The following is a 121,896-nucleotide window of genomic DNA, read 5'->3' as shown; positions in this document are numbered from 1 at the left end:
GGGTGGTCTCAGAATGTGGGCTTTGTGTAGTGACCAACATGAACAGAACAAGAGGCACAGTGAGCACAGTGCACCATCAAGATAGGGGACATGGGTTTCTGGGGCCCTCCTTTTCCCTCTCAAGAGGAAAAAAAGCTAAAGCCTAATGAGATGAAGTCTTAGCCCGGTGAGTTGGTTCATGCTGGACCCAGAGGGGACAGTCTTCTTCCAGGTCCTCACTCCAGTTGGAGGACAGGAGGACTAGGATGAGTCCAGGCAGGGCCCACGGGCCACGATCTTAGGAGACACATTCTTTATTTCTTAGTAGTTTATGAAACTCTTTCAGACTTTTCCAGCAGAGGTAATTCCGATTTGGCTGATTGGCTTAACAATGAGACCAGGATTTACCGATTGCATTGTTAGCAGACATTTTCTATAAATTAAGTGAGTTAAATATGCAGCTCTCCAAGGTGTGGGGAAAACGTATATAAAGCAAACAATAAAGGCATTTTTATTAAAAAGAACTGTAGGGGACCAGCTCATAGCTGAGTGGTTAAAGTTTTGCACACTCTGCTTTGGCAGCCTGGAGTTCACTGTTGGATCCTGGGCACAGACCTGCTCCACTCTTCAGCCTTGCTGTGGATGTGACCTACATACAAAGTAGAGGACGATGGGGCCACCCTGTGGCGCAGTGGTGGAGTGCACAGGTTCTGCTTCAGTGGCCCAGGGTTTGCCGGTTCAGATCCCGGGTGAGGACATGGCACCACTTGGCAAGCCGTGCTGTGGCAGGTGTCCCACATATAAAATAGATGAAGATGGGCACGGATGTTAGCTCAGGGCCAGTCTTCCTCAGCAAAAAGAGGAGGAATGGCAGCAGATGTTAGCTCAGGGCTAATCTTCCTAAAAAGAAAAAAGTAGAGGTAGATTGGCACAGATGTTAGCTCAGGACCAATCTTCCTCACAAAAACAAAAACAAAAACAAAAATGCAAAAAAAACTGTATCGACAGAAGTGCCTTGAAAGAGTAACTGATATAATTAATAGTGATTTAATGTATCTGGGTAAAGTTTTTCCCATAAACTTCCTAGAAACTGAGAAAGTGAATGATTCCAAGTGACTGGCTAGAAAATATTTTTGAATTTCAGGCAACTTCCCAGTCTTTGCTTTCAACAAAAATTGAAGAAAAGCCCAATCAGATTAATAGCTGATACAAATTAAATTTAAAAAATTGATGATAGATCAGTGTGTGGTTTTTGTATTTAACTAAAACATATTCAAGGAATTGAGTGACATTGCTATTAATTTTTTTTCATTTCTGTCTCCTTATTTGTGTGAACAAGTTTTCTGAGTATTTACATCTATAAACATGAAAAATCAGAATCAAATATTCATCCTTGGAAACATGAATTTATTGAAAAAATAGTGTTAACCATAGCATTGAGGTGTGTTTCAACAAAATTTTAGTTTTATATTTAGTAAGTACTTAAAATTTATGATTATTTATATGGTTTTGATCTATTTGTATCTCTAATAAATGTAAAAACATTTTCAATCCAGAGCATTGTGGTCATAAGATATTAAAAATACCAGTTTATATATTTATATATATATTTTGCTGGAGACATGATCTGCAATAACTGCATAACAAAAATTGATGTTACGGTTAGGACAGAATTACGTGGGAGTCACGGAATGGAAATATGAGTTCAAGAATTCCAGGTATCCAATTATTAAGAGTATTCAGATTTCGCTGGAAGTATATAAAGAGGGATGTCACAGTATTAAGAGTCAATCTTTACAATTATATCAAAGATTGAATCCGTGTCAGTCATTCAAGCCAATGATAAATTTACACGCCAGACAAAATGCCAGGATCCGAGCTCACGTGGAAGAGGCGGGGCCGCAGCGTGTGGGCGGAGCCCGAGCGTGTGGGCGGGGCGGGCGTGAGGGCGGGGCCCGAGTGCGGGAGGGGCGAGCCTCTCGCCCCCAAGCGGCTCCGCCCAGGAGTCCCCGGATCTCGCGAGAGCAGCGCGTGGTGACGCGCGGGCGGGCGGGCGCGCCGCGGGCGCCGGCGGGCGGGTTTGAATCTGGTCCGAGCGCGGGAAACGGCGGGTCCGGGGGACGAGGTGAGCGCCGTGGTGCCGGCCGACGGAGGGCTCGGGTTAGGGCGCCAAGAAACGGCGGGGGTCGGGCGCGTCGAGTCCCCAGCACCGCAGCCTCCGCGTGGGCCGCGATCCCGACTTGCGGCTCTGAGGCGGCCCCGGGAGAGGCGGGCGCCCGGGTCCTGGGCGCGCTGACGCCCCGTGACTTCCCTCCGGGACTGACCCCGGAGAGGACCCCTAGCCCTGGACCCGGGGACTGACCCCAGAGAGGACGCCCAGCCCTGGACCCTGGGTCTGACCCCAAAGAGGACCCCCAGCCCTGGACGCGGGGACTGGCCCCCAGAGAGGACGCCCAGCCCTGGACCCGGGGACTGACCATAGAGAGGAACCCCAGCCCTGGACGCGGGGACTGACCCCAGAGAGGACCCCTGCCCTGGACCCGAGGACTGACCTCAGAGAGGACCCCTGCCCTGGACCCGGGGACTGACCCCAGAGGGGACCCCTGCCCTGGACCTGAGGAGAGGATCTCAGAGAGGATCAGTTCCCTGAGCCCTTGTGTCCTGGGGGAACCTGTCGCCAAGCATCTCTCATCCTTTGTGGGAGGGCTGGAACACAGCCTGCAGGCGGTGACAAGGTGACAGGGATCTCCTTGTTAGTGCTCGTCTTACCTCAGTGCCAGACCTCCTGCGTGAAGAGCACCCTGCAGTGGGGACAGATAACTGCTGGTGAGATGATCCCTCTCCTTGGAAGTGGCATCTGGCTGGAGGGGGAGGGCTTGTGTGCGAATAGTACAGTAGTGCACTTTGAGAGAGAGACTGAGTTGAAAAGGGAGTACCCTAAAGAACTGTAGTCGCCAGTGTCAGAGAGGACAGGGCAGCGTGGTCACAGACGTGGTCTGGTGGAAGGAGATTAGTGTGAAGGCTAAAGTGCCAAGGGAAGTGCTTGGAAAGAGAGGCAACCGGAAAAGTTACGAGGGTTCCCGAAAGTGGGGAGGGTTCACAAACTTGCCACTTTAGGCTGTTTGGTTCCGTGTGCTTGGCTGCACCTTTTTGGAAGGTTGTTTGTTTTTAACTCGTGAGCTGGTACTAGCCATTGTTAGTTGTCCAGCTTGTTGCTGGCTGCCCTCCCCGCCCGCTCGGCCAGTAGGAAGCTCTGCTTCACAGCTCAGACATCTGAGTTGAGACGTGAGGCGGCCAGACTTCATGGTGTTGCTTGGGGAAGTTATTTTTTTGGTTTAATTTAGACACTAAGATCTGGGGTTCTGTATTTAGGATGACTCTCTATCCCTGTAATTATTGCCGTTGGTACCAATAATTTTCCATATTGCTCTTTTAAAGCGGTGCAGGAGGTTTTCAGTTATTTTTAAAGGGAGGGGTCCTGTTGTGTGCATGTTCCATCATTTTGCTATTACTTCATCTTTGGGTTGATGTCAAACAGGGCAGTGCTAGCACCAGGTGGTGTAATGGAAAATAGGATTTATTAGGGGAAACACAGGCAGGGAAGGAGGTTGCACACAATCCCCTGAGCTCTTGTTCCTCGCAGGGGTGGGGAGGAGCGTGCTGTGGTTGGGCGCACCCAGTGCAGGTGCTAACAAGCTCCCAGGGGACCCCAGTGCCACACTGCATAACGAGGTGCCTGACTGGGATTCTTGATGGAGAGATGGCGCTTTGGAAAGGGCGGCTCAGGGTTCAGTGGCTGGGCCAGCCCGCTCTTTGCTGAGCTGACTCGCACCTGCCTGAGCATCTTGCTAAGGTACTAACAGGGGAGGGGAGGCACGCCTCCTGGAGCCCCTCAGTCCTCTTTCCTTATTGGCAGCTTCATGAACAGTTGATAATAACACGATGTGATATTGATACTCGCCTCAGTAAAGAAAATGAGCACATTATTCTTTAGATATTGTAACTTGTTTTATGCCAGAGTATTGTTAGAAACTGTCTACCATAGGTGGTACAGGAATTTTCTTGCAGTTTTGAATGTTAGTAACAAATTACATTTTCTAGGAAGAGGTATATTTACAAATGTTGGTTTCAGTATGATTTTGTTTTCCACAGAGTAAATGCCTTATGAAGAACAGTTTCGTTTGTCATGGAAAAACGTGAGACATTTGTACAAGTGGTATCTAAGGAGCTGATTGAAGAATTTTTGCAATTCATTCAACTTGATGTAAGTATTGTGTTTAGCTTTATTGTGATTTTGACTGTTAATGTAAAACATTTTCTAAAATCATTATGTCTACAAATGAAATATAGTCAGTTCAGTGAATCCTTAGGAACCAAGCTTTATTTAAAAAAAAACTATACTCAAATAGACCTGGTGATGGGCAGCTATTCACAAATTGTGTTTCCTCCTTTCTTTTAAGAAGGATGTGGTAAGGATGCTGAGTGATGGACGTGAAGTCATTCTATTTACCTAACAACTGTTTATTGATCTCTTGCTGTGTGTGTGGCATAGTGAGGAAAACAGATACTTTTTTGTCCACAGTTATTTACAGTGTTGTGGTGGATCCAGGCATGTAAATACAGCAGAGTGTGGGCTTGGCTGGGGCGGGGATACAGGTGGGACCCCAAATCCAGCCATGGAATGGTTCCCATCCCAGTGGGAAGGCTCTGGGAGCTCAGAGCTACAAGGTACACAGAAGTCAGCCAGTCAAAGGGATGTGGGGAGGGGCCCCGTTAACCAAAGGGGTAACTTTACAGACTGAGGAAGGCAGGTTGTGTTTGAACCTGAAGATGTTCGTAGGGCTGGAGTGTAGAAATGTGAGGTGAGGACTGGGCAGGAGCTGAGCCCTGGGGATGAGACCTAGATTACATCAGGCCTGCTTTGCCGTTTTAAGAAGTTGAGACTTTATCCAGAGAGACTTTATCTCTGCTTTATCTTTAAGCAAAGAGTCCCCTGCATGCAAGAGAACAAAAGAGGGAGAGAAAACTAGTGGGCCAGAAGAGATAGACAGAAAAATAGGATTTGCCTTTTGGAAATATTGCTTCGGCTGCACATGAAGACGATTGAAGAGAGCCACAGGAGAAGCCAGAGCGTAGTGAAGAGTCTGCCCTTCATAGTGGTGGTCGAATTAGGACACGGAAGTGGGGAGACCTGGGTGCCTTTGTGAGCTGTCAGGTGGTGGGCTGCTGGCACTATTGATTGACTGGATGTGCGTCAGGGGAAGGGTCAAGGAGCATCCCAGGTTCTGACTTGTAGTGCCATTCAACGAGATCATGCACGTGGGAAGAAGACGGACTCAATTTGGAACGTGCTGAATGACTGCCCGAGGGACATGTCCAGGAGATATCTGATAGGCAGGGGTCAGGCCTGGGCTAGAGACAGAAATTTGGACATCGTCAGCTCCAGCTGGAAGCTTAAGTCATGGGGATGCATAGGATCATCTCTGTAGTGTAGTAGGAGAAAAGGGGTCTAGGACAGAGCTCTGAGGAACCCCAACATTTAAGGTACCAACTATAAAATACTTGTGACCTTGGGGCAGAGGATGCATCCCTCACTTGTTCTGATCACGCAGTGAAAATCAGATTAGTGATAATTAGCAATTAGAGAGTGATAACTAACAATTTGCAGTAGGAGTGTAGATGATTTGTATTGATGTGCAATACACACGTGGTTTAAAGTCTAAAAGATTGTTGTAAACTACATACTATAGTGTTAACTAAAATCACAAACTTAAGTTGCTGATGATGAAGCTAAGTTAATATTAATTTAAAATTTAAAGGCAAGAATACAGCACTTGGGTGGCCCAGTCAGCACAGGATCACACTGGTGCTGTGATGACAAAACGTCCTTCTAGGTGCATTCGCATGTGGGGTCCCAGGAGCTGGCAGCTGTTTGGGGTGTGCGTGTTTTGTGTGATCCTGCAGCTCCACTCAGTTTTCTGAATTCTCCTGGGGATGAAATCCCACATAAGCAAAGCAGAAATTTGCCTTTTGCTCAAATTGTTCCCTAATATATCTTTTGCATTGGAACAAATTGGCATTTCAAAACAAGTATTACAGAGCAGAGCCAACTGTGCCATACCCTGTCTTCCCTTTGTTTGAGGGTCAAGGATCAGTGTTGGGAGTAGAGGACTCAGGACTGAAGAGAGTCACCATTTAACTGACACGTCCTGAGTGCCTTCTCCTATGCCAGGCTCTGCTCTGAGGGGTGGGATACAGCATACAAAGCAAAATTTCTGCCCAAATGGAGTTTATGTTCTGTTGGTGGAGGGAGAGAAACAAGAAGACAGGTGTGTATGATAATCAAGCAGGGTAGAGGATGGGAGTGGCGGGTGGTTTTGATAGAGAGCTAGATGGGCCGTGTGGAGGTGGCGGAGAATTCTAGACAGAAGGGTTGGGAGGGCCAAGAGCCTGAGGCAGGCGCACTCGGGGACAGCTCAGGTGTGGACTTCCTGAGAGGAGGAGGCAGGAGTCAGGATGGAGACGTCCCCTTAGAGGGCCCTGGAGGGGCAGGCCTGCCCTCTCCTTTCCTGTTGGAATAATTACAGAGTTAAGGGAAAGTTGCAAGAGGAACACAAAGGAATCCTGAATGCCCTACTGAACTGTGCCGGTCGTTGCTACCCACATATTTTCCTTATCCTTCTGTGTACTCACACGTTCTTCTGAATCACCCAAGAGTCAGTGCAGGCACTGTGTCTCATTATCCCTAAAAATTTCAGTGTGTATTTTCCTAGAACCAAGGTATTAGATAATCACAATAAAATCCTCAAAGTCGGGAAGTTTGGCATTGGTACAATATTTTACCTGCAGTGCCTGCATTCAGTGGTCTTGACTTGTTAGTTTTCTTTAATCTGGAGAGTCTCTCAGCCTTACTTTATTTTTCATGATGTTGACAGTTTTGAAGAGTGCAGGCAGCTATTTTGTGGCATATCCTTCAATTTGCATTTATTTGATGGTCTGGTTATTGTTTTATGTGTTTTGGCAGGAACTACATGAGTGATGTTATGTCCTCAGTGGAGGGACGTGGTGTCAGTTTGTCCCATTATTGGTGGTGGTAGTTTTGATCAGTCTCTGAAGCTGCTCTTTACTCCTTAATTAGTAAGTCATCTGTGGGTGACGAAGGTGAGACTAGGTAAATACCCTGCTCCTCATCAAACTTCTACCCACTGGGTTTAGCATCCATTGATGATTCTTGCCTGAATCAATTATTATTATAATGGCTATAAAATTGTGATTTTTTCCACCTCATATTCCTTCTGTATTTAGTGATTGGCATTCTGTAGCATGCCACTACTATTAGCTAATTGTCTGTTATTTATTTACTCATTATCAGTATGATCTCATTGATTCTCATTTTGTTCAATGGGTTATAATCCTTTGCTGTCACTGTTTTGGTACTCATTGTCCCAGATTGGCTATAGGGAGTCCCTTTAAGCTGCATTCTCTACCCTTTTGATAATGGCCTCTGTTTAGTATATTAAAGAGTAGATGAGGTTGTCTGCTCAGAGTGAGAGGAAGTGGTGGATGGCTCAGAGGTTTTAAGGATAGTTAAGAGGATCTTGGCTAATGGGAGAGGAGGCTGTCTAGAGATGACTAGAGGGTGGGCTTTGAGGGCCCAAGTCAGATTGGGGACTGGAAACTTAAAATGCAGTCACGTGGCATGACCGCATTATTATTATTGTTGCTATTGTTATTTTAGCTCCAGCATACTTTTGTAACCTAGTTATAGGCCTGAAGTTGGTGGACATCTGGACAGATTGATCTTAGGGAGGATTTTGCTAAATTGATTAAATTTTAAGCTCTAAAGATGAGGATACTAGGGCTGAATAGTTGGAGGAAGAATCTGCTACTTTCTGTCTGATAATTCCTGTGCTTTTCCCTTTTAGGAGTGGATTTCAAAAACTGCAACCCAACTCTTGAACTTGTCACTAAGTTAGCTCTTAATCTTTTCTTTTGATGCCATTATAAAAAGGGTAGAACTAACTTTTTGTAGTTGAAATGTAATACTTGCTATTTATTTTACAGAAAGATGCTTCTGACCCTTTCAACTTAAATGAATTACTAGATGAATTATCAAGGAAACAGAAGGAAGAGCTATGGCAACGTCTCAAGAGTTTATTGACAGATGTGTTGTTAGAGAGCCCTGTGGATGGGTGGCAGGCAGAGGAAGCCCAGGGTGAAGATAATATGGAAACAGAGTGTCGTGCAAAAATGGTAGCATTGGTCTTTCAAAAATAAAAATTTTTCCCTTTTGTTTGTTAAAAAAATAATTGTTTATTGAGTATAGTTGGATTTTAAGTTAAGGAAAAATTTTAAATTAGAAGTCAAGAATATTAGAAGTGTATTTATTGTAGTTTCACGTTTTCCAGTCCCACCATTATTAAGATACTGTTCAACATTGCTCTTGTTTTCAGACAGCAAACTTGTATTCAACTTAATAAGCTAGAAATGTGGCTTGATTTTTATAAATTTAGTAATTTTTACATTTCTCTTAAAAATTGAGTTTTAAGTTGATTTTAATTTACTCATACTTTGATTTTTTTCATTTATAGAAAAAAAACATAGAAATAATCCATGCAATTACATCTGTGATTCTTGCTTCTGTGTCTGTAATAAATGAAAATGAGAACTATGAAGCCTTACTGGAATGTGCTGTCATATTAAATGGTAAGTTGACTTGTTATAATGCAGCCTATTTAGAAGTGGGGCATCTAAATGAGGCTCTGCAGAAGGGAGCCAGTGGTGAACTAGAGGCAGAAATGAGGCAGGACTAACCCTCAAGCTCTTTACTTCAGCTAGAAAAGGAGGAGGAGTATTTTATGAGCTATCCTGAGTAGTTAGTTTAAGCCACATATGAATGTTTTAGATGGTGAGAATGCTATTGTTTGCAGGTTTTTCAGGAGTGTCTTATTTGACCTACAGGACCAATGAAAAATAGGAAATAATCAGGAAAAATAGTCTGATTATAACTTTCTCCGCTGGTGGTTACTGCCAAGTAGTTTCAATTTAATCAAGCATTTATGACATTGAATTTTTTTCTTTAAATGTGTTTTGAACACGACCTGCGGAATAATTGATGACTCTTAGGAGAGCTTTACTGTACTGAAATTTATATCATGGTACTTTTCAAGTTTTAACTAAACTGTAAAACTGTAGTTATTAATTTAGGAGGAAAACTAGTCTGAGTTAATGAGATGATCTGATTATGAATATTTATATAAAATTATTTTATAGATATAAAAGATGTAAAAGTAATTTTAAGTAATGATTTTTAAGAAAAACCTCCCAAGTACCCTCACCTCTCACTATGTGAGTATAATCGGTTCCGTGTGACAAATTCTCTCATCGAGTTTTTCACTCTCAGCGTCACTTGGATTTATACATCTGTTTAGAATGCTGTTTTATTCAGAATTCTTAAATTGGAATACAGCGTTTTATTAAGAAGTCATCCCTAATCAATACAAAAAAGCTCCGAAATGTCTTGTGAGTGTTACTACCAGTTTGTTTATTTGCACAGTTGCCACATAACTTGCATAAAATGATTAGTGCTAATACTGTAGTTGCTCCCAACTTCCCATTAATTTGGGAATTTTACATTAGTATAATGGCATTCAGATATCTATGGATTATAATTATGAGCACATTATTAATAATTTAATTCTTGAGCTTTTCTGTTAATAAAAGCACTGCAGTTTTTGTATTCATTATAATAGTTGATTTTACTTGTTTTCACCAATGAGCCATACTTTGAGGCCAGCACACTGAGGGATAGTTGTAGTGGATTAGCCATCAGTAGACCTGACCTGGCTCTGGGGTTAAGTGTTCCCATGGGCGTCCTTGCGCTTACACTTGGGTGGCCTCGATGTCTGCCTCTCTTAAATTAAGGGTTTGGGCAATATGACCTCTTTTAGTCTTCCAGTTCTAAAATTCTCTATTCTACTGGATCTGCCTTTATAACAGTAGTAAAACAATTTTTTTAATTAACATCATTTGTATTCTATAAATAATGTATATAAATCTTTGGTGAGTTAAACTAATTTTTGCTTAATGGACCTTTGTAAGTCATAGCGCTCTACACTATTGAACCTGAACTAATACTGATTTACTTTACTAGTTGAACAGTCACTGTGCTCTGTTTCAGGTATTTTATATGCGTTACCTGAATCTGAACGGAAGCTGCAGAGTTCCATTCAGGATCTGTGTGTTATGTGGTGGGAGAAAGGCCTGCCTGCCAAAGAAGACATGGGGAAGACGGCTTTTATCATGCTGTTAAGGAAGAGTCTCGAGACTAAAACAGTACATTTACTTTTTAAAATATATACTTTACTAAAAAGTGCGTGTCTTTATATCAGTTAGGAGTTGTGCTTGCTTGTGAGTGGGCTGACTGCAGTGGCCTCCACAGCAGGGTTTTTGAACTGTAAGCAGTTTGGAGGTGGGCGCTGGGGTGGGCAGCAGCTCCACGTGGTGGTCGTATGCAGGCTGTCTCCTCTTCTCCCTCGGTGTGTGGGCCTTGTCCTCTCTTGTGTTGCTTCATGGTTGCAAGGCAGCTACTCTACCTCTCCCTTTTTTTTTTTTTTAAAGAGTTTATTTTTCCTTTTTCTCCTCAAAGCCCCCCGGTACATAGTTGTATATTTTTAGCTGTGGGTCCTTCTAGTTGAGGCATATGCGACGCCGCCTCAGCATGGCCTGACAAGCGGTGCCATGTCCGTGCCCAGGATCCAAACCGGCAAATCCCTGGGCTGTTGAAGCGTAGCACTCGAACTTAACCACTCAGCCACTTGGCCACGGGGCCAGCCCCAACCTCCGCCTTCTTGTGTGAGTTCCAGGCAGGGGAACAGCAAGGGCCAGACCTTCCCAGAAATTCTCTGCTTATATCCAAGGCCAGAGTCTGTCACCTGGCCACATCTGCAAATGGAGATTGAGCTTTTAAAGGGATACGTTGCCACTGTTAACAAAAGTGGGGATCTTTTTAGGAGCAAAGAAGGGATGAGACACTGAGATAGGCGATTGGGTGTAGCTGCCTGTGTTGGTGTGGTCTTCTGAGAGGCAGATCCCACGAGGGGATTGGACGGGATTGGATGTGCGTGGTGATGGACAGAGGGGGCAGGAGTCGTCTTGGAGAGCCTTCAGACCCAGATTCAGGTGCCACTCCGTGGGGGTGGGCAGAAAGGCAGGTGCGGTGGGACTGTTTCAGACCTCAGCCCAGATCTGAGGAAGTTCCCACCAGGCCAACAGAGAGCGTGTTTGACGATTGGATGTGACTTGGGCTGTTTCTCATCCTTTAATCTTTGGTGTACAGTTCAGAAATCCAGAAAAAGAACAGTTTTTCCCTGATCAAGACAGCAACAGATGCTTATGTTCATCCTAGAAAATTAGACAAATGAAAGAAAGGGAAAATGAGGAAGATAAAAATCATCCACAATTCCACCACCCAAGGTGGTCTTTGTTGTTTTAGGGATATTTAGGAATTTCTCTTTGACTTCCTCCCTTGTAATCTTTATTTCCTTGTGAGAGGTTCCTAGAAATGAAATTCGTAGTTTGAGGCTTGGAGGTTTGAGCTTGGAGCTCTTGAAACACATTGCCAACAACTTTCTAGAAAGCTCGTACCTATTCACATTGCCCCCATCCGTGGGAGGTCTGTCTCACTGTGGCCTCCAAGGAGGATTCGGGTTTATGCAGCCTCAGCTAGCTATCTCACTTTCCCTGCTGGCCATAGAGTGATGAAAAACTCTTGTTTGTGTAAGCCATCATTTGTTTGTCCTTTTTGTTCCCTCCCCAAAGACCCAGTGCACAGTTGTATATCCTAGTTGTGGGTCCTTCTAATTCTTCTGTGTGGGACGCTGCCTCAGCATGGCTTGATGAGTGGTGCTAGGTCTGCGCCCAGGATCCAAACTGGTGAACCCCAGGCCACTGAAGAGGAGTGTGCAAATTTAACCATTACACCACTGGACCAACCCTGTTTATCTTTTTAAAATCCATTTTCCCTGCCATTTTTGTTTAGCTTTTAAATCTAGACTTTATTTAATGTCTTTGTAGTATTCTACAGGTGTGCTCTTCAATACGGTAGCCACTAGCCACATGATGTTATTTAAATTTAAATTTAATTTAAAGTTAAGAAAATTAAGAATTCAGTTCTTCAGTTGCACCAGTCCCATTTCAGTTGCCCCATAGCCTGATGTGGCCAATGGCTACTGCACCAGTTTGTGCAGACTCAGACATCTTCATCATCACCCAGAACACTGCCTGGCAGTGCTGGGTGTCAGTATTTCTATCTGCTTTTGCCTGTGTTTTAAAAAAATGTTCTTGAGAGCTATAAGTGGTATTCACAACTTAAAATCTATTTTCTCTTGTCATTATTTCTTCCTTTTTGATGAATAATCTAGAGTTGTAATTATTTATGATATAAAATATTCTTATCGTTAATTTGAAATGTACCTTATTTAAAAACTCTGTTTTTCTTTTTTATGTCATTCCTAGGGTGTTAACATATGTCGGCTTTGGCATATTCATCAAGCTTTATATTGCTTTGATTATGATTTGGAGGAAAGTAGAGAAATTAAAGATATGCTACTTGAGTGCTTCATAAATGTTAATTATATCAAGAAAGAAGAGGTAAATAGGTTTTTCTTTTTTGGTGTGTTTGAACTGCTTTTGAGTGGATGTTCTCCTGAGCTCATGTGGTTGCTGTTTGTACCCTGCTCAGTGTTTTAATGTTAATGAGAGAGTCAACTTAGCTATCAAGAGCTATTTCGTTTATTATACGTCATTTTTACTGCATGGCAATATTAAGCAAACATTTTACAAGTCATTGCTTATTTCATCATTAAATCAGATGGTAACAGGTGGCATTGTGAATCCTGAAGGAACCATGATTGCATGTTAAATTAAGAAAGATTAAAAATAAGGCTGAGAAAGCACTTCCCCATGGATCAGATCTGACCCTCTACCCTAATTGCAGGTTAATTGGCATATGCTCAAAACCATCATCACACACCATTGTGTATTTCTTTTTTCTACCCATCACCCAAATCCAAAGAGAGGCCTCTGGCCACTGCTGCACTGTCCATTCTGGTGGTCACTCCCACATGTGGCTACTGAGCACAAGAAAGGTAGCCGGTCGAATTGTGACCTTAAGTGTAAAATACATATGGATTTGAAACTTAGGATGAAAAAAGAATGTAAAATATCTCAATACTTTTTATATATTTATTACATATTTAAGTGATGATATTTTGGATATACTGGCTTACATATATTATTAAAATTAATCTTTTACTTTTATTAATTTGGCTACTGGAGAATTAAAAATTAGAGTGGTTTGCATAGTTCCATTGGACGTGGCTGATCTGTGTCTTAGGATTCTTCTGTAGTCATTTACTGAACGTTGATGATATTCCCAGGCTAGGGGTGCAAAGAAGAATATTGTTTATATTGTAGAATATAGCCTTTGTTTTTGATTGCTTGTGGCCTAGCAGACACATATTTGAGGCAGAAGGAGGAAGTCATCCCTCCTCCCAGAGGAGCAGGATGAATACCAGTTCTGAGGCCCACGAATGAAGAAGTTGCTCAAGGTCTCACAGCTAATCAGTGGTAGAGACAGAATTTGACCGATCCACAGTGCACTGTTGCCAGCCAGCTAGGTTAAGGAGCCATATGTGATTACTGACCGTACTGACCAAGACCTTGGGCTCCCAGGGTGTGTTGAGATCCCTGTCCAGTCACTTTATGGGTGGTGACCTTGGTCAGACTAGTTTCAACCTCAGCATCTCCTGTAAAACAGGAGCGACAGTTGCTCTCTCTCAGGACTCCAGTGAGGAGCACATGTGGGCTGCGTGCAGAGCCTATCAAGTGGCGCCTGGCAGGTAATGAGCAGGCCGGAGGTGCTCTGATTGTGCTTATTGCTGTTGTTCCTCATCCTTGTTGGAGAAGGTGCAGATGCCTGACCTGTGCCCTATGCATCTCCAGGGATTGTTATGAAATTTGGGAAGAGTAAAGAAGTGAAGAGTGGATTCAGACAAACTTTGTTTGTATTGACTTAGACGTTGGCAGTTGATGAATTGCATTTGTTTAACTTATAGGTATGTGTCAGTACATAGCATAGACATAAATACACACGTGTGCATGTTACTACTTCCTTTTCTTAAGAATTGGTATGCTCTTTTGAATTTAAGATATCTAAACTTAGTTTCCTAATCAGTCATTAATTTAGTCAGGTCAGTTTCTGGTCATTCTGGGTAAACAATAAATATCTTGTACTCTACTGGCAAATTACTTCCAGTGAATACTTTTGTTTTTAACTTGGCTGTTTCAAGCATGGTTCCCCTGCCATTTGTACCAGTGTGTGGCATTTCTGTAGGACTCCAGAGACAGTAGTGGTGTGCTGGTGAGTGACGAAGAGAGAATGGTGCTGTTCACTGGGAGGATTCTTGGCAGATGTATTTCATGCACTCTCCAGAGTGTAAATACTGTATTTTTGCTTTTATGGTCATCTGTGTAATCTAGTAGCTTGCATATAAATTAACATTACATGATATATGTATGACATTTATAGCTTAGGGACTGCATGTATTTGAGAATTGTAGCTTGCAAACACTTAGCCTCTTAACTTTACAAGTCCTCAATTTTCTTATGTGTAAAAGATGACATGAACTGGTGTTCAATTCCATTCCCACCCCAAAATGCTGGATTTCAAGCATTCTTTGATTTTAGGTTATGTAGATATCCATGACAGAGCCAGAATGACAGGACCATTTAACTTAGCTGCTGGGCAGCATGGTAAATGTCTGTCTGTGTAATCCTGTGGTGGAGCAAGGGAGGAGCTCAAGGGTGTCTGCTGCTCGACCCTCAAGAGGGGAGGCCCAAGCCCTGCTGCCTGGCTGTCTCTCTGGGACTCCCACTGCTGTCCCCACACAGGAGCTGCCACCGGAGGTGCTTTTCCCAGCACAACTTCAGTGTGTAAATTCTAAGTTATAATTATGTACACTTCCTTTCTTAGGAATAGCAAACTTTAGCATTATTAAACATCCAAAAAGGATTCTTGGTTTGTTTTCTAGTTACTGGGAACTTTTTATTTGGTTGCAATTTTAACATTATATCCTATATCCTATTTTTTAATTTATAGGGGAGAAGATTTCTTAGTTCTCTCTTCAATTGGAATATAAGTTTTATTAAAATGATCCATGGGACCATTAAGAACCAGTTACAGGGATTACAAAAGTAAGTATTAAAAGTAATTAATATTTTGTGGTATCTTAATCTGGTTTTGAAAGATCCTATTTGACCTGACCTTCAAGTTATATTAATGTGTTAGAAGCTTTAGAAATTATCTCTTAATTATTTATTATGTAGTGTTGTATCACTGGATAGTTTTTTTCCTGCTATAGGAGATCATTCTTTTTCAGTAGTGACATTGAAATTAGGATTTTAATTGTGGTAGTTCTATAAATAGATTATCTACCAGTTAAATCTCAGCCTCAATCCCAATCAAGCCTGTGTCACTACACTTCTGATACCGTTTGAAGTGGTGCCTCCTGGCCGATTTGCCCGGAGTGTGGTGTGAAGAGCCCTGTGGGGAAGTCTCAGATGCACTCTGGCCGAGCTCCCAGCCTCCTGGACCCAACAGTGGTCAAGCTGTCATGGCCTGTTCACTGTTTGCCAGGGACAGGGCTGGGCGCTTAATCTGTTCTGGGCTGAGTGCTCAGTCTGCTTTTTAAATTGCATCCTCACACTCTCAAGGTGAGCTTGCTTCCTGGACCTCCCTCTGTCAGGCAGCTGTGTAAATACTGGCTTGGAATTTGGTTCTGGATTTCTACTTGCAAAGCTCCTGCTGTTTACTAGAATGCTTCCTCCTGTCTCTTTATTTGCAGAGTATTTGGATTGAACCGAGAGATTTCTAAACCATGATCCTGAAATCCATTCTGGTATTTTAGGGCTGTCCGAACCTGAGGGAATTAATAGCCTGGAAAACCCAAAATGACTCCAAGTCAAAAATTTATTTATATTTAAATGTTTTTTACCTAAGAGTTTGGTTCTGGGCTTGTATTCTCATAGTTTGACAGAAAATAAAAGTTCTGAGGAAGCCTTGACTGAGAAGGAAGAAAATAGTTTGATAATTCAGTTGTTCTTCTCAAAACTTTCTCCTTTTTCTACTTTCTGCTACTATAGATAGTTTGCAAAGCTCTAGTCTAAATCGAATCTCTTCTTCCCTAGGATAGAAGAGTAATCTGAAATGATATACGTTAAAAGTATAATTCTGTGAACTTGTATTAAAAGTTTTTAATTTTTATTTAAATAGATCTTTGATGGTACACATTGCAGAAATTTATTTCAGAGCTTGGAAAAAGGCTTCAGGGAAAATATTAGAGGTATGTTCATTTTGTTAAATGTTTACACATTATTATTATTTTCTAGTTAATAAATAATCATGGAAGGGTCTATGTTGGTGCTGTCTGTCAAAATAAAGCCAAATAATAAGAACCTGTGTCACAGAGATGTGACATCGTCTTCACTCTCCCTCATGTTCCTTTTCCTGCTTGAGTACAGCCCCAAGATACCTATGACTCGGTGAGATATGCACGCAGTTTGAGTGAAATCGGGATTTTACCCTTTATCATTTTGGTAGCTCTAGACCTCTACTGTCCGGCCACGTGTATTGGCTGTTTGAAATCTGGCCAGTCTGCATTGAGATGTGCTATAAATGTAAGAAACATACCAGACTTTTTTTTTTTTAAAGATTGGCACCTGAGCTAACAACTATTGCCAGTCTTGTTTTTTTTTTCCCTCCTGCTTTTTCTCCACAAACCCCCCAGTACCTAGTTGTATATTTTAGTTGTAGGTCCTTCTAGTTGTGATATGTGGGACACCACCTCAATATGGCCCAATGAGTGGTACCATGTCCGTGCCCAGGATCCGAACCAGCGAAACCCTGGGTCACCGAAGTGGAGTGCGCGAACTTAACCACTCGGCCACAGGGCTGGCCCCAGAAACATTCCAGATTTTGAAGATTGAGTGTGGAAAAGGAAGAATGTAGAATATCTCATGAATATTTCTTTAAAATATTGATTACAGGGGCTGACCCTGTGGCCTAGTGGTTAAGTTCGGTGTGCTCTGCTTTGGTGGCTGAGGTTTGGTTCCTGGGTGCAGACCTACACCACTTGTTGGCGGCGGTGCTGTGGCGGCAACCCACATATGAAATAGAGGAAGGTTGGCACAGATGTTAGCTCAGGGTGAACCTTCCTCAGAGGAAAAAAAAAAAAAGATATATACATAGAGAGAGAGAGATTGCATGTTGAAATGATAGTGTTTTGGATATATTGGGCTAAGCAAAATATATTATTGACGTAATTTTACCTGTTTCTTTTTTCTGCCTTTTTTTGGTGAGGAAGATTGTTCCTGAGCTAACATCTGTACCAGGCTTCCTCTATTTTGTATGTGGGACGCTGCCACAGCATGGCTGGATGAGCAGTGTGTAGGTCCATGCCCAGGATTCAGACTGGCAAACGGTGGGCCACTGAAGCAGAGCATGCAAACCTAACTGCTGTGCCATTGGGCGGCCCCTCTTTTCTCCGTTTTTAATGTAGCCACTGGTAAATTTAAAATTGCATTTGTGGCTCACATTCTGTTTCTGTTGGACAGTCCTACTTGGGAACCTCAAGCCACCTCTGCCGTTACATGATTTTTGAGAATTTAAAGACAGTCATTTTGAATATGGCTAACCTTTAATGACTGTGTAATATCTATATGATGAAGATATGACTATATAGTTCACAATCATAATGAAACATTCAAAGGCCCTTTTGGGAAAAAGATCAAAAGAAGGTATCTTTGATATCTCTTATATTTTTCTAATACTAGGTTCTCAAATGTTTTCTTTCCCTCTGAGAGTAAAATTTTTACTCTTTAAGTCAAAAAAGTGTCTTTCCTCTTTGGGAGCAGGCCCTGACCTGGGGGGAGTTGCTGTGCAGGCTGAGGGGGAGGTTACCTGATGCTTGAAGTTTGTTTCTGCTCTCCTGCCCAGTGTAAGCTTGGTTGATATTGCCAGGGTTTATCTGACCTCTACTTCTAGGAAACAAAAAATTATCTCTTGTACTCCCCTGCTGATAACTCATAGAATCGTTTTACAGTGTGTAATTTTTAAGCAAAAGCGTAAAACCAGGACATTGTTATGCACTTTTTGCATTGTTTTATTGCTGCATGAAACTTGTTCACATGAAGGAATATTTGTCCCCCTTTTTTCTGATAGTGATTTAAAAAAATGGGAGTTTGTAATTAAAAACTTAATTATTTGACTAGATACGTACCAAATTAGTACAGTAATTTGTACTTCTTAGTTTCACTCCCTTCCCTATTTCCTCTCTTGCTTCAAGTTTTTTTTTTTTTTTTTTTTAAAGATTTTATTTGTCCTTTTTCTCCCCAAAGCCCCCTGGTACATAGTTGTGTATTTTTAGTTGTGGGTCCTTCCAGTTGTGGCATGTGGGATGCCACCTCAGCATGGCTTGATGAGTGGTGCCATGTCCGCACCCAGTATTTGAACTGGCAAAGCCCCTGGCCGCTGAAGCAGAGGTTGCGAACTTAACCGCTCAGCCACGGGGCTGGCCCCCATGCTTCAAGTTTTTAAAGCAAATTCTAGACATGACATCTCATTTCCGTGTCCATAAGTATGCATCTCTAAAAAATATGGTTATGCAATGCCATTATCCTGCTTAACAAAATTAGCCGTAATTTGTGGGTATTTTTTAAAATAATCAGGCCCTGTTTAAATTTCTCTGCTTTGTTTCGAAAACATCTTTTTACAGTTTTTTTGGAATTGGGATTCAAGTCCCCCTGGTATTTGCTTGTTATATCATTTAAATCTCTTAGAGCATTCCTTGTTCCCTCCTTTTCTTTTTTTCAAAACCTATGCTACTGGTATGTTCAAGAAGCTGGGTCGTCGTCCAGTAGAATGTCCACATTCTGGTACTTAACTCTACAGCTTCGACTTTTGTGGCACAGACACTTGACAGGTGGTGTGAGTGTCTCATATTTCATGACAAGTCAGACAGTGTGTGGTTCCCCGTGTCGTGGTGCTGAGATTTATTGGTGGCTTCGGGTGAAGGAAATATTTTCAGAGATAAAGGAGAAGAGGTTGATATCAGTAGCAAGCCTTTCCTATGTCCTTCCCTAGCTCCATGCAACCCCGTCATGAGGGCAGGGTCCAGGGTGACAGAGCCTGTGGTCCGTGGGGCTTTGGGCTGCTCCTGGCAGTTGACCTGCCTCAGTGGCTGCACTCTGGAGGCCCCTCAGTGTTCTAGGTTAGCCAAGGAGTGCCCACACCTCACCCCATCCCGGCCCTCCCCTTGGCAGCCCTGAAGGGTCTTGTTTCAGTCGGTTTGGAGTCCTGGCCCCACCTCAGAGGTCATTCCGTGTCTGTTCTGGGGAGGCTCTTGGAACAGATCCAGTCTTCTGGGATTGTCAGTGACTTAGAGGGGGCTCCCTGGCCACACGCCCTCTCTGAGCTGTCTGGCTGGAACTAGCCTTGAGTGGTAGGGGTGAGCTTACCATGCTGCTTAGCACAAATTTGGTATTTCATCAAATTAGATAGAAGGAACTAAGCATTGTCTTTGGTATATGAGAACTAAAGGAATTCTAGGAGGTGGAGACTTAAAATAGAAAAGCTCTCATGAGAGGATCCAGTTTTTTCTCTCAAGGACTGGAAGGTGAATAGATCAGATTCTTCTTTTGTACTAAAGCTGCTGCACTGTGCTGTCGTGCCGGAACGCACACACACACCTGGTGCTTACCTGCGTTTGTCATTGCAGACAATTGAAAATGACTGCATCCAGGACTTCATGTACCATGGGATTCACCTTCCGAGGAGGTCCCCAGTGCACTCCAAAGTGCGCGAGGTGAGTGAGGCACTTTTCCGGAATTGACTGTGCGCTTCTTAAATAGTGTCTCATCTTTCTTGTGTTTTGATAATTGTTTTTGTTAAATTTAAAAATTAAGTTAAGCTTTCACAGGCATCAGTTAAAAGGACTTCTCAGAATTGTGATCTTTGGCATCTGGCAGTTTTATCTTGCCACGAAAGTCTTAATTAGGAGAGCAAAGACTGTTAAGGTGTCAGAACTTTATTCAAGCAATCTTTAATTAAATTCTTTGACATAAAAGTGTTCAGAATCATCACTTTCTGAGAGTATACTTTTTCCAAAAAAGAGGATATTTGAAATTATTTTTATTTACTTTCATACATTAAATTTCCATTTTGGTATTCTGCAAACCAAATGGAATAAATGTTTTGATAGCTCTCTTAGTGAAATTTTGTTTTTAAAAGGTAATCTCAGAATTTAGATGTACATTTTATCCCTATATTATTAGTAGTCTAACTAAATCAGGCTCTGCTATCAGTGTGATTATTACGCCGAGAGGTGTTTGATAGTCATAATGACCCTGGCAGGAGAAACTGGAGAAACTGGTCTGTTGTGTTGATCAGTTTCCTCACTCCAAGGTGATGCCTTCTCTGCTTGTGGTCAGTTTTGGCAACTATGTGTCAAGAAGCTAGGTGAACAAAGACTACCTCTTTACCTTTTTGTATGGTGAAATTGCTATTATTTGTAGAATATAAATATACTAAGTATATTAGTATATTTTAGTATATAGTATATAGTAGGATATTATATTATTTGAATGGATACAAAAACTTTTCTTTTAATGTTATTGATGATTTAGTTTGAGTTATCCAGAGATAAAGAACCCAGAGATAAATATATCCAGTTGCCCTCCCGGCCCCCAATTCCCAGTGTGGCTTGAGTAAGTTTTAGGTCCATTTGGGTCATTATTTCACATATATGATTTGATGTTTCAGAATCTATTTAGTCATAACGATGGCATCATGTTAAACTGTACAAATTTGTGACACACTTGCTTCACTCTTAGCAAATAATGAAAGCCTTTTTTTCATATCTGATTTTCTGCTGTGGCAGTCTAAGATATTATAAGTATAGATATCATTATTTGGTGAATTTATGGGAAAATGCACAGAAGGAATTAAAAAGAAGAATACTAAATTTCACTTTTCAAATGAAATGTATTCCTGAACTCCAAGTACTTGATATCACTGCTTATAACACTTTATGCCTTTTCCCTCAAATTCTTTTTTTTATAAACATCATATTTATACGGTAAATCATTTTATTGACATGAAATAAGCTTCAGGAATGCTTCGAGAGTCATTTGAAAGTACAAATCCCTGTATTGTTGATAAAAATCTTCTAAAATTAGATAGCAGTGATGGTTGCACAGCTCTGAACATCCTAAAACCCATGGAGTTGCAGACTTTAGAAGAGTGACTTTATGGTATGTGAGTTATATCTCAATCAAGCTGTTTATAAATCTTTCTATGAAGTGAGGATACCTTTGCTACCAAAACTTGATAATGTTGTACACACAAAGAACTATAGACTAATTCCACTTACCACCATCAATAAAAACTCCTAAGTAAAGAATTGACAATCAGAAAAAGAGTCCCCAGACTGTAGTTCTTTTAGGGTAAAGTTGATTCAAGTTCACGTCAAGTATAGGCTGTTGTTTTATAGTCTCTTTAACTTTTTATTTTCCATTTTTCACTAATATAATTTCAGCTTCAAGAGTTGTAGATTAAGGAAATAAGGGAAAATTGATTGTTGTTGGGGACAAGTCTGTGAAGAGAGGCAGGAAGATACTGGCTGGTAAAGAAGGGAGTAGAGGAGAACAGGAATGAAGGCTGAAAGAGTGGTCTGTTTTCTGCTTATTCATAGGTTTTGGGAGTTTCATATCTGAATTAAGCTTGTACTGTGAAGGATCACTAGGCAGTGAGACCCACTTTGAGACATAGGCCTCTTTTGGATGCCCGTTATAGATTCTTAGAACAAAAGAGATGGCAGCCAGCACGTTTTAGAACCAGAATGGGCTATAGAGACTGCCCAGCCTGGCTCCTTTACACTCTCCTATTCCATTTTACCCTGAAGGTCAGAGGTTTAAGTGATTTTTTTATGAGGTTACGTAGCTGTTGGTGGAAGAGTGGAAACTAGAACCCAGACCTTTTTATAGCACAGGGTCATTGATCTGTATTTCTCCCATAGGTTTCTTTCACATGATTAACCATGTTTAGTACTGTCAATATATCTATCCACTGTAGTCACTCTTAGGAAAGAGTTGTTGAGACTTGACTGCCTGTTTTGGTGGAGAGAACAGCCTGTTCTCCTTGTTGGTTTTTTCAAAGTAGGACCTTAAATGCTTTTTTTTAAAAACAGCATTATCTTTCTTTTCTTCTTGTTTTGGCTTTTAGGTGCTGAGTTATTTTCACCATCAAAAGAAAGTTCGGCAGGGAGTGGAAGAGATGCTTTATAGATTATATAAGCCCATCCTTTGGAGAGGATTAAAGGTATGCCTGTTAAGTAGTCTATCCATGTTTGGAATGTACTAATTATGCTTTTGAATTTAGCATACTCGAATTCAAAATTGTAATAAGTAGTAAAAATAAAACTAGAGACTTGGAACTTTGTGAAATTTGGGGATGAATGTTTTATTCATTTATTAAAAACATTTTTTAGGGGCTGGCTGGTGGCAGAGTGGTTAAGTTTGTGTGTGCTCTGCTTTGGCGGCCCAGAGTTTGCAGATTTGGATCCCAGGCATGGACCTACACACTGCTCATCAATCCATGCTGTGGTAGCATCCCACATACATAATAGAGGAAGGTTGGCACAGATGTTAGCTCAGGGACAATCTTCCTCAAGCAAAAAGAGGAAGGTTGGCAACAGATGTTAGTTCAGGGACAAGCTTCCTCACCAAAAAACAAAACAAAGAAAAAAACTCACTTTTTTTTTTTTGTGAGGAAGATTAGCCCTGAGCTAACATCCGCTGCCAATCCTCCTCTTTTTGCTGAGGAAGACTGGCCCTGAGCTAACATCAGTGCCCATCTTCCTCTACTTTATATGTGGGATGCCTATCACAGCGTGGCTTGTCAAGTGATGCCATGTCTGTACCTGGGATCTGAACCAGCAACCCCTGGGCTGCCGAAGTGGAACATGTGCACTTAACCACTGCGTCACCGGGCTGGCCCAAAAGCTCATGGTTTTTAGGCCCGTTAAACTAGGAATCTGAATTAGTCTAGTGCTGACTACACAGTTGGAAGGGGAGTAGTTGTGCTAAGTAAACCAGCAGAGGTGTTGGAAGGTCTGCAGAGCTAATTGGACTGTCCTGGTCCTCAGGACCTCCTGCTGGTGACGGGGGAACAGGGTGGTAATATTCTAAGAAGTGTTCAAATGAACACATGAGTAATTTTCACTGCAGGTAACTCTGGTGTCAGGCGTGGGATATGATGGTCACTGTTAATGCCACAAGGAGGGCTCTGAAGGAAGGAAACAGATCTTTTAATATCTCTCGACATTCGACATTAAATTGAGAGTTTGGTGTGACTTAAGGAAGATCTCACAAGTTTGGTCCATTTAAATGTTATGATTGTCTTTAATTTGTAAATAAGTCTATATTGAGATACTAGAAACGTTACTTTAGGAACTCTATACTGAAGCCCTTGAATGTCATCTCTTTCTATTCTGAAACACTCTTCTTTTATTATTCTAGGCCAGAAACTCTGAAGTCCGGTCAAATGCTGCACTGTTGTTCGTTGAAGCATTTCCTATTAGGGATCCTAACTTTAATGCTGTTGAAATGGATAGTGAAATTCAGAAGCAATTTGAAGAACTCTATGTACGTATTTCATGTGGTCGAGCTCCTACGGCTTTAGCTCTGTCTAGGCCTGATGTGCATCCTGGTCATCCCTCGTAACTGCCTGTGCACTGGCCCCCCAAGGGCAAGCTTTCCAGATATTGACCTTCTTCAAGGAAGTCCATTCTCTCCCTGGTAACTTCTGCAACAGCGTGGACCCGCGGTATCCTTTCTTCTTCCTCTTATCTCCTTTGGAACACCTAGTTGTTTATTACTTTATATAGTTTTAAATGTTTTATGTGTACTCTTGTTTCCTCGGCAGAGAGGCAGTATGACATAGTGGTTAAGACACATCCTGGGCTTGATTTCCTCTCTCATTTAAGCTGTGTAACTTAGGGCAGGTCACTAACTTTTCTGTGCCTTTTTCTGTGAATTACGGTTGGTGGTATTACCTACTATAAAGTTGTGGGTAGTATGAGTGAACAAACTCTGGTTGTATTTTAAGGTGAGACTACAAATAATGCTTGTCAAAATAGGTTTTTTCAGATGACTGATTTTTCAAATGAGATGTTAAGACATTAGAATGTGACATTTATCTCCAAGGGATATTGTGGATCTTTTTCATCTAGCTGGAGAGTGGTAGCCTCTGGTTGTTTCTCTCTGTTCCCTGACATTTGCAGGGTTTCCTAACACAAGCTAAAAAATATTATTTGTTGTCCTAGTTAGTAGAGCAAAATTTTAGGAAGCTGTAGCAAAAATACCATGATAATGATGGTTACCCATGGCACTCCTAAAATACTTCCTTTTGTTTGTTTGTTTTCTGATGTATTGTAAAAAAACTCAGACATGCAGAAAGTAGACATAAAAGTATAATGCATATGTGTATACTTACCTTTTCATACACACATGTACATACACACATATGCACCCACATACATGCATATGCATGCATTCACTTATATATATATATATATAAACACCCCCCACACAGACACGCACAGACCCCTGAAATGAACAGTCATTAGTGTTTTGCCATGAGTGCCTTACCTACGTGTATACGTATCTAAAATTCCTTGAGGATGATGGTTAATTTTGTGGAGCAAATGTTGCTTTGCAAACTAAAACTAGAGTTTGGTAGGTTTTAGTCAAAAAACTATAAGAAACTTGCACTTTTTATTTATTTACTTATTTATTTTTGGTGAGGAAGATTGTCCCTGAGCTAACATCTGTGCCAGTCTTCCTCTGTTTTGTATGTGGGTTGCTGCCACAGCATGGCTCGATGAGCGGTGTGTAGGTCTGCGCCTGGGATCCGCGCTTGCGAACACTGGGCCACCAACGTGGAGCGTTTGAACTTAACCACTGTGCCACCGGGCCAGCTGTAAATTATATTAATTGTAAATTAAAGGAATCTTACTGTGAGAACATCATAGTTGGTAGAAATATCATATGAATAAAAATGTTTCCAAGATATGAAGGCTAATGGCTTTTTAGCAATTGTGTAATATGTACATGCTAATAAGTTTAAGAGGCAGGACTTATGAAATAATTATTTTACGGTGGAAAAAAATTACACATAGGAATGGCAAATTCTTATTAGAGAAAACACCTGAAAGATATTCTAAATCCTTGCTAGAATCAAAGGAACTCAACCATATTAAGATTGGAACACAGAGTAATCTATATTTGGATTAATCATCCTGAGTTTTGTTTTAGTTTTATTAACCTTTTAAAAAATAAAAGTTATTAGGGGCTGGCCCCATGGCCAAGTGGTTCAGTTCGTGCACTCTGCTCAGTGGCCCAGGGTTTCACTGGTTCAGATCCTGGGCGCGGACATGGTACCGCTCATCAGGCCACTCTGAGGTGGCGTTCCACATGCCACAACTAGAAGGACCCACAACTAAAATATACAACTATGTACTGGAGGGATTTGGGGAGAAAAAGCAAAAAACAAAAGATTGGCAACAGTGGTTAGCTCAGGTGCCTATCTTTAAAAAAATAAATAGGTAAGAATTATTAAATGCTATTTTATTTGATTTTAAGGGAAGAGGAAAATTAAAAGAATTGTTCAAGTCAGTTAAATGTTTGTTCAGAACAAGAAATATTAAATTCTAATTAATTCCTGTAAATTTAAAAAATAGTAGATGTAGGTAGGGGCTGGCCCCGTGGCATAGTGGTTAAGTCCGGCATGCTCTGCTTTGGCAGCCCTGGTTTGCAGGTTTGGATCCTGGATGTGGGCCTACACCACTTATCAAGCCACACTGTGGCAGCAGCCCACATACAAAATAGAGGAAGATTGACACGGATGTTAGCTCAGGGCTAATCTTCCTCAAGCAAAAGGGAAGGAAGATTGGCAGCAGATGTTAGAGTAGTTGTATATTCTAGTTGTGGGTCGTTCTAGTTGCGGCTTGTGGGACGCCGCCTCAGCGTGGCTTGATGAGCAGTGCTATGTCTGTGCCCAGGATCCGAACCAGTGAAACCCTGGGCTGCTGAAGCAGAGTGCGTGAACTTAACCACTTGGCCACGGGGCTGGACCACACAAAGACAAGCACAGGCCGGACTTGGCCTGCGTGTTGGTTAAGAGTTGACCGCATTGGATGAGGTACTGAGTAAAAGGAAATCAGTCTTTTAAGAGGATTGATGAAGGAGATAATCCGATAAATAAGAGCAATGATTACTTTCTGGGACCCTCCATGTGCCTTGACTGTTCTTGCACGCTCTTTGCTCTGTTAGTGCTTCTCAATCCTGAGTAATATGGAGACTTGTTTTGAAGATAAGAAATTGAGGCCTCCCGTGAGTGTCTGTAGATGTCGAGATGCAGTGATTTCTCCCGTAGAAACAGCATTGCAAGTTAAGTGCCACCGTTTTGAGTGATTATCTGGTGACAGTGTGATTGGTTGGAAACAGATGTGGGCCCTGAGTTGTATGAGACTATGTGGTTATAAGGTGATTATCCAGAATATATTTTTGAAGAATAATATTGTAAGTAATTCATAGAAAACAAAATCTCTAAAACCTGTGAATTCCAAATTTAGATCCTCAGATTGCTAGAGTTTTCTTCTGTTTTTTTTCTTTTTTTTTCTTGCCATTTGTTTTCTCTCAAATGATTTGTCATCTTCACTTGTCCATTTTTATCTTTGAATAAAGGATTGGGTTGATTTGGTGGTTGGCGTGGGTTTTTTTCTGCTTGTAGAGCTGTGTCTTCAGTAGGCTTCCTCCTTGAGTGCTAAGTTGGTCGTGGTTTTGTGTGAGTGGGTAAGCGTGTCAGCAGATAGGATTCCCTGTAGGTTCTGTGGATGAGGGATGGGCAGGCTGGTGACCCCACCGTTAGCAGGTAGGGAGGAGCCTTCCCTCTGGTGGCATTCTCTCCTTTTGTGTTTCCCCTGTGGAGGTTTTGCAATTGTCACTACTCCTCTGTGCTCCTGTCCCGCAGTGTGTATTTTGGGAACTCTTCCTGGCCGGTTGTTTACCCTGGGAGCAGGTGCTCACTCCTGAACCACCACGCTGTGCTGGGAATTGTTTGCAGCCCTTGTATCATCTCTAGTCCTGACCCGGGGTTTGGGCCTGGCCTGAGTCTATGCAGGGCGTAGGAATGTCCAGCTCACAGCCTTTTCTGCTCCTTTCTCCATGAATCTATTCCTTATTTGCTTTCTTTCTTGTAGGAATCTTGCAGTCTTTTTGTTTCCAGCATTGTTGTCTCTATTTTCTTATTTGTCAGTCTGGTCAGATTTTGGGGAGGAGTGGAAGTAAGTGCTCATTCATCCTAATTTGAAGCTTTTCTTTTTTTCTAATTATGGAATGAAAATTATTTTATGTTTCTGTAAATAGAGCGCCTGGTGCATTGAACCTCTACCCCCTTACACCGTCTCATTGCTTGCCGACCCAAGCCTGACCTAGCTCCTCTTCCCCTGTTTGGAAGTAGATCTGAGGTGTCACACCATTTCAACTGTAAATACTTCAGGAGGTATTGTTAAAAGATAGGGACTTTGTTTTTTTAAGTATAATCATACCGTTGTCATAACTAAAGAAAGATGAATAATGATTCCTTAATGTCATCAAATATCTAGTCCTTTTTTTTTAGCAATATTTCAGTGACTTTTTTCCAGTTTTGTTTGAATCTATGTCTAAATAAAATCCATACGTTGTGATTGGCCGATGAATTGTTTAAATCTCTTGGACTGTCAGTTCCCTCTCCAGCAATCCCTTCCTCTTTCTCTCTTTGTTTTTGTTATTGTTATCTTGCTATTTTTGTTGTCGAAGAAACCAAATTATTCTTTTGTTTCCCATGGTCTGAGTTTTACAGAACCTATTCCTGCGGTGTTCCCTGCCCTTTGTATTTCCTGTAAATTTGTAGTGGGATATAGAGTTGATGAGAGTCACGTTTTTGTAGGGATTTTGTTTATTGTGTTAGATTCTTCATGACACTTGCATACTTCCCTTGGGGTGCATAATGTCTTGTCTCTTTTTGTCCCGTTAGCACCCACTGACGAGCGTGGCCTGGATTGACTCATTACAAGTAGAGTGACTTTATTCGGGGCTGAGTGCGTTACAGCACTTTGGAAATTCACGGGAGCGGTTTCCGTAGGCTGTGTGTGCTAAGATCAACTGAAGTCTGTATTTCCCACTGAAAGTGGAGCTGGTGTCAAGGCCCTGCTGTCAGCAGAGTCCTCTGGCTGGGACTGGCACATAAGGCACCACATGTGTCTGGACTGTCCTTAAATACTTGGCTATGGAGCTGATAGCTAATCGGAAATCCATGAGTCTACATGACCAGTCTTTGAAATGTCTGTGTTGTGAATGCCCTGAGTGCTAATGTGCAGAGCAAATATTGATGTAAAGGGAACAGATTTAAGATTTTTAAGCCTTTCTCCCCCTCCTACTTATAGAGCCTTTTAGAAGATCCTTATCCGATGGTCCGTTCCACAGGGATCCTTGGTGTTTGTAAAATAACTTCCAAATACTGGGAAATGATGCCTCCAACCATTCTTATTGATCTCCTCAAGAAAGTAACTGGGGAACTGGCATTTGATACGAGCTCAGCTGACGTACGCTGCTCTGTCTTTAAGGTAAGATTCAAAATTAGATAAGTAGTATTTATTTATTGTAGAATAGTGGAAAATACCGAGAAAGAAAAATGTAATGATCCCCCCAATCCTGCTCCGTAGATTAGCACTATTGACATTTTTGTTGTATATCAAAGTAATGTTCTTAAAAACCAAATTGAAAGTGATTTCTACAAAAACTGTCTACTTGAAATAATACTAGTTTTTAGTGGGGGGAGCACAGCATTTTAGAATAGTAACTATATGTACTTAAAAGTGGAAAAAATTATTATACATGAAAATTGACCTTTTTGCTATACTGTATGTACCTTTAATAAGAACCTACAAAAATATCCCTTCTCCAGTTATCCAGCTTCAACAGTTACCAGGACGTATCCAGTCTTCTTTTTTATCTGTAGCCCCATTCCTTGTCTGCCACATGGTTACTTTGAAGCAGATCGCAGACATTATATCAGCTCATCTGTAAATATTTCAGTACGATTTTTAGAGTATAAGGTCTCTTTAAAAATAAAACCCTTTCTCCTAATAACTGGGAAAAGAAGATGGTCGGGCGCATCCGAGCTTCAGACAAGTTGGTACTGGACTGCGCTCGGGCCGGCTGCTTGGCTGCCCACCTGAGGGGTGTGTGGGTGTAGCCGTGTCGGAGTCTGAGTCTGACAGTCCTGGGGCTCTATGCCCTCTGGTTTTCATGCAACATCAAGTCAGGAAACAGAATTTTGGGGCTGTTAAAAAATATGTAAAAGGCTTCTTGAACACCAACTTTAGACGCAAACTGGCTTTGGAGCCCACTCTACCAGCAACTGTTCTGGGTTTCTTTCAACTCTAAAAATCCTTTAAAATTTAGCTGAGAAAGCATTGAAAAATTATTTTATAACTGCTTTAATCTTATTTGAGTGAAACAATGGATGAACTGATTATCAGTCATTGAAACTATACTAATTCATTAAAAGTATGCTTTTTATATGAAACTTTTAGGAAAGTATTATTTTCTGTAGGTACGTTTATTTCTTTTACTAGTAGTTCTGGTAAAGATGGAACTGAATGTTTTCTTTTTTTTGTTTTAGATTGGCACCTGAGCTAACATCTGTTGTCAGTCTTTTTTTCCCTTCTTCTCCCCAAAGCCCCCCAGTACACAGTTGTATGTTCTAGTTGTGGGTCCTTCTGGTTCCTCAGCAGGGCCTGATGAGCAGGGCTAGGTCTGCACCCAGGATCCGAACCAGCAAAACCCTGGGCCGCTGACGCGGAGCACGTGAACTCAACCACTTGGCCACAGGGCTGGCCCCTGAATATTTTCTTAACTGAGTTTTTCTTTACTGAACTTTTTATTGTTTATGTTTTAATTCTGAACTATTTATGTTTCTCCTTTCTTGTAGTGTCTGCCGATAATTTTGGATAACAAATTAAGCCACCCATTATTAGAACAGCTTTTGCCAGCACTAAAATACAGTCTCCATGACAATTCAGAGAAAGTGAGAGTGGCTTTTGTTGATATGCTGCTGAAGATTAAAGCCGTGAGGGCTGCTAAGGTAGAGTGAACAGGGTTTCCCTTATTTAAGACATGAAATCAATAAGCGCATTTGTTTTCATCAGCAAAAACACAAAGCAGTTCTTATTCCAAGAGTTTTAGTAATAACATTTTAACTAATTGAAATCTGGTATATCCTACTAATTGTTTGTGTCATAAATTTTATTTAGTTTGTGATTTTCATTGAAGTTTCTAGGAATGTCATCACTGTGTATTTTCTTTTCGAAAGGTGTTAGTGTAAGCAGCCCCTGCCTTAAATTATATTTTTATCATTTGCATGAAAGTTTTTGTTGAAATATTTAAATACTTGGCACATAGTAAGCACTTAAATACTACTTTGAAAAATGTTGAATATGAAATGCCTCCTAGCCCCACGTTTTATAGAGGGAAGCGAGGAGATACTTGTTTTATCATAATGTACATTTTGGCGTGGTGTAAACTATTGAAGTGAGAATGTTCTTCTTTAACTCTAGTTCTGTTCCGCTTTTGGCTAAAAATGTTAGTTATGAAATTCTTCATTGTTATTTGGTATTATTATTTGTGAGCTTCCTTCCTCCACACAGGAGTTCTCTGAAATTACTTTAAAAGGCCGTTTTGTCACGGCACAGGATTTGCGAACAACCTGAGAGTCCATTAGCATCGGGTCAGCCACACAGACGTGTGGCGCGTTCATGCAGTGAAATAATGCTGTGTGGCCATGAAAGGGAACGAGCTTACATGGAAATACCACTAACATGTAAGAGTAAAAGCAAGTGTAGACGTGTGTAGTGTGCTGCCAGCTGCATAAAATGGGGAACATACAGAGATATTTTCTCAGATGCCCATAAAATATCCCTGGAAGCAAACAAGGCATCAGTAACAGTTGCCTGAGTGAGGGGGATGGGACACCCAGGGATGGGGCGCTGGGGAGGCCTGACCACTGCATGGGAGGTGCATTGTTTTATGCTTTTTGAATTTCAAACTGGGAATTTTTTTTATGTTTAAAAAAAACAACAAAGAATATTTTGTGTGACTTGTGTAGTAGGAATACCCCATGTCATACCTCGGTGCTTTTGTTGAAAGTCATTTGGCTGTGCGTGGTCTGTTCCGGACTCTGTTCTGTCTCATTGATCTGTTTGTTTGTCCTTAGCGAGGTGGCGCTGTCTTGATTGCTGCTGCTTTCCAGGAAGTGTCCAGTGAGTCCCCCAGCGCTGTTCTTTTGCAACCCTTTGGCTGGTTTAGGTCCTTTGCATTTACATATACATTTTAGAATTGGCATGTTAGTTTCAACAAAAAAGCCAGCTGCAATTTTGATTGCATTTGTTAGAACAGTCTGTTAAAACTATAGTTCTGAATCTGAAAGGGAAAATTTTGGCTTAGTATTGTGTTTAAAGTGTGAATCTGTTTGCAAAGGGTTATTGAAGTAACGGCTGGTGAGGAAATGGAGAGAGCAATTGTTTTCAGTTTATTAATGAGTCTACTCAAGAGAACGGGGCGGGGGGAGGGACCAGGTAAGACAGGAACAAAAGGTCTGGATTTGGGGGACTGGCAAGAGCAGAGAAAGAAAGCATAGTGCTTTAATGAAGTGCTTCTTTTCTCTTAATCCTTAGCTCTGCAAAATCAAGGCAGAGCGATTGAACTGTGAGATCTCTGGAAGGTTTGTGATGGGCACACAAGCTAATTCTCCTTGAAAATCAAGGTCAAGGTTGACAGGCACGTGGAGAGGCAACTAACGGGGGTGGCTGATCATCCAGCAGGTGGGAGTGACCTGGGCAGTGTGTGCTAGGCTATCAGGCACTGGTTGTGCTGTGTTACCCATGGACACATTTGCACAGTCATGGTCTCCTGCAGATAGCTTTAGAAGGAATGAGAGTTGCCCTTTCTTTTTATTTCCTTTGTAAGCCATGGAGGGCTGAGCTCAGAGGGGCCCAAAGCTGCGTCTTAGTCTCAGAGGCCCTGGGCCAAATGACTGATACATGTTAGATAATAAAATTAAATAAAATTATATTGTATGGTGAAGGAGCAGTTACCAACTTAGTTAGGCTTCTGTCTGTGTTTTTCATTGTCAGTGTTAGTAATTTCAAGTTGTTTACTGTTTATTTTGAAATTCTACATTTCTCGCTTGTCTATCTGAGATTTAGGCTGAATTAACAGTTACTGATATTGAAACCTCTTTATTAAAAAGAATCTTAGGTTTATTAATATACAGTTATTCTTAACATTAGAAGTGAAACACCAGTTACCCATTTGTTACGTTCTTGTCTGTTGTAGATCTCAACCTGTGGTTGATATGTTTGGGTAAAATGAAACCTCAAGGTAACTGAAACAAAACAAATGAGAATCCTGAAGTAATCAGAATTGTTCTGCTTTTTGTTTTAGAAAAGTGAATCAAAGCAAACAAGCTAATGTGCAGAGTTTCTGGAAAGGCAGACGTGCAGGGAATGTTAGTTGTGAGAATTGTTCCTGGAACCTCGGCATTTGGTGGTACAAGGTGGCTCGTGCCCATTCAGGATGGTGTGGTCTCCAGGAGCCATCTTTTTTTTTTTTTTTTTTAATACGCATTTGTGCATATTGGATCCTAGTTCTTTTTTTTTTTTTTTAAGATTTTATTTTTTTCCTTTTTCTCCCCAAAGCCCCCCAGTACATAGTTGTATATTCTTCGTTGTGGGTCCTTCTAGTTGTGGCATGTGGGACATTGCCTCAGCGTGGTTTGATGAGCAGTGCCATGTCCGCACCCAGGATTCGAACCAACGAAACACTGGGCCGCCTGCAGCGGAGCGCGCAAACTTAACCACTCGGCCACGGGGCCAGCCCCCAGGAGCCATCTTTTTAAAGTGAAAGGGGACAGACTGTGGAAAACCTCTCTTTGGGTACAGCCTCCCTGGTCGGGCCATTGTGCTGTGAGTTAAGGTGTTTCTCACGGGTAGTCATTCAGCCAGGTTGAACTCTGAGGTCTTGAGGCTTGAAAGGCTCCACTGAGTTCTCAAGCACAGGGCTTTCTCCTCTCTTCTTTTTCCCTCTGCGGATCTGTCTGTTGCTGTGCTTGCACGTTCTGGAGTTGACATTCAGCTAATGCCATGGTTATTGTGGCCCAACACAAGTTCTCACTGTGGCCCCCTGCTGCCAACCAGCACATGCTTGGGGAAGGAGTGATGCTACTGCTGAGGCACTGCCTCCCAGAGAGGCTGCATTCAAGGGCTCACAGTCTGGAGCTGTTGGCCCCTGCTGCCGACCAGCGCATGCTTGGGGAAGCAGTGATGATGCTGCTGAGGCACTGCCCCCCAGAGAGGCTGCGTTCTAGGGCTCGCAGTCTGGAGCTGTGGCCCCCTGCTGCTGACCAGCGCATGCTTGGAGAAGGAGTGATGAGGCTGCTGAGGCACTGCCTCCCAGAGAGGCTGCATTTGAGGGCTCGGCAATCTGGAGCTGTTGGCCCTGCCCCTTCACATATCTACTTCAGTGCTGGCCTGCATGCCTCTCTCATCTCCTTTCTGTGATGTTGCAGGCAGCACAGCAGAGTAGGTAAAGGGTGAATCTATTCGTTGGTTTGTGTTGAGTCACTCTGAGCCTTGGTTTCTTATCTATAAAGGGGATACTAATATCTACTTTGAGATTGTTGTGAAACTACAACAAATAGTTATGCAGAGCCCTGAAGTGTTTTGGGAAACATTTTTTGCTGGCATCATCGCCCACAAGTGTGCTAGTGTGCTGTTCAGAGTTATTCGTTGATGCACTCAGACGCAAAACTAACCGCCGATCTGGGCTGGCACCTGTGGGCAGACAGGGACCACGGCAGAGGAGAGAGGAAAGGTGAGAGAAGGTGTTAAAACTGTCAGAATGTGAATACTAGTATTTATCGTTCTTTTTCTTTTAAACCTTGAGAGCACTACCTCTAACTCGCGAATAAGTCTCTCATCGCTTCATTTCTAAGCCTCGCTCAGTGCTGGAGTTAGTTGGCAGCAGGTTCTTTTCCACGAAGCTGCCTGCCTCCCATGGGGTGAGGGCAGGAGCTGGGCCCTCTGCTCCCCTCTTCCCGTGGCTTGCTGTTGGAAGCACTGGCTCTTGTTTGCCTCCCCAGCAATAGAGTGTGAGTACGAGGGTTTGGTGTGGGATTTGGGGTTAGTTGTTGTCTTTACTCCAGTAACTTTTTCAGAAACCAAGAGGTGTCTTAGTGGAAGTGTCCTGGGAGCGTTTCAGGGGGTCATAATCAGTAGTGTCCAGTGCTCAGAGAGTTCCTCTAAGGAGAGGGCATGAATTTGTCCATCTGAATTTGCAATAAAAGGTCACTATGACCTTGGCAAGAATAACTTCAGTGAGGGTGGACTAGATCCGTGTGGATTGAGGTACAAGTGAGAGTGACAGTGAAGGTCTGGGTGTAGGCGGGTTGCTGAGAGGGGAGCAGCAAAGGTGGCAGCTGGAAGGAGATGGGAAACACTTCAGAATTTTGTGTGCGGGTATTTTGCTTTAAGGGTTGGAACGATATGAAAGTACATAAATGCTGGTGAGAAAGATCTGATTGAGAATATTGAAAAGACACAAGGATCATTAGAGCCAGGTCCTCAAGAAGAATACCTGTCAGTGGTATTGTACCCATTATATAGACGAGGAAACTATTTTGAGTGTATTTGCGCAGGATTACCAGCTGATAAGTGACTGGGACAGGATTTGGACACTCCAGCATTAAAATCTCTTTTTCTCTAATTCCGTGATATTTTTTCTTGTCTTGAATTTCTTGCTTAGAAGTTTGGCCCTAGCAGGCAGTGGAGAGCTTCCATGCTTTCCAGCAGAGGGGCACAGGACAGTCTGATCTTCAGTCACGTGGCAGCAGCTGTGAGCGGGGCTGGGGCCACGCTGGTCATCTAGGCAAGCTGGCCCCAGGGAGGGAGGGAGGGGCACTGCTACAGAGCGACATGCTGGGCAACCTGGGTGTTCCTGAGTGATGCCTTGTGTCTCTGAGGTCAGAAATGGGACATCCGTGAGCTTTCTGTGTCAAAACTGTTGTAAAGTTTTTCGCTTTTCACATTAATGGGCCGAAAGTCATGGTGTTGTAGGAAATACAGAAATTATTAGACTGATAATCATAGCTATCGTTTGAGAGTTTACTGTACGTCAAGAATGGTACTAATTGGGGCCGGCTCCGTGGCCGAGTGGTTAAGTTCATGCGCTCTGCTGCGGCGGCCCAGGGTTCGGATCCTGGACATGGACATGGCACTGCTCATCAGGCCACGTTGAGGCGGCGTCCCACATCCCACAACTAGAAGGACCGGCAACTAAGATATACAACTGTGTACAGGGCGGGTTTGGGGAGATAAAAAAAAAAAAGAATGGTACTAATTAATTATAACTCTCCCAACACTCTTATGCTTAGGTACCTTATCTGTCAGTGCCTTTTTTTTTTTGTTTTGAGGAAGATTAGCCCTGAGCTAACTGCTGAACTGCTGCCAATCCTCCTCTTTTTGCTGAGGAAGACTGGCCCTGAGTTAACATCCGTGCCCATCTTCCTCTACTTTATATGTGGGATGCCTACCACAGCATGGCTTGCCGAGCGGTGCCATGTCCACACCTGGGATCCAAACCGGTGAACCCCAGGCCGCTGAAGCAGAACATGTGCACTTAACTGCTGCGCCACCGGGCCGGCCCCAGTGCTTTTTAAATATGGATTTATTAGTTCTAATTTCTCTACAGAAGAGTCTCAGATTCTGGTATATAGTCATTTGAAATGAATTTTCTTGAATATGAAAATCAGTTCCTTTTTGATTACGCTCTGGATATGTTGCTTAAAATCTTTTCAAGATTACAGGAACAATTGATGTTTTCCTTCTGCATGTGTGCTTTATTTATAGTTTTGGAAAATATGCCCCATGGAGCATATTTTGGTTCGCCTGGAATCGGATTCCCAGCCTGTGTCTAGGCGCCTGGTGAGCCTCATCTTTAACTCGTTCCTGCCCGTGAACCAGCCCGAGGAGGTGTGGTGTGAGCGCTGCGTCACCCTGGTCCAGATGAACCATGGAGCCGCCAGGAAGTTCTACCAGCACGCCCACAGGCACACTGCCTGCACGAACATAGGTACTGAGCACGGCCGCTCTGGTGCTTACGAGTTCTCCCTAAAGCAGAGTGTTACGTGGGCTCAGGGTTTGTCATTTTAATAAACTTTATGCTTTAATGAATTTCTTAATGATTTCCCTTAATCTAATACTTTTATTTGGGATTATAATTTTACTATTAGAAAGATAATTTTGTTGAAGAAACACGTAAATTATTTTTATCTTAAACATTTTAGCAAAGCTGATTCATGTGATTCGCCATTGCTTAAATGCCTGCATACGGAGGGCGGTAAGAGAGCAGCAAGAGGACCATGCTGAGAGGGAGAAGGAGAAGGAGAATGCGAGTGTAAGTGGAACGCGCCGCGTCTGGGGGAACGCCGGACCGTGCTACCTGGTGGGGACAAGGCAGGCGCCTCTACCTCGTTGCTTGGAAGAGGGCAGAGCATTAATCGTTTCCACGGACTGTTTGTTAGGAATGTTTTTGTTTTCTGTTTGTTCCTTTAGTATTGATACTTCAATTCATTATTTTGGGGTATCACAAATCATGTTTTGAAAGAATTGCTGTATATTTTTTATAGTTCATTGTGAAGTTTGGGTAGGATTTAATTCAGAGGAAAGAGGAAAATTTATTATTGGTAGCACCCTGTCTCAAATTTTCTTTGCCTTAAGCCTCTCTGTATGTTTTAATTTGACCTGAGGGTAGCATATCTGCGTTGGATTTTGGACACTGTTGTATTTTACAGGGACACGAGTGGTGGCGCCCAAGGATTTACTCCTAGCCACTGCCGTAAGATTCTACTAGAAACATCTTGGGGTTGAATGTCTGGGAATGAGCTTTATTTAGAATTATCTTTTTTAAAAAAGTAATTTATCAAAGGAACTGTTGAGCTGTTATTCCTTCAGAGTCCAAAGTGACCAGTGATATAGTAAGAAAAGAATGTTTAAGCCTTAGACTTTTACTACTTAGAAGCAGTATCTTAAGCTTATAAGTAAACTCTCATGCGTATGTCCATTGAAAGTAAAATTTTTGAATAGTTTCGTAGTGCCCAACGAGGTTAGGAAATTGGCCTTTTAAAAAGAAAGTCACAAGACATTTTATCCTTTTGCTGAGCATGGTTCCTCATGTTGGCAACAAGGCAGGGTCCCTGCATGGTCTGATCTCGCCTCACTCCCCGTCCTGTGTGCTACCACCTCTGACAGAGGCTTGCTTCCTAGGCAAGGCTGGCAGGTTTGCTCAGAGCTGAAGTTTTGGCTTTGCTTGTTCATTGGTTTCACTCCAGCCTGCCTGCATTGTGAGGACAACAGTGCTGGTCACAGTTACTCCTACGCATGCTGCCATCACACATGTGCCCATGGACTCACACCTAGTGGGGCCACCACTCCATCAGCCCAGCCCCTGTTTAAACATTTCCTTTTCTGTTTGTCTCAGCAAGGGAAAACAGATGTGGAATTAGAAGAGAAAAGAGTGTAGAAGAGTGAGTCTGGCTTTTATCCTAACAGCTGACGCTGACTAGTGGTTTCATCAGCTCCAGGCCGTTTCAGCCTGGATTTGGGAAATCCTCATCCGAGGGCATTCAGAGTTGCTTCTGCTTTTGGTTTTGGTGGAATTTGAGTTCCTCTCTTCAGAGTTTTCCCCTCAGTATGTGGATTGCATGGGCAGAATTTTTCAGGGAAGTCATCCCATTGCTTATAATACATCTTCAGAACCTTCACTGGAGATGCCAGCATGGTGACCTCAGTCCAGGACACAGGGCATTTGGGGAGTCCCCGTGTGCAAAGTAGATGCAGCAGTGGGCAGTGAGCTAAAAGTGCCGTGTGAAGGACTGAGCACAGATCTCTCTGGGCCACCCTTGCAAACTCCTACTGATGGAAATGGTTTTGCAAAAGAGCAAGACATATTTTGTAACCTAACAGGTGAAAAACTATTACATTGTTTCATTATTGAAGGCACCCCCCACACCTCCATTGTTAAAACCCTAGCATTATTGAGAAACTTGTGGTTGTACAACATTTTATGTCAATATCTGTACCATTAGAAAAGGCAAGGGTTTAGAAATATGTAGCTCCATTGTAACCTATGCTAGAAAAGAAATACAATTTGTCATATAGATCTTCTAATTTTAAGACTATCTAAATGGCTGAAAGCAACAATTTTTGAAGGATTCTTTTACTTTTTCTCATTGCTATCTACTAAAATCAAAGATGTTATCTGCCAAAAATAAAAAGGTGGCTTCCTATTTAATGAAATCTTGCTTAGGAACTTGGCAAAATTTTTGTAAAGAAGTAGTGACTTTCTCATGAAACTTTAATGGTAGAGCTGCTATGCTTATCAGTGGAACAGTAAAAAGTAAAATTAAATACAGAATGAAATTTTGTCAATCTGTTATTTGTATCATTCTTATAGTAGTTTCTAAGACTTTGGTAGTTTCATTGCTTTTTAAATTTGACAAAAACTCATTCAAAGTATTAAATGCCTATTGAAAAATTCAACTTTCTATAGAAACTACCCTTACGTTTTCTGTGTACCCCCATTAAACAAGTTAATTTTCTCCCCGGTATCTTTTTCCATTAAATTTGAATAGATAGCATAAAAATACCAATGCCTGAAATGAATCATCCTTTGCATCTGAAGGTTGTCCCCTTTCAGGAAGTTGTCTGCATTGGTATTTGCAGGTTATCAGACTCTTTGTTACAGTCACACCACAGGGCTCGTTAGCAGAGCCCATCAGTGTGGATCTGAGCTGGTCACGTCCGAGCGCAGCCTGCGGTGGGCTGGAGGAGAAAGTCAGGAGGGGGTACTCCGGCTCTGAGTTTCACCAGTAGGCTTCAGAGAAACAGAACGTTGCTACTGTTGCCAAGGCCAGGAACTGTGGTAATCTGTCCCCTGGCAGTCACAGCTGCCACAGGCAAAGGTGAGAGATTTGCAGAGGTTGCTGCAAAACCTTCCTTTGACTAAAGCTCGCGCAGGCTCCTGCTCTGGCTGCCACGGCAGCCGGCTGAAGGACAAGCTTCTGCAGAGATGCCTTTTTAGAGACTGGAACTTTAGGACATCCCAAACACTCCCACTCAGGCAAATGTGGCCTCTGTCACCTTTTGATAAAGAAGCCCAGCATCTCCAAAGACCAGCATGCCTGGTCCGTCCCTGCCACCTGTGACTACAGGAATTTCTTTCTCAAGTTTTTGGATTGAAAAGCAGTGTGGGTCTCTGGCTCTGTGGAGGAGAAGAGGAGTTTGTGAGACGCACTTGTGGTTTAAACTGAACACGCAGAACATAGCAGTAGTTATTGCTCACTGCCACCATGAGTGCAGAAAATGTAAATCCGTGTATTATTTTAGAACAAACCAAAGAAGCCCATGATTGAGTGGGAGTTGATCATCGTCAGTCATTACACCAGAGTCTGGGGATCATACCCCACAAGCCCTGGAGGATGGCGGTGGCTGGCCAGAGGTACATCCAGTGTGGTCTGATGGGTGGAGTTGCAGCTGAGTCTCAGCAGTAATCACATTTAAATATATTAGGTTTTAGAGCCCTTCCCTTCCCCCACCAGTCTGTTCATATTGAGGTTTGTGGTGAGAAGTGACATCTTTTAACAAATCAGAAGCTGTATCTTGTGGTTTATACATGTTGATTTTTAGAGGATTTTTAATTCAGATAAACTGTTTATTGAAAGGATATAGGGTTAATTTAGAATTTATTTCTTGAGTGGGCTTTAAGAACAGGTTTACCTCTAATAGAGATTCTCAAATAGAGAATAAAGTCATTTTACGACTTGAAAAGAGACTTGATATCCTTTACATTTCTGCCTTAGGCCTGGAATTCTGGGATATGCTGTTATCTTAATACTTGTTATGGTTTGATTCTTTCACAATAAAATTATTTGTGTCTTAGGTTCTGGACAAAACACTGTCAGTAAGCGATGTTGCATCCATGGCAGGTTTATTAGAAATCGTTGTGATTCTATGGAAAAGCATTCACAGAAGTATGGAAAACAATAAAGAGGCCAGAGTTTACACCATTAACAAGTTTGCCTCTGTGCTCCCTGAGTACCTGGAAGTGTTCAAGGTAAGGCTGGCCGCGCTTGTCAGCAGGCTTGGTGAGATGGCACCATGCAGTTTGCAGAAGTACCCGCACTCTTTCCTCTCTGTGCCTGGCTCCTCGTCTGTGGCAGGAGAGGCTGAGCCGGCACTCGCCCTGCAGGCCAGCCAGCCTCGCCCTTCTCAAGGATCGGGGACATGGCTCTTTCAGGGTCCTGTCCCAGCACCCAGGGAAGTGTTGGGCGAGCTCTCAGGTTTTCTGTCTCTAATAGTCTGGGACACGATTTTAGAATCCAGTCTCACTTGCTGGGAATTGAGAAAGAGGAGTCTGTGGACATCGAGATACACTAGCACCGAAGTTTGGGGGCAGTTTTAGGCATTTGGCAACACACTGTAAGCTAACATGTTTCTGACATATCTGAGTTGTGTCTGCGTTCTTGGGACAGACAGACCCAGGTGTGTGACTTCTGTTTGGATGAAGGAAACCTTCTCATTCCTTGACTTCTTACTTCTGAAGGAAATTTATATTTCAAAAACAAAAATAAGACTGATAGCTAAAAATGCAAATTTGTTCCCAATTATGAAGAGAGCATGGTTTAAGTATAGAAAGATCATAGGTCTTATGAACCACCCTTCTTTCGGTAAATGTTACTCTTGGCTCTTCTACAACTGCTTATGTGTCCTGGGACCTCTTAGCTTTTCTGAGCTGTATTTCTGTGACTCTCGCATCTCTGAGCTTCATTCTGCCTCTAAAATACAAACGTGAGCTGCCCATGAAAGTAAATCTAGGTTGCCGAAGTTACTAGGGCATTTGAAAAGCTCAAAATAATTACACTGGGGTGAGAAACCAGCACTATCAGAAATCTCAGAAGATGCACACAGAAGCCCATAGGACACTGGATGAGATGGCAAATGAGCAGTGTGGCCTGGGGATGTCCAGGAAGCCCAGGAAGGCCGTTAATTAATTCAGTTAGTTCCAAATGATTCTGGCAGGAGAGCCTGTCTCCCCTCAGTAGCTGAGAATATTGTGGTCATCCAATAAGTGAATATACAATCTATAACCCGCACATAGAGTGGAATCAGCAGCAATTACCAGTGTAATTCTGTAACATTAAGAAAATATTTTCCTTTTTTGTTAGGAGTTAGGGGTAAGGGTGGGTTTATTCTAACTGAATGCATATTAATTACAGATCAGATTTTGATGTTGCTCCTATTTCTGTTTCATGTATATTTTCAGGGAAATTGTTATTTCTTTTTCTTTTAGAATTTACCATCCCTCATTCTCCCAACCAAACAAGGATATTGTTTTGCTTTGTTTTCTTTTTGTTTTTTTTTTTTTTTGCTGAGGAAGATTTGCCCTGAGCTAACACTTGTGCCAGTCTTCTTCTATTTTATATGTGGGTTACCGCCACAGCGTGGCTGACGAGTGGTGTAGGTCTGTGCCTGGGATCTGAGCCCATGAACCCAGGCCGCCAAAGTGGAGTGCGCCGAATCTAACCACTACACCATGGGGCCAGCCCCAAGGATATTTTTTTTTTTTTTAAGATTTTTAAAATTTTTTTTCCTTTTTCTCCCCAAAGCCCCCCAGTACATAGTTGTATATTCTTTGTTGTGGGTCCCTCCAGCAGTGGCATGTGGGACGCTGCCTCAGCGTGGTTTGATGAGCAGTGCCATGTCCGCGCCCAGGATTCGAACCAATGAAACACTGGGCCGCCGGCAGCGGAGCGCACGAACTCAACCACTCAGCCACGGGGCCAGCCCCAAGGATATTTTTTATTGAGTGTTCTTGATTGAGTCTGGTCTACTGTTTGCTTTATTGTTGTAATAATAATAATGTAGCTACAGTTTTTCAGCACTACCATGTACTAGGTACTGTCATTGGTTCTGATGTGGTTTACCTCACTCAGTTCTCCTAATAACTCTTTCCCGTTTTGCAGAGGAGGAAACTGAGACTCAGAGACTCCAACCTCTTTGCTCTGTGTTCCAGCTAGTTAGCTTGTGGAATCTGATTGGACTTGGATTTGGCAAAGTAGCTCCAAAGTCTGTACATTTTCCATTAAACTGCCGTCTTCCTGAAGATATTCTCATTATTTTATTTAAAATTTTTTCTTTGACTAGTTTCATTCTCTTGAGATTTATGTTCAGGATACCAAGTGTGTAGAGTTAATTTTTTTCCTTTCATCAGTATTTTTACAATAGACGTTAGTGCCTTGACACAAGGAATTTTGTCTATTCTGGGTACTGATGTATCCCCAGGATCTAGATTGGTGCCTGGTACACAGTAGGTGCTTAATAAATATCTGGAAAAATTAATGCATCACACAGAGTAGTGGAATGTCATATAAAACGTTGAGAATACGTCTCAAATGTGAAGTTTACCAATAGGTGTAAGTTTTCCTGTTGAGCATTGGGAGGATTACTCTAGTTCCTACTGAGTGACTTTGAAAATAGGTTATTGGGAAGCTTTATGAACAGGCTTTCAAAACATCATCGTGTTTAAATACCCTTTTGTTTTGTTTTCTTTTTATGCTTTTAGGATGATCGGTGTAAGATCCCTTTGTTCATGCTGATGTCCTTCATGCCTGCTTCTGCTGTGCCTGCATTCAGGTATTCTCTCTGCTTTTCAGGACAGCAGTGAGGTGGGAATCCTGCGTCATTGTGCTTAGGTGTCAGTCTGACATTCAGCAGACTGTCACACCTCAGTTCCAAGTCCACAGCCACTTCCTCCCTCCTCTCTCCCTCTCCCTGTGGCAGGGAAAATAGCCGGGTGCAATTTCTGGTGGCTCTGGAGTGCTAAGGAAGGTAGGAGGAGACTACGTGGCACTAAAACAGTCTCTGAGCTGTAACGTCTGGGCTATTTCTAAAGCCCGATGTGATGAGACTCTGAAGCTGTTATCCGCCATGGAGCCGTGGGCTGCATGTGGCTCTGACGGCTGGAACATGGCTCTCTGGGTTGAGAGGTACTGTGAGTGCAGAATGCACACACCGAGACTTGGTGTGAAAAGAAGAATGTAAAGTATCTCATTAGTAGTTTTCTATGTTGATTACATCTTAAAATGATGTTGTGGATAGATTGGGTTAAATAAGATATATTATTGAAATTAATTTTACCTGTTTCTCTTTGCTTTTTTAAATGTGGCTACTAGAAAATTAAAAATGACTTACATGGCCTGCTTTTGTGGCTTGCATTATATGTTTTGTTGGACGGTGTTGCTCGAGTGTTGGTTATTATCTCAGTAAAAATTACTTATTTTTATTCATATTATGAAAAATGGATGTTTTGATGCTAAACAAAAATTATTCCTCCAAAATTAGGGTTCTTTGCTCTAGAGTCTGACAGAGGTGACACAGACATGAAAGGCTGGGGGTTTTATGTGACTGATGTGTCCTTGATAACTTAATACCTATGTTGGTATGTCTGGACTGTGTTGAGTCTAATATTCCTAAAGCTTTCAAATTCAGTATTTTGTATTGAAACTTATCTCCTGTAGTAATTGTGAGAAAACAATATAATTATTCTGCAGCAGAGAATGTCCAAGAGTTCCTGTGATAGGAAGGGCTTAAGTACCCTCAATTTTTGGCTTCTTTATTTTCCTCACCTTTTAGAAAAGTGGGAAATTGTTATTGAAATATGAGATCTGATTTTGTGTATTTGACATTTTCAGCTGTGGTGTGATTTCCACGTTAAGAAACCAAGAGGAAGGAGCAGCAGACAAGAGCTACTGCACTTTGTTAGACTGTCTCTGCTCCTGGGGACAAGTGGGACACATTCTGGAACTCATCTGTGACTGGCTGCCAGATGAGCAGCCCCAGAGTAAGGTATATTTGTATCATGTTTCTTTAAATTTGCTGAATGAGGATAACTCTGTATTAGAAATCTGCATGGTTTCCCGGAAACATATGTTTTATTTATCAGTTTACTGCTCTCTGTTCTTTCAGAGTAACTCAGCGTCTAAACGTAAAGTGCAAATCTGTGATACACGCCCAGTCAAACCCGAATTGGCCTTGGTTTACATAGAGTATCTGCTGACCCATCCGAAGAATCGAGAGTGCCTGCTATCGGCTCCCCGAAAGAAGCTTAACCATCTTTTGAAAGCACTTGAAACGTCCAAGGTAACTTTCTAGAACAAATACAGGCCCTGTGAACGTTGAGTGATTCCATGAGTCATAGGAGTGATAAAGTAAGATTAAATTTTTCATATTTGTAGTATAAATTTTTCCAGCGGGAAAGGAGTTGTGTTATCTGGCCCCTTCCTCCAGTGTACAGGCGAGGACATCAAACTCAGGTGACTAACTGGGTGGCAAGATGGGGACTAGGTCACAATTTCTAGGCCTTTCAGCCAAGTGGTGTTCAGAGCCCAGTGTTTTGTCAAGGCTGACTCCTGCGAATAACCCTGTTTCTGTGAACACGGGTCTGCAGGAAGACTTTCTGTCACCCTCAAGCTCTGTTGCTCTGCTCCTGCCCATTGTCGTGGGAATCCTGATTTCCCCTCAGTCCTTGGCAGGCTTTTCTAGGAATCGGTGGAGCATTCCTGTGAATTCACCATTTTCCTCCTCTCCTTCCTGGCTCTCTGGCCATCTCCTCCAGGGCCAGGCCTCAGAAACAGCCTGTTAGTGCTGCTGAGCTTGGTTGTGCCAGTGGCAGAGCCTCCGGTGCACCAGCGCCAGGCACCAGGTGGGAGAGGAGGGAGGTCTGAAGGGGAGAGGTGCATAGCACTCAGGGGAGGAGGTGGCGGGGCTGATGGCAAGCCCAGTACCTGGCCATGCGCTCCCTCAAGCCTCTCCAGCGTTCATGTCCAGGTGGGGGTGGGCAGCGCTGGGATTTTGCCCATGGACTAAGCTGGGCACCGGCTGCACTGGTATAGAAAGTAGGGCTGCCTGTGGGTTCTGGGAAAAGGGTGGATGTATTTCCCATCAGGCTTTCCTAGCAGGGGCACAAATGGTATTGTCACCTATTCAATGCTGGTGGGACACCCACCCCTCCATTGTGACAGCCAAACCCACTCCCACACATTTCCAAACACTCACGCTGCTCCTGCTGGGTGCAAGATGAGGGAGTTGCAGGCAGGCGGGAGGGTCTCACCCTGCCTGAGTGGCGAGGGACTGTTCCTGGGAGGCACTGCCTCTCTCTCTGTGTTGTCGGTCTGTCCCAACAGCACCGTCTTTCTTTGCAGACCTGGCCTCTCACCCCCAGCAGGCCAGAACCTACCCCAGGGGCAAAGGCTTTAACATACTCGCTCCTGACAGCTCCTTAAGCAATAACTTAAAGTTACGTTCTTGAGGGGAGAGGAAGGGAAGACACTGCAGACTTCTCGGAAGGCTTTGCTGTGCTGCTGAATCACCTCTGTTGCTCCACGTGTCCCTCTTGAAGCGCAGCTTTGTCAGGTGCTTCCGATCATCCTGGCCATGACTTATCAGTCAGAACGCAGCCTACAGATTTTTTTATTTTACAGGTGGATCTGGAATCAATTTTGCAATTGCCAGGTGTGAAACCTCACAACTTTAATGAAGCAACTGCCCTGCGAGCCTTCAGCCTCTATTGTCGGTTGAGTATTCATCTTCAGCACAAGGTGCGTCCGTCCCTGGCTCTGTATCAGAATAAGAAGCGCATTGGCACGGCTGGCCCAGTACTAATTCATCTTTCTGTTGTTGGACAGTTCTGCTCAGAAGGAAAGGTTTACCTGTCCCCTTTGGAAGACACTGGGTTTTGGTTAGAAAGCAAAGTTTTATCTTTTATCCAAGATCAAGAAGAAGAATATCTGAAGCTTCATAGGGTCGTTTATCAGCAAATTATCCAGGTTAGAAGTCTTAAGACGCAGAAACCTTTTTATTTACGAAGTTTGTGATGTGTTTCAAGATTTTATTTTCTGTTTTAAAGTTGTAACTTTAGACGTAATGTTGCTCTTCTTAAATCCTTACAGCGGCATTTAAAGATCTGTAGTTTATCTTTTCTCAAAGTATAGACTGCATAATTTTAATGTAATTTTACACATTCCATGTAATAGTGTTCAGTAATGTTTATGGAATTACGTAAAATGTGTTTCTGGATTTCTTATCAAAACAGAAATTAGAATTAATGTGTCTGTGGGAATCCTTTATAAAAATATCTGCTTTGTAAGATAACTGGTAGGACATCAGATGTGAGAGGCTTTGCAAACCTGGATTTATTCCCTTTTTTCCCTTTCTGTGGCCTTTGTTGGTAAATCACATCAGCACATCTGTCTCTTACAGACCTACCTGACCGTGTGTAAAGATGTTGTTATGGTTGGCCTTGGCGATTGTAAGTTTCAGATACAGCTTTTACAGTGGAGTCTTGGAATCATGCAAACAGGTATACTTCGTTCATTAAAGGACTAGTTTAGAGCAATTAATAATCAAAACCACTTCCTCTCTCCCTCCCTTACTTTTCTGGTCAGCACTCTTGCTTTTTTTGTGTGTGTATGTGTGAGGTAGATTGGTCCTGAGCTAACATCTGTTGCCAGTCTTCCTCTTTGTGCTTGAGGAGGATTATCGCTGAGCTAAGATCTGTGCCAGTCTTCCTCTATTTTATATGGGATGCCACCACAGTGTGGCTTGATGAGCAGTTCTAGGTCCGTGCCCAGGATCTGAACCTGTGAACCCTGCAGCCAGGCAGTTCACAGGTGTTTCTGACATTGGATGTGATGAAGTCCGGTTTCTGACGGGGCCTTGGGCTTCTGCTCCTTGCAGTTTGCTTGATTGTCAGGGGACTTGCCGTGTGGGAGGCTAGCGCAGTGGCAGCCCCGAGCCTCTCTGCTGCTCCCCGCTGGCATCTGTATGGCAAAGCTCACAGAATAGTTCTCTTATCTGCTCTGGACACTGGGGATGGTAAGTCAGGGGATGTTCAATGCCCCCTAGAACCCCTGGGAAGTGTGTGTTACCCCACGGACAGGGGTGACAGGGTCAGCCCTGGGACTCATCCCATGGTGCTCATGCTGGCTGCATACTAGGTGCTAAGTGAAATGTGTTCAGTGAGGGAGTGAGAAGTCTGCCTCTTTATAGGTGGTCTGGGCAGGCTGGCCACTGGAGCTGGGCTGTGTGATGTTCTGGAGCATCCTACCCGTGGGTCCCCGGGCCAGCTTCTCACAGCCTATCACATGATGGCGGGAGGAGTTGGGGTATGATCCAGAGTGTCTCCTCCACCTCTGGTCACACTGGCTAAGAAGTATCCTGCTGGGCTGTGACCCACAACCCTGACCCTGCCGCCTCCCTGGGGTAGCTGAGTTGCTGTATGGAGCTGTTTCTAAATTTTCTGAGTTGTTCTTACTACACATCCCCACGCTATGTTTGGTTCTTTCTGAGATCTATGGAAACTTGAAAATTTGACATTTAAATTCCTTTAAGCCTACATATTTACTAGAAGAGATTGAAAATGATATAATCTAGCAAATTCAACATTAAGTTTTGAAAATTAGATTCAATGAGTCAATAGTTAAGTTCGCAGTTAGTCATCTGGAGTCTTCAGTTTCGTCATGCAGACCCCAGAGGATTCTTGTCAGCAACTTCCGCCGTGTTTTTCTCTCCGTGCTTCTGGCACTGAGGTTGATACTTGTGCTGTGCTGGAGCTGGGGTACTGGCCACTCTGTTCTGCTGTTTCGAGTATACATCCCCTTGAATTAATCTGTACTCACAAGCAAGATTATACATTATTTATTTAAAATATCCACAAAGACTAAGTATTAAATAAAACAAATATTTTGTTTTAAAGTCTAGCTTTCTTTTGTTTAACTCTTTATAACTCTTACTTTCTATTGTGAAAACAGCAGGTTAAACTTAAGCTTAATGATTGAAACATTAAAAATGATTTGCATCATTTAAATTTCATTTATCATTTAGGAATTATTTTCTCCTAAGAACTGAATCTATTTTTTGTATTTATAAAATTCATTTTCCAGGGAGCTAAATAGAATTTCGATCTCAGTGTAACTAGTTTCATTGTATAGAGGCGTCTCTTCCCCCAAAATGAGGCCCTAAGCTATTGACTTTATCTTTGACCAAACTGAAGCAATCTTTGTACTTATACTTTCCAATAATCAGCATTTCCCAGGAAAGAATCAACTGTGTGGTCATTTTTTATAGTCTTGTCACAAATAGGATTATACTTAGCAATTTAGCTAGGTAGACCCAGAGTCCACTGATCACTGGACTTTTTGCTCTACTTGAAAGAGTCCTAATAAAGCATTTTAATTAAAGCCAGTCGCATTTATATTAATATTTAAGTATGGCATTTTCTATGCTGAAGTGCATATTCCAGAAGAGAGGTCCTTGAATACAGCTGAGTCCCCACACATAACCCAAATGTAAAAATCTAAGCTCACAAAAATGCAGGTGTTTCTGCTCTAACACAGTGTGTGTGTTTCAAAAAACACCATGCATTCTGCAAAATCAGGCACTAAAAGTCAGAGGCTTTTGGGAAGGATGACTGTGCAGATACTCAGTGACACTTATTGACAGTGCTAGTACATGGTCATCTTAGCAAGAAGTAATGAGTACAATGAAAAAGGAAGGTTAAATTTCTAATAAATAAACCTTACAGTAAATATAGGACTTTGCCTTCAATGAAAAGGTAAAGGGAGATTGATGGAGACCGCGGCCACCTGGCAGAGCTGGAGAGAGCTGGGCAGGAGGGAGTCCCGGGGCAGAGCACGCGCCTGTCTGAGCCAGAAGGAGGATGCTCCACAGGCTCGTACGCTGAGCTAGTTCTCTGTGACTGCTGCCCTGGGCCGGGCTAGTGAGCTTCTGCTCATTTGCAGACACGTGATAGCCTGAGATATTAACTGCTGGGAAAATCCTAGCAGCCAGCACGCCATCAGTGTCAAACTGACATCTCTCCCAGCCCAGCAACTGTTTGTGAGCTGATTCACTCTCAAGAAGCAATAACTTCCAAAGTCAATGTCTTCTACTGTACATTCCTATGAATTCTGATACATCTTTAGTAATTTGTGCTGTTTTACTTAACCACTATCTCTCTCTATATTTGGTTATAAGGCACATACTGCTTGAACATAATGAAATAGCTTTGAATTAGAATTTTCAACTTTCCAGGTTTTTGTCAATAATTAAAAGTACTGACTAAGTGTGTGGTTCTCCCCCATGAACCATGACTGTGAGGATGGATGTAAGAAGACTGGCCCTCTTCTTTTCAGGGTCCTTTACGCTTCAGCACATCAGTCTCTGTGCTGCTCGTGTTTGATTTAGCCCAGCATTTCCTTGCTCACCCACATATGTGGAGAATGTGTGTCCCTTTGCCTTCTTTTATTATTATTATTATTTTTAATTTTTTAAAATTTTTTTATTATTTATTGAGTTAATGATAGGTTACAATCTTGTGAAATTTCAGTTGTACATTATTGTTTGTCAGTCGTGTTGTAGGTGCACCCCTTCACCCGTTGTGCCCACCCCCACCCCACCTTTCCCCGGTATCCACTGATCTGTTCTCTTAGTCCACATGTTTAAATTCCTCATATGAGTGGAGTCATACGAGATTGTCTTTCTCTATCTGACTTATTTCACTTAACATAATTCCCTCAAGGTCCATCCATGTTGTTGCAAATGGGACGATTTTGTTCTGTTTTACAGCTGAGTAGTGTTCCATTGTATATATGTACCACATCTTCTTTATCCAATCATCTGTTGATGGGCACTTAGGTTGCTGCCACGTCTTGGCTATTGTAAATAATGCTGCAGTGAACATGGAGGTGCATAGGACTTTTGGAATTGTTGACTTCAGGTTCTTTGGATAGATACCCAGTAGCGGGATAGCTGGATTGTATGGTAGTTCTATTTTTAATTTTTTGAGGAATCTCCATACTGTTTTCCATAGTGGCTGCACCAGTTTGCATTCCCACCAGCAGTGTATGAGGGTTCCTTTTTCTCCACAACCTCTCCAACATTTGTTACTATTAGTTTTAGATATTTTTGTCATTCTAATGGGTGTAAGGTGGTATCTTAGTGTAGTTTTGATTTGCATTTCCCTGATGATCAGCGATGATGAACACCTTTTCATGTGTCTATTGGCCATCTGTATCTCTCCTTTGGAGAAATGTCTGTTCATGTCTCCAACCCATTTTTTGATGGGGCTGATTGATTTTTTGTTGTTGAGTTGTGTGAGTTCTTTATATATTATGAATATTAAGCCTTTCTCAGATGTATTACTTGCAAATATTTTTTCTCAGTTAGTGGGTTGTTTTTTTGTTTTAATCCTGTTTTCCTTTGCCTTGAAGAAGCTCTTTAGTCTGATGAAGTACCATTTGTTTATTCTTTCTGTTGTTTCCCTTCTCTGAAAAGACATGGTGTCCGAAAAGATCCTTTTAATACTGATGTCACAGAGTGTACTGCCTACATTTTCTTCTAGAAACCTTATGGTTTCAGGTCTCAGCTTTAGGTCTTTGATCCATTTTGAGTTTATTTTGGTGAATGGTGAAAAAGAATGGTCAATTTTCATTCTTTTACATGTGGCTTTCCAGTTTTCCCAGCACCATTTGTTGAAAAGACTTTCTTTTCTCCATCGTATGCCCTCAGCTCCTTTGTCGAAGATTAGCTGTCCATAGATGTGTGGTTTTATTTCTGGGCTTTCAATTCTATTCCATTGATCTGTGCACCTGTTTCTGTACCAGTATCATGCTGTTTTGATTATTGTAGCTTCATAGTATGTTTTGAAGTCAGGGATTGTGATGTCTCCAGCTTTGTTCTTTTTTCTCAGGATTGCTTTAGCAATTCGGGGTCTTTTGTTGCCCCATATGAATTTTAGGATTCTTTGTTCAATTTCTGTAAAGAATGTCATTGGGATTCTGATTGGGATAGCATTGAATCTGTAGATTGCTTTAGGTAGTGTGGACATTTTAACTATGTTTATTCTTCCAATCCATGTACATTTGGAATATCTTTCCATCTCTTTATGTCATCATCCATTTCTTTCAGAAAAGCCTTGTAATTTTCATTGTATAAGTCTTTCACTTCCTTAGTTAAATTCACCCTGAGGTATTTTATTCTTTTTGTTGCGATTGTGAATGGTATTGTGTTCTTAAGTTCTTTTTCTGTTAGTTCGTTATTAGAGTATAGAAATGCTACTGATTTATGTAAATTGATTTTATACCTGCAACTTTGCTGTAGTTGCTGATTACTTCTAAAAGTTTTCCAATGGATTCTTTGGGGTTTTCTATATATAAGATCATGTCGTCTGCAAACAGCGAGAGTTTCACTTCTTCCCTCCCTATTTGGATTCCTTTTATTCCTTCTTCTTGCCTAATTGCTCTGGCCAGGACCTCCAGTACTGTGTTAAATAAGAGTGGTGATAGAGGGCATCCTTGTCTCGTTCCTGTTTTCAGGGGGATGGCACTCAGTTTTTGCCCATTGAGTATGATGTGGGCTGTGGGTTTGTCATATATGGCCTTTATGATGTTGAGGTAGTTCCCTTCTATCCCCATTTTGTTCGGAGTTTTTATCATAAATGGCTGTTGGGTCTTGTCAAATGCTTTCTCTGCATCTATTGAGATGATCATGTGGTTTTTATTCCTCAGTTTGTTGATGTTGGTGTATCACGTTGATTGATTGGCAGATGTTGAACCATCCCTGTGTCCCTGGTATGAATCCCACTTGATCATGATGTATGATCCTTTTGATGAATTGCTGAATTTGAGTTGCTGTAATTTTGTGGAGAATTTTTGCATCTATGTTCATCAGCGATATTGGCCTGTAGTTCTCCTTTTTTGTGCTGTCCTTGTCAGGCTTTGGTATCAGCATGATATTGGCCTCGTAGAATACGTTAGGAAGTGTTTCATCCTCCCTAATTTTTTGGAATAGCTTGAAAAGGATAGGTGTTAAATCCTCTCTGAAAGTTTGGTAGAATTCCCCAGGAAAGCCATCTGGTCCTGGGGTTTTATTCTTTGGGATGCTTTTTATTGCTGTTTCAATCTCTTTCCTTGTGATTGGTCTGTTTAAATTGTCTGCTTCTTCTTGACTAAGCTTTGGGAGATTGTAGGAGTCAAAGAATTTATCCATTTCCTCTAGGTTATCCATTTTGTTGGCATATAGTTTTTTGTAGTATTCTCTTATAATCTCTTGTATTTCTGCAGAGTCTGTTGTTATTTCTCCTCTTTCAATTCTGATTTTGTTTATTTGAGCTTTCTCTCTTTTTTTCTTTGTAAGTCTGGCTAGGAATTTGTCAATTTTATTTATCTTCTCAAAGAACCAGCTCTTTGTTTCATTGATCCTTTCTACTGCCTTTTTTGTTTCAATAGCATTTATTTCTGCTCTGATTTTTATTACTTCTCTCCTTCTGCTGACTTTGGGCTTTGTTCTTCTTTCTCTAATTCAGTTAGGTGTAGTTTAAGATTGCTTATTTGGGATTTTTCTTGTTTGTTAAGATGTGCCTGTTTTGTGATGAATTTTCCTCTTAATACATCTTTTGCTGCATCCCATGTGAGTTGGTATGGCATGTTATCATTTTCATTTGCCTCCAGGTATTTTTTGATTTCTTCTTTAATTTCTTCAATGATCCATTTCTTGTTCAATAGTGTATTATTTAGTCTCCAAATCCTTGTGCATTTCTCAGCTTTTTTCTTGTAATTAATTTCTAGCTTTACAGCATTATGATTGGAGAAGATGCTTGTTATTATTTCAATTTTTTTAAATTTGTAGAGGCTTGCCTTGTTTCCCAGCATATGGTCTATCCTTGTGAATGTTCCATGCGCGCTTGAGAAGAAAGTGTATTCTGCTGTTTTTGGATGAAGTGTTCTATATATGTCTATTAAGTCCAACTGTTTTAGCTTTTTGTTTAGCTCCACTGTTTCTTTGTTGATTTTCTGTCTGGATGATCTGTCCAATGATGTGAGTGGGGTGTTGAAGTCCCCTACTATTATTGCGTTATTTTTAATATCTTCTTTTAGTTTTGTTAATAGTTGCTTTATGAACTTTGGTGCTCCTGTCTTGGCCGCATAGATATTTATAAGCATTATTTCTTCTTGATGAAGTATCCATTTGATCATTATATATTGGCCCTCTGTGTCTCTCTATACCTGCCTTATCTTGAAGTCTGTTTTGTCTGATATAAGTATTGCAACACCTGCTTTCTTTTGTTTGCTATTAGCTTGGAGTATTGTCTTCCACCTCTTCACTCTGAGCCTGTGTTTGTCCTTGGAGCTGAGGTTTGTTTCCCGGAGGCAACAAATTGTTGTATCTTGCTCTTTAATCCATTTTGCCACTCTGTGTCTTTTTATTGGAGAGTTCAGTCCGTTTACATTGAGGGTGAGTGTTGATGCATGAGGGCTTAATGCTGTCATTCTGTTGCTCGTTATCCAGTTTTCCTGGGTTACCTTTGTTTCTCGTCCTGTGTCTTTTAGCCTGTCCATTGACTTCTGCAATTTCTTATGCTGGGTTTCTTAGATTTTTCCTTATTTATGTTTTGTGTCTCTGTTCTGTTTTTTAGTTTAGTGGCTACCCTGAGGTTTGTATTCAGAACCTCATGTATAACATAGTCCATTTTCTGGTGGTCTCTTACTTACTTAGCCTAGACTGTTTCAGTCCCTTTCCTCCTCCCCTCCTAAATTAGTATTTCCATGTCTTATTCCAACTTGTGCTGTCAGTTTGTGGTTTGAGTGATGATTGTCTTTGCTTTGGTGATTTCCTTCCCTTTATCCTAATGCTGTAGTTGCATATTTGCTCTCCTATTCCTATTCTATCTATTTGTCTCCCTACTCTGTGTTTTGTGACCACTCGTTCCCTTTTTTTCTTATTTCAGGTATAAGAACCTTCTTGAGGATTTCTTGTAGTGGAGGTCTTATGACTATGAAGTCCCTTCCTTTTGTTTGTCTGGAAAAGATTTAATTTCTCCCTCATATCTGAAGGATATTTTTGCTGGATAGAGTATTCCTGGCTGATGATTTTTATCCTTTAAAGTTTTGAATACGTCATTCCAATCTCTCCTAGCTTGTAAGGTTTCTGTAGAGAAATCCGCTGAAAGTCTGATAGGGGTTCCTTTGTACGTTATTTTCTTCTGCCTTGCTGCCCTGAGTATTCTTTCTTTGTCGTTCATTTTTGCCATTTTTACTACTATGTGCCTTGCAGTAGGTGTTTTTACATTGACAAATCTAGGAGATCTGAAATCTTCCTCCACACACCTTTCTCTCCCAATCCCTAGATTTGGGAAGTTCTCTTCTGTTATTTCATTGAGCACCCTTTCTGCTCCATTTTCCTTTTTGACGCACTCAGGAATTCCAATGATTCTTAAGTTGCATTTTCTCATTGAGTCAGCTATTTCTCGGAGATTTTTTTCAGTTTTTTAAATTCTTAGTTGTCTTTCTTCCTCAGTCTGGAGCCATTCATCGTGTCTATCTTTGATTATGCTAATTTTCTCCTCTATGGTGTCTACACGGGCATTCAGGGAGTCTGTATTCTGTTTTATCTGATCCATTGTGATTTTCATCTCTAGTATTTCTGATTGGTTCTTTTTTGTAGTTTCAATCTCTTGTGAAGTAACTCCAGAACTCATTGAGTTGTCTCCCCATATTTCCCTTTACCTCATTGAGTGTTTTGATGATAGCTATTTTGAACTCATCTTCACTTAGTTTACTTATTTCCATGCCCTCAGGACCTACTTCTGTGTTTTCATTGTTTTCGTTGTGGACTGGAGCTTTTATAAATTGCTGGATGGTAGAGGAGCGGTTTTTGCTCATGATGCTGTTATTCACTTGCAGTTACAGCCTGTCACCAGTAGATGGGGGTCGAGAGCCATGCTTTCTGGGCCTGCCGCTTTCAGCTGTGATGGTGGTGAGCGCGGTTTGGGGGAGGAGGGGCACTTTCTCTTGCGCACTGACCTGGTTTCGGATAAGCTCTTGCTGTCTCTTCTCCCAGGGCCCTGGCTTGCTGGGGCTCCCCCACACGAAACCTTTCCCCTGTTAGAAGGTTTCGCTGCACAGGTGGTGGGAGTCCTGGACGATCCCTGGATGTGCGGCCCCTTCCCCTGCTCTTTCACACACCCTCAGCAGCGATCCCAGTCTCTAGGGGAGGGAGCGAAGTTCTCTCTTACCCCTTCCAGCTCCTCCGAGGGCGGCTCCAGCCTCTCCGCCCTCCGTTGTGTGGCTGGTGTCTCTGATGATTTCAGTTATTAGGACCTTTTTTTTTTTTTTGGTTGGAAAGTAATTGTTCTTTTTGGTTGTAATCTGGAGGGGAGAGAGTCCCGGGTGAGCTCAGACCACCGTGTTGCTGACGTCACTCCCCTTTGCCTTCTTTTAGATTAAAGAAATTAGTTTTTACAAGATTCTAATCTGTTTGCAAAGATTTTACAAAATTGTGTTGACTCTGGCAGTGTCATTGACCTTTTGAGAGGTAATCTCCCCTGGAACATGTCTCTTTATTTTACTTAGTTTTAGCAGATAAATTTGGGTTTTTCTTTAGTTTCTTACCTCTTTCTGAAGCAGTGCTTACTGTATCTTATTGATCTGTTTTCTAAACTGAGGTGCTTTGCATACTTTCTCCAGGTCCATTTCCTATGTAAGGTGATTCCATTCTAAGTTCAAAGAGGTCATACCTCTTCATCACCCAGATAATAATCTTTTTCTTTTTCTTTTTGAGGAAGATTAGCCCTGAGTTAACATCTGTCATCAATCCTCCTCTTTTTTGCTGAGGAAGAGTGGCCCTGAGCTAACATCCATGCCCATCTTCCTCCACTTTATATGTGGGATGCCTGCCACAGCATGGCTTACCAAGTGGTGCGTAGGTTCGAACCTGGGATCCAAACTGGCGAATCTCGGGCCACCAAAGCGGAACATGTGAGCTTAACTGCTGCGCCACCAGGCTGGCCCTCTAGATAATGCTCTTTTAGTGAGGAACATTATTTCTGTGCTTTTTCATATGATGAATTTTAAAAATATACATGTGTATAGTTTATATAGTGCATATCTTATCACGTGTATAGGAAAGAGTCACGCAGCATGGCTCCTATGGGAGGGTCTGCCGTCTGAATGGGAGGCACTCATGTACACAGACCTAGAGGTTAGTCAGTGTGGTGCAGCCTGAGGGGCCAGGGATGAGAACTCAGGTGGGTGCTCATGAAGCTTACTGGGGGCCAAGACCATGCTTTCTGCTTTTAAAACCTAACTCACAAGCAAGCTTGGATAGAAACAAAGATGAAAATTCAGGATCTCCAAGATGGAACGTAGGATTATGCTCACACATGGAAGACATTTTACTGAATTAATGCAACACAGGAAAGGAGGTGATTTGGAAGAAAAAGACAACCAATAAACCGTAGAGTATCGGGAATTTAACAGAGTTGGCCTGAGGTTCTTCAGTCGTACTGTGCAAGCTCCTGGGCTGTCCCTCTCAGGCTGTAATAGTGGAGCTGGTGTGGTGGTCAACATTACGTAAGCAAACAGGGCATGCTCTCTAACCGGGGCTCAGGGACCACCCTGTCCGTGTGTGGTGAGTGCAGTGCCAGGGGCTGATCAGGCACGCTGTTACTGTTCTCGAAGGCATTGGTGTTCTGTTTCAACAGAGCAACATTGATTGGTTGATGTTAAAGTTTATATTAGTTTGACCAACCTGGTATTGGCTTACCGGTGACAGTCTCTTACATTACCATGATACATGTGTTAAGTGAAAAATGTATATTAATTTCAACTAAATTGTGTAATTAGTTAACTGATTTTTGCATTTTTTTTTTCTAGTGAAGGGATTCTTTTATGTTTCACTACTTCTTGGCATTCTGAAAGAGGTAACTGGAAGTTCCTTGATGCAGAAAACAGATTCAGACAAAGAAGTTGCAACCCTGTTTGATACGGTCCAGAAAGTATTTCAGAAGATGCTGGAATGCATGGCATGGAGCTTCAGGAAGCAACCGGAAGAAGGCCTGCGGGTACTCGCACCTTCATAGGACGGGGTCGTTAGACGTTAGATGGGCAGTGCTCCCTGAGGGACTAGGGTGTGTGGGATGTGTCCACTCACCTGCAGGCCCAGCCAACGCTTGCTTGTGCCATTGGCCTGCTGAGTGAGGTGCAGCGCAGTGCAGGAGAAAATTGCCGTGTGCCGTTCTTCAGGCGGCATGTGCAGCCTTCTGCATTGCGTGGCGCACTCAGAGAGAAGGGGTTACCTGCATGGGGCATGCGGCCAGGAAGGGTCGAGAGCCCACTTTCCACTGTCAGCCGTGGGGCAGGTGTTCACAAGTTCACGTAAACAGCCAGCGGTGAGAGAGCTTCTCCTCCTAGTAGGAGAGGAAGCAGAGAATGAATTGCATTGTCTTGTGAGTGCTCAATTGTTATTCCACAGAATTTTCCAAATAAAATATACTTTTTTTAAGATTTTTTTTTTTTTTTTCCTTTTTCTCCCCAAAGCCCCCTGGTACATAGTTGTATATTCTTAGTTGTGGGTCCTTCTAGTTGTGGTATGTGGGATGCCACCTCAGCATGGCTTGATGAACGGTGCCATGACTGCACGCAGGATTCAAACTAGCGAAACCCTGGGCCACTGTAGCGGAACGTGCGAACTTAACCACTTGGCCACGGGGCCGGCCCCTAAAATGTACTTTTGAGAAGGCTAAGTTTTTTTTTTTAAGGAAGATTAGCCCTGAGCTAACTGCTGCCAATCCTCCTCTTTTTTGCTGAGGAAGACTGGTCCTGAGCTAACATCTGTACCCATCTTCCTCTACTTTATATTTGGGACGCCTGCCACAGCATGGCTTGATGAGCGGTGCCCTGTCCACACCTGGGATCTGAACCGGGGGACCCCTGGCCACCGAAGCAGAATGTGCGAACTTAACCACTGTCCCACCAGGCCAGCCCCAAGAATGCTAATTTTGATTATTTGTAAATGACAAAGACTTTGCCCAGATGAGATGTTATTTTCTGTTGCAGGTTGCCCTCCCATCACGTGTTAACCTCCTGCTGTTTGGAAGTTTAGGGCAAGGACCCGCAAGGGCCTGTGGTTCCTTTGCTGATTGAAAGCTGACATGAAGTGGGGTATTGAGTAACCAAGTCATGTAAAAAGAGTTGACACGTGTGCCAGACTTGCTTTACTCATAAAATCATATTGTCATCAGAGAGGACCATTCTTTCTAAGTAGTAGTTTAAAAACATGAATGAGCTATTCTTTTTTAGTGAAGATATTTTTAAATGCTTAAATGGGAGAGTGTTTATGAAATATTGAAGACTTTCAATTTTATTCTGTTCTTCGCTGATAGAGATAATTGAAGTTTGTTGGCTGTATTTTCTGCAGTCTAGTTTACATTTGAGTTAATATGAAATGTTTCAGTTTTTGGATGAGTTGGTTCAAGCGTCTGTAATTTGTTTATGTAATGTAATTTGTGCCAAAATCTTTTATTTTCTCACCATTGGCTATGTAACTTCATTCAGAACACATGGCCTCATAGTTGATGTCTTCTCTTAATGTCAGTAATATTTCTTTATCTTTATCTTTATTTCTTTTTTCTTTATTAATATTACTGATACTTCTATTCTTAGGGATTTTCCTTTGCTTTTAAGAAAGAATGTTGGAAAGATAATTCCCAGTGGGCTTCAGTCCTCTTTGTTCTCTTCTACCCACGGTGTTTAAGAGATTTGAGTCGCCAACAGAAAAGAAGGGAGTGGACACTGATAATGGACAAATAAGATTAGTGACTCCTGAGGGAGGGCAGTAGGAATACTCATTCTTAAAGTGCTCTTTTTTTTTGTATATACAACCACTAAAAACGACTGATGTTTTTTCTTGTAGCTCCTTTATTCTGTTCAGACGCCTCTTCATGAGTTTATAACCACCGTTCAGTCTTGGCACGTGGGCTCGCCTGTTCACCGGGGTGTGCTTTCAACTCTGATTGCTGCCTCTGTGGTGGAGATAAGTCACCGACTACGAAAGGTGAATCTACTGATCCTGAAACTACTGTGTCTCTTGATTGTATAAGATGCTGTTTTCTACTAGTGGCACATTTTTATGTTTTTTCAGTATTTTTTTAAGAACTCAAAGTGATCTTTATGAGTGATCTGCCTCCTGGAGGCTGGACTTCACACATTCACAGCTAGTTTGCGTTTTAGAGTCATGTAATTGGGAAAATACATTAAGGGTGTTATTCTTGTTTTGTGTGTGTGAGAGGAAGATTGTCGCTGACCTAATGTTTGTGCCAATCGTCCTCTATTTTATGTGGGATGCCACCACAGGGTGGCTCAATGAGTGCTGCTAGGTCCACGCCCGGGTTCTTAACCTGTGAACCTCTGGCCGCCAAAGTGGGGCGCACAACTTAACCACTACACCACAGGCCAGCCTCTAGGATGTTGTCCTTCTTGATTAAAGCCAAACTAGTTCTCCTGTTGTGAATGTTTCTTTTTGCTATCTTTTAGAGGTTTAAGTGAGTTGATACATTTCTTAAGATTCCTCTCTCCTGACAAGGTGAAAGCACTTGTGGTCAGTGGTGAGCAGGATGAAGACTACCTGGGATTGCATTTGGGGATACAGTCAATTACGCCGTATAGTGACATTTTGGTCAGTGACTGCCACATATACGACAGTGGTCCCATAAGATTAGTACCATAGAGCCTAGCTGTGTAGTAGGCTATACCATCTAGGTTTGTGTAAGGACATGCTATGATATTTGCACGAGATGACATCGCCTAATGATGCATTTCTCAGAATGTGTCCCTGTCATTAAGGACGCATGGCTGTATTCATGTCTCTTTGACTACCTTCTACAGCATAACTCTTTGTTTTCATTTCTAAGCATGGGAATTTAAATTTCTGCTATGAATTTAAACAGATAATTTATTTATCCCTGCTCTATAAAGGACTAGCTCTTTCCCTACCAGTAGCCTACTTTATTTGGTTAAAGATCGACACAGTCATGAGGATAATTCAAGTCAAAACAAAAAGTGCTGTTTCCCCATATGGAATCCTCATGGTATTGAGTGAGGGTGTGGAATAGTGACTTAAGAAGATAGTAAAAGTAATGATGGGTTTTCTCAGAATGAAAAGATGGCATCTGACCTGGAATATCATTGAATTATACAAATGTGTATATATATATAAGTTATATAAATTTTCTATTATAAGATCATGAATATAAAAAAGTTAACTAAATTCTAAAACATTAATAGAATTTAGTTTTGGAAAGTAATCACTAGATTATACATAGAATAAGAACTAGAACTTATTTACTCCAGTGAGCTGCACAGCTAAGAACTATAAATAAATCAGTTAATGTCCTGTGGTCAAACCTGGCCTGCTATCAGTTTGTAAATGAAGTTCTGTTGGAGCACACCCACACTGTTCATTTACGTGTTTTCTGTAGTTGCTTTGTGTTACAACAGCACAGCCAACTCTTTGTGACAGACCGTTTTGCCCATAAAGCTGAATATATTTACTATTTTATTTAAATTTTTACTACTTTACAGAAAAAATTTGCTTGCCTCTGTTCTATATCCTTGCTTATTTTCTTTGTCTGCTTGTTCCATCAATAAAAAGTTAGCTCCGTGGAGGGTTTGTCTCTTTTGGTTAGGTCTGTCGATTTTCTTTCTGTGTGTCTGGGAGCTTTGTCACTAGGTGCGTGCGCACTGAAGATTGTCGTCTTGTTGCTGCCCCGCCCATCTTGTTCTTTTGAGAGGTCTCTTGGTCTCTCCAAAGGCTTCCATCATGCTGTCCTTTCTCTGGGGTGTGTCGTGTCTGCGTAGTGTATCTTTTTTTACCTTTTTGCTTTTAACCTATGTTTCTTATAAACACCACATAGGTGAGTCTTTCTTTTTGTCCAGTCCTATAATCTCTGCCTTCTAGTTGAGGTGCCTAATCCATTTGATTTTCATGAAATTATTGGTATCTTTGGGTTTGAGTTGACCATTTGGACGTTTGTTTTCTCTTAGTCCCTGACTTTTCTTCCTTTCCTGCCTTTTTGATGAATCAAGTGTTTGTACTGTTCTCTTATATCTTCTCTGTTGACTGTATGTTATCTGTTGTGTAATTTACTTAGTGGTTTCTCTAGGGGTGTTAGCGTGTGTTTCACTCACCACAGGCTCCCTGCAGAAATGCTGCTGTGCCCGTGCATCGTAAGACTCCTAGAACAATGTTCTTTCCATTAGCGTCTCCTACCCCTTATGCTCCTGTCATAGACTTTGCTTCTGCATATGCCAAAAATCTCAAGATACATTTTTATTTTAACTAGTCAATAATCATCTGTCTTGTTGTGTCAGAAAAGCATTTACAACATTTAAGATGTAAAGCATTTTAATGAGAAACAGTGCTATATCATAAATAATGATGGTTGACTTTAATATCCAAATTGGTGTTATGACTCTGGCAGAGGAAATACAGGAACGTTTAAGTGCTGGCTATAGTCATGCCTGAGTGAAATTTCCCAAGATAGCCAAGAAATAGGCAAAGATAGTGGTGGAAGGATATGAGGGTGTGGTGGGCATATTCACACCTCAGCTATTACAGTGGGGAAAAAAGCCCCTTCCTGGAGCAGGAGTTCTGGACTTAGACTTCACGGAGCCACTTGCACGTGGAGCTCGTTCACTAAGAACAGACGACTTTAAACTCACGAGGTTGGGGCCAACCTTGTGGCCAAGTGGTTAAGTTCATGCGCTCCTCTTCTGTGGCCCAGGGTTTCGCTGGTTTGGATCCTGGGTGCGGACTTGGCACTGCTCATCAGGCCATGTTGAGGCAGCATCCCACATAGCACAGCCAGAGGCACTCACACCCAGAATGTACAAGTACATACTAGGGGGCTTTGGGGAGAAGAAGAAGAAAAGAAGAAGAAGAAGATTGGCGACAGATGTTAGCACAGGTGCCAATCTTTAAAAAAAAAAACAAAAAACTCGTGAGGTTGATAATAAAGGGCATAGATCAAGTCAGACCCCTTTGTGGATCCAGACCAGCGGTACTGCACTATGGGCAATTCTGCTTCTCCAGAGGACATTGGCAACGTCTGGGAACATTACTGGTTCTCACTTCTGGGATCTGATGGATGGAGGTGAGGGGTGCTTCTCAACACCGCACAGTGCACAGGACACCCCACAACGAGGAATATCCAGTGTAAAATGTCAGTAATGCTGAGACTGAGAATACGTGATCTGGACTAATAAGAATAACTAGTTAAATTTGCTTAGTATAAAAACATTATTTACAGACGATGATATCAAGTTAAGGCTATTTGACAAAAGGCTTGTTGAGTGACAGGTCTTTCTTTTTTCTTCTGTCTAACTGAATAAGACACCCCAGTGTATAATAATAGATAAGTCATAATTATTATAGACATTTCACCAGTCAATAAAATTAACTTTCGAGTTTCTGGGAAGCCCTGCTCAAGTGTTGAAGAAAACACAAAGCAGTGTAAAATAAGTAATTAGCCCATTCTCATCCTTGATTTGCCTTTGTTTTCAGGTTTCTGATATAGAAGAGCTAACCCCATCAGAGTGTCTTTCAGACCTGCCACCATTTTCAAGGTGTTTAATAGGAATAATAATAAAATCTCCGAATGTGGTCAGGTAATCATTTTCTCTTTACTGTCCTGGTACTCTTATCGTGGATGTAAGCTCTCAGTAGCTTTTGCTCTATTCCTTTTACTCTCACAATTTTTCAAAGGTGCATTTTTTTCTATGAGAAAAACATTCCATAGAATTTTCTCTCATTTTATCAATGATTAAAAGTGTTTGCATTATACAAAGAGAAATTCTAACTTTCTATAAAATACATTCACCCAAATAGTGTCTGGTTATGCTTATCATACTAAGATTCCGTTAGAGGGAGACGTGTCAAATGTCAACGTGGAGCAGAATACTCCTTACTATGTATACTTTCCAAACACTTGACTAGTTTCATTCAGCGCACAGCTGTCACTCATTTCTCTTGTCCGTGTGTCACTTGAGTAAAATTCTAGAGTTTGTTGGGCGTGTGAAGGACTGATGGGTCACAGAAGGAATAGTGCTGCAGACATCCAATACCTGTGGAACGTCAATGGCAGACGTGCTCAGTGAAAGCTCTGAAAAGCAGCTGTGCATTATCTTTCAATAACATAGTAAATCTTTTTTGTGTGCCTTGTGGGTATAAAGATTAGCTTTTTTCAGTTGCCAGAGCGCCCTGTTCTCTTTCTAGCAACATCTGATTTTTTATGTTTCACCTTTAAGATTTGCAGACTCACAGTGAAAGGATGGGAAGAGTTTGTTTAGCCAACTTTCCATGTTACCTGAAAACTAGAATTTGTGGTGGCTGATGAATCTTTGCTATGTTTGTTTTTCTATAAAGTATTAGGATATACACTGTAGAGTAATTTCAGGTGTTTACTATTTCTGCAGGTCATTTTTAGATGAATTAAAGACATGTGTTACTTCGGATGACATTGAAGGCATTGTGTGTCTCACAGCTGTCACGTATATCATTTTGGTGATTAATAAAGGTTGGTTAAATTTCCTCTCATATTGTCTGGGATATTGCTGGATGTGTCTCGCCCAGAACTTTCATGGAATGTTTGGGACCTGAGCTCCTATGTTTGACAAGTCCCCTGCCAGTCAGGCTCTCCCAGTCTTTCCACACTGTGCTCTCCCAGGCTCTGAACACGTGCTGTCTGGCTGGCTTCCTCTCCCTAGCTGACCCTGTGCCCTTGTGTACCAGCTGGCTCACGCTTCTTAATCAGTTCGTGTCCACCTTTCCCCCTTCCCCATTGGACCCATTACACATCCCTCTCTGCCTCAGAATTGAATTTCTGGTGATTTGTCATGTATTAGTTATGTTTAAAAATCTGAATTTATTTTTGCTAATGATATGTTTTCTTGTTAATATTTAGTATGTCTGCTGTTTTGCATTAGCCTTACCCTTGCCTATTCTGAATATCCCAGCTAGGTGAAAAAGTCCTGGAAAATAATAGGGGAAATGTGTAAAATGCTTAAAAATATAGTAACGTCCTTTCAGGTGGACTACTGTTAATTTCTATTTTGTTTAGTTTTACTAATGTGGAAATTACTTTCTGATGTAACATATGATACATAGAGAGTGCTCCTGTTGAAACAAGCTCTCCTCATAAGGCTGTGTGTGCGTAGTATGTCTGTAGATTTATATGGCTACTTTGTAGCCAGTTTGACCCAGGCTTGGCATCAGAAGAGGCTTCCACTCTGTTCACTCAGAAAAGAGTGTCCCCTGAGTTGAGATCTGGAGAATGAGGGACATTCTCCACATGGAGGGTGTGAGCTGTCTCTGAGTTGAGATCTGCAGGATTAGAGGACATTCTCCACATGAAGGATGTGAGGATGGAGGTTGGGGTGCTGATGAGGACCTAGAACTTAATAGGTACTTAAATATTTGCCAAACAGATGATGACTCTGAAATGTAGTTGTCATTTCTGATGGAGGCACAGGTGGGCGTCTGATGCATGGACAGAGCTCATGGGATCCTGTCCATTAGAACTCCACCTCAAGCCTGATGAGTTGCTCTCATAAGCATTCGTTTGATCTTCCCACATCCCTGTAAAGGGATGATTACTATCCCACAGGTCGCTAGGGGGGTTAACTCAAAGGGAAGGGAGGGGAGGCTCAGTCCTTTGAAACTGCCCACATTGATAGCAGTGTGTGTTTGCTTTTGTGTGGTGGTAATAAATCTTTTTTCTATCTTTAATACAATTTTCTCATAGGTAAACATAAGAGTTCAAAAGTGAAGGATGTTGCAGCCACTGTTCACAGAAAACTGAAGACGTTTATGGAAATTACTTTGGAAGAGGATAGCATAGAAAGGTAAAGCATAGATACACTCCAGGTCTGAAGATCTGGAAACTTAGGTATACTTGAGGTCATGTTTTCGTTGCTGCTCCTACAGCCAGGGGATTGTGAGGACAGAAACGTTTCTGTTGGCAGAACTCCTGGAGCATATGTTTAATTTACTTTCCTAATTCTGTCTGCAAAGCAAAACTATCATTTGCAAAATTCTGGACTACAAAAGTAACAGCATACAAACTTATATGGCTTTAAAAGTAGATAGGTTAGTGGCTGGCCCCATGGCTGAGTGGTTAAGTTCGCGCGCTCCGCTGCAGGTGGCCCAGTGTTTCGTTGGTTCAAATCCTGGGCACGGACATGGCACTGCTCATCAAGCCACGCTGAGGCAGCATCCCACATGCCACAACTAGAAGGACCCACAATGAAGACTATGCAACTGTGTACCTGGGGGCTTTGGAGAGAAAAAGGAAAAAAATAAAATGTTTAAAAAAAAAAGTAGACAGGTTATCTTTGGTGGTTCCCTGGGCATTCCTAAGAGAAATTACCCAGTCCACAAGTGTCCACACTGGGGATGGGAAGGTCCTACAGAGACTGAAGAAACATGTATCATTTCTTCCTTTCTGGGCCATTGCTGCCACAGGGACTGCTGCTCAGGAATGTGTTCTTTGGGCTGCTTTCTAACCGAGTGTTTTTGCTGTTATATACTGTTTTTGACAGGCTGTACAGTTTTTTTTTCCTGCTTTTTCTCCCCAAATTCCCCTAGTACATAGTTGTATATTTTAGTTGTGGGTCCTTCTAGTTGTCACATGTGGGACACCGCCTCAGCATGGCCTGATGAGCGGTGCCATGTCTGTGCCCAGGATCTGAACTGGCGAAACCCCGGGCTGTCGAAGCAGAGCACACGAACTTAACCACTCGGCCATGGGGCTGGCCCCAGGCTGTACAATTTTATGTAGACTCTGTTATGAATTGTGTTTGACTCTCAGACCAGACACGAAAGCAGTGTTTTTTCCTGCTATTTTGTGAACGTCATAAGGTTAAGTGTTACAGAGCTCTGAACTAGGTCATCAGTGTTTTCTATGCCTGGGAAACTAGCTACTTTCCATAGCCACTCTCTCCTTTGGAGAAAGGCTTTCAAAATCCTAAATTGCTAACTTATGAATAAAGACAGTTTTGTCTCTTTCTTCTCAGTCTAGTACCTTTTCTTTCCTTTTCTTGTCTTACTGCATTAGCTAGTACTTCTAGTACTTTTCACGCTGAAAGGGAGCAGTGAGAGAGGACATCCTTGCCTTGTTCCTGATCTTAGTGGGAAAGCCTCTACTTTCTCATCAATAAGTATGACATTAGTTAGCTGTAGATTTTTTGTGGCTATTCTTTATCAAGTTGATGAGTTCTCCTCTATTCCTAGTTTAGTGGGAGTTTTCATTAGGAAAGGACACTGGATTTTATCAAAAGCTTTTTCTGAATCTATTATCATCATCATGTGATTTTTCTTTTATCGTCTGTTGATGTGATGGATTACCTTAATTGATTTCCAGATGTTAAACCAGCTTTGCAAACCTTTACATAGTTAACCCCACTTGATCTTGGTGTATTATTTTTTATACATTGTTGGATTTGATTTGCTAATATTTTGTTGAGTATTTTTGCATCTGTGCTCATGAGAGGGATTGGTCTGTAGTTTTCTTGTAACATCTTTGTCTGGCTTTAGTATTAGGGAAATGCTGGCATCATAGAATAAGTTTGGAAGTATTTCCTCTTGCTTCTGTCTTATGGAAGAGATTGTAGAGAATTGGTATCACTTCCTCCTTAAATATTTGGTAGAATTTACCAGTGAAACCATCTGGATCTACTGCTTTCTGCTTTGGAAGATTATTAGTTATTGATTCAATTTTTTAATAGATATAGGCTTATTCAGGTTGTCTGTTATTTCTTTTTCCATCAGTTTTGGCAGATTGTGCCTTTCAAGGATTTGGTCCATCTCATCTAGGTTATCAAATTTGGCATAGAGTTGTTCATAATATTCCTTGATTATCCTCTCTCTCTCTCTCTCTTTTTTTGCTGAGGAAGATTAGCCCTGAGCTAACATCCATGCCCATCTTCCTCTACTTTATATGTGGGACACATGCCACAGCATGGCTTGATAAGTGGTGCTTAGGTCCACACCCGGGATCTGACCCAGCAAACCCCGGGCCACTGAAGTGGAATGTGTGAACTTAACTGCTGCATCACCAGGCTGGAACCCCCTTCTTGAGTATCCTTTTAATGTCCCTGGAATCTGCAGTGATGTCCCTGTTCTCATTTTTCATATTAGTAATTTACGTCTTCTCTCTTTTTTCTTAGCCTGGCTAGAGGCTTATTGATTTTATGGATCTTTTCAAAGAACTAGCTTTTGGTTTCATTGATTTTCTATGTTGATTTCCTGTTTTCAATTTTCTTGATTTCTGCTCTGGTTTTTATTCTTTCTTGTTTTTTGCCTGCTTTGGATTTAACTTGCTCTTCTTTTTCTAGTTTCCTAAGGTGAAAGCTTAGATTATTGATTTTAGATCTTTCTTCTTTTCTAATATATTCATTCAGTGCTATAAATTATCCTCGTAGCACTGCTTTTGCTGTATTCCACAAGTTTTGGTAAGTTGTGTTTTCATTTTCATTTAGTTAAAAGTCTTTTAAAATTTTTCTTGAGATTTCTTCTTTGACCCATGTATTATTTAGAAGTGTTCTGTTTAATTTCCACTTACTTGAGGATTTTCTGGTTGTTTCTACTGTTGATTTCTAGTTCAATTCTGTTGTGGTCTGAAAACAGACATTGTATGATTTCTATTCTTTTAAACTTGTTAAGGTGTGTTTTATAGCCCAGAATGTGATCTGTCTTGGGGAATGTCCTATGTGAGCTTGAAAAGAATATGTATTTTACTGTTGTTGGGTGAAGTAGTCTATCCATGTCACAGGTGTCTAGTTGATTGATGGTGTTGTTGAGTTCAACGATGTTTTTACTGATTTTCCGCCTGCTGGATCTGTCCATTTCTGATAGAGAGGTTTTGCTTTACATACTTTTTGATCCTGATATTAGGTGCATGTGAATTTAGACCTGCTATATCTTCTTGATGAATTGACCCTCGTTTTTTTTTTTAAACATTGGCACCTGAGCTAACAACTGTTGCCAATCTTTTTTTTTTTTCCCTCTGCTTTTTCTCCTCCAAATCCCCCCAGTACATAGTTGTATATTCTAGTTGCAGGTCCTTCTAGTTGTGGCATGTGGGACTGCTGCCTCAGCGTGGCCTGACGAGCAGTGCCATGTCCACACCCAGGATCTGAACCAGTGAAACCCTGAGCCACCAAAGCAGAGTGCACGAACTTAACCACTCGGCCACAGGGCCGGCCCCTGACCCTCTTATTTTTATGAAGGATCCCTCTGTATCTCTAGCAATGCTCTTCCTCATGAAGTCCATTTTGTCAAGTGTTAAGAGAGATGCATCAGCCTCCTTTGGTGAGCATTTCCTGAGTGTTGGCAGCATTCTAGCCAGGAGGCAGCACCCACACAGTGAGTCGGACAGGGAAAGCTCAGTGTCAAGAAATCTTATCAGGGCATTAGTGTAACAGATTATTGGCTGGTGAGGGTTAAAGGGAACTCTAAAGCATAGAGGAGCCACAGACGTGAGGAGCAGCCCACACCAGGACTGAGATGTGGCTCCCAGGATGGAGAAGTCCTGAGGCCTTCTAGTGAGACTCACTGGATGTCTAGTTCCAGGGGGCAGGGATTCCTGTCCACGGGGAGGTGCTGGGGGAGCTGCCAGGACCAAAGCTGGAGCCCTCTCCCGGGTCCTGCAAGCTTCCTTGTGCTGCTCAGGTCAGAGCGGCTGGCTGAACAGCCGCCCCAGGGAGCCTGGTGCTCTGCAGGGCTGGAACTGAGAAGAGAAAGCCTCCCCCTTCCCCTGTGCCCTCCAGCGCCCCCTGCCTCCAGTGCTGTGCTTGGCGCCGTGCCTGGATGATGGCACTAGAGCAGGGGATTCTGGTGTCCTTGGTGGTAAGTAAAGGAAATGCATTCAATTATGTACTTTAGTCTAAAAACTATCGAATATTTACCATGTGGTTTTAGTAAGGTCAGGTTTGCACTTGTGTATTTGAAGGAAGACCCCAACAGACTCTAGGTTTTATGAACTTGTTTTATTTCTAGGTGTGTGGGGACGAGGGAAGTGGTCTTCTGATTTGGAGGAAGCTGAGGAGCATTTGTATATTTCAGAAAACACATGGCGTTTAAATATTTTTACCAGACACAAATATTAAATAAGGCAATCAGAATTACAAACTATATAAATGATCAGTTGTTTTCATAAGACGTGGTAACAATCTCAGAAGTCCAAGCATTTTACAAGACTTCTTTGTTAGAAATAACGTTGCAAGGACGATGTTTTGTGTGTAGAATGGTACTGTTCTGAAGATGTAAGGAAAGAGGAACGTTTGCTCCTGGCTAGAAATTTCTTTCATTTCCACTTGCACAGAGTTTTAAGTGAGTACTTGAATTCTGTTAGTTACATTGAGAGAAAAAAGGCCTTAGAAGTTCAAAACTTACACTATGGAGAAGAAAAGGATATTAACAGAATTAAACACAGGGCATGTAATATTTTGTTTCTTCGTTTTTTCTACAACTATATGTCATCTTCTCTGCTAAGCTTATGCACAGATAGTAAAAAGAGTTCTTCCCTTTACAGAGGAAATATCCTAAAAAAGTAGATAGGTGGGGGCTGTGAAACACTGGACATAGAAAAGCCAGTGTCAAAAAAAAAATCAGTCTACAAAATTGAAACTTAAAAAAGAATCAATCTAATGGAAGATAAACAATTAGGATTTAGGACTGTTTTAAAATATGATTGCTTTAATGTTGGAGTAGCGACATTAAGGCAAGTCAACATCTTTAAGACTCGGAGAGCCCCTTGGTCCAATTAACATTTTAGACAATGGGGCATTAATTTAGAAGTGAACGTTTTCTTAACATATACACTAGTTTTCTCTCCAGCAAGGTTAGTATTTTCTTAACTGGTCTGTTGGGAGCTAAGTAAAAAATGCTTCTCATGCACTTTAATTGTCTCGCCCAGTAGAGCATACTGTAAATTGGACATATTTTCTCAGAAGCAACAGTATGCATTTGCCAATGGACTGGTGCATTTAACCGTCAAGTAGGTTATATTTATTACTTTCATAAATAATTTGAAAAGAGCAATAAATTTGTAATTAGAGATTAGAGTAGCATAAGTATTCTTAAGGTTTGTGTTATATCATTAATTTTTCCCATTACGTAAATGAATTGTAATCATATTACAAGCCAATTACTTACCAATATTAATTATGCCTATATACTGTCAATTAGATGGTGTTATGTGCAGTCTCCAACATCAAACGTTGCTATCAGACCTTGAAGGAAAGAGTGCTCCCTGAAAAGTGACCTCTTTTTTGTTATGAAGTATTGATAAATAATATCATTTTATTCTGCTGTATAGAATTTTAATACTCTTTTTTAAAAAATAATTTGAGGCTGGATGCTTGTTATAGCTCATTTTGAAGCACACTTCTATCATCATCAACACTTAGCAGACCTTGATGTGGATAATTAAAAGCTATACATAAATAAAACCACTCTTTAATAAAAACATACATTGTTTATCTTACTGATTCTCAGAAAATTGATTTTGTCTGCCTCTCCCATGGCCATGGTTGTGTTGGATGTAAACACAGCTTCCTCAGGCAGTAGGGGCTGAGGATGGATAGGGTTGTGAAGACTCATGTGTGTTGAAAGACTTTTAGAGCTCAGGTGGGCAAACATGTCACCTGTTTCAGATGTCTTGTCACACACGAGGAGAACCCTGGCCCAGGGGATTTAATTTGTCTAAGGTTTGCCACTATCCCTTCAGCTCTAAAATTCTGCATTTCCTTCATTTCGTCCTTGAATAGTTCTTACTTCTCTGGTCTACATAGTGTATTCAACCCTTTCCCCGGGAAATGGGAGAATGAATAAAGTATGGTGGAATATGGTTTTAGTATCCAAGGCCTTTAGGGGAGTCAGAAGACGGGCAGCCTGGGTTTGAACCTAAACTCGGCCTTTATCACAGTGTGGTCTTGGGCAAGTTGCTTCACCACTCTCAGCCTTGGTTACCTTGCCTGTGAAAGGAGAACATACAGCGCCCAGTGCGCCAGCACGATGCTGGGTTCAGAGGTGACGATAAATAGTTATCATTGTAGTTAGTCTAGACTTAGGTCAGTGTGAGCAGCTGATTATTCTATAGTTAATAGGAACTTTTGTCAAGGTAACCTAACATTTTTCTCTTAAGTATTTTTAAATTCATGCTCACTGAAAGAGACAATATTTTTGAGTAATTAAAAATAAATTATAGATTCTGGAGTGTTGGTGACTTAATGTGTTCTGTGTGTGTCTCTCTCTCAACTCCTGGGGTTTGATAGAGAGCCCTTTCTTCCTTCTAGCCACCAGGGAGCTTGGGTCTGGCTGACACCTTGACCCACAGAGATCCAGAGATACGGGCCCTCATGAGAGTTCTTAAAGAGCTGAGCCGGGTAGGGTGATCTCTTTTCTGTCACTGAGGCTGAAATTGCTGGAAGAGATGAAGGCACATTGGGAGTCTCCTGTTGTTTCTTTTAGATAGAGATGCCCCACTTCCTGCTGCGATGGTGGTCTCCACAGGTCTTGTGCCTCTCATTGTCCACCATCTCTGCATCCACCTGGGATGTCTATAGGACACAGACTAACCACACACGTAGGGTGGCCCAACAGTTGGAGGAAACAATCAGAACAGCCATTAATAAAGTAACAGTGATGGGCCAGCCAGACAATTAAGAATAAAAGTCTTTAAAGAAAAAAATCAATTTTAGCCCCAGAAGGATGATCTAGAACTAAAACCCTTGAATTAAAAATGTCACCGATGCACTGGAGTGATGTCACTCTTGGGACTCAGATTCCAGAGGATCTAAAAGATCAAGTTGGAGGAACGTCTCAGAACACAGAACAGATACTAATGAAGAGAAGTCATGGGGCTAAAGACAGTCTTGGTGGAATAGACCCAAAAGAAGCAGTGATTTAACAAATGATAGGAGAGAATTTCCTGGAGCTGAAGAAATATGTAATTTAAAAAATTATTATTTTTTTCACTAAATTCTGGATGGGATTAATGGAAAAAATCACACCTAAGGAAGTCAAAAAATTCATGAATTCCAGGGATAAGGAGAAAAATCTTAAAGTTTGTCTAGATTTGTGCTGGCTACGACTGTGGCTGCTTGTCACATGTGGAAATTGAACACATGAAACATGGTGAGTCTGAACTGAGATTGGCCTAAGTATAAACTACACACCAGGTTCTGAAGATAGTATGAAAAAAAGGTAAAATATGCCAGTAATATTTTTTATTTTGCTGGGAAAGATTTACCCTGAAGTAACCTCTATTGCCAATCTTCCTTTTTCTTTTTCCTCCCCAAAGCCTCAGTACATAGTTGTGTATTCTAGTTGCAGGTCCTTCTAGTTCTTCTCTGTGAGCCGCTGCCACAGCGTGGCTACTGACAGTGGTGTGGTTCCGTGCCGGGAACTGAGCCCGGGCTGCCAAAGTGGAACACACCGAACTTTAACCACCAGGCCATCAGGGCTGGCTCAGTAATATTTTTATATTGATCACAAGTTGACGTGTGTTGAGTATGTTGCACTAAATAAAATTTATTAAGATGAATTTCACCTGATTATTTTAATTGCTTTTCATGTGGCTACTAGAAAGTTTAAAGTTACACATGTGCTTGTGTTGATGCTAGACAGGGCTGTTCTAGACTGTGTGATTGGTTAGTTTCCACGAGGAGCAGGACATGGGCAGACACTAGTGTCTGTAACCTTCTCTAGGCTGAAGGGTGTCAGTCGAGTTGAGACATTGTTTGGGATAAAGATTGGTATTTGTGTCTAGGCAGGAATTCAGAGGTTAGCTGGTCCACTCGCCATCTGAGGGAGCAGGGCGACCATGCCCTTGTAAATACGTCTGTTTGTCTTAGTGGTGATGTACTACCTGGTGCATGTGAGAGCTGCCCAGTGAGGGCTCTTCGCATAAAGGAGGCCCCTGCAAGGGAGTTGGGGTGGGGTCCTAGAAAGGAAAGCACTGAGTGGGCTCCGCCCAAACTCTGCTCCCTCCTCCTCCGGGGGAGGAGCTGCTCTCACCTGGGACAAGTGTGCGCAGGAGGGGGCGGGACAGTGGAAGTGTCTGAAGGTTTCTGGTGGTTGAGGTGGTGGGAATAAGCGTCATTGTAACAGCACATCCTGGGGTAAGTAGTTCTCATTTATGTTGTGTTGTTATGTGGGAGGGAAACAAGCTCTTGATTATGAGTGCTGCAAAGGGAGGTGCGTGTGTCGTATTTGTGAGTCTGCCGTGTATCCAAGCAGCAGTTTAGATCCTCAGAAATGAGAGTCCTTTTGAGTAAAAATGAGTCCACCCATAGGAAACACAGCCAGGGGAGCACGTGTTATTGAACTGTAGTGTTTTATTTATGCGCAGAGTTCCTTGGGGACCCCAGTGGACTGTTGCTGGCTGTGGGGACAGTGATGACGGCCCCACTACTGACGGCTTTGTCCGTGTGCCGTGGATTGTAGTGAGATGACCAGTGATGGGGATTCTTACTCCATTTGACATATGAGAAGCAATTAGTGAAACAGTTACTGATTATTTCAACTTTCTTTTTAAGTGTATTTGGTTGCAAACCATTTTTAGATTTATTTCATGAAAATGTGCATTTGGGTAATTTTGTCACTTGTTTCTGTAGCTAATTATTTCTTTTTTTGAATTTCAGATTTCTCTATGAGTCGTCATCAAGAACTTTGGGAGCACTTTTGAATTCATAGCCAAGCCAACATCTTTGGTCATGTAAAAATAGAGAAAAAGGACTTACAGAAAAATGAAACGAGTGTATTTTTCTAGTGTTTTTAATGTTAATAACCCATATAGCAGAGAAGGGGTGGGATTTATTTGGGAGGGTCTGAGTAGAAAACTCAGAGGTTCTTAGAGTTTTGCCCAGAGCCTGCATAAATAATATATTTACTGTAAAGGACTCTAGGTATCAAGAGTGCAGAACCCTATGGTGCGAAGAAAAAAAGACACTTTTCTAGCAAACCTGGTTGTTTAAAAAGGACTTTTATATATATAACATTGCTTGCAAACTATGAGTAATAAAGCAGACAACATCCATTTGTGTACTTTATTTAAAAATATTAGTATGAGTTGTCCCCCTAGGGACAAGGGTTGAGTTCTCGGGCAATCCTGTCTTTCTGCCCGGAAGAGAAGGTGCTAAAGCAGAGGAGATGGCTGTGCTGGGCGGAGGGAGAGGTGCCACGCGCAGGGTCCTGCAGCGGTCTCCTCTTCTGGTCTAGGTGCTGCTTCACTGGATGTTGAGATGGGCCCCATGGCTGTAAACAGGAGGAATGCAGAACTGAGTCATTCAGCCTGAAGCTGAGCCACCACTATTTTATTTTTTCTTTACGAGAGCAGTTACAGTGCTGACGGAGGACTGACCCCAGGCCTCCTAGATACATCGTCTGTGACCCCATCTCTTCTGTCCCGGGTTACCAGGTGGTCTGCATGTTCTTATCCCTGTCAGCCACAAGTCCTAAGTCATGGCCAGTCAGCATCCTGTGGCCTGTTAGGCCACCTTATGACAGATGGGAAGTGAGTGCTGCTTCAATCACAAGCTCATTCTGTCCCCAGCCCCCAAGCGAAAAAGTAAGAAGTGCCAATTTTTCATTGCCTCTGTTTCTCTAAGGTACAGAAAGGGGCCACTTACTGCAGTTATGAGCATTTAGGGTAAGGTTTTACTGAGGGATAATCTGAGGAATTAGGAGGTGGGGGTTGCTTGTTTTAGGCAATTTTTGAACATATGACTTTCCAGAGATCTTTGCTAACTCAGCTGTATTCTGGATTGGTGAGTGTAATTTTTTTTTCTTTTTTGCCCTTGTCCTTGTTTGATTTAGTATCAAGAATTGTCAAGCCTCATAAAATGAACTAAGGAGTGTTCTATGTTTTTATATTCCTGGAAGAATTTGTGTAAGATTAGAAATAGTTCCTTGGATTTGTTGTAACATTAACTGTAAAATTATCTGAGCTTGGTATTTTCTTTGTGGGAAGAATTTAATTAGTTTTTTACATTTAGATACGAGTTTTCGGAGTAGTCAAGTTTTCTCTTTTATCTTGTGTCAGTCTTGATGGTTGAACTAATCCAATTTGTGAAAAAGTACAATTCAGTTTTTCATGGGGCAAAATAGTTTGTGAATCTCCTCTAGGCATACACCCCAGAGAGACTCCTGTGGACGTGCATGAGGAGACTCGAGGAAGGACACTGGGCATCAGTGTTTGCCACAGCAGAGTGGAAACAGTCACATTCCCTTCAGTGGGAGAGTGGGCAAGGCAGCTGGGGCAGCCACAGCTCCCACTTCCCTGGGGATGACAGGGCGAGGTGGGCGGTCACCTCAGGAGCATGATGTTGAGGAAAAGAGTTAAGTCAGGATAATATTTTATGATTCTGTTTATGTAAAGTTCAAAAACATGCAAAACAGAACACTGTATTGCTTATGCTCACGTGTGATAATATGTCAATGTTTAACAAGGAAAAGATAAAACAAAATCCAGACTGCTGTTTATGGGAGGGCAGGATGGGGGAGCATGCAGGATTCTTGAAAAGTAATGGTAGAAATCTGTTATTTAAACTGGAAATAGATATTTGAATGTTCATTTTACTGTTATTCTCTCTACCTTACGCATGTTATAAATATTCTCTTGTATTCAATAATTTAATCAATTCAGTGTGAGGGAAAGAGAGAAAACATGCAACTTTGGCGAAGGATGTGTTATCAACATGGAGTGCTGGGACACATGACTTAGTACCCTGGCAAGGACCCCGGGTTGCAGTGTTAACACTCCACGAGGCCAGCTCCTAGCAGCATGGAAGAAGTGATGGCCACACAAAGTGAAGATGCCAGAATTGTTGTGCAGACCATGGAAGGGGGCTCGGAGAGGTAGGTGAGCTGGTGTGGACACTACCTAAGGCCAGAAAAGCCATGCAGGGCTGTGTTCCACAGGAGGAGCACCATCCACTGAAGCCAGAATTCTGCCCTGGGGACAGGCTACCAGCATCACCAAGGAGGGCGGGGGTGGGCTCTGCAGCTGATGGTACCGCAGGCCGTTACAGAACTGGGCTCTCTTGACAGTCATGGGATTACAGGACCCTGAACAACAGGACCAACTGGTGGCAAGTGAACATCAGATGAGTGGATGCAATGATCATAAAGACCGCACAGCAAGAGGGTTTTGTTCCTGTCCAGGAGAATCATGGAGAGGATCCTGGAATGCAGCGTTTCATAATAGATGGGCAATGAGGGCCCTGGCCAGTCTGTACCATCAAAAGAAGTCAAAGATGATGGCTGGTGGCCTCAGGGAAGTGGCCCCAGTAAGAAGTCACAATCCTTTGTCCAAGTTCCAGACCTGAGCCATGAGTAACCCAGAGGCCAGGTCCCCAAAAGGAAGGAAGTGTACCCACCTGTCTCTTCCCCAGATGGCCTGTGGCCGCAGATCCTGGGGCCCTGGGAAAAGGTGATTCCCAAACATTGTGAAGACTGGGTGTGAACTGACAAGGATACCTGTCCCCGTGAGTGTGGGGCAGTGTCTGGGCTCCAGTAAGACATGAGCCCAGCCCATTGGCCTGTGGAGTCAGAGCTGTGCAGAAGGCCCCACAGAGGCCTCAGAGACAGCCCTGCCCCCGCCAAACCAGCAAGTGAAGCACAACATCACATCAAAGAGGAGTGGTGGGAGCGTGTCGCCTGGAAAGGCCTGCGGATAAAGGTGGGCCATTGTGTCTCCCTTTAGCTCTCCGCTCAGCCTCTGCAAAGCCAGACAGAACCTGGAGGGTGAGAGCGAGTGCCGCCATCTTGACCAAACAGCAGCAGCCCAGCATGGCCTCAGACCCAGAGCATGTGATCACTCACTGGACAAACACCCTTCCTGTCCACATTTGGAACAGTCCACATTCACACGAAATGGACAAAAATAGACATTAACAGTTTTGCCCAAGCCCATATTACTCTCCCACCCTCTCACTCCAAAGAGGTCCTGCCATCTGGACATCCTCCCAGAGGCTGCCCTGTCCCTGACGCCAGAACATCACTCTGAACTGGGCCACGTGAGCAAGAAGTGGCTGGACACGGGGGTCTTGAAGTGATGTGTGCTCTAGGGGTGGGAGGTAAGCCGTGGGTCAGGACTTGCCATGCTGTGCCATCATTAGTACACATTGGTCTGGGTCTGGATTTCTCGTGGCCAGTGTTGGACGAGGAAATGGCCTGAGCTAGTGCCGTGGGTGGTCAGCCTGGTAGGTGGGTACAGGAAAATAATGGACAGGGCAGCACTTCTGCTCCTCTGCCCCCTCCCCCTCCACTGGCTAGTCCTGGAAGCCAGTGGGGAGGGAGCCTTCTATGGATGCAGGTTCCACTGGCACTCCTGGCTATCCACATTCAGTACACACTGCATCCCCAGGGGCTGCCAGCCTGCAGCAGCCAGTGAAATGCACCACTGCAGGACCAGTCCAGCTGGTGGTCCATGCAGATGGGTGCCCTGCTCAGGTGCAGTGCACGCTGTAACACAAAGACCTCCAATGGAGCTGTGTCTCCAGGGGCAGAGCTGAAAGGTGGCCAGCTGGACAGGGGCCTGGAAGGAGAAGTATTGGAAGCTTGGGCACAAGCAAGTCTGGTGTAGAGGTGCCTGCATGGAAATGTGGAAGTCTTCAGACCACCTGTTAAAATCCAACAGAAAACCCTTGTACCACATGATACAGCAGGAAGTCTTAGCACATGTCAACACTCAGCAGAAAAGCCTCCTCCAGGGACAAGGCACCAAACGTGCAGGGAAGGCATGACGTGACCGCCTCACTCATCAGCCACCCAGTGCTGGCTTGGGGGCATGAACAAGCAGTCACGGGGGCAGGGAAGGGGACTACACATAGGCCAACACCAGGACCTCCCACTTACCGAGGCCAGTCTAGCTGCTGCCATACCCAGTGGCCCCCTGCCAGCCTTAGACACCAAGGCGCGGCCTTTCTTATGGGACCACCCGTTGAGACCAGTCAGCCCTTTGCTAATTGCAGATCTGTGAGGAAGTGTGACTCTTCTTTAAAAACTGCCCTAACACAAAACATTTACAGTATAAATTGTTTCTAAGGTGAGAATTCTTTCTCTAGGTAACCCTCAGAATTTAATAATGAAAAAACTGAAAAAGTGGCCACACTACCATGCTTATTTTGAAAATATTCAACATAAAACATAACGATAGCTCTCTTAGGACCACTGGTAGCTAACTCTGGTGCCATTGTTCTTTGAAAGGGGACTGGTGACAGTGCAGATGCCTGGTTACCTTCTATCTGATTCAGCAGAGAAAGCACAGCGTCGGTCTTGGGCAACGGCTGTGCTAAGGTTTAAAGCAGGGGACACTTCAGGCGAGCTCCCAACTGGGCTGAAGGCCTCCCGTTCCCAGTGCTCCTGCAGCAGAGTGGGACCGTGAGTAATGGGGTTGGGGTTCAGCTCACCCCGATCCCACATCTGAGTACTTCTCATGTGCTTCTGTGGGTTTTCTGACACCCTTTATAGCTAACTCGTGACTGAACCATTCTTCTTTGTGAAAACAAAGGATATTTCTGAGAAATGATTAATTTCAGCAGATGTGTCTTAACTCTGCTGCTAAGCTGTTACATTATCTGGCTCTTCTGTCATGCTGCAGCATGTGTGTGTGTTTCCAGTAGGAGGAAATTTCCTGGTTTACATTTCTCTATACTCCCTGGCACCAGGGAGCCCTGTGTCCCTTGGGTATGTCTCTTCAGCCTCTGTCACGTGTGACACACGCAGCTGTTTCTGTGAGTGACACTGAGCATGGAATAAATGTGAATAAGCAGCCCAAATGAGTTTGAGAAACTCATGCAGAATGGTTTCCCTGTCACACTTTAAGTTAGGGTCTCCTCAGCCTTGACTAGGCTATTTTGGATGTGAATCTCCTGTCTCCCAGACAAATGAGCATGGCGGGAAGATGCATCAGAAGGGCAGACACAAGTCAGCGTTCCAATTCTTGCATACAAATCAACTTGTAGACTTCCAGTGGGGCGGAGGAGGAGGGAGAGTGGGGGAAAGGTTGAAGACGAGTTATGGCCAGTAGAACATCCATTGACCAACAGAGGACTCCCTGCACAGCACACCAGAACGCCTGAGGGATCCATACATCAATAAAACTGAAGGTGGGTGGACGGGACCTCCTGGAGGCAGTGGGATCAGGAAGCAAGGGTGGTAACTCCTGAGACTGGAGGTTCTGGGAACTGCAGTGATACCTCTGACCAGACACCCCAGGAACTATGGTAGGGCCCACCAATGGAGGCCCCAGGAATCCAGGCAGCCCGTGCTCCCAGAGGCACCAGGAATCACTGGGCCTGTGACTGGAGACTTCAGGAACTGCAAAAATACCTGTGACCCAGCCGCCTTCCCCTCCCCCAGCAGTGGCACCTCTGACACGAGCCCTTCTAGCAGCTGGGGCTGCAATCAAGACCCTGGTACCCCCGGCAGCAGCAGTGGTCCCCATGACCTTAGATTCCAGGAATTGGCCGAGTGCCTGAGATGAGAGCCTGTAGGAGATGCAGTGCAGTCGTGGCTCAGCTCCTACTCCTCCTCCTGCAGTGGCAGGTGGTGCCTGTGACCTGAGGCTTCAGGAGCTGCAGCATTGCCCATGACCCAGCCCCCAGCAGCAGCACCCCTGACACTGACCCTACTGGCAGCAGGGGCTGCATACAAGACCCCGGGTCCCCAGCAGTGGTGACATTGCCAGCACCCCCAGATAAGTTGAGAGCAGCAGTGCAGGCAGCACATGTGGCAGCAGCACCTGAGCCTGTGGAGAGCACTGTGGAGAGCCAGGTAACCACAACAGTGGAGCCCATGACCCTGGTCCCCCAGCTGCAAAGGCACCCACATCTTTGGACCCCCTACCTGTAGCAGCAGCAGCTGCAGACACAATAAAGCCGGATGTAGTGGAGGTGCCTGTGACCCTTGCACCCACCCCACTCTTCCCCTCCCCACTGCTGCAGTAGGGGAACACACAACCCAGGTCACCAGCCTGGTGACACCTGCAACTAGGAGTGACATTGTAAGCAGCAAGGCACCAGCAACCTCAGAGGCACAGGCAGCACAAGGAGGACACTGATGACACCTCTGGCAGAGGCTGTGGAGGGTGGAAAGCACAGGCTCTCAAATACAAGCAGAAGCAGCTCAGAACAACAGTAAACGACGTCTTACCCAAATAGGAGAGGGGTTTGCCACTACAAGTGCACTGGCAGAGGAATAACTCAAGCACCATGAAGATCTACAGGGACACAGCAGACCAGAAAGAAAATGACAACCCTCAAGAAACTACACTTGAAGTCACAGAAGATTACAATCTGACAGAATTCACAAGAGCTGTCATGAAGAAACTCAACAAGTTATAAGAAGACTCAGAAGACAGTTCAATGAGCTCAGGAGTAAAATTAATGAACAGCAGGAGCACTTCACCAAAGAGATTGAAACTAAAAAACGGGGGTCAGCCCCATGGCCCAGTGGTTAAGTTCGTGTGCTCTGCTTCGGCGGCCCAAGGTTTCCCCTGTTTGGGTCCTGGGTGCAGACCTAGCACCACTCATCAGGCCACACTGAGGCGGCATCCCACATGCCACAACTAGAAGGATCCACAACTAAAACATACAACTGTGTACTGTTGTACTGGTTTTGGGGAGAAGGAAAAAGAAAAAATAAATAAAATCTTAAAAAAAAGACCCCAGGAATTCTGGAGCTGAAAATCAATAAATGAGATGGAGAATAAAGTAGAGGGGCCAGCCCAGTGGTGGTTAAGTTTGCATGTTCCACTTCGGTGGCCCAGGGTTTGCTGGTTCAGATCCCAGGTGTGGACATGGCACTGTTCAGCAAGCCATGCTGTGGTAGGCATCCCACATATAAAGCAGAGGAAGATGGGCATGGATGTTAGCTCAGGGCCAGTCTTCCTCAGCAAAAAGAGGAGGATTGGCCACAGATGTTAGCTCAGGGCTAATCTTCCTCAAAAAGACGAAACAAATAAAAGTAAATAAATAAATAAATAATAAAGTAGAAAGCATTGGAAATAAAGCAGATGGTATGGAAGAAAGAATTAGTGAGCTTGAAGACAGAAATGTAGAAATGATTCAGATGGAAGAGGAGAGAGAACTCAGATTTTAAAAAAGTGGAGAAATTCTATGAGCATTGTCCAACACAATTGGGAAAAGCTACATAAGGATAATGGGTATCCCAGAAGGAGAAGAGAGGGAAAAAGGAGCAGAGAATTTATTTAAAAAACATAATAGCTGACGGGGCTGGCCCAGTGGCATAATGGTTAAGTTCACACACTCCTCTGTGGTGGCCTGGGGTTCACTGGTTTGGATTCCAGCTGCAGACCTACACACCGCTCATCAAGCCATGCTTTAGCAGCATCCCACATACAAAGTAGAGGAAGATTGGCACAGATGTTAGCTCAGGGACAATCTTCCTCACCAAAAAAAAAAACAAAAACAAAAAATTAGCTGAGAACTTCCCAAACCTGGGCAAGGGACTGGATATACAAGTACATGACGCTAATAGAACTCCTAATTATCTCAACACAAAAAGGCCTTCTCTAAGGCACATTGTATTAAAACTATCAAAAGTCAATGACAAAGAAAAAATATTAAGGGCGGCCGGAGAGAAGAAAATAATCTACAGAGTTACCCCTATTAGGCTATCAGTGAATTTCTCAAAGTATTGAAAGATTAAAAACTGTCAGCCAAGATGGGCTGGCCCCGTGGCCGAGTGGTTAAGTTCGCGCACTTCGCTGCAGGCGGCACAGTGTTTCGTTAGTTCGAATCCTGGGCGCAGACATGGCACTGCTCATCAGACCACGCTGAGGCAGCGTCCCACATGCCACAACTAGAAGAACCCACAATGAAGAATACACAACTATGTACTGGGGGGCTTTGGGGAGAAAAAGGAAAAAAAAAAACTGTCAGCCAAGAATACTCTATCCAGCAAAGTTATCCTTCAGATATGAAGGAGGAATAAAGGCTTTCCCAGACAAAAGCTAAGAAAGTTCTTCACCAGATAAGCTTTACAAGAAATGTTGAAAGGAGCCCTCCTACCTGAAACAAAAAGGCAAAGGTTTGCAAAGCTTTGAGCAAGGAGATAAACAGAAAGAATAAGAAAATTCCACTTCTGTATCAGAATAGGTTACTAAACACTGAATTATAACATAAAGTCTAAAGGAAAAGAAAGCATCAAAGATAATTGTAACGATTTCAATTTGGTTAACTCACAATACAAAAGGGATATTTGTGACAACAAAAATGTAGAAGGGGAGAGGAGAAGGACAGAACCGCATAGGCAAATGAAGATAAGATGGTAACAGCAGAAAAAGGAGTATTTCATCTATGAGATCTTTTATACAAACCTCATGGTAACCGCCCCCCCCCAAAAAAAAAATCAGAGCAGAGTTACAAAATGTAAAAAAGGGGGAAACTGAGAAACACATCATAGAAAACCACCAAACTGAAATGCAGATGGAAACACAAGGAAAAAGAAATAATGGAAGCATAGAACAACCAGAAAACAAAAGATAAAATGGAAGTCTCAAGCCCTCATATATTAATAATCACCCTAAATGTAAATAGATTGAATTCACCAATCAAAAGACACAGAGTGGCTGGATGGGCGAAAAAATAAGACCCAAAAATATGCCACCCCCAGGTGACTCAACTCAGTTCTAAAGACAAACATAGGCTCAGAATGAAGGGATAGAAAGTGATGCTCTAAGTAAATGGTAACCAAAAGAAAGTGGGCGTAACCATACTTACATCAAACAAAATAGACTTCAAGCCAAGAAAGATAATAAGATACAAAGATGGACATTATATAATGATAAAGGGGACATTCCACCAAGAAAACTTAACATTTATTAATATATACTCACCTAACACAGCAGCAGCAAAGTGTATAAAGCAACTATTAACAGACCTAAAGGGAGAAATTGACAGCAACACAATAATAGTAGGAGACTTGAATATCCCACTAACATCAATGAATAGGTCATCTTACACAGAAAGTCAACAAAGAAACAGTAGCCTTAAATAAAAAACTAGACCAGGTGGAGTTAACAGATATGTATAGAATGTTCCATCCCAAAGCAGCAGAATGCACATTCTTCTCAAGTGCGTGTGGAACATTCTCAAAGATAGACCATATCTTGGGAAACAAAACAAGTCTCAATAAATTTGAGAAGATTGAAATCATATCAAGCATCTTTCCTGACCACAATGGTATAAAACTAGAAATCAACTACAAGAAGAAAGGTGGGAAAGTCACAAATATGTGGAGATTAAACAACATGCTACTGAACAACTATTGAATCAATGAAGAAATCAAAGGAGAAATTAAAAAAATACCTGGAGACAAATGAAAATGGAAACACAACATACCAAAACCTATGGGATTCATCAAAACCAGTATTAAGAGGGAAGTATATAGCAATACAGGCCTCCCTTAAGAAACAAGAAGGGGGCCAGCCCCATGGCCGAGTGGTTAAGTTTGCGCACTCTGCTTCAGTAGCCCAGGGTTCAGATGAGCAGACGTGGCACTGCTCATTAAGCCATGTTGAGGTGGTGTCCCACATGCCACAACTAGAAGGACCCACAACTAAAATATAGAGCTATGTACTAGGGGGGATTTGGGAAGAAAAAAAGCAGGAAAAAAAAAGAGAAGATGATTGGCAACAGTTGGTAGCTCAGGTGCCAATCTTTAAAAAAAAAAAAAAAAGAAAAATCTCAAACAATCTAACACTACATCTAAAAGAAAGAGAAAAACAAGAACAAATGAAGCCCAAAGTCAGTATAAGGAAGGAAATAAGAAAAATCAGAGTCAAAATAAATGAGACTGAAAAGGCAATAGAAAAGATTAATGAAACTAAGAGCTGGTTCTTTGAAAAGATAAACAAAATTGACAAACCCTTAGCTACACAACTAAGAAAAAAAGAGAGAAGGTTCAAATAAATAAGGTGAGAAATAAAAGAAGAGAAATTACAATGGGTACCGCAGAAATACAAAAAAGATTATAAGAGAATTCTATTAAAAACTATATGCCAACAAATTGGATAACCTAGAAGAAATGGATGAATTCTTAGAATCATAGAATCTCCCAAAACTGAATCAAGAAGAAACAGAGAATCTGAATAAACTAATCACAAGTAAAAAGATTGAAAGAATAATCAAAAACCTCCCAATAAACAAAAATCCGGAGCCAGACAGCTTTCCCAGTAAATTATACCAAACATTCAAAGAAGATTTAATACCAGTCTTTCTCAAACTCTTCCAAAAAAATTGAAGAGGATGGGACACTTTCTAACTCATTTTACAAGGCCAACATTACCCTGTCTACCTTGAAGTTTGTATTTAGAATCTCATGTATAATATAGTCTATTCTCTGGTGGTCTCTTACCTACTTGACCAATACTGATTTAGACCCTTTGCTCTTCCCCTCCTAAATAATTATTTTCATTTTTTATTCCAACTCGTCTTATTAATTTGCAGTTGGAGTGCTAAGACCGTCCTTGTTTTGGTAGTTTCCTTACCTTTACCCTAATGGTATAATTGAATATTTGCTATCCTGTTCTGGTTCTATCCATCGGTCTCCCTAGTCTGTGGATTGTGTCCCCTTTCTCCCTTTTTTCTTTTTTCAAGTATGAGAGCCTTCTTAAGGATTTCTTGTAACGGAGGGCTTTTAGTTACAAATTCCCTTAACTTTTGTTTGTCTGGAAAAGATTTAATTTCTCCCTCATATCTGAAGGAAATTCTTGCTGGATAGAGTATTCTTGGCTGAAGGTTTTTATCCTTTAAAGCTCTGAATATATCACTCCATTCTCTCCTAGCTTGTAGGGTTTCTGTAGAGAAATCCGCTGACAGTCTGATAGGGGCTCCTTTATAGGTTATTCTCTTTTTTTCCCTTACTTCCCTGAGTATTCTCTCCTTATCATTCCTACTTGCCAACTTTACTACTATGTGCCTTGCAGTAGGTCTTTTTACATTGACAAATCTAGGAGATCGAAAACCCTCCTCTACACACATTTCTCCGTTGATCCCTAGATTTGGGAAGTTCTCTTCAATAATTTCATTAAGCACACTTTCTGCTCCATTTTCCTTTTCCATATTCTTGGGAATTCCTATGATCCTTATGTTCTTACTCCTCATTGAATCCATTATCTCTCGGAGATTTTCCTCATTTTTTTAAATTCTTAGTTCTCTTTCTTCCTCTGTCTGGCGCCATTCAGCCTGTCTATCCTCGATTATGCTGATTTGCTCCTCTAGGTTGTCTACACGGGCATTCAGGGAATCCGTATTCTGTTTTATCTGGTCCATTGTGTTTTTCATCTCAAGTAATTCTGTTTGATTCTTCTTTATGATTTCAATCTCTTTTGTGAAGTAACTCCAGAACTCGGCATGTTTGTCTATCTTTCTCTCTACCTCATTGAGTTTTTTGATTATAGCTGCTCTGAACTCATTATCACTTAGTTTACCTAATTCCAAGTCCTCAGGACTTAATTCTGTGTTTTTATTGTTTTCCTTCTGGTCTGGGGCTTTTATAAATTGCTGGGTGGTAGAGGAGCGGTTTTTTCTCATGGTGGTAGAATTCAGTTGCAGTTACAGCCTGTCGCCACTAGATGGGGGTCGAGAGCGGTGTGTTAGCTCTCCGCCTTCGGGCAAGATGGCTGCGCCCACTGGCTTTGCTGCGGGGGAGGGGCTGTTACTCACACGTGCCGGTCTGGGTTCAGATCAGTTCTGTTCTCTGGTCTCCCAAGGCCCTTGATTTATGGGGTCCCCACAGACGGAAGCTTTCCCCCCGTCAGCGGGTCTCCACTGAATCAGCAGCAGGAGTCCTGGATGATCCCCCGGTCGCACGGCCCCTCCCCAACTCCTTCGACCGGCGCCGCAGATCGCAGATTCTAGGGGAGGGAGCGATGTTCTCTCCTACAGTTCCAGCGCCACCAAAGGTGTAAGCAAGGTTTATGATCTCTGCCTTCTTGGTATTGTAGGTCTCTAACGAGCTGGCATTATGTTTATTCTCTGAAATTCAGTTCTTCCAATCTTTTGTTGTATTTTGGAGAGGAGAGAATCCCGGGTCAGCTCACCCCGCCATTTTGCTCCGCCCCCTTCTCCCAACATTACCCTGATACCAAAACCGGACAAGGACAACACAGAAAAGGAAAACTACAGGCTAAAATCACTGATGAACGTAAATGCAAACATCCTCAACAAAATATTAGCAAACTGAATACAACAATACATTAAAAGGATCATCCACAATCAAGTGGAATTTATTCCAGTGATGCAGGGATGGTTTAACATCTGCAAATCAATCAATGTGATATACCACATTAACACAATGAAGAATAAAAATCACATGATCATCTCAGTAGATGGAGAGAAAGCATTGACAAGACTCAACATCCATTTAAAAAAATTCTCAATAAAATGGGTATAGAAGGAAAGTAATGCTCAACATAATAAATACTCAACATAATAAACACTCAACATAATAAAGGCCATATAGGACAAACCCACAACCAACATCATAATGGTGAAAAACTGAAAGCTATTCCTCTTAGAACAGGAACAAGAAAAGGGTGCCCACTCTCCCACTCTTATTCAACCTAGTACTGGAAGTCCTAGCCAGAGCAATTAGGCAAGAAAAAGAGATAAAAGGTATCCAAATCAGAAAGGAAGAAGTAAAACTGTCATTATTTGTAGATGACATGACTATATATATATAGAAAACCCTAAAGAATATACCAAAAAAAGCTATTAAAAATAACTAACACAATAAAGTTGTGTGGTACAAAATGAACATATAAAAATCAGTTTTATTTCTATAAATGAATAACAAACTACAGAAAGAGAAATCAAGAATACAATCCCATTTACAATTACAACAAAAGAATAAAATACCTAGGAATAAATTTAACCAAGGAGGTAAAAGACCTGTACACTGAAAACTATAAGACATTGAAAGAAACTGAAGAAGACATAAAGAAATGGAAAGATATTCCATGCTCACAGATTGGAAGAATAACATACAACAAGAATAACATTTTAACATAGTTAAAACATTGTTTTACATATGTTTAGCATAATAAACATAGTAAAACATAGTTAAAATATCCATATTATGTAAAGCAATCTACAGATTCAATGCAATTCCAATCAGAATCCCAAGAACATTTTTCACTGAAATAGAACAAAGAATCCTAAAATTTATATGGAACAGCAAAAGACCCCAAATAACCAAAGCAATCCTGAGAAAAAAGAACAAAGCTGGAGCTATCACACTCCCTGATTTCAAAATATACTACAAAGCTATAGTAATCAAAACAGCATGGTACTGGCAGAAAAACAGACACACAGATAAATGGAAAAGAACTGAAAGCCCCAAAATAAACTCTCACATTCATGGACATATAATTTTGGACAAAAGAGCCAAGAACATATAATGGAGAAAGGAAAGTCTCTTCAATCAATGGTATTGGGAAAACTGGACAGCCACATGCAAAAGAATGGAAGTAGACCATTCTCTTACACCATGCACAAAAATTAACTCAAAATGGATTAAAGACTTAAATGTAAGACCTGAAACCATAAAGCTAAAAGAAAACACAGGCAGTACACTCTTTGACATTGGTCTTGGCAGTATGTTTTTGAATATCATGTCTCCTCAGACAGGGGAAACAAAGGAAAAAATAAATGGGACTATATCAAACTAAAAAGCTTCTGCACAGCAAAGGAAACCATCAACAAAAGGAAAAGACAACTTAGCAATTGGGAGAAAATATTTGCAAATCATATCCAATAAGGGGTTAATATCCAAAATACATAAAGAACTCATACTACTCAACAACAAAAAAAACAAACAACCAGATCAAAACATGGGGAGAAGTCCTGAACAGATATTTTCTAAAGAAGATATACAGATGGCCAACAGACACATGAAAAGATGTTCAACATCACTAATTATTAGGCAAATGCAAATCAAAACTACAGTGAAATATCTCCTCAAACCCATCAGAATGGCTCTTATTAAAAAGACAAGAAATAACAGGTGTTGGAGAGAGTGTGGAGAAAAATGAACCATTGTACACTGCTGGTGGGAGTGCAAACTGGATCAGCCACTATGGAAAACAGTATGGAGATTTCTCACAAAATTAAAAATAGAAATAACGTATGATCCAGCTATTGCACTTCTGGGTATTTATCCAAAGAACACAAAAACACTAATTTGAAAAGATACATGCACCCAATGTTCATTGCAGCATTATTCACAAAAGCCAAGACTTGGAAGCAACCTAAGTGTTTATCAGTGGGTGAATGGATAAAGAATATGTGGTGTATATATATATATATATATATACACACACACACACACAATGGAATACTATTCAGCCATAAAAAGATGAAATCTTGCCATTTGTGACAACATGGATGGACCTTGAAGATTTTGTGCTAAGCAAAATAAGTCAGAGAAAGACAGTTACCATAGGACCTCACTCATATGTGCAAGATAAACAAACAAACATTCGTATACACGGAGAACAGATTGGTGGTTATTAGAGAGGAAGAGGGCAGGGGAAGGGCGAAAGGGGGTAAAGGGGCACATGTTTACGATGACAGATGGCAACTAGAGTTTTGGTGGTGAACACGATGTAGTCTATACAGAAGCTGAAATATAATGTTGTACACCTGAAATTTATATAATGTTATAAAAAAATGTGACCTCAGTTAAAAAAAACAAAGACAAAAAACCAACTCACACAGTGGAATGGACTCTTCCCCAACAAATGCTCCAGGAACAGCTGAGGCCAAGCCTTCTTTATTCCAGGTCCATGGTTTCCCCCAGGAACAGCTGAGTATGAGAGTCTGCACAGCCTGTTGACCCCATGTGTCATTGTCTACTGGCCACCAGAAAGAACCTTGGTGACTGCCTAGCCTAGTCCCACCTTTTCACTTCTCAGATGAGTAGAGCGAGGTCCACAGGGTGAAAGAGTTTTGTGAAGTCTTACTGCGCCATAATGGCAATGCCAGGCTCTGCCCTATGTGGTTGCAGGTTTGATGATCATGTGCCAAACACACTTTCTACACAACAGCTCACAGCGATTACCCTCCCATGTGGACTTACACTTGTAAGTGGTAGGTGTTGCTTTCCTTGTGGAAGAAAGTGAGTTTCAGGGATAACAGCTCATATCTTCACATAGACATTCTCCTCTGTCTTGCTGAAAGACCATTCTGATAAGTTTCCAGGGAAGATCATTTTAGAGAATAAAAGTACATTTCTTGTATAAACATAGCATGTGGGATTCATGCTTACCAAGGGGCCCTGTGTAGTCTGAAGAATGGCCCCCAAAGAATATTTGTTATAATCCCTGGAACCTATAAATGTTACCTTATATAGCAAAACAGACTTTGCAGATGTGATGAAGTTTAGGATCTTGAGTTGGGGGTTATTATAGATTGTCCAGGTGGGCCGTAATGCCACATCACAAATGTCCTTGTGAGAGGGAGATTTGACAGAAACACACAGAGAAGGCAGTGTGACCACAGAGGCAGAGACTGGAGTGATGCAGCCACAGGCCAAGGACTGCAGGCAGCCACCAGAGGCTGGAGGAGGAACAAACAGGTCCCTCTACAGCCTTTAGGGGAAGCGCAGCCCTCCGACACCTCGACTTTGGCCCAGTGAGACACTGGACTTCCTGCCTCCAGAGCCGTGAGAGAATAAATTAGTGTTGTTTTAAGCCCCAAAGATTGTGGTAATTTGTTACAGCAGCCACAGGAAACTAATATCCCATCTTCCTCCAAAATTCTCACAAATGCAGAAAATTCAGATATCGGGCAGCCTCCCCTCAAAAGTTAACACTTCACTTCTAGTGCACTGCTCTCCATCCCGCCACTCACAGGCACCTTCCTGCTTATCATTACACATCAAGTAAAAGCAGGATCTCCTGGCTAACAGTGCCACAGCCCTTCACACGGGAGGTAGCTGACTGAGCCGCCATTCCCATGGGGAGGCTCTCTGAGGGAGTTTCCAGTCCTCTAGGACTGCTAGACCCTCTCAGTTTGCTGTGATCCCAATAATGTCATGAAACAGCACAACTTATGTTCAGTAGTGGGTGAAAGGTTAGAATGTGAACATGAGCTGAAATATGTAAAATGTACGTGACGGAGATGTGGGGGAAACACGAGTGGAGACTGTGGGGTGGGCTCTGTTCAGTGGCTGGAGCCTTTGACTCTATCTTCTCAGGACCCATTCCATATTCCCCTGGACATCAACCAAGAGCTCTTGGTGAGGATCTTTTTCTGCTGGTGTAACCCAAATATACATTTCTCAGGGTTCATATCGAGCCAAAGTAATTTTCTCAAGAAGAAAGTAATTACTTGTTGGGAAACCCAGGAGCTTCCACTGTGACTCTCCTGTTACTGTTTTCTACAGGTAGCACACAGAGTCCTGATCTGTCTACAAACCTTGGACCTGCTTGGTTTAAGGCAAATGACAAAGCAGTTTGTCCTGTAGTTGGAAAACCTCCTTTCAGTTTGGGGCCTCACAAAATTGGCAGTTTTTAGCTTTATCCAGGAAGTGGTCAGAATGCACATCTCCAAATCCTGAAAGTTCCGATGGGGCTGTGCTAGCTCCCACATATCCACACAGCACACCATGCCATGCGCAGTGCCCTCCCACACTGGGGTCTCACCTGCCAGTCCTTGGTTGGCTGTGTGATGTCCTCTGGCCGTAGCACAAGGCGGAGTGCCGGCCGCTGAGCACAAGCCCGGCCTCCTATGCTCCTGCACTTTCACCATGGCCCTGAGGACATTCCTGTCTCTTCTCCAGGACCCTTCTGCCTTCTATGCAGGCCACACTGAGGTAAAGTCATGTGATGGGAATCACCACCTGGCATCGTTCAAAACTTGGACAGCAGTACAGATCTCTGAGATTCCAGAGAAATTGGTATTACTTTTGAAAAAAATTGCATAATAATTTACATGCAGTGAAAAACACTGATCTTAAGTGTACGGTTTGATGAGTTTTGAAAAATGCATTCAACTACATAACCCATACTCCAATGGAGATTAGAACATTTCCGTCACCCAGAAAGTTCCCTCCTGCCCTCACTCTGGCAAGCAGCAGCCATGATTCAGATTTACACCACCACAGGGAATGCTGCCTGCTCTTGGACTTGATGACATGAAATTGCACAGGACTTACTCTTCTCTGTCTGGCTTCTTTCACTCGGTGTTGCATGTATTCGTAGTTCACTCCTCTTGTTTGTTGAGTAGTATTCCATTTTACCAATATATCAAGTTGCTCACCCATAGTATAGGTTTTGATTTAATGTTTGTTTTTTTTTTGCGGGGAAGAGGTGTTCAGAGACTTTCTCTTTGCTTTCATACTTCGGAACCTCTCATTCCATGGTTGGGGACTCATCTGTAGTTCTGCACGTTGCCGAGGGTGACTATCCCAGCCACACATTCAGGAACCAGGAAATGGAATGGAGTGGGTTTGGGGGTCCACTTTGGCAGGCCATAGTGGCATTCTAGCTTGCAAAGGGTTAGAATTAGTTCCCAGTCTCTGTCCTACAGTCCGTAAAAGTGTTAGCATTTGCCTTTCCCAGGTCCACAACTGGTGAATAGCTACAGAGCTTCAGGAGAAGGAAGGAGAGTAAAAGAACATGTGCTGGCGATATTATCTGCATCCTCTCTGAAGCCCCAAGCTCTGTGTTTTGGGTGATCATTAGGAATTGGGTGAGAGGCCATAACTTCACTGTGGAGGTCCACGTTAGATCGTTGTTTGCTAGACTTAGAATTATTTTGGTTAAATAAGCCAAGTAAGAATTTAATAGGCTGCCTGTGTAGTTTGGTCCTATAACCTCCACCTGTTAGGGCTTCCGAGGCTTTTTGAGACCTTTTCTATGGGTACGCCTGCTCCACACTTTTTGTGCCCTCTTGAGAGAGAATTCTGAAGCTTATATGTCTTCTCTTGATCCTGCAGAGCCAGGCCAGGTGCTGACAGCCTCCCTCTTGTTTTCCCTAGGATGGTGCTGCATGCTCAAGTTTATGCGGTTTCTCCCAATTGCACAGAGCTGCGCAGGATCTCTGCAAATGCTCACTAGCCATCTGCAAAGGCTCACTCCTACTGCCCTTGGGGGTGTGCAGCGACAGATGGCCATGGGGTTTGGGTGTGTGGGGGTGAAGTATGGGGCATCGAGGGTGCTCACGGGCCAGTTGGGGGTGTCCACAGGTAAGGTGACCCCAGTTGCGCTCCCAGTGATGTTCACGAAGAGGTAGCTAGGATCCGTGTACCTTTGATACCCTTGAGAGCCCTGGCTGCTGTTCTCCTAGCTGCTCCCACCCAGAGTTCCTCAGCACCCCTCAGCACTCTGGATGGGGTGAGAAAGAAGTGGGTTTCTTTGGCAGTGCCCGACATAGCTGATGAAGCTGGATGCTCACTCACACTCACTTTCCCCCAAGTGAGACATCAGGAACTGGAAAGACTCTCTTGGCCCTGAGCTGTGCTGCCCTGGGGGAGGGGAGGTGGGTGAAGTGAAACTGTGCCACTTCCCTCTCCAGTGCGCCCAGTCTTGGATTTTTTTTCTTTGCTCTAATGTGCTGTAACTTCACTGGACCTCTGGACTTCCTCAGGGTGTGGGTGACTGTAAAAAAATCAGTGTTCTTTGGGGGGAAGACAACAGAAAACTTATTCTGCCATGTTGATGACATCCTGCCCCACTTTTAGTTATCACCAATTGATTACTGTTATCTGGATCTAGTATTTCACTAGGAGTTGCAAAATGGTGATTTTCTAAATCTATCATTCTTTTGCATCAATCGCTTGGAATTTTTCTGCAAAGAACTTTCCTTTAAAAACCATTTGGTTACCTTGAAATATTATTCATGCAGAAAAGTTATGATAAATGCTTTGATTTCTTTATCAATTTTTAGAAGAATGAGTTGGTGCCCTAGCAACTTGTAAAGATTATCAATACTTTTTAGTACCACTCTGAACATTTTTATTTATGTCTGATGAATTTTAATCCATTGCAGTCATTGTTTTTTTAATACTCAAATTTTCCCAGCTTTGGCCAGTAGGAGCCTCTTCAAGTTTGTTGCTGTGGTTCTTTTACATGACTCCAGTCTCCTTTGAAAGTTTCTGTGCCAGGAGCATCTCGATTCTGGAATTCTGCGAGATGCCCTGTGGGACATTCTGGCATGGCTTTGAAATTAGATCTGGCTTCACATTCTGGTTTATCCTCTTACTAGCTGTGAGGATTGAGCAAGTTACATAAACTTTCTGAGACTCACTTTCCTTATCTCTAAAATCTGGGTAATAATACTCGTCTCGTATCAGAAAGATATCAGATATGAAACACCTCTGAAATATAGGAGGTAATAAATATTTACCCTTTCCTTACTTCAGAGGGTATTTCTTGACATCCCTCCTATGCACTGTAGTGTTTTGCTGAGTACTTAGTAGCTGTGTAACAAAACTTACCCACTGATAACTTACACATGGCGTAGTCACTAAGGTGGTGCTGGAGGAGGTATTATTAACGTTTTAAAGTAGGGAGTAAGACTGCATGGCATTCAAACTGGGATTTCCTCTCTACCCCATCCCTAAAGTTACCTGTTGGGAATTAGAGTCCAAATCAAATTCAAAGCTGTGTTCGTTTGGCTCTGCTAATAAACATAATTTGAAGGCTGATTTAGGACTTTAATCCGCCCCCCTGCCCCTGTGGTCTTAGCTCTGCTCCATTTGGTCAGAGAGATACTTGCCTCTTCAAAGGAGACTGCAGTTTAATTACTTAAGGCTTGTATCCTCTACAATCCTCAGGCTGAAAGACAAACTGTAAATAAGGAAGCTCTGTCATGGCAAATGAACAAATGAAGACTGGCTTTGTGGAAACTCCAGTTCTGACATCTGAATGGCAACACTCAGTTACTCTGATTAAAGGTGGCCCAAGGAGACTTGAGCTGGCACGTTTAGGACACATCAGACTGCAGATGGTTGGCTCCCAGTGTGGCCCAAAGCAGAACTGGTCAGAGAACTGAGAGGAGCCCCAGGCTGCCCGCAGCCCTGCACTGAAGGGCTTGGTTTTGGGTGGGCTGGACCTTCTCCTTCTTTGGCTTGGTGGTCCCTGTGGGTCAGGTGCATGAATGCTGGCTGCTAACTTGGGGAGAAGTGGATTATGGGGGTGGATGTCCCAGAGGTGAGGGCAGCACTCAAGGCCCGGATTTGGTCTTCTTCTAGGGCTTTGCCAGGAGACCTTCAGCCAGGATGTCTCCGTGTACCACTTGTCCATCTAGAATATTCTGGGAAAGCACCATAGGATATGAATGTGCTCCAGAAACAGATTGATTAGCCAGATTGTTGGGAGAACATGACTTTCTGCTCAGTTTAAATTTTGGTGAAGTAAGATTAATGCCTGTTGCTTCAGACCTTCCCTCGTCTACTTTTCTGACTCTAAGTAAAAGAAAGAACACTGATTTAAATATGAAGTCCCAGGAGCCACAGGCAATCCCCAGGGGGCAGCTTCGACCATTTCCAGCCTGTGTCACTCTGCTGTAACCCACATTCCAGGACAGAGCATCTGCCTGGCCTCATTCAAGCCCAAGCCTTTACCTGGTGGCACATCGTGATGGACAGGTATTCACGGGGAGAAGTCCCACAAAGACAAGCTGGAGTGCTGTTGACGTCACGGGAACAGTGCTGTGCAGACAACACCAGCTCCACATCACTCAGGATCAGAACGCTCTTACCATGTGTTCACTGGCAAAGTGCTGATGACACAACACCACAACATGCTCAGCCCAATTCTTCTGAGCTTTGGGGTCCAGGAGCAATACTGGGGGAGCGCTGGACAGAACTGTCACTCTCTGGGAGCCAGGGAGGTGTGCTGCAGAGGGCAGGGGATCCACTCTGGACAAGACCTCAAGGAGTAGCAGGTAGGTTCCTGGTGACGTGCCAGTGCTGAGTGGCAGGCAGCCTTGTGGGGCACCTGTCTCTGCAGCAGTGGAGGTGGGAACGGTTCACTCCCAGCCCTACAGACGGGGCTCAGTGAACATCGGGCTGGCAGCCCACAGGCCAACTCAGGAGGCCCCTCTCCTTGGGGTATGGCCGCCTGCTTTCCCTCACGGATGGAACTAGACCATCAGATGACTCACACCCAAGTTCGCTGTTCAAATAGAGACCCGGGCTGTGTTTAAATGAAGAAAAATAGCCAACTAAAAATGGCCAATCTGGCAGTTTTGACTGCTTTAGTCAGTAATTCAAATTTCATCACAGTTGACCAGACTATTATGCCATTCAGCAAGAGCCAAACTGTATGCCTACAATGAATAATTTGAGGATATTTGTTAGCACATGTTCAGGCACCTTTGCTCACATGCTGCCTCTCTGCATGCGCTAAAACCTCACCTCAAATGCCCCTTCTTTAGAAAGCTGTTTCTGATCAAGTGGAAGCCCAGTGAGCATTTCAACCTAGCACAGTGAACATCCCAGCCTTCCACCTGGAGGAGGAGAGTGCCAGGACACATTCAGTGCTGTTGACGCAGTGAAAGCCTGGGGCATTCATGACTGAGCCTTCTCCCCCAGCTCTCATACTCACCACCCCACTGAATCCCCTGCAGCTCTGCTGTTTTGTGTTTTTTTCCTTTTGACACAGAGAACCGGAGGCCTAGTTGCCCCATTTAAAATACTTTCTGGGGCCAGCCTCGTGGCCAAGTGGTTAAGTTGGCACCCTCTGCTTTGGCAGCCCAGGGTTTTACAAGTTTGGATCCTGGGTACGGACATGGCACTGCTCATTAGGTCATGCTGAGGCGGTGTCCCACATGCCACAACTAGAGGGACCCACAGCTAAAAAATATACAACTATGTACTGTGGGGATTTGGGGAGAAAAAACAGGAAAAAAAAAAAAGATTGGCAACAGTTGGTGGTTCAGGTGCTAACCTTAAGAAAAAAACAAAATATTTTCTGGTCCTAATTAGATGTCACAGTTATTCTCGTCAACTCTGATATAATCCAGAGCACTCACTGATACGGTCAAAACCATCAGGGTGGCCAATAGTTTGATCTCTCACCACTCAGCAACATTCAAGGCCACAGAACTGGTGCATGTGAGATGCTAGGATCTGAGCCCTGACCTTCTGACTTCAAGCCCCTGGGTTCTCTCTGGGAGTTCCACTCTACTCACCTCAGGCAGACAGGAGGCCCTTGAAGGAAGCCCAGCTCCAATGCTGTATTTGACCTTGAAAATCTCCTTAGAAGTCATTCCTTGACCTATGACTGCAAATATGTTTTAACTGTGAACTGTAAGATTGCACCACATACTGCCCCTGGCATGCTATGAGGGTATATCACAAATATTAGCAAGTGAGACAATAATAGATTAAATAAATAATGGATTAAATGATTTTATAAGTAGAAAAGCACAAAGCATAAATAAATGTAGGGGACACCCTTGGCCTAAAGGGCCCAGGGATTAAGCATATGTTTTGAGTGAATGCTGTACACCTAGTGGACAGATACATGTATATGTGTGCCTTGTATAGCATTTAATCATGTTCTTATACATACACGTAGGCACGTGCACCCAGCACACCAAATACATGTGCATGAGTGCATGCACACGTACACACCCACACACATATGTGCAGTTGCACACACATGTACACACGCACACATGCACGCACGGGTGCACACACATGCACAGCTCGTGTATCAGGGTCAAAGACTGGGAATTCCTGGTGTGATGATCTATCTAGCTAGCATTCCAGAAGGAGCCATGCACAGCTGTCCTCCAGGTCAGAAATCTGGGCTACCTCAGATTTAGTTCTGGAACCTAGCCCCATTCTTTCTTCCTTCCTTCCACATTCTCCATTTCTCTGCCTTTAACTTCCTGTCGTTTCGGCAGAGCTAAGGTTTTGTGGCTTGTCAAGTACAGCCCAGGACTGGTGTGCTCTGGTCAAATTCAGTGCTGAGACCAGAAGGAATGGGCAGCGGCTTCCACCCTCTTTCCTACGCCACCTGGTGAATTTTGTGCTTCTTCTCAGTGCCTTTGTTACTATAATCTCGCAATCCCTCTTGTGCCTCTCTGGTTTTCCATTTTGCCTTTCCTGGGGCAAACTTTGCTACAACTTTGCTTCGACCCTGTCAGAATTCCGGAGCTGGGGCCTTGGAGTGAAGCAGGATCTGGTTCAGGAAACCACTGTCAACAGCAGCCAGTCAAACAATGAAAGAACAAACAATCCCAGGCCCTTTCCGTGAGACCTGTTTAACAATGCCAAGGAACAGGAGACACCCACCCCAAAAGTAAACAGTCCTCCAGGATACAGGCACAGGAGGAGCCCTAAGCTCCTCCAAGTCTTTCACAATGTCCACTACAAATGCCAATGGATTCTGCCAGTGGCAGAGGCCCAGCAGTCTCCAACTTGTGGGCACGGATAGGCTTTTTGGTTCTTGGACAGATGGCTCCCTCTCCAGTGTGAATGTAGTGACTCGCATTTAAGCAGGCATTTGGTTACGTAGACCCTCACCTACAACAGAAAAATGGAGTTAGGTATTTGGAAACAGATCCTTCCACATCACAAAGTGATGTCACTGAACAGAGTTGTATGTCCTGCCCTCTTGCTTCTGAATCACCTCCTGGGCCCTGGCATTAATGAGCTTTACCTTCCAGCCCATTTTGATCTTATTTCTCTTTTTTCCTATTGTTTCTGTCACCAAATTTACCACCAGTTGGCTCTCCGGACCTCTGAGGATAGACATGCCTGTCCAAGCCATCTGCCAACGTCTCCTCCCCGTTTGGCCTCCCACCTTCACCAAGGTGGATCTCTCATGCTCTGAGCCCACATTTGGGGTAAGCCCTGTGTGCTCACATTGTGGCTTGTGGTGTGGTGTAATCAAGCTGAGGAATGAGTGTCTTGCAGCCTTTCTCAGAGTGTGAGAATGAATCGTCTCATTGATGAATTCTACTCAAGGAGTCCCATTTGCTTTGAGGTGAGAGCAGCAGGGTGCTAACCTGGAGTCAGGCTACTAAGAATAACACAAGGAATAAAGAAACCCAAGTCTACTGAAAAGCCCCTTCACCACCCTTTTCCCCTACCCGTTGTGGGATCTGGAGGTTACAAACAGCCAATTGTCCATGCAGCAGGAGGAAGAAAAGTCACTGTGGGGCGATGACTGCTGCTGCTCTCTCAGGCAAAGGGACAGACAGAGCATGCTGAGCAGGTGGGGAGAGGGAGGGACCCTGCAGGGAGGGCAGTGGCCGTCTGGGGATGCAGGGCATCAGCAAAGGGGGAACTGTGGGGCAGTCAGACCCAATATTCAATTCCAACTGGAGATGGGCTCTGCTGAGTCCCAACTCCCTCGCCATCACCCTTAACCCCAAAGTGTGCACAGGTAGCCTTGTCGGGAGTGGTAAGGGGCACACACAGGCTGGCTGACGAGGGCCAGGCAGCGAGAACCCAGAGGGATGGGCAGGAGCGGAAATGAGAGCTGACCTTGGGTGAGTGGGATCCACAGGGGTCAGAGGAGGCTCAGGCCACTGCCAACGCTGAAGCAGGCGGGGGACTGGGGTCCCTGGCAGGGCCACAAGAGACGACGACGAAGACAACGATGGAGGAGATTGGCCTGGGGTGAGATGTGGGGAGCACACACACACCACACTCGCATAATACGACCATACTCTACATCCTCACCCCCCACACCCACTCACAGCGCGCACGCACACCCCACCTCTCTCTGACACACTCACACACAGAGCCCCCTCTGATGCCTTCTGCCCCCGGGGACCCTCACAGCCGCGCCTTTAGGAAGTAGCACAGGGTCCTCAGGGGCCCCTCTGGGCCTGGCCACAGGGAGGAGGGAAGGACCCAGGCGGACCCCACCTCCGGGCCTCGTCCCCGCTATGGAGCCCTGACCCGCCAACCGAGCGCAGAGCGCAGGAGGGGCTTCCACAGCTCCAGGTTAGCCTCCCGCAGGCCCCTTCTCTCCAGGCTGAGGACCCCGCACGGCTGTTCCTCCGTCCCCTTCCAGGGGCCGCGACACCGCCCGCGCTTCAGGCGAGCTTCGACCGGGTCTGCACCTGCGGGGACACAGATGGTCATTCACATTCAAACGCAGCAAAGCTCAGTGAGAGCCGGAACTGGCTCCTGGGCCGCGCCGTCCACGCCTCAAGTGCCGCCAGGCCCGCGTGGTCGTGACGCCGCGTGTCACAGCCCCGTGGCACCTGCCCAGCCGAGCAGAGAGGGTTCGCGCCGTTCCGTCCCAGGCCCCGGACGTCTGCAAGCGGGGCAGTGCGACTCCCGAGAAAGCCGGGGCAGAGGGGCCCGAAGAGGAAGACCGGCTGGGACTACCGAGGCGCGACGCCCGTCCGACTCGGAGGCAGCGCGGGGCCAGGCGCGGGGACGTCGGGGGGCGTGGCCGGCGGGCGAACGCACGTCGTGGGGCGTGCCCGGCGCATCGGGGGCGTGGCAGGGGGCGTGTCGGGGGCGGGGCCGGCGGCGCTGTCCGGTGCTGAAGCTTCGGCGGCGCCAGGCGCGCAGGGAGGAGCCGCCGCCATGGACTGAGCGCCGCCTGCCCGCCCGCCAGCGGACATGGGGCCGCCGCTCGCGCTCCTGCTGCTGCTGCTTCTACTGCCGCGCGGCCCGCCCGCCGCCCCCGCGACCCGCGCCCGGCCACTCCCGGGGCTTCTGGGTGAGTGGGGGGGGGGGGTCAGAGGTCGGGAGGGGAGGGGGCGCCTGAGTGAGTGAGGGGGCGGGGGAAAGGGGGTACCTCAGTGAATGAGGGGGTTGGAGGCAGGGGGCGCCTGAGTCAGTGAGGGTATGGGAGAGGGACGCCTCAGTGAGTGAGGAGATAGGGGGAGGGGCGTCTGTGTGAGTGAGGGGAAGGGGGAGGGACGCCTGAGTGAATAATGGGGGAGGGGCGCTTGAGCGAGTGAAGGGGCGGGGGAGGGGTGCCTGAGTGAATGAGGGGCGCGGGAGGGGCGCCTGAGTGAATGTGGGTGTTGGAGGCAGGGGGCGTCTGTGTGAGTGAGCACAAGGGGGAGGGACGCCTGAGTGAGTAATGGGGGAAGGGCGCGTGAGTGAGTGAAAGGGGGAGGGTCGCCTGAGGGAGTGAGGGGGCGGGGGGGGGGGAGGGTCGCCTGAGGGAGTGAGGGGGCTGGGGGAGGGTCGCCTGAGGGAGTGAGGGGGCGGGGGGGGGAGGGTCGCCTGAGGGAGTGAGGGGGCTGGGGGAGGGTCGCCTGAGGGAGTGAGGGGGCGGGGGGGGGGGGGGAGGGTCGCCTGAGGGAGTGAGGGGGCGGGGGGGGGGAGGAGGGTCGCCTGAGGGAGTGAGGGGGCGGGGGGGGGGGCGGAGGGTCGCCTGAGGGAGTGAGGGGGGTGGGGGAGGGTCGCCTGAGGGAGTGAGGGGCGCGGGGCAGGGGTTGGGGGGCTCCCTAGAGCTGAGAGGGGCTTGGCCCAGACCCCTCCCGGTGCTCGCGCGCGATGCTGAGCGGGACTCGCGCCTGCCTCAGCGTCCTCCGCCAGCGGCCGGCGTCCCCTGGTCCCCTCCCCTGGTCTCCTCCCCCGAGGCCCCTGCCCGAGCGCTCCGCGCTCGCAGACGCGCGGCCTCAGCCCCTCCCGCCTCGGCGTGGGGATGGGCGCCGCCAGCGCCCTTGGCGACCGGCTGGGGTGGGGTGCGCCCGCCGCGTGTTCGAGCCGCGTGCGCCGCGGGCGGGCGGTGCCGCACCGGGAGGCCGCCCACTTGGACAGGACCCGCCCGCGCGGCCTGGGGCGACCGAGAGGGGACGCGCGGCCGGGGGTCTTCTCTCTCACCCAGCCCTCCGCGCCGCGCCGATCCTGCCCTGCCTCAGCCTCCCATCTGCGTCTTCACCGCGTGGACCCTCTACCGCCATCCTTGTAATCAGACATTTTCCTTCTGACAGAAGTGGAAGGAAGAGGGAAGGGGAAGTGTTCCTGACGGGCTGAGCCCGGAGTTAGCTCTCTTCGGACACGGCCTTTTAAATTTTAACCCAGGAAGTGGCTGTCCCCCGTACCTCCCTCCTTTCTAATCTCGTTTGTTAAGGAGATTTACCGTAAAGCTCAGGTTTGAGCTTCAAGGCCAAGATTATCAAACGTAATGGATTAGAATAATAGGTGTTAAAAGAGTGAGTGCGAATTTAGGTGCATGGTGGTGGAGCGAGGACTCAGCTCAGCCACCCTGACCCCGCTCCCATCCCGGGCTTGCCCTTCTCATCTCCAGTGGGCTTCACCTTCCCGTCCCAGACAGGAACTGCAGGGAGAGGTGTGTGAACAGTCTCCCCAGATTCCTGGCTAAGCAATTTCTCCCTTGCTTTCCTTGTTTCCTCGCACACTCCCTGGCCTGGTGGGCAGTGTGGCACAGCGTGGCAGTTAGAGCCAGAGCTGGTGCTTGGAAGGGACATCCTTGCTTCCTGGGGTGGAGTTCAGGGGTAGAGTGGTGATTCCTGTACCCCACATCCTGGAGTGCTGTTGTCAGACTTACTGGGTGTCCTGAGGGCCACTCCACACACACATCATCCTTGTTAGGTGAGCCCTGCTTGGGGAGGCTTGGGGCCTCGCTTGTTCTGGCTTGACCTTCAGGACCTTGCTCCAAACCAGCTATGAAGGCTGAGCTGTGCACCAGTACTGTTACTGGACTGTGTTCCTTCTTTCCTGCGGCTTGAACAGGTGTGTTACCTCGTGTGTGAGCTGTTTGCTCAGCTGGCCAGAAACCACCCTCCACATACACATAGGTCATGGAGAACCAGAGTGAGCTGATCTCAGCCACTCTGTGTTCCAGAGAAGGTGGCTTCTATGAGATGAGCAGGAGGTTGGTTCTTGACTACTCTCTTTGCATTATAATTGCCGGTTTATAGCATTTTGCTGAAATCACAGAGAAAGGAAGAAGGGGGAGGTGGCTGATGCAGGGAGCTAAGGAAAACTCAAAAGATGGGAAGTATATGAAGAGAAGAAAATCGCGAGACTGTCTTGAACAAAGCTGCCTGATGCAGCAATGGTATTTTAGCTAGAAGCACAATTGAATCATATCCTTGAAAAGAGATGCCTTATTCCTCTTCCGTTCAGGGTGTGCCCCAAGGGAGCCTCCTGGTCACAGTCTTTGTGTGGGACAACATTGGGGGCCCAGACATCATAAGAACTGTTTCAAGGACTTCAGGTGATAGGTTTAACCTGCTACATTCCCTGTTTGATTGGAAATTGCTTGGTGCTATATCCAGATAGTGAGAGGTGTGGTCTTCCCATTTTGAGACCCAACCTGGGATAGCGTGTAGCCTTGTTTACCTTTATAAGCTCTCTACATCCTTGTCCATGTAGCCTTCCTATCCCTGCAACATCTTCACCCAGAGTGCTGCTGCCATATCCTCAGAATTCTCGTAAGCAGTCTCTAGAAAGTATAGGGGGAGCCGTGGTCACCCGTGAGGGGCATATGCTGCCATTTTTCTCTTTCTTTAGCCATCTGCATCTTGTTTGATAATGGTCACACCAACTACATTGTTCCAAATAATGAGGCACAATGGAAGATGCACCCAGAGACCTTAAATCTGGCCTCAACCATGTCACTTGTAATCTATTTATTTAGCTATCAATACAACCTCAGGTTGAGGCCTACAGAACACACATGGTTCCTGGAGATTTGAGTATTTGCTCTTCGCTTACATTATAAGTTGTAGGTTAAAAAGAGGGGTCAGTTGTTACTAAGAACTAAGACCAGTTCTTTCTGAACAGGGTGCCTTGCTTTGAGCCAGGGGACTCGTTACATTTGGATAGTAAAAGAGCGTTTGATGAAACCTTAGATCAACAAAACTCCCATATCTGAGTTATTCTCATTGCTCTGAGACACGCTCCATGACACCATCTTATTTTCACAATAGCCATTAGCAGCATCCCGATGGCGGTGGATGTCCCACCTCTCCCTTTCTTCAAGGGCGTGCTTTCCCCTGATCGCTTGAGCTTCCTGCCCTTGCACCACGCGTTTTGCCTGTGTCTTTTCTGTGCAAAGGCTCCCTTATGGCACTTAGTGTGCCATTGTCTGTGATATTATTGTCAGAGGTGAATGGGGCAGGAATATGGCACCCCTTTTCGATGATATGATTCAACTTTTTTCTTGTAGCCAAAATACTATTACTGTGTCAGGCAGCATTGTCCCTGACAGTTTCACAATTCTCTTTGTATACTTCCATCTTTGAGTTTTTCTTTGCTCTTTCCTTCTGCTTTTTTCTGTGATTTCAGTACATCCTTTTGTTAGTTAGGTGTTCAGCACTTTTCTCTAATTCTGACTTGAATGTAAGCCCTTTGAATTTAAGCCATTCTTCGGTTACAGGGAGGCCAGTTTGTACACCTCAGGCAGCCCTATGTTTATAAGGGCCATCATATCAAAGATCTTCCTCCTTTTGCTGAGGAAATATGAATTTCATTTGCCAAAGGATAGAGTCAACCTTTCATGCAAATTTTGCTTGGAGAATACAAAGTCAAACCTAACCAACATACCTAGCTTTGAAGACAAGTGTTTGTTTTCCTCCTTTGTTTTTGCCGCCCTCTTCCCTTTTGCCCACACATATTTTTCGTTCATAGTAAGCCCCCATGCGGAGCTGGGAAGGAAAGAGCAGCCAGGAGCAGGAGTAGGCTTTGTGGACTAGATGGCATGATTGTTAATTGTGAAACCAAAGCCCCCTTCCTGCCATAAAAGCACAAATCCATCTTTGCTTCTTGGAGTCCGGAGCCTTTGATTCTGTTGGTTGTATGGTAATGACAGCCTTCCCCTCCCCCAGAGCCGGAGCCCTGCTGCCTTCTCTGCTGTGAGCACTTCTCTGCCTGTTGTCTCTTCTCTCTCCTGTTCTGGCTCCTTCAGCCTCAGGTGCTGATGTCCCCATGCAGAAGGATTGGGATGCATGGAAAACCCAGGGCTTCTGGGAAAAGGAGGTGCCAGACAATGCGGTCACCCACGAGACCAGATGCATTGGGTGGAATTGTGACGTGGCTGTCCCCTGTGTCCAGAGATGGCAGTTAAATGTGTCAGACTTGGAAGGAATGTGCGGGGAGTAAAAGAAGTTTTTAAATGACTTTCTTTCTATGCTAAGCTTAGCTGTGCATCTCAGCTCTTTTTGTGCCTGGGTACCAATATCATCATCAGTGGTGCCCACCGAGCAGGTACAGGGCATGTGCTAAATTTGTAGTAGTCTGCCTTCTACTTTCCTCCATGGTGATGTTGGGCCCACGGCAGCACGCAAGCCAGGGATTTCTGTGTGCCATGAAATGTGCAGACTTGTTGGATCCCTGGCTTCCATGAAGAATGGTGATAGCAGTGCGGTGAATCTGCAGCTCAGGCTGAAATATGTGACTCAAAGCTCTTCACCCCAGGACATATGTTTTGATGAACTCTGTAGCTATCATTGATTCTTTTACATGATGATAATTTCTGCATTCTGGGTTTATTTTGTTACGTTTTTTACATGCAGTATTACCTAATTTGTGAATACTGTTATTCACCCACTTTTCTTTGGATTTTTCAAAGTTAGGAATAGGGGGTGGGGAAGAGTAGTAAAGTATGAAGGAGAGGTGGGGTCAGCTGGGCTATCATTATATACGGTTTTATTAAGAAAAGTTTCCATTACTGTGACCTCTTGGGACCTTACCTTAGAATTTCAAAATTCCTTATGAAAAACTATTTATAACTAAATGTGGAAAAAACTAAAAATAACCCTCTTGCTTTGGGTGGAAGATATTTAAGACATGCCTGGGTATATGCAAATATTGCTAGTTTAAGGATTCCTTGTGTATAGAGAGGTGAAAAAGAGCTTAAGAACTGGGCAGAAAGGGTTTTCATCCAGATGTATCCTGAGGTAGATGGGGCCCAGAGAGGCTCAGTTAACTAATAACCTATCTTATCTCTTCTGACAAAGATGTTTCGTTTCCCAAGAAAGCCAACAGCTGAATTCATGGCAGATAACCCTCTGCTCCACATAAAAGCACCTGGCAGCTATTTTCACATTAGTCTAAATTGACCTTCATAAATGTAGACCCAGCTGGACTTATTTTTTAATCTTGGTTGATAGGAAGCCAGAAACCCAAGAAGCAGAACACAGTCAATGCACTTTTTCTGCTGCCTGGAAACAGAGTTTGTTGAAGGAAGACGGAATTTTTTTCTCTTAAATTGTGCTGTCTCTAACTGCTCTGCCCAACCACTATTTCAATATCTAGGGCAGGAAGTGAAGAGGTGTGGTTCTAGAAACACTTGTTCACATATTAAGTAACTTTTTGTTTGTTAGTTGGTTTCTGCACTTATAAGTAGGTGACTCCATTATTCTAAGAAACTAGACTTTGGACTAGAGGTGCTGATGTTTGAAACATCAGGTTGCTCTGTCTTTAAAATGGTCTCTGGGGACTGGCCACATGGCTTCGTGGTTAAATTCAGCGTGCTCTGCTTTGGTGGGCTAGGTTCGGTTCCTGGGTGTGGACCTATAGCACTTGTTGGCAGCCATGCTATGGCAGTGATGCACATACAAAATAGATGGAAGAATGGCCTGGATGTTAGCTTAGGGCGAATCTTCCTCAAGCAAAAAGAGGAAGATTGGTAACAGATGTTAACTCAGCGCCAATTTTCCCCACCAAAAAACCCCCCAAAAACCCCAAAAACCCAAAGGCCTCTGTGTATATGATGTGAAAAAAATAAGCAAGCCCTTTAGGGTTTTGTGATGATCACTCAGTGTTAACTCTCCTGTATGGAGGTAGATAAGAGGGCATTTTACTTATTTTGTTTTTATATATTCCCTCCAGTAGTATTGACTTGATTCAGAAAGGCAGGGACAGTTCCTCTCAGCACCAGTGACTAGTGATGGTTTCCATTAGGATGGTTCAAGCCATGGCAGGAGGGAGGGAATGGATGAGCTAATAGTTATGAAACAGTTCAGGGTGCTTTCTCTTTTTAATTTGATTAAAAATGATCATACAGTGAAATTGACTTTTTATTTTGGTATACCATTCTATGTATAGATTTTAAGGACAGGTTATAGAACAGTTTCATCACCCCGTCACTGCCTGGTGCTCTCCCTTTGTAGTGACAGCCTGCCTCTCCCTTTGTAGCAACCCCTGGAGCTCTCCACGTCTGGTTACTTGTACTCCCCAGAATAACCTTGACAGGTGAGCATTTCTATCTCCATTTTACAGATTGGAAGGCAGGCTTGGAGTGGCTAAGCAGCATATTATAGGATACCCAGTGCTGGGATTGGGTCCTAGGTCTGTGCCCTTCAGAGTCTCCTTTTGTTTCCAGTGGGTGATGCTAGGATGGGGCAGGGATAGTTCTGTAGGATGCAGGTCCTAGCAGAAGGATTCTGTGTGTTGTTAGAACATACTTCCCCAACTCTACAAGAACAGGGATGTCTGCCTCTTACTGTTGTAGGGACAGAGGTGGTTTTCATATGTCAAATTGTCTTTCTCTAAGGAGCTTCAGAACCTCTAGGCTTGTTAGGCCTGTTCCAAGAGAATTTGAAAATGCCCTTTGGCCTTGGAGGGGCCAAATTTTGATTTTTTCAAATCAAACTTTGATTTTCTGAGTTGGGTTTTGTTTTGGGTGTCAGGTTCAATTACAGATGGTGTTGGACTTATGATGGTTTGACTTAACAATGTTTCGACTTTGCAATGGTGTGAAAGCAATACTCACTGAAACTGTGCTTTGAATTTTGAAGTTTGATCTTTTCCTGGGCTAGTGATATGCATGCGGTCAGATACTCTCTTGTGATGCTGGTAAGGGGCAGCGAGCCACAGCTCCCAGTCAGCCACACAATCATGAGGGTAAACAACTGATACACTTAGAACCATTCTGCACCCATACAACCATTCTGTTTTTCACTTTCAGTACAGTATTCAATAAGTTACATGAGATGTTCAGCACTTTATTATAAAATAGGCTTTGTGTTAGGTGGTTTTGCCCAACCGTAGGCTAATGTAAGTGTTCTGAGCACATTAAGGTGGGCTAGGCTATGATGTTTGGTAGGTTAGGTGTATTTTAAACATTTTCAACTTTCGATATTTTCAACTTATGATGGGTTTATTGGGACATAACCCCATTGTAATTCGAGAAAGATCTGTACTTGGTTTGCCTATCTGAGGGAATTTTGATGTTTGGAAATGGATGACTGGTTTTTGGACTCTTTTAGTCTTCCCATGATGGCAGGAATGCAAGTGCCACCGTAGAATTCACTGCTTGATGTGTCCATAAACACTCTGTTCAGAATGCTTCTATCAGATTTTTAAAATGTCATAATTCAAACAGCAAAGAAGCTAGCTCTCATTTCATACTTGTTTCAACAAAAAGCCCACTTCAGAGTAAAGAATAAAAGAGAGATTACTCTCATAAGAAAATTTTAAGAGTAGGTCCCATCTAAGCTTACTATTTATAGTGGCAAATAGGCAAAGAGATGGCTCGTTTCAGTCACTCAGTGTTCTTTTCTGAGGTGTGCTGGTAGATGAAAGAACTAAACTTTCCCTCATGTGACGTGGGCATTCTGTGTCACTGTGTGGTTCTAAAAGCCCAGTTTGGTTTCTGATGTAATGTCCTACATGCAATACAAAGCAAGTGTTTGGAAATGGTTTGTTTGGTGGAAGAAATTTTCAGAAGAAAGGCTGACTTGGTTTCCAAAGGGAAAAGGACTTTATATTAATGGTGCAAGTTAATTCTGACTCCAACAGTGAAATGTGGTCAACTTGTAAATGGATGGAGCAGCCAATAAAATTGGCCATGGGAGGCTGATACTTTTTTCATTTGAGGCTGTGACTTTAATCCAGCTCAAAGCAGTAATTAACCTGTGGTACAGCTTGAAGCCAATTCAGTGATGGGTATGTTCTCTGAAATAGCCAGTACTTGAATGGCATCAGAGGAAGCATCCCAGTGAAAGCACAGTTTCTCAGTAGTGGGCAGGGAATGGGAATCTGGGTCCATGAGTCGCTGTCCACTAGCCTTGCCACCTCAAGTCTTCTGTCCTGCAAAGGTACATCTGCTTTTGCCAAAAATTGTTTCAGAACTTATTGAATCTGTTTCTCTGCTTTTGCCTCAAAATAGGCCAAGTTTAAGATCATCAGACTTCCATCTGATTTAAGTGTCGTATGAGTGGAACACAGATGTGATTAAAAGCCCCTGTGGGAGTATGAGGATCAGCTCCAAAGGACGGGGGCCCATGCTTGTGACTGAGCCTTCTGGCAGCCTCATTCCTGCTTCCCCCAGGGTGTTCCAGTCTTTGATCCCATGAAATAGTCAATATAGAGTGAAAAGAGGATTCTAGCAGAGCCAGAAACTTCAGATGATTTCCGCAAATATGGTGGGAAATGAATGGATGTGGCTCCAGAACACAAATTAAATGACAGAAGATATCCTTTCAGCGCAGCATGTTGACTGGTTGAGAGGTTGCCTTATCTTTCCAATCTGGTCATCTTTAGTTTGCACTTAAACTCATATTAGAAGCCAAGAGAAATGAAAGGACTTCACCTATAATCTCTCTTAATTTATACCACAAGCAAAGTACCAAATTCTTTGTGTTTTTGAGATGGCCCCTGGACTCAGACTTTCTGATTTGGGGCTCTGGGTGCCTCATGGTGTGTGGGCCTGATGGGACTAAGTCCCCTTCTACAGGGAGGGGGCCCTGACTCTTCAGGCCCCACCTGGTTCATGTCCAGCGGTCACTACAATCTGTCCCTTCCTGCTTGTTCATGCGGCTCTATGGGCCACTCTCTCTCCTCTCCCAAACTGAGCTTGGTGACTCTGTGCCCAAGCTCATGAGATGGTACGAGGGTCTTTGGTAATGGCAGTCCTATTTATTACTCCTGTAAGCTCCAGGTTCTTCCAGTTAATGTTGGAGGCTGGTGACCAGACAGGGTGAAATATTGTTATTGTTGAAAATATTACTTTGAGTGAGTCTAAGTCTAAGCTGAATTGACAATTGAGATTTTTGCAAAAGCATTACCATTGTATTTTAAATAATAATATAAGACGTTTTTTAATAAGCATATTTAAAAAATAGTCACACCCAACTAGGGTGCAGGCCTGATTATGTTGTAATAATGAGAATAATTAATGTTAACACCATCTGTAATTTATTTCACGTCATCACTTTAAAGAGCTTAAAGCCCTTGAATTGAAGAAATAAGGCTTAAATAAGTATTATACAAATTTCTTACGTGTTTGAGTGGAATGTATAATAAAAAGAGATAGTACATACTCTTTCAGATACACTAAACATTTTCTTTTAAATATTATGTAATATTTGATAAATGCAAAAATCAGAGCACTTCTTTTTTGAGTATATTTGACATGTCTAGGTTGCTAAGTTTTTAAGTGTCTAGATTTTTGTCTTATCACCGAGGCATGAAAAATACTTGATGATAGAGACTGAAGGACTTAAATACTGTTGTAGAAACATTGTAGGGGGGACACACAACACTGGCCACTCTTGGGACCCAGCTGTGCTAAGTGTGTCTGCCTTCCGCAGCCTAATACAAAATACAGCACACCTCCCTGTGAGGGCACGACACAAATAGCATCATCCACACCCCGAGCCCACACCCCTCTTCCATATCCTGAGCCCTACACCCCTCTATTCCAGTAGAGTGAGGAAAAGGCTCTCCAGTCCCTAAGCAGGGCTCCCAAGTCCAGCACTTTCTGTACTGTTCACCTGGGCACTTGGGGGTGTGAGAACACCTATATGCCCTGCCACCAGGTTCTTTCAGAAAAGAGTATAAAGTGGTAGTGGTGGTAGCGTCAGTGTGGGTGGGGTCTCACTGTTACCGTTAGGTCATATTGACTCAGCATCTCTCCCTGTGGCCCCTGGACTCAGACTTTCTGATTTGGGGCTCTGGGTGCCTCATGGTGTGTGGGCCTGATGGGACTAAGTCCCCCTCTACAGGGAGGGGGCCCTGACTCTTCAGGCCCCACCTGGTTCATGTCCAGCGGTCACTACAATCTGTCCCTTCCTGCTTGTTCATGCGGCTCTGTGGGCCACTCTCTCTCTTCTCCCAAAGTGAGCTTGATGACTCTGTGCCCAGTTGCCTGCCTTCTGAACTGCAGTTTTAAGGGGTGATTCTTGTCACACAATGTTTGCCTGGCCTGTGGGAATGGACGGTGAGAGAAAGGCAGCCGGTGGTTCAGGTCTGTTAAGAGTCCTGTGTGCTCTTTGACTTGCTTCGGCTGTGTCAGATTCCTAAGGGGAGATGAGCTGTTGGGCTCTGGATTGAGGCCCGCATTCCTGTTGTTTGCTTCCCATGGTTCACCCATTTCTTCCCAGCATCCTTCCTCTCAGAGAAAGATGGATAAGGGTAAGTGCTTCCTTGGTCTTCTCCTGGTTTTCCTAAGGTTCCTTGGGTTCTGCAGACCCCTGGACTATCTGTGAGGTGGTGGGGAGGGTTAGGAGCTGAGCCGTGTGTGACTTCCACCTTGCCTCAACTCTGTTTCTGTCTTGACTACCAGCTTTTTTGTCAGTGTATCAGGGTTGGTGCTCTCCTTGTTCTGTTGCTGTTGGTGAACATGTGTGGTATATGGCTCATGTCCTCAGTATATTAGTCCCCAGAGAAAAACTGGCAGAGACGTCTGTGGGGAGAGGTAGGCAGAGGTGCCAGTGGGATGTTGTGGCAGGCAGGGGAGGTGGGGGTCCCCACGTGAAGCCCTCATGCTGCGAGGTGCACACTCTGGGGCCTGCCCAGCAAGGACTCCATGTTCTCAGCCCCTAATATCTATTTCACACCTGTGGCCCGGAATATGCTTTAAAAAAGGGCTTTGTGGTAGAGTTGATTTGGAATAGAAACTGTAATGTCAGAAGCAAAACTGTGCAGAGACTTTGATATTTTGCAGAACCAGATGTGGGCTGAAATTCTTCTTCGGCAGGGTCCCTGTGCAGGGTGGCCCAGCACCCAGGCTACGCTCAGCCTGCTGGCTGCTGTGGGTGGTCACCGAGCACACTGGGCCTTGGGTCTCCTGTTTTCTTTTGTCTTGTTTGGGGCAAGAAGCAAGCACTTCAAGAGGAGTCATCAAGTGTGAATCTTGAAAACATAGAGAATGCTCTTTTATGTGAGTTTTTCATTGCTGGGAGATTAGGCAGAAGGAAACATTTTGACCACTTGAATAAAAAGAAACCTTTTCTTGTTGTTGTAGGTATTTTAATTCTTTTGGTTCCTCATTTTTTCTAAAAAAATTTTTATTTCGGTAACATTGGTTTATAATGTTATATAACTTTCAGGTGTACATTGTTATATAATTCTATTTATGTCTAGATTCCATGATGTTCACCATCCAAAGACTAATTACAATCCATTACCACACACATGTGCCGAATCACCCCTTTCACTCTCCTTCCTCCCTCTTTCACCTCTTGTAGCCACCACTCCAATCTTTGTTTCTGTGTGTGTGTTTGTCGTTTTTATCTTCTACTTATGAGTGAGATCATACAGTATTTGACTTTCTCCATCTGACTTTTTTCACTTAGCATAATACCCTCAAGGTCCTCCATGTTGTCACAAATGGCCGGATTTCATCATTTCTTATGGCTGAGTAGTATTCCACTGTGTATATATACCACCTTAGTTTAATCCCCTAAGAAGTAGAACCTAGTTGTCAAATTCATTTTAGTGCAATATTAGTATATTCATTAAGAAGTCTATTAGTGATGTTAAGAAGTGATATATCTGGTCAATACTGTTGAAGAATATATAGCATTTGTTTAATGATTAAATTTTTTTTAGGAACTTGAAAGAACGTCAGATATCCAAGGATAATTTAAAGTCAAGTACTATGGAAAGAAGAATGTTGCAGACTGTTACAGGCAATCTTACATAAAATAATATGTCTCACAAAGATTGTAGATTAAATGAGTGCAAACTCCAAAATCAAAGGCTCCTTTTGAAAGATTCTACCTGGGTATGGGTATATTGTTACCATGTTCCAAATGTTATAATAGTTCCTCCAGAATAGCAAAAGATGCTGTTTTGCTGTGTAAAAATAAATGAATAAAGGAGGAAGAATACACCCTGTGAAGAAGGGGTAGAGGGTTGTTTTAACTCACAGCCTGGAGGAGAAGAGAGCGATCAATTCCTTTATGTAATCCAGTGGTTCTCAACTGGGGTATCAGTTGTCTGGGGACATTTTTGGTTGTCCCAACTGGGATGGAAGTTGTGCTACTGGGACCTAGAGAGTGGAGCATTCCTGATGCTGCTGAACGTTCTGCAGTGCACAGGACACCCCCACCACAGAGAATCATCCACAAAGAATCAGCCAGAACCTCAGCCAGGCCAAGACTGAGATGCCTGGTGTAGGTGGAAAGCCTTGGGAGGAAGCTGCTAGCCATGTGCTTACGTGTAGGAGAGGATGAGATTGACTGAAATTGTGGCAGAACAAACTGTAATAGAAAGCAATCTTGGCCTCTAAGCCCTCCTCCAATTCTGGCTGGAGTGACCCCTGCAGACAAGATCTGATCCTACCCACTGTTCTACTTGAAGCTTCCCCAAACCTCATGGACGAGGCACAGTCCCCCTTTCGCCTTACCACATGCACATGCCCTCCTTTCTAGCTCTCACTAGTGGGGTCCACAGGTTTGATGGCATAGCCCAATAGAAATGTGCATTTATTTATCACATATAATATAAGTATACTTATTTACTAATTATATATGCTCTATTGAACTAATGTTTATTATAAAACAGATTACGAATTAAAGAAGGAGAGATTAAACATTATCAGTGATTAAAATATGATTTTTGAAGGTATGGAAACTTTCTTGTACTCACTAAAATTATTAATATTGTTTCAGATACTTGGTTTTTAAATATCTTTAATTTCGATGGCTTCAAGCTTGCATTATCTGCTGTCTCAAGTCACAATATGCAGTTAGAACAGTGTCCACCACTAATGATGATATATGTAAATCCATATTTGAAGAAATCTGAAAGATGATTTTTAATCTTTTTGGCTGTCTTCTTGTTGGGTCTAATTAAATTGCCCTGCCTTTGACCTCAGAATGTGTCTGAAGACAGGATCCCACTAGGAGAAGTATCAGCTCGCCGCTGTTTTCTGTGTTTGGGTCATCATTAACAATCCATGATTTCTTTGCAAGAATCCCTTCAAATCTCTGGTTCATATTGTGTTAGTTAAAATGGGTCGTTTAGTCCATGAATCATGGCACCAGGCATGTGTGAGCCATAGTGCATCCTGAGAACCAGGAAGCGTCCACTCTCCCTTCACCAGAACACATGGGCCATTTGCCATGGGCCTAGTGAGGCTGCAGAGTGAGCCCATATATCAAAAATACTTAGTTTTAAATTGGTGTAAGGGTGGACATATCTCAAAACATTCACTCAGTAATTTTTGCTGAATAAACCAATAATAGACTTTCAGAGCTGGAAAAGGTTCCCTTGTCCAGTTTCATCAATCTATAAATAACTTCTAAGTAAGGAGATTCAGACCTAGGGGTGTTAAGATCATGAAGCCTCCCAGACCGACCGAGACAGAGAACCTGAGAAGGGATGTGGGGTCTCTTGGTCTGAAAGTCTTCAAGGAAAGAATAAACATAGCCATGAAGGGTGTGGGCGAGCACTTTGTTGGAAGTCAGGAGGCTGGCTAGTTGTTCTAGCCTAGTTATTCTTCCAGAATCTGTTCTGGTTTAGGATTGGACTTTTTATTTTAAAAAGTGATAACTGAAGAATAACTATTTTGTACAAATAACAATCTTATTTTAAAAATTTCTTGACTGTATCTGAGCATCTGTTCTGGCCTCATCAGCGCCCAAAGTTGATGTTTTCTGCATTTCTAGGAAGCATATTCCCTTTCTCGTCCCACACCCAGTTTATCTAGTGGTTGATATAAAATGTCAATGAAATACAGAGGAATGTTGATTATCAGGTGAAGCACCTGTGCCAGGAACAGTCATTCATTCCTATCAGGTATTTTTGTGAAAGTAAGATGAGGGAAGGGAATACGTTTCTACACTATAAGCATCAGATTTTCTTGCTCCTGTTCATCATGCATCACTCTAACCTCCAGAACAACGCTTTAGAATTTAGATTCTCATTCTAAGGACATTTCAAAATGAGTTAACGACTATTCTTCAGCTCAGAAAATGTCAGGGCATGAGATTTATTTATTCAGTTGAAATAAGATGTAAGTTATTCAGAAAATATAAACTCATATTTGCAAGCTTACTATACTGGCAATTATCATATAGATGTGATATATAGCTGAATGACATATATCATGCTCTCATCTTCATTTAGAAGCTGTCATTTCTATATCAGCTTAATTGCTTTCTGCTGAAGAACAAAAATCTAAAGCCATTTCAATGCTAAAGATCCCAGATAGAGTTCTGTGTCCAACAGTGGTGGGCTGAGGTGTTTGCCTAATGCTCCTACAGAGAACACGAGAGAATCTGGACAAAACGTAGGAAATTAAAGAAGGATCAGAGTGAAGAGTCAGGGGGTGGAGACTCAGGAGAGGGAGAAGCAGAGTGTCAGCCAGTTCTGGGGAGGTGCTGCAAGGGTTCTCTGCTTCCCAGGCAAGGGTCCCTGGTGTGCCTCCAAGTGGCAAGTTGGGAACCCAGTGGGCTGCACACTAGGAGAAGTGGTTCAATAGACACAGGACAGCCCTTGTGCGACAGAGGCCCAGCTGTGAACCGTCTCAGTTCCTGGTTGAATAAAGCTGTTAGGGGTCCTTGGTCTTTAGCTACTAGACAGAAGCAAGATCCAGTCTTCTTTGGAGGAAAGCAGAATCGTTAAAGCTTCAAGGTAGCTCCATGGTTGTTCGTATATGATGCCCAGGACCAAACAAAACATTTGGAATTCAGATATTTATCCTTTGTCGGTTTCCTCTGTTCTGTGAACAAAGAGTATCAGTTTTCCATTAAACTATACAATTAGCCAGGTAGGAAAAACTCTGGTCAGTACAATACACTGAGCACCTACTGTGGGCCAAGCCCTGTACCAGGCTCTGGATGTGCAAACACGAACAAGATCGTGTCCTTGCCCTCCGGAACCTTCCCTGCCCCCCAGAACCTTCCCTGCCTTCTAGAACCTTCCCTGCCCTCCAGAACCCTTCCTGCCTTCCAGAACCTTCCCTGCCTTCCAGAATCTTCCATGCCTCCAGAACCTTTCCTGCTTTCCAGAACCTTCCCTGCCTTCCAGAGCCTTCCCTGCCTCCGGAAGCTCACCATGGCCTTTCTCTTTCCCATACATTCCTTGTGCTTGTCTTATAATTGAATTTTGTTAAGTTAGCTCACTTAATAACTCTAGAGAATTTTCCATGCTACAGACACTGTTTGGGAAGCTCTTATCTGGCTTCATGTGAGAAGACTTTGGTGAGTAAGTAGTACCTTTTTTATTTCATGGATATTTATTTTGTTGTGTTTCCTAATTCCTGCCAGGATATGGAAACAGCACTGTGAAGTTGGCATTTACCTTTTGGGACCCTTAAGAAATAGATGCTTTTCATTAGATGTGCCAACAAACATGGGCCTAATTATTAAAAAATAACAACATGCGAAAACAAACAAAAAATCTCAAACCCTGCAACAGGCAGAATAAAATGAAATGAAATAGGTAACTGATTAAAAACTGAAGACTCATAAGGTGGAGTGTTAGGTGCAGCTTGAAAACACGCCACACAAAATGCTTGTGAGTATGGTGACCCCGGGGCAGTAGGCATTTGAGAAGGCAGGGGATCCTGTGTCCTGGCCTTCTTCCCCCTCATTCTCATATGTGGCATTTGTGACTTTGCTGTCTGGGTCCTTTGGGGCTTTGCATGGAGTAGCTGCTTGGGTGAGATAAGAAAGCTCTTCTGTAAATCCCCAGAGGAGGAGCCATCCCTAAAAAGATATAAAAACATCTCAGCTTCTGTACTAGGAGTTGTTGCCTTAGTCACGAACTACAATTGAACTTGATCTACCAGTTTATAAAGCATTCCATAGATCAGCATTGAAAGGCTAGAAAGTGACCCATCATCTTTAGGTGCCTTTGCTGATTGGTGATGAGTTCAAGGACTTGTGAGATTATTATCTATTTCTCTGCTTTGTGCTCTGCATGGCTTGTGTTTGGAATTGATGACCTTCAGTTTCTTTTCTGGGCTGTGTTACAAATTAACAGCTAGGAAAAACTGAAAGTGAAGTATTTGTGGAAGGGAAACGAGACTGAAAAGGAAGGGTTCATGTCTAGATTCTGCACACTTGACTGTGTGGGCAGGCACACGAGTACTCAGCCGTCTTGTCCTGACTGCACAGACCAGCTAGTGACGCTGGGCGAGTTGTTGCCTCCTGGGCCCATGGTCTAGGCTGTCAGCGAGGTCCCTCAAGAGCGGACAGCACATGATTCTGCAGTAGATTTGAGGCCCAGAGTCGTGAATTTCCTCTTCTGGGTGACTTCAATTTGACACAGATCAAGCCCCATTACCTTGTGTGTTCATTGCCCACAGGCTCTCTGTGTTTCTGATAAATGGGGTTCCAGGTCTAGGGGCGCACCCCTGCTATAAGACCTGGTGGAAGAGCGTGTGTCCTGGGACCCAAGGAGGGTGAAGCCAGAGGGGGAGGCCCCAGTCAGGGAAGACTAGGACCGCCGGCTTTGTGATGAGTGAAGGCCCTGGAAATTGGGCTTGTCATACACTCTTTCTAACCCAAGAGGAGGAAGGAAACACCATCCCAAGTCAGATGCTGCTTGATCCTTTGAAGCGGGGCTTCTCCCTTACCAGTCTTGTCCCGGCCTTCCCTGTGCGTGGGCCTGGTGCTCTGCATTTTCTGATGGGGAAGAGGTACAAGGCGGTGTTAGAAGGGTTAGAACTTAGACTGACAGTGTGTGCTTGCTGCCAGTGTCCTTAGAGGCTTTGGAACACAAGAAGGAGAGTGGGGGCAGTAGTGGTGGCTGTGGCAGGGCAGCAGAGTATCTCCACTGTTGGTGAGTGGGAAGGACAGCCAGTGCCCCGAGAGGCTTCAGAAAAGGTGAAGTCCCTGCATTCTCTTGGCTTTTAATGGTGAGATGGCCTCTCTTCCAGCAGGCAGAATGGCAGATGCGTTTGCATTACGTGGGCTTTCCCCATTCCTCCTCCTCCTGGACAGGGTAATTATGTTTCTCCTTTTATAGTGGATGGCCAGGCATGGTCTTTGGGCAGTCAGGTTAGGTGGATACATGTACGTGCATGATTCAGTACCCCAGGCTTACCCGTCCCCCCATCTGGCTCTCTGCCCCCACTTGCAGTGACCAGCATTGGGTTGGGTCCTCCAGCGTCATTGAAGGGGAGTGCAGTGCGTGTGGAGGGGCTGATTTATAAACTGAAGGTCAGTATGGTACCTTGGGGGAACGTGTAACCAGGGAGTGACTGGTGTGGATCATTGCACCAAGTCTGGTCACCTGGTGAGTGTGGAGCAGACGTGGTATCCCCGATCCTGAAGGGACAGTGAGTGACTGTTTCCATTAGGTCAAATTCATTCACTTTGAAAGACTTTTTGAAATTCTGAGATTATATTATTTTCTTTGCTATTAGCGATTTTTTTCTTTTTAGACGTGATTGTGATAGCAGGTGGTAGATTTTTTTTTCTTTAAGCATTTTTAATTGGAAGCATAAAGATTTGGCAACCTTACGTAGCTTCCCCTAAATTAAAAAAAAAAAGGTTGCTTGTATGTGAAATTAAAATAAGTAGAAACTACTGTTTTTAAGGAATATTTTTTCTTTCAGTTTTATTGAGACTGACATAATGCACTGTGTAAGTTGTAAGGTGTACAGTGTAATGGTCAGAGTCACATATATTGTGAAATGATTACCACAGTAAGTTTAGTTAACAGCCATCATCTCATACACATACAAATAAAAGGAGAAAGAAAAAAAATGTGTTTTTCCCTGTGACGAGAACTTTTAGGATCTACTCTCTTAGCAACTTTCAAATATACCATACAGCAGTGCTAACTGTAGTTGTCATGTTGAAGGATATTTATATAAAGTGTGATAGGTGAATGATAGCTGCTTCAGGAATATTTGTTTAGAGTATTTGTGGTAAATATAATTTTGTGCAATATATTTCAGGCATGTGATTGACACCAACATTTGAAGACCTTTCCCTGCAGATTTCCTCAGTATGTTGGAAAAAGGAAATCTAGTCTAAAAGTTGTTTTCTCCCAAATCGAGGACCCCAGAAGGAATCACGTAATGTTTCTACCATCTCTGGGAGTGACAGAAAAAAAAGTAAGGGGGTTCATTATATTGTGAGTGACCAAGTTATCAGCTTTTCCTGGACCTCAATTTCCCCATTTATGAAATAAGGAGGTTAAACTACATGTGTTCATAGGGACACAATTCATAAGCACTAGTTTCAATAAATGGAAGAGTCACCTCCTTTTGTGCACGTCTTAGCGGCAGTAATGGAGGTAGCTAGCAGCATGCTGGTCATTTCTGCATCCAGGATGACCTGCACCCTGTCCCTCACATCTGGGATGGGGCACGGTGCCTGTTTCTTGAGGTAGGATCTTTTCCAGGGTCTTTCCCTGCCGCCGAGAGTCCCCCGATGTTTCCCTGCTCCTCACTGTCTGGTGACTTTCAGCACGATGCCCCTGCCTCTCTCCTCTATCCTGGAGGGCCACATCCATGCCCAATTCATCTTTCCTCCAGCATTTCCGACTAGTTAATTAACTTGGATGTTGGGTTGCCTGCTTTGGAGATTGGGCCAGCCCTCTCAGCACATGGCAGGAACTTGTGCGTTTGTCAGATAATGAGTGAGCCTGGATGTCTGGAGAGAGCCCGCCACATCTCAGCCTTGACATTTTACATCGCCATAATGAAAAGCCTTCCTAAAATAAATGCTGCCTGCATATGTCTAATATATTCTGTTTGGAGGGTGGAAAATGCAATCGCAGGCACAGCCTGGCCTCAGCCAGCCTGTTTGTCACAGTGACAGGATGGCCTGTGGTGAGCTCAGGAATTTTCTGGCCTAGAAAAGATTGGAATAAACACCATAAATATCCTGGCAAGTGCAGTACAAGATACATTTCATTTTTTCAGCTGGATGAAAGCCATTTAGCTTCCTTTAATTTTTTATCGTTTCTGTGGTTTTAGCGTTTGCTAAGGGACCCCCATGATACCCGATGACTGTCAGGTAACCTGTGAAAACCAGGAGAGCTAAATTGACAAGGACGAGTGCTGTGCCTCCCATGGGGGCTGTTCTTACCCTCTTCCCACCAGAAGAAAATGATGAAGAAGATGAAGATCCTTTTCTCCTTTAGAGACATTTAACGAAAGGAAACCCAGAAGCTCAGAAAGGAACTGGGTTTTGCTAGCCCCCTCACCTTTGAAGGTCACATGCACAGGGACATCAGGTGCCCTGGGGTAAAGGTCAGGGATGCCTGTGCTGGGTGACTGGCCATGGGGTCGTGTCACTGGCCTGGAGAGGGGTGTGCAGGGTCACTAGTGACCGTCTGTCTGGTGTTCTTGAAGTGCTCAGGAGCTAAAAGGACCTTCTGACATCCCTGGACAAAGCAAGTAATTTAGCTGATCTTATTGTCATCAAAACTGTTCATACTCTCATGGGGAGGTTTTTAAGGGAGAAACATAGCTAAAACAAGGAATCTACTTAGAGGATAGTACTATGGTTAATGGGTGGGCTTAGATTCAGGTGACAGGGGCAGTCACTTAACACCTCTGTGCCTTGGTCTCCTCATCTGTAAGGGGCGTGGTTGTGTGAGGCTTGAGTCAGACAGTTTCTGTTTATTGTGTGGAGTCAAGACATGGTAGAGTAGCATCCTGGTCCCCCAGCAACTACGTGTCTGCTCCCGGTGAGTTCTGCTTCTGCCAGGGCCGAAAATCCCACATGGGAAGTTAGAGGCCCTGACTGCACTGGGATTCCAAAGGACTCTGCATTTTTGTGGACACAGCCACTTAGTACCTGGCCAGGTGGAGTCCGATGGCCCGTGGCTTGGAGAGGACTGGTCGGAGCATGGTTGGCTCTGTTTCCCCATCAGGTTGAGTCTTGGCTACCTGCAAAACTCTCCTTCCATATAGCTGTATTTGAAAGTTGTTTATTTAGCTCTTTTCTGACAGTTTGTTTCATGTAGCCATAAATATTGCCTGGATGAACTACAGCTCTAAAAGTTAACCTCTCCTGCAAATACAGTTGGATCCTGATCCTCAGACCTGGATGCAGCCTGGGCTATTTCCTGTCCTGGGAACCTCATGGTTTTATAAAGGAGAAGCCTCATGCTCACATATTCTGTCCTTGCCTCTTTACCCACAATGCAGTTTTCCCAGCCATGTCAGCATCCCTGGGGCTACATATGATTGTATAGGACAAGGCCTGGATAAAGGGCCTCCCTGTAGTTTCTCATGAATGCAGATCCCATAAAAAAACAAACACACACACAAAGGGACGACTTGGGCCCTCCTTGTCCCATGGCATAATTCTTCTTAGGTTAGCACACACGCTTTGCTCCAGCAAGCCCTTCCTGGCTAATTTAGGTGACAGAGACTTTCCTGGGGCTACAAGGTTGATGGCCTGCTGGCTGAGCCCGCCACTCTCTGGGCCTCACCTGACAGTCTCTTAACTGCCCTGTAAATAAACATGTGCCAGGTAAAGCTCAAGCAAAACGGGTCTAAATGAAGTTGGAGGACTCAGTGGGAGATAAGAGGATCAAGGCAGGTGCTCCCAGAGCCACTCAAGTAGACTGTTGGGATGGGGGCTTGGGCCAGGAGCCTGGCAGACACCTACTGTCTGGCTGCCTGCTAATGTACCACCCTGGGGCTGAGTGCCGCTCATATTTATGTTCTGTCTCCAAGTCTCACAGAGCACTCAGGTGACTGGTGAGGTCATGGGGTGGCCTCACTTTCATGCCCTCTTGATGGGAGTGGAGTCATCTCAGCTTCTCACAGGGTGATTGGCTTCATCCATCACAAACTGCACACCTCTGTGACCTGAAACTCCACTTCTCGGAATTTGCCCTGTGACCTACTTGCACACGTGTGCAAAGATGTTTGCACAAGGATCTTCATCGCTGCGTTTTTTTGTTATAGAATAATACTAGAAAAAGTTAACTTTTCATATTAAGAGACTGGTTAAATGCATCATTGTATTGATACCATAAAATCTTATAGCTGTTACAAAGATTGAGGTAGAACAATCTCTAGAGATTTGGTTGATGATACTTATAGTAACAATCAGCTCCCATCGAGCGCTTGCTGTGTGCTGGCGCCGCTCTGTGCTCTGTATTCGTGTTTTCTTGTTCAGTCCTCACAGCGGCCCTGTGCTGTAGGAGCCATTAAGAGGCGTGTTTCATAGATGTACTCAGGCATGTGGCTTCAGGGCCCAGGTTCTTAACCACTGTAATAAATATCCAGGGGTAAAGAATGACTCTATTGCTAAGTTTTAAAAATATATACATATAGCCTGTAAATAGAAGAGACCATTCATTAAAAAATAGGAATCTTATCAAAGACTTCACCATCTTTTCAAAATTTATTAAGGGATAAGACAAAGAGAGATGAGACTGGGCCCATAGAGTCCCTGGGGGTGTCTCGAGGCCCCCTCCACCTCTCCTTGAGCCATGCCATACTTGCCCCTTCTCAGGCTGTGGGGGTCAAAGAAGGGGTCTGGGCCTGAGCCAACAAGGATGCCCAAATGTTGAAGGCAGAAATGCACATCCGGAGGTCCTATTCGAGCTGCCGGGAGCAACTGAATGCTATGTGATTAGCTTCGTTTGGGAGAAGTATTCA

General features: G+C 43.6%; 2 protein-coding genes and 1 long non-coding RNA gene across 9 annotated transcripts in view; 2 read left to right on the top strand and 1 right to left on the bottom strand.

Moving 5' to 3' along the window:
• Window positions 1–1,979: 1,979 nt before the first annotated feature.
• Window positions 1,980–74,241, top strand: NCAPG2 (non-SMC condensin II complex subunit G2). 2 transcript variants are annotated; one of them, XM_014830489.3, is made up of 28 exons: window positions 1,980–2,104; window positions 4,132–4,243; window positions 8,044–8,232; window positions 8,571–8,685; window positions 10,160–10,314; window positions 12,496–12,630; window positions 15,140–15,234; window positions 16,313–16,382; window positions 19,815–19,901; window positions 22,319–22,414; window positions 23,614–23,739; window positions 28,581–28,760; window positions 30,131–30,283; window positions 36,102–36,324; window positions 36,539–36,648; window positions 40,192–40,365; window positions 42,874–42,944; window positions 44,003–44,156; window positions 44,277–44,450; window positions 45,791–45,907; window positions 45,995–46,135; window positions 46,569–46,668; window positions 57,020–57,207; window positions 59,058–59,198; window positions 62,706–62,809; window positions 63,617–63,717; window positions 64,945–65,044; window positions 73,847–74,241. In XM_014830489.3, the coding sequence occupies exons 2-28, from the start codon at window positions 4,166–4,168 to the stop codon at window positions 73,896–73,898; spliced, it is 3,429 nt and encodes a 1,142-aa protein (XP_014685975.1). In that variant the 5' UTR covers window positions 1,980–2,104; window positions 4,132–4,165; the 3' UTR covers window positions 73,899–74,241. The 2 variants fall into 2 exon arrangements, with proteins under 2 accessions (XP_014685975.1, XP_014685976.1); XM_014830490.3 differs by having other exon boundaries at window positions 1,994–2,805.
• A 21,189-nt stretch (window positions 74,242–95,430) lies between these two features.
• Window positions 95,431–101,132, bottom strand: LOC106824284 (uncharacterized). Of its 3 annotated transcripts, XR_011505698.1 has the most exons (5): window positions 99,410–99,583; window positions 99,069–99,265; window positions 98,682–98,811; window positions 98,058–98,211; window positions 95,431–97,715 (listed from the first exon to the last, which is right to left on the bottom strand). It is a non-coding gene; the product is annotated as an uncharacterized lncRNA (long non-coding RNA). The 3 variants fall into 3 exon arrangements; XR_011505699.1 differs by lacking the exon at window positions 98,058–98,211 and having other exon boundaries at window positions 96,579–97,715; window positions 99,537–99,641; XR_011505701.1 differs by lacking the exons at window positions 98,058–98,211; window positions 99,410–99,583 and adding an exon at window positions 100,995–101,132 and having other exon boundaries at window positions 96,717–97,715; window positions 99,110–99,265.
• The window catches only part of PTPRN2 (protein tyrosine phosphatase receptor type N2), a 945,556-nt gene continuing 923,315 nt past the window's right edge, over window positions 99,656–121,896 (top strand). For 2 of the 4 annotated variants that reach the window (XM_070516912.1, XM_070516913.1), the window contains exon 1: window positions 99,673–99,876. In XM_070516912.1, the coding sequence (XP_070373013.1) occupies window positions 99,777–99,876 (100 nt within the window). In that variant the 5' untranslated portion in view covers window positions 99,673–99,776. Of the gene's footprint in view, window positions 99,877–121,896 lie in introns of all 4 variants that reach the window. The other 2 variants (XM_044747547.2, XM_070516905.1) reach the window with 2 other exon arrangements.

The sequence above is a fragment of the Equus asinus genome, chromosome 1 (genome assembly GCF_041296235.1).
Source record: "Equus asinus isolate D_3611 breed Donkey chromosome 1, EquAss-T2T_v2, whole genome shotgun sequence".
Taxonomy (NCBI): domain Eukaryota; kingdom Metazoa; phylum Chordata; class Mammalia; order Perissodactyla; family Equidae; genus Equus; species Equus asinus.
This window is presented reverse-complemented; position numbering and strand designations above follow the sequence as displayed.

Bases quoted from the DNA above. Each gene is read 5' to 3' on its own strand.
- NCAPG2 (XM_014830489.3), top strand. From the start codon at position 4,166: ATGGAAAAACGTGAGACATTTGTACAAGTGGTATCTAAGGAGCTGATT. The intron at 36,325-36,538 runs GTACTGAGCACG...TAAACATTTTAG, and splicing joins CACTGCCTGCACGAACATAG to CAAAGCTGATTCATGTGATT. The intron at 44,451-45,790 runs GTAACTTTCTAG...TTTATTTTACAG, and splicing joins AAGCACTTGAAACGTCCAAG to GTGGATCTGGAATCAATTTT.